The following is a 144,179-nucleotide window of genomic DNA, read 5'->3' as shown; positions in this document are numbered from 1 at the left end:
GTCTGGAGTGGGTAAAAGGATATAATATCCGCCATAACTAAGTAGGGCGAAAATCCTATGTATTATTTTTTGGTTTGTTCAAGCTTGAAGGATACAGTGTTCCAAAAATATTGTGCACCTTATCTTTGTTTCCTTGAAACTTTCTCTGCAAACTTTCGGTCAACAAAATGTCAGAGAGTGAGGATGAAAGGGAGAGAGCTTCAGCAGCAGCTCAGGCAGTTTTAGACAACACAAGTCTCCAACAAAATGACCCGGATGCTATACTCATCCCAGTAAGTATAAGGAAAATAATCACTATAAAGCTTATAAATAATGGAGTATCCCCGAGAGGTGGTAAAGTAATATTTGTTATAGAGGCACATGAATATCGGCAGACAGAGGTATTCTATTCATGGATTCTGTTTCCTGCAGCAAATCCAGTAACACATGAGTTCCACTACTACACAGTAGAGGAACCTCCAGTGGAATACGCTCCTTTCGAGGACGTTGAAATTCCACTAACTTACCAAGAGCATCAGCTCTGGTTTAAAGGCGCTCTACAACATCAAAATCACATTACCAGGCTCGGTCCACTAGGTAGACCAGGAGCAACATGGCCAGTACTAGCCAGCAATACACCACATCCTGACATTGAAAGAATGACAGGTCCAGAACTGTTAGCTCAACTAAAACAGTTAATTAAAATACATAGACAGTTGGTTCAATATGTCATGCGGACTTTAACAGTCCAACCTGCTATAAAGATTCCACAGCAAACCCCTCATCAGGGGAACACAAACAAAATTACACCACAGACTATACAATCAGTCATTGGTAAATTACCCGCAAAACGGGAACAAATTCCGTTCTGGTTAGCTCAAAAAATTACTCAAATAGAGGAAGTATTTCTCGATAGTACACCTCATGAGAAACACAGGATTCTGACAATCTGTTTACCAATGGGGATCGCACCACACGTGGAGGACTGTGACACTTGGGGTACAGTCTTTGCTTCAATCTACGCAAAAACACATGGTGTTCCGTCTATGGTGGTAATACCAGACGTCCTAATACAGATTCAAAATGAATACGGACCAGAACCTGCCTTAAATCTTGGTATGAAGTTACTAAAAGATTTCAAACAGGTCTCGGCTATACTATTAACTAACATCAAGGGTGAAGCAGCATCCGTGGCAATCCTCCAAAAATTCAAAGAAACTGATATAACAGAGCAATAATATGAACTTGCAAGAATTATTGAAAAATCCTAGGAAGAACTAGGAAGAGATAGCTTGGGTTGAAAACCAGTAACACCCGAACTAACAGAAAATCCTGAAAAGGTTTTCATTAAAAATAATCTAACTACTCATAAAAAGAAGTGGGAATATAGTAAGCACACACTTCCTAAAGAGAAATGCTCTCAGTCCAGAGGTAGGTCTCCTCAAAAGGAACCCTCTTAAAAGAGGTATAACCTCAGAAATAGGGATAATTTGAGAAAATCTGATAGATATCAAGATATTGAAACACGTTCCTCTCATACCTTTCAGACGTCCTCACAGAAATCCGAAAGAAGAGGACGATCAGAACAAAAGGAAGAATGTGTAAAGTTCAAAGATGAACAGCATGTTCCAAAAAATAAGAAAACTCAATTAACCAAGAAGAAGGTAGCAAGTCTAAAGATCAGACATGCCGAGGATCTTGAGGACACAACTCAAGAACGGGGAGTGGGCCCAGACAATGCTAGACAGCGCAGCAGAAGTCACCATAGCTCGCAAGATCCTGAAGGATCATCTGGAGACAGTGGACTTGAATGAATGTATTCAAGTTTAAACTGCCGACACCAGGGTTAGTGTACCCCATAAGTTATATGAAGTAACACCCCGGATGGAGGGGGACATAACTAGAAAAATAAAAGCACTCTTTTGGGAGAAGCTATCTAAGGGTTATGACATTCTTCTAGCTGAACAAGACTGGCCACCTGAATTTGTCATTGAGTGCCCACATGGCGAAGAGATAATTATCCCAGCCTTCTCTAATCACATTCCAATTAATAAAAAATACACCTATGCCAAAAATGGGCTGTAGCCCAGGCTCCAGCATTATACAAGAATCACGTAGGATGGGATGAGGATTCTCCTCACCATAAAATCCAGTTAAAAACTCAACCAACAATGCAAAGGCAATATCCTGTTAAACAGGAAGCTAAAAAACAGGTCAGGGAGATTTTAAATCAACTTGAATACCAAGGGGTGATTGAAACATGCACCTCATCTATGAACAATCCTTTGTTTCCGGTCTCCAAGCCAGACAATACATATCATCTAGTTTTGGACTACAGACACTTAAACTCTTGTTGCAAAACTTTTGCAGTACAAAATGCACACAGTGCAGCACTGATAAATAACATTGTGGGGAAAAAATATAAAACCACATTAGATTGGGGGGCGTGGTCTGGCCACGCAGGAAGATGGCCTCTTGAGAATCGAGCTCCGCTGTGGGACAGACCCCTGACGGGATATCCCCACATACCTGAGCTGCCGGATTCTCTTCTCCGTGCTCTGCTGTCGCCGGAGGACATGTGGATGGTTCTGGTGGCTTTCTCTTGCGGGGAGCGGCAGTGCTTCCTGGTTGCGGCATGCTGGTGAGATAGCCGCTTCGCTCTGCTGACGCACTCCGGGACCTGCGCGTCGCCTTAAGCTGCGCCTCCTCATACCACAGGGCCGCGCCTCCTACTACCACAGGGCTGCACCTCTTATTACCACAGGCCGCGCCTCTTCACATCGCAGGGCCGCGCCTCCTCGAGCATTGCGCACGTCCCAGCTTCGCAGCGCCTCCTCCTGTTGTCATAGAGAGAGGCTTTTCTTAGCATTGCTGGCAAGGTTATTTAAGGAAACAAAACGAGGAAAAATAAAAATCCAACTGACTCCATGACGTATAGAGCCCTTACAACAGAGCCTCACACTTTTTGTTTCCACTCCTTGTCTTTCAAGCTGTGCTTTGCTAACATCAATCAATTTGACTTGTCTATGCATGGTCTTTTGTGAAAGAGGGAAAATATTATTATATAAGCTACTTTTTCCTCACACATGGTACCTCAGACAGTCTCCTCATGGTATCTACACAGAGCAACTAACTATGTTACTGGAAGTGTGCCTATATTTTTCTCAGGGCCAGTTCTTCTTGTAATGTTCATGTATGCTATTTATTCCACCTCAATTGGCTTTAGCCTGTTGTTTTACGACATGGTCCTATGAGGAATATACCTCTGCTTTATGTATTGCTCTCATGTGACGCCTCCTCATCTCCGAAGGGCGCGCTTCTTCAGACTTTGTGTGTATCCATGCTTTTATTGCGCCTCCTCTTAATGCTGTGACACTGTTTTCATATTCACACAGGAACTTTACAGCTCTCCTCATCTACCATCAGCGTGCTGCTTCTTGTCTTACTTGACCTATGCTGCATATGCTGTTCTTTTTGCATGATGTTTTTTGGCGCGCAACACTTCCTATTACTGTAATGAGCCTGTATGTATGACAGGGTCAATTTTTTCCTGTGATACTATTAAATGTGCTTTTTCCTTTTTGCCAGCTGTGGGGTTGGAGCCTGTATATGACATTTACCTATTTCATATGTTGTATTGTTCCTTGCTTAAAGCTTGTTGATTTTCGGCATGTATCATTTATACATATGTTATAAGCTACCCATTTTTACCATCACCAGGCCTGATGTTATGTGCTATTTGATATAGATATTAACCCTTCTCTTATTACAGGCCTTTTCTTCATTGACTTGCTACAGTTTGCATATGCTTCTTTGTTGAGGAACAGAGTGTTTGTTGTTTTCCTCTTTTGGTGGTGTATAACTCCCCTCCACATCTTTATTGTGCAGAATTTAATTACTGTTTTCTAAGTGATATATACTCAGCTCTGTTTGCCACATTGTACTATATATTGTACTACTTTCCTTCCTTCCTGTCATTTATTACGAAGTTGCTCTCATCATTGCTTCATACCACGCAATCACATCAATTCGCTTTTGTAGAGCGCCTGTGAAGCAGAACGTGACAATGTCTAATAACAGGAACGGTAGTGAACACCTAAACAACCACTTTTTACTGAGGTTGTAAAACAATCTGCTAGTTTGCCAGCGAAAGGGAACTTGTCTTCATCATCAAATGCACCCCAATCTTTGACACCTCTTGGTGACCAGACATTATCAGACACCATGCAACGAATATTGCAGGAGCTTTCTGGGGTCAATCGTCGATTGGAGGGGCTGGATATCACAATCACATCCCTGGCTGAAGAAACTAGATCAATTAGAGCAGACCTCACCACTTTTAATACAAGAATTGACAATCTTGATTCTAAAATACTGGCCATGGAGAGTCGCTTGGATTCAGTTCAAAATTCGGATCAGGATCTTCTTTTTCTGCACAGCAAAATCATCGATTTGGAAGACCATAGCCGTAGAAACAATGTCCGTTTTATTGGATTTCCTGAAAACATTGAAAGACATGACATGAAATTGTTCCTCTGCGATACTCTTCCACTTTTGACCGGTATTTCCTTTGCTCCGCCTCTTGAAATACAACGCGCTCACAGAATTGGCCCTCCACGTCCAGATTCCTCTGCGCGTCCAAGACCAATTATTGCTTGTTTTCTTCGGCATGAACAAACTCGACAAATTTTGTCTATGGCCCGCTCACGAGGCCCCTTTCTTTTTCAAGGCCATATTATTCATATAGCTGTAGATTTTTCTAAAGAGACAAATGAACGACGGAAGGCATTTCTCTCCATGCGGCCTCAATTGCGTCAGCTGGACATTAAGTATGGATTGTTTGAAGCTGCACATTTTCGTATTACCAGGAATGGAGAATCCAAGGAATTCTATGACCCTGCACTTCTGCAACAATTTTTGGATGACATCAAATCTCACGACATGGAAAGGCAATCTTCTCATTGTGAACAGTCTCAATCGTCTTCTTCTCCCTCCCCACACATGCCAATGCCACACCCACGCAACATTAGTGTATCCAGGCAGCGTGGTAGAGATCTAAATCGTCTTACTCGTTCTCAGGATGATAGGATTTCAGCTCTGCACTCCATTTCTACTCTTACTAAAGAACCGCAGAGACAAATCTATATCTCCTCTTAAAACGCCCTCAGATGCTGACTGAATAATCCTTTATTGTTAAATTGTTTACTTCTGTGCTTTGTTGTCTCTTTAATCATACTTTATATTATATTCAACTCTGCTCTTTTTCTCATATTGCAATATTTGCTCTATTATGTACTTTATAATTAGCATTATTTTCTATTTTTAAAAAGCATGTTACCCTAATATCAAATTGTTTATTACATGTTTAGACATAGTAACCAGCATTTTGCATGCTTTCTCTTTATTACTGGTTTCCTCCCCTTGGGGGTATTAACATTATTTATCTAATACTGCATTTTTATCATTCTTACAGGTAGATTCATCAATGCCTCAATCTGCGATTTCTAAATTGCGATTAAAAGCGAATCGCAATTTAGAATTCACAGAACGGCATTCATGATTATTAGCGAGAAAAAAGTGCGATTCGCAAGCAGTCGCGATTGTCGATTGCGAGTCCCAAAAAATCGGTAAATAATCGCAGAATCCGCCGATTCCCGTGTTGAAATTGCGATCTCGCAAATTATCGAAATCGCAAATTGCGATCTCGCTAACTGCGAGATCGCAAACACGGGAAGTCGCATCCTGAGCACAGTGATGACATCACAACCAGGAAGTAGGCAGGTCACACACTCATTTTGCAGTGAGAGGCTGAAGTACAGGCAGCAGTGTCAGAGCTCCCCTCCAGTGTTTTCCACATGAGTACAGCAGGAGACACCACAGTGGCAGGCATGTCACAGGATACAGCAGGAGCTTCCACCAGTGGGAGAAAGCGGAAAATCAAGTTTTCTGAGCAGGAGCTCGAATACCTCATAGAAGGAGTAGCAAAGGACCACAACAGGCTATTTGGCAGTGACTCCCGAAGGGTGCCTGAGGCCGACAAAAGGCGCATATGGCAGCGCATCCGCGCCAAAGTGAACGCAGTAGGGGTGACCCAGCGCTCGGTGGACGAGCTGAAGAAGCGCTGGTACGACCTAAGAGGGTGGGCAAAGGAAAAGATTGCGGAGAGGCTGGGGGAGCATGAGGGGACAGGTGGAGGGGAGCCCACTGTCCCACAGAACACACCACTGGAGGACCGCGTGGAGGAGACCATCGATCCACAGGCCTGCGTGGGTGTGACCCATCTGGACTCCTCCCGACCCACCAAAGACACAACAGGTAAGTGCCATGCGACAGCGACCCCCTGTCCCCTAACAATGTCCATGACTCCAGTGCATCCCATAGCAAACCCCAATCATGCTGCCAAAGCACACCACTATAGCGCTATTGCATTGTGGGACATGTAGTCTGACCACAATTACCATCCTGTACCATTAAGCCTGACATGCCCAGTGTTAGTCAGTCCTGCAGCGAGTCAGGGAATGGTAGTCTGCATGCATGTAGCAAGCCTAACCGTGTACGGAACATGTCACTAATCAAGGTCCACCTTAAATCACAGGTGGCGCTGATGTCCCCAGCACGGACAGCGAGGCCCTGGTGATTGATGACAACTTGGAGGACACGGAGAGAGACACACAACATACCCCACAGCCCGGACCATCAGGGCAAGCTGCTGCGCCAGGGGTCATCCCACCACCTGCCCCTGTGGCCCCTACCACCCCTGTGCCAACAGGCGCTGCTGTACCACCGAGCCGCACTCAACCATCAGTGGGGCCTGCAACACCAGCAGCAAGTCGCCAAACAACCCGCCGCCCTGCGGCTCTGAGGAGCCAGACTAGTGGACTGTCGAGAGAGCAGCGCACCAACACCGCCAGCGCTGGCAGGGTCAGAAACGTGCGTGCAGGTGGGCTCTCCATCGAGCGCAGGATGTTACATGTGCACCAAACTCAGGCCCGTCACCTAGCCGCCATCCATCTACAACTTGACAAGACCGCACGTAATGTGGATAGGATGACTGCAGCTCTTGAGGCCAACACACAGGCCATGTCCAGACAGCGCGATCTCAATCGCCGCAGGCACCGACAACTGATGACCCGCCTGTCGGCGTACACGCGCTCAAACTATGTTATGGGCAACGCCACCTCCCAGCTCTCGCGACGCTCCCTGGCCATGCAGGTCCAAATGGCCCAGTGCTGCCAGGACGTTGCGACAGCCCTGGAGCATATTTCTACAGCCATGCAGGGCATGCATGCTACCGGCCATGGCCAAGCAGACGACACCAGCGAGGCTACATCAAGCCACAGCAGCCAGTCCCTTCCACCGGTTGTAGCACCCCGCCGCAGCAGCAGGCCCTCTGCTGCCTCACGGCAGACTCAGGAGGAGGACGTTGAGAGGAGGTCAGGGGCAACTACCCGGAGACGCCACGGAACTGTTGAACATTCACATGAGGGTACATGCTGATGCCACAAGCATGCCCTACAGACATACAGACATATGATGCAATATGTCAGTCTTGTTGAAGTTAACAGAATGACCATTTTATTGTGCAGTAACATATAAAAAAATTCTGATTAACTTAATCTGACTCATGTCATTATTAATGTTGTCATGCATGAGTTGAGTAATGGGTGTGGGGAGTGGGTGCACTAGAAATAGTTCATGGTGATTTGGTTGCGGCGCCCCTGTCCTTCAGCAGGATTCTCTCCGCGTGCGTGGCGCACAAGTGCAGGTGGGCGGTTGTCCCCTTCCGACTCACTGCCAGAGATGTCAACAGGGATCCTGCGCTTGGTAGCAATGTTGTGAAGGATCGCACACACGGCCACGATGTGGCAGCAGACCTCAGGATCATATTTCATGGCCCCACCTGTCTTGTGCAGTATGCAGAACCTGCTTTTCAACAGGCCAAATGTCCTCTCAATACAGTTCCTTGTGCGAATGTGTGAGGCATTAAATCGCCGTTGTTGTGGAGTTGCAGGGTTGAGGTATGGGGTGAGGAGGTACTCACGGAGAGCATAGCCGCTGTCACCTGTATGTAAGGAGCAGAGAGTGAGTGCCTGTTCTGCGCAGCTACATGATCACAACGTACACATTTGGGGCATGTGTACTTACCTAGTAGGTGTCCTTCCCCAAAGTCTCCCCTGGCCAGTCGTGTGTGGATGCCGCTGTGCCTGAAGATGAAGGAGTCATGTGTGCTCCCTGGGTACTGTGCCACAATGTCCGTGATTATTGTTTTGGCATTGCACACCATCTGGATGTTGAGGGAGTGGTAGCATTTCCGGTTGCGGTACATGTACTCCGTCTCAGCAGGTGGGCAAATATGGACGTGCGTACAGTCAATACATCCAATGACGTGTGGGAATTGAGCTACATTGTAAAATTGCAGCTTTGTATCATTGAGGTCCTGTTGGCTGGTGGGGAATGATATATAGTGGTGTAGCCGGGTCAGCATTGCCTCCAGGAAACTCCTTAGGCAGCGGGACATGGTGGGCTGGGAAACCCCCCCCCTGCAACTGCGACCATCCCCTGAAAGCTTCCGGAGGCCAGGAGGTGCAGGCAGCACAATACCTGCACATGTGTGGGCACGGCATTGGTCATCCTTGTAGGGTGCTGCATCAGGGGGTCTAGGTCCCGGATGAGCTTGATTATCATGGCCCCACTCAGGCGGTACTTGGCATAGATTTGCTCCCTGGCTTGGCCCAGAAGGGTGACCCGCTGGCGGAATATCCGCTCCTGTATCCTCCGTCTGTTGCGTGCAGCTCGCTGCAGCCTACGCCGCCTCACCAGCATGTAAAGTCCAGGCATTGTGGGAATCACCAGGCTCCAGCTGCATGTCCTTAAATGTGTTTGATCAGCCCTGCACCTGTTGGGAGTGACCTAACTGTTTTTTAAATTTTTTTTTTCAGTACTGGTTACCACCTGATTTGAGTTCTTCTTAAATTGCGCGTCGCAAATAGCGATTTTCTCACGTTTTTCGCTTTTAGCGATTTTTCATGAATGGCTTTTTTGCGAATTCGCTATTAAATTCGCAGAATCCATGGATTCTCGCTATTTCCGATTCGCAAATTCCCATGCTCCAGGATTCTGCGAATTTAATAGCGATTTCGCTATTTTTAAATTGCGAATTAGCTATTTTGGTTGTTTGGGTTTCTTGAATTCCTTCCCTTCAAATTGCGAGCGCAATTGCGAATTCGCAGCTATTGCGAGCGCAATTTCCTTTCATGAATCTAGCTGATAGTTATTTCAAGGATTGTAGTTGGTATTGATATCCACTTGTTTAAATGTTATTAATATGCATACTTCTCTACCTCTCTTTCTTTACCATTCGTATGTTTACTTCTTGTCATTAGTTTTAGATATTAGAATAATTCTATCTTTTCCTAAAAACCGCTCACCACTTTATATTGTTTAATGACTATGGTATATTCTGTTCTCTCCTTTCTTTATATATCCACATTTCTTATTATATATTCTACAACCTGTTCTATTCTATTGTATAATTGTCTTTTATACTTCTCGAGTCTTAGTTTGTTATCAACTGCTAATTTATTTCATTCATTTGTCTTCGTTTATTTATGGATATTCATTTTATTATTCCTACCTCTTCTGTTATGCGCTATTGCTCTTCCAATTTCTCATTCTTTTGTCCTCGTTTATTGCACTATTCTCTTCATATCTTCTTATTGTTCTATCATATTGTAGTCTTGATTGTTCCTATCTCATAGCTTTGTTATACAATGTTGTACGCTATGATTTACTATGATTATTATAATACTGCATTGAATATTTGATATTTCTGGCAATCATCATATATTCTATATTGCCCTCTACTTATATGATCCATACTTTTTCTTCTCTCAGATGGGGTCCTGTCCCATGGTGTTGCTTTATTGTGCCCAGACCCGCGGTTAACAGTTTAGGTTCCCTACCTATCCTACAATCTTATTTTTCTATCCACTTCTTCTAACTTCCCTATCCTATTTATTTCTTTTATCTATTTTTATTCTTTCCTATACGAAACATTTGCCTTGCTTTTCTTATTTACTCACATCCTTTTATTCTTTCTACTTCCTCTTTTCTATTTCTCTTCCATCAGTTTCTCGTAATTTCAATACTTTTGCCACTTGCTATCCAGAGTAACATCCCTCTCTACTCTTCCCCGTACCCCTATTCCTCCTCCTTTTCTTTAATCTGTTTTTGAGCTCTTTTAACATGTAGTTGCAGCCCCTGGTTAGAAGTTGTCCCCTGGTGCACAGCGTATTAGAACAAATCAATGTTTTTATCAAATATTATCTCCATTTTCAAATTGCAAAGTCTCTTATTCAAATAAATCTTTTTAGTGATCACTTAGTTTCAATGATCAAAAGTTTTCCAAGTGTTAAATTTCATCACAACTTTTAAAGTTCAGGTGACTCGCGGTTCAACGTGTCAAACATGAATCCATAATCCCAATGCATTTCGGGCATTGAAGTTGCCCTTCGTCAGGGGATCAATCTACTGGAGATAATATTTGATAAAAACATTGATTTGTTCTAATACGCTGTGCACCAGGGGACAACCCCTAACCAGGGGCTGCAACTACCTTTGATCATATCCACAACACTGTTTGGTTCGGACAGTGAAGCCCTGCCTGCACGCGACAACTTAACAACCTACTAGCCTTTCATGATAACAGGCTGTGCGTGTCCACACTCTTTGCTCTTTTAACATGTCTCATACTCATTCTCTATCAGTGGTTACATGGAATGTTCATGGTCTTACCCATTATATTAAAAGAAAGAAAGTTCCCTCATATTTACACTCCAAACATGTGGACATAGCTTTACTACAGGAAACACACTTAGAAGACATTGAATCTAACAAACTCAGTAGAGACTGGGTTGGGAAGGTTATCCATAGTAGTATCTCCAAAAATGATCCCACCAACTCTAATCCTGTGCGTAAATGTGGAGTGGCCATTCTTGTCCGCAAATCACTTCCCTTCACAATCTCTAAGACATGGTCTGACCCGGATGGTCGCTATGTTTTCGCTAAATTGAAAATTGGAAACTCTTTCATTTGTCTTGGTTCCATATACGCTCCAATTGGTGATAAAAAACAATGTTTTCTCCGATTGAATCGTCTTCTTACAGAGATCAATGCTTCTCAATACCTCATTGCAGGAGACTGGAATTTGGTTCAAGATCCTATCCTTGACAAGACTGGCCGATTTGATGACGTCAACGCTGCAGATAGAGCCATCTTGCAAGATATTCTCGCCGACAACGGTCTAGTTGATCATTGGCGGCTCAGTCATCCACAGGATAAGGAATATAGGGCCAGATGTAGGTAATTCGTATTTACCGATTCATAAATACCGAATGTTACCGATTCGGTATTTATGAACCGGTAAATATGAAGGTGTGACATGTAGGTAAAATCGGTAATTGAATTACCAATTCTGTATAAATCGGTATTTACCGAATCGGTAAATACCGATTCGGTAATGCCCGTTGATTCCTATGGGCATTGAAGCCCATAGGAATCAATGGGCATTACCGAATCGGTATTTACCGATTCGGTAAATACCGATTCCAGCAAGGGTGCAGGGGGTGTCACTTTGACACCCTCTAGCACCCCAAATACTGGCATGTGTGCCATGTGGCAGACAGACATGCCCTAAGGCATGCATAGGTGTGCATGCACACATGTGCATGCACACCTGGATTCGGTAATTTACCACCCAATTGGATTGGGTGGTAAAATACCGAATCTGTAAGGCCTTAGGGACTCTGAAGAGTCCCACCTACATCCCGAAGTTACCGAATCGGTAAAATTACCGATTCGGTATTTTACCGATTCGGTAAATTTACCGATTCGGTAAATTTACCGAATCGGTAAATTTAGCCCCCTACATACCAAAAACCCATTTACCGGTCGGTAAATGGCCTCCTACATCTGGCCCATAATTTCTTTTCTTCCCAACATGGCACATTTTCTCGTCTAGATTATTTCCTTCTATCACACAAGGCAGTTAAATTGGTCACAGATTCAAACATTTTGGAGGCCGCCATATCCGATCACTCTCTTGTTCTTATGTCTCTCGATTTGGGTCTATCTAGACCAGGACGTAGGCCATGGAGAATGAGTTTGCAAAATAAGTTTACCCTTAGGCGTCTTATATTTTTGCAATCTCATCTTCGAGATTACCTTACTATCAATGAGAATTCAATTTCTTCCAAGAGAACAGTCTGGGCAGCAGCTAAAGCTACCATTAGAGGACAATTAATGCGTGATACTGCTCTTATTAACAAAAACAACGCTGCTAAGCAAATAGAATTCGAACAGGACATTCAACATTATTCTCATTTGTACATTACAAATCCTACCTTACAGAATCGCAAACTGTTGGAACAAGCACGGATGTCTCTTAATAGTATTTTTACATCGAAGGCCGAATATGCTTTGCAAAAGATGAAAGGGAGACATTATGAGCAAGAGGAAAAAGCTGGTCGATTATTGGCTGCACAATTACGTCAGATGGAGGCTGCTATGGCGATCCCAGCTATAAGTCCAACCACGGCGAAATACTTACCAGACCTCAAGAAATTGTTGAGGAATTTGCTTCCTTCTATAGATCTCGTTACTCCCCAAGCAATCAACTAGATCTAACTAAAATGTCCACCTTTTTAGATCAGGTAACTCTTCCACCAGTTTCTGATGATGGTAGAGCTTTACTTGAAGGTAATATTACAAGAGACAAGATTTATTTGGCTATTAGTGGCTTGCCGTATTATAAGGCCCCAGGAGAGGATGGTTTCCCTCCTGAATTTTATAAATGGACCGGTCAGCGTATGATAGATACTTTACATGCTGCATTCCTAGAAGCTGATAAAGAAGCCTCTTTAGGTTCCCTTTCTAACAAAGAAAGTTTAGCTGTCTTGCCCAAACCTGGCAAAGATCCTCTACTATGTGGAAGTTATCGGCCTATATCTCTTTTGAACTCTGATATCTAGATACTAGCTAGTATTCTTGCATCCCGTCTTCGCAAAGTGTTACCTTCTTTAATCCATAATTCTCAGGTGGGTTTTGTTCCGGGTCATTAACCCCAGAATCATCTCCGCACTTTATCCCACATGTTATGGTCAGCTAAGCATCTGACTGAGGATGCTCTGGTTCTCTCACTTGATGCTGAAAAAGCATTTGATCGCATCAAATGGGAATATCTCTTTACAGTAATGCAACGATTTGGCCTTAGTAATCAATTTATCAATAAAGTCCGTTTACTATATGATAGTCCACTAGCTCAAGTCAATTGTGGAGGCTTCTTATCTACCCCCTTTCCTATTCGCAGAGGTACTCGTCAAGGTTGCCCGTTGTCCCCTCTTCTCTTTCTCTTGGCGATGGAACCTCTGGCTGCGGCAATTCGACAATCTAATGAAGTTGTAGGTGTTCCTCTTCCAATAGGCCATTCTAAAATTTACTTATATGCGGATGATATTCTTCTTACTCTTACTGACCTCCCCCGTTCTCTTCCTGCCCTTCTTCAAATTATTACTAACTTCTCCTCCTTTTCAGGTTATAAAATAAACTGGGATAAAAGTGAAGCGTTACCCATTTCAATTGGTACTACGAAAACAGCAATCTCTGGATTCCCTTTTCATTGGCAACCGTCACGTCTTACGTATTTAGGAGTATTGATCAATAGAGGCTTGGACAATATGGTTACAGATAATTTGACTCCTTTATTTACCCAAATGCAGAGGGACTTTGAAAAATGGAAATCTTTGGGGTTATCTCTCTGGGGAAGAGTTCAAGCGGTTAAGATGGTCACTTTGCCAAGATTCCTCTATGTTTTAGGTATGCTTTCTCTTCACATTCCTTTAGCTACTCTTCGATCCATTGACTCCAAAATAAAACTCTTTATTTGGGGTATAGCCAAACCGCGTCTTGCTATTGCTAAATTAAAAGCCCATCAGCTATATGGGGGTATGGGTCTTCCCTCTATTGAGCATTATTCGCTTGCCCTTCAAATTTCTCAACTCTCATTTTTTCTACCCAAATCTAAAGATATTCCACACTGGGTACCAATTGAACGTCGCCTTTTAACTCAAGATACGGGATTATCCCTTTTATACGGTACTGGGACTAGTTCTTATGATCCTAAAAATCCTGTTTTATCAGCAACGCAGTTCCAACTCGCAAATTCACATTAAAGCTCCCCTGTGGAACAATTCAGCTATTCGTATTGGTGGCCGTACCTTGTCTTGGCCTTTATGGAAAGAGACTGGCATTTATTCCATAGATCAACTCCTGCATGATGGAGATTTCAAAACTTTTCCCCAACTATGTGAGGAATTTCATTTCCCACTTTTACAATCCTCTAAATACATTCAACTTCAACAAAGTATTAAAAACACCTAGGTTCTCCTCCCTGGCTGCTTCAAGTATCTCCCATTTTGTCTTAATTACAATTGTGGGGGAATTTCAAAAGAGTGACTTCTGGTCTCTATAAAATGTTTTTACACCCACTCTTCTCACAGCCTCTCTCACATTCCCTTCAGATAAAATGGCAATCCAGTCTATCTATTGTGTATTCCAACACTCCATGGGATCAAATTTTAGAGGACTTACATTAAGGTGTTAGAGGAGCTCGCTTTAAATTCTGTATTTTTAATCAATCAATCAATCATGCCATTTGTATAGCGCACTACTCACCCGGGAGGGTCTCAAGGCGCTTGGGGGGAGGGGTATGCTACTGCTCGAACAGCCAGGTCTTGAGTTGTTTCCTGAAGGCGAGATGGTCCTGGGTCAGCCGAAGGTGGATGGGGAGGGAGTTCCAAGTCTTGGCAGCCAGGTAAGAGAAGGATCTTCCTCCGGCGGTGGCTCTTCGGATGCGTGGTACGGCTGCGAGGGCGAGGCTGGTGGACCGTAGCTGGCGGTGGGCGTGTAGAAGGTCAGGCGGTCGTTGAGGTACTTGGGGCCCAGGTCGTGGAGAGACTTGTGTGCGTTGGTGAGGAGCCGGAACGTGATCCTCTTGTCGACGGGGAGCCAGTGCAGGTTCCTCAGGTGGCTGGAGATGTGGCTGCGTCGGGGCACATCCAGGATGAGTCAGGCGGAGGCGTTCTGAATGCGCTGGAGTCTTTTCTGTAGCTTGGCTGTGGTTGCGGCGTAGAGGGCGTTTCCGTAGTCCAGTCGGCTGGTGACGAGTGCCTGGGTGACAGTCTTCCTGGTCTCGGTCGGGATCCAGCGGAAGATCTTGCGAAGCATACGCAGGGTGTTGAAGCATGATGAGGAGACGGCGTTGACTTGTCTGGTCATCGAGAGGGAGGGGTCCAGGATGAAGCCCAGGTTGCATGCGTGGTCGGTTGGCTTGGGTGCGGTGCCCAGGGCTGGGGGCCACCAGGAGTCGTCCCAGGCGGAGGGCGAAGATCCCAGGATGAGGACTTCCGTCTTGTCCGAGTTCAGTTTCAGGCGGCTGTCCTTCATCCACTCGGCGACGTCTTTCATCCCTTCATGTAGGCAGGTTCTGGCGGTGTCGGGGTCTCTGGTGAGGGAGAGGATCAGCTGGGTGTCGTCGGCGTAAGAGATGATGTTGAGGTTGTGCTGGCGTGCGATGGCTGCGAGAGGTTTCATGTAGATGTTGAAGAGGGTGGGGCTGAGTGAAGATCCTTGCGGGACGCCGCAGATGACTTCGGTGGCCTCGGAGCGAAACGGGGGGAGGCGGACTCTTTGTGTTCTTCCGGCGAGGAACGAGATGATCCACTCCAGTGCCTTCTCTTGGATACCGATGTTGCTGAGGCGCTGGACTAGGGTGCGGTGGCAGACAGTGTCGAACGCAGCGGAGAGGTCCAGGAGGATGAGGGCCACTGTTTCCCCCTTGTCGAGCAGGGTCCGGATGTCGTCGGTGGCTGCGATGAGGGCGGTCTTGGTGCTGTGGTTGGCTCTGAAGCCGGACTGCGAGGGGTTGAGGGATCCGTTCGTCTCGAGGAAGGCGGTCAGCTGTCTGTTGACGATCTTCTCGATGACTTTAGCAGGAAAAGGGAGGAGCGAGATTGGGCGGAAGTTTTTGAGATCGGTGGGGTCCGCTGTAGGTTTCTTCAGGAGGGCGCTGATCTCGGCGTGCTTCCAGCTTCCCGGGAAGGTGGCGGTGTTGAAGGAGGCGTTGATGATGTTCCGGAGTTGGGGTGCGATGGTGGAGTCGGCCTTGTTGAAGACGTGGTGTGGGCAGGGGTCGGTCGGTGATCCGGAGTGGATGGTGTTCATCGTGCAGGCTGTGTCTTCGGTGGTCACTGTGGTCCAGGTGCGAAGGGTGGCGGTGGGGGGCGTTGGTTCGACGGTTGGGTGCGTGGGTGGGGCGCCGAAGCTGTTGTGGATGTCGGCGATCTTGCGGTGGAAGAACGAGGCGAGGGAGTCGCAGAGGTCTTGTGACGGAGTGATGTCGTTGGTGCCGGTGCTGGGGTTGGAGAACTCCTTGACGATAGTGAAGAGCTCTTTGCTGTCGTGGGCGTTGTTGTCCAGTCGTTCCTTCAGGGATTTCTTCTTGGTGGTGCGGATGAGCTGGTGGTGCTTGCAGGTAGCGTGTTTGAGGACGGTCATGTTGTCGGTGTTCCGGTCGAGGAGCCAGGCTTTCTCGAGGGTGCGGCAGGTCTTCTTGGAGTCCTTGAGGTCGTCGGTGAACCAGGATGCCTTCTTGCTTCTGGGTCTGCTGGGAGGGTTCTTTAGTGGCGCGAGGTCGTCGGCACAGGCGGTCAGCCACTGTGTGAAGTTGCGGGCTGCTTCGTTGGGGTCCGTTGTGTTGGCGTGTGGGCTCTGGCTGAGGGAGGTGGTGAGCTGGTCTGCGGTGATCTTGCTCCAATTCCTGTGAGGTACCTGTTGCGGGTGGTGGTGGGTCGTGGATCTTTTGAAGCTGAAGTGGACGCAGCTGTGGTCGGTCCAGTGGAGTCCGGTGGTGTGGCTGAAGGTGATGTACTTGCTGGAAGAGAAGACGGGATGAAGCGTGTGGCCGGCGTAGTGGGTGGGGGTATTTACCAGTTGCTTGAGTCCGAGGTTGGCGAGGTTTTCCAGCAGGGCGGTGGTGTTGCGGTCCTTGTTGTTCTCCAGGTGGAAGTTGAGGTCCCCGAGGAGGATGTAGTCAGTGGAGGGGAGGGCGTGCGGGCTAATGAAGTCTGTGATGTCTTCGCTGAATTGTGTGCGTGGTCCCGGGGGTCTGTAGACGAGGGTGCCTCTGAGGGTCGTCTTAGGGTCGGTGTGAATCTGGAAGTGGAGATGTTCGGCTGCGGCGAAGGAGTCGTTGGCGTCGGTCGTGATGCGGATGGTGTTCCTGTGGACGATGGCGATGCCACCTCCGGTCTGGTTGATGCGGTCCCTCCTGATGATCTTGTACCCGTCCGGGATGGCGATGGCGGGTGCAGATGAGGCGTTCATCCAGGTTTCCGTGAGGAAGGCGACGTCCGGTGATGTAGCGTCGAGGAGGTTCCAGAGTTTCACGGCGTGTCTGTGGACGGAGCGGGTGTTGATCAGGATGCACTTGAGGTGGTTGCTGCTGGTGTTTGTCTTGGCGGGTGCGGGGCAGGTTCGGAGGCAGGTGAACTTGCAGGTGCAGCAGGTGAAGGGTCCGTGGGTGCGTCTCGGGGTGGCTCGGCAGCAGGCGTGGGTCCAGCCGGCATTGAGTGCGTTGAGAGTGGCGGCGTCGTAGGTCAGTCGGGTCGTCTTGCCTCGGCGGGGAGGGCCAGGGGTCCTGGCGCTGGGCGCGGTCCAGGCGCGGACGGGCGCAGACGGGCTTACCTTTGGAGCACCTTCGGCGCTCAATCGGTGCTCCCGCTGCGCGCGTCCACTGCGCGGTTGCTCTGGGGGCGTCATAAGTAAGGAGCTGGGAGGGAGGAGCAGCTGGGTGGCGGGAGCGGGGTGGCGAATGGAATCACAGGGGGGCGGGCCGCAGGGAGGCAGCGGCGGGAAATTCCAAGAAGCAGCGGGCAGCGGGAAATTCCCAGGAGCAGCGGGAAATTCCCAGGAGCAGCGGGCGAAGGAATCTGCAGGCAGGAGCGGCAGCAGTGAGTGGGGCGACCAAGCCCTGTGGAGGGCTGAGCGGTCCTTCTTGAATGGCATTAGTCTCCTGTTAAGTTACATTAAGCTAAGTTGTTATCGCATTCTTCTTGCTGGAGATATTCTACTCCTGGTTGTGACATAACACACATCCTTTGCAAATGTTCATGTACCAGACCCTTCTGGCTCTTTGTGGGGAAGACATTGAACTCTACAATGTCATTAACCTTGCCTCTTGCACCTGCCACCATTATTCTACATGATTTTTGTGGTTTCCCAAAACTTTCTAAGACACAAATTCGCCTTCTGCATACTGCTTTAGCCACAGGCAAGATTAGCATTTTACGTCACTAGAAATCTCCCTCGGTTCCTTCTCAGGAAGAATGGTTGGTGGCAATGATGCAAACGGCCCTTAATGAACGCACAATTTACAATCTTCAGGATCAAGCTGCCATTTTCCTTCAAACCTGGTCCCCATTTTTGGAAACTACGGTAGATGACGACTCTACATCTACTCCCTCTTCTGCTACATATGCTACATCTACTTAACTTAATTCCTTCATTGTCTTTTCCTATATTATTTTACTCTGGTTATCTTTTCCATTTCTTCTTTCCCTACTCCTACCCCTCCCCCCCCCTGTTACTCTGGTACTTCCTTACTTTCTTTCTTCCTTTTTCTCTTCCATTCTTCTTATTTTTCTTTTTTGCTGCTTTTATTTTATTTTCACTCATTCTGATTTTCCATGCTCAGCTAAGTCCATATCTTTTTCTATTGTTACCCCATACTAGGTCATAGAATATGTACTGTTAATTTTTCCTTTTTTCTCTTCTGCTAGGACTGTATTTTGCTACTCCTTTTTATTTCATATGAGGTTTATTATTACCTGTATTTTTTATTGCTATGTTATTTTATCACTTTGATACTTACTATGTATATTATTGTATAATTCAATAAAAAAATTCAACACAAAAAAAACACATTAGATATTTCTAACTGTTTCTTCTGTCAAAACATTGAACCAGAAAGCAGGAACTTGACCGCTTTCTCAATTATGGGGACACAGCGACAATTTTTGCTGTCTCCCCCAGGGATTCAAGAATAGTCCAGTGTTATTTTCAGCTAGAGTAACAGAGTTACTACAAACGTATGATGATGAGGCATTATCTTATGTCGATGACATCTATCTTACAGACGATGATTTGGACGTGCACTTGAAAAGAATGAATACCATAACACTTGGGTTTGCCTCAGAAGGGTACACATTCAATTTTAAGAAATCACAAATTGCCCACCTCAACGTCTTATTTTTAGGATACGAACTTTCAAGTGAAGGCAAAAGCCTAGCAGCAAACTTTCTAGAGAAATGTGAGCTGCTCCAACTTCCAAAAACGCTGAAAAACTTGCAGTCAATTCTAGGTTTCCTGAATTTTGGAAGAACTTATGTTCTAAATTACGCAGAAAGGGTTAAACCTCTCTACGAACTAATAAAACCCGATTTCAAACCAACTAATTGGACTCAAAAACACACAGAAATTTTGAGTTCAAACAGACATGTTAGCAAAAACACAATTACAGACACGCGACAACGTGCGCAATCTTGTCATCCGAATCCTCCCAGGGAGATCGGGAATCACATACCTAACCTTTAATGAAGGTGAAAAGGTACCAATAGCTTACAAATCACACTTGTACACACAAGCTGAAATTAAATTCACTTCAACAGAAAAGATTCAGACTGCGGTTCAAACTGCAGCAGAAAAGAGAGCGCCCTCGCGCAGGGTAAATGCATAATGATCGTTACACCTGTACCTGCCTTAGAGGCTATGACAAAAGCGAGCATTCCAAATGCTAAGGCTTTACATCCGAGATCGATACAATGGGTTAATTCTCTTGCTGCAACAGACGTTAAATACGTTTTTGACCCCTACTTGAAAACTCAAGAATTTCTAAAATACGAACACGAATGTCCTCTGCCAACCAAGATTCTGCCTCTAGAACATTACGGATGTATAATTTATACAGATGGATCAGCACAGCCCGCAATTGAGGGTAAACAAGCCTATAGTGCTGCATGCGCGATTGTGAAAGGTCGCTGGCGTGAAGGTAAATTTTGACCTATGGTCACTAAAACTCAATCACTCGGAGACTGTACAGCTCAGCGAGCTGAACTTCAGGCTTTCAAGATGACGCTTGAAAATACCGATTGCGAATTCCCCACACTCATAGTGTGCGATTCATATTACTGCGTCCAGTCTTACAATGAATACCTGCAGAACTGGGTTCAAAACGGTTTCAAAGACGCAAAAGGTGGCACAATCAAGCATAAAATGCTTTGGGAACAAGTAGTTCTATTACACAAAGAACTACAAAAGACTCATGTGATCCATATACTGAGTTATCAGCGTGATGGCGTTCATGTTGCAGGGAATTCATTGGCTGATGAAGCCGCGAAGGCAGCTGTGCAAACAGCTTCCATAGCTGCAATCACTCGTTCGAAAACGGAGATAGATGGTGAAACAATGCTAGCTGTCATTGCCACTAGCAAAGGCAGCGGAGCTACGTTACCTCTAAACAATCCATTCGCATATACATACATAATTGATGCAAATTGTGTTCCTTTTGCTCGAATCCCTGGAGTGGGGGACAGAGTAATTCCAAACAGGACACATAGAGGTGCTTTGATACAAGAAGCACATATGGGAGACGGTCTGACACATCATGGGATCTCAAAATCTCTAATAGAACTGAAATAGATGTACTGGTGGCCAGGGATGAATGCCCATATTTACGAATTCGGAATTAACTGTGATACCTGTTACAGAGATCATAGCTTTGCAAGCCACCAGGTACCTGACTACAGTGTAGCCAGCCCAGTACAGACACCACTGTTAGACAGCATTAGACTTTCTACACGCAGACATCACCATGGACAGATGCGGTCCCACAACTATCAGGACAAGATTAATTTGGATGTGGCCTCAGCGCTCGGCTAACGCCCAAACTGTTATAAAAGATGTGCGAGTCTTTATCGTCACATACGCAATCGGCACGCTACTTTGTGACCAGGGTCCTGCATTCAGCTCTCGAGCTTACAAAGAGGCCATGGCCAGCTTGGGCGTTGCATTGCGGTACTCAAGTCTATTCCATCCTGAGGGAAATGCGGTAGTGGAAAGAAAAAACCGTGACATAAAGCAATCTATAACAGCTAGGGTATTAGGCTCGGGTGGCGGTTGGGTCAAACATCTAATAAGTGTCCAACGTAATCTTAATAATCTGCCAAGAAATTCTCTGGGTGGAATCACTCCATATGAATTACTGTTTGGTACTAGAATGATCATCCAGGATCTTGATCGTCACACTTCAGTGGTGGAACAAAAACCTTTTGATATCAAAGACTGTTTGGCTGTTTTACAGGACTTAAATGAAATAACAAGAAGTCTGAGCAACACAACACAAAAGCCAACGACCACTGAAGAAAAACCACCTGTCCCAGCAAGGCCTGTCTGGATTCCAAAGATTGGGGATCTAGTTAGGGAAAAGATCGCGGTGAAGAAGGAATTTGGGCCTTCTTACAGAAAACTAGTACCTGTCTTAGCAATCCACAGAACAAGATCAGTGTTACTACCGCCTCTTGCTGGAAAAAATGGAGAACAGAGTCGTGTCCATCGACCTCGTCAAACCACATCATGTGGCCGATAATAAGTAGTAGGCCCAGTGGACTCCCAAGGTGTAGCAGACGACCAAATCTTGTTACAATCCAAGAGGTTCAAACTGAAAGACTTATCACCTTTGATAAACCTGCAGTGAGAAAAGAAGGACTATGCAACAAAGCAATAGAACTTGTACCTCTTGAGTCCCAAATAGCAGTTCGTCAAGAAACACCAGTCTACAATGATATAGCCTCTGACTATACTAATATGACAAAGGAAGAAACAGCTCCAGCGATTCCAAACAATCCTGATGCAATTCCAACAATTGACAAAACTGCCTCTGGCTATTTCATCAACTTTGATACATTTTCTGAGGACCCCAGTGAACCTGAAACCACGCCAGCCAATAAAACTTTCAAAGCAAAAATAACAGAACTCTTTCATCAACTTGAAAAAACATACCTGGTTTCACCATGGGTTGAATTTTGGATTGTGTTAGGAGTATTTTTTCTCCTACTTTGGCTCATTCTTGTTTTAAGTTTGGGAAGGATGATAGATGGAAAATACAGTACAATGGACACAGCAAGTCAGAATAACAACGTGCTCCTAAAACCTCACAAATCATCTCATCAGGAGCGAAGAGGCCTGTCATCAGTGAACATCACAGCCGTTCCTATACCTGGTGGTATAGCATGGACACATTCATGGCCCAGTGGAATTGTTGAAGATTCTACACCAATTTAAGGTTTCTTTGAGTGACTTTGTTACACCCAGCACATTTTCTGATGATTGGGACTTTGAAACTGTTAATAATATGATGACAGATTTAGAAATGTCAGCTAAATTCACAAAACATGAATACTTAGAAGGTTCATCAGATTATGAACAAATGTATTGTTTTAATCATTATGGTCACCATTATTTGCACAAATCTGCAAACCCTAGAAATGTTTTTACTTATAATCAATGGGAACATTGTCCAACACCGCCAAAAGGAAGTTCAAAAACATTTTATGAAAAGTTTCCATACTTCTCAGGGTTTAATGTCACAAACCCAGAAACGTTTTATTTAAAAAATGTGAAGAAGACTGGAATGAAAAACCTGTTGACTAATACTAAACAAATTTATTCTGCAAACTTTTATGCTCAGCTGTCTACATTAGGTTTTAACTTTTGGAAAGACAACATTGAGACAAAAACTGTTTGGGGCACAAAAGACTGGCAGGTGCAAGGTTTAGAAGCCTTATTCAGAGCCTGCATTATCCCAGAACAAATAATGTTTTTAAATTACACTGTTCAACAAACATCTTGTCTTGGCTTGGCTAAGATAAAAGATTTAAACAAACCGTCCATACCTAAGCCCACACCTGACAGTAATAGCACTGCAGATGAGGAGGTAGAAGTAAAACAGAACAGAACTAATCCTGATTGGAAAAAATAGTTAATCTGTCCCAAAGACACAAATAACTGTCAAGATGGATTCCTGAACAAAACACAAGGGTTCACAGTAACTAGGCCAGATCCAAGATATTCCCAGAGACAACATCCAGGGATAGCTACAACATACAGTGTAGGAAAACTATGCCTTGACTGGCTACAGAAATCCACACTTCCAGAAATTAAACAACACTTAACTTTACTTAAAGAAGGCGTTGATTTACGAGACTTCTTACTTGGACCTCGTAAACCACGTCAAAAACTTTTCATATATGCAGGTATATACTCTACTTACAATGAAGCATGGAAAATCACGCAAATGGAAACTGCAGAAAGAATATGAGAAATTGATTGTATTCATTTAGAGAAAGCTCTCTCTGTAGTGGACAGTGGGTTAACGACTCTGTCCTCCAGAATCTATTCTTTGGACAGCATTGTATCCTCTGCCATTGACATAATAGAGCAGGACTTGCTAATGTTACAACATGGTCAGTCTCAATTGCGTTATATAATGCTGCTAGGCTGGATGTTACAAAATCTTAGTTCAGGCTACGTGCCATGGCGTCTAATCAACACAACATCGTTGTTTTCTGTATTTAACCTTACAGATAAACAAATCTCTTTGGCACAAAGAGGAGCAGACTAAAAGGTGCTGAGCATAGAAAAACTGGAAAGATTACCATTAACTGTTTCTGAGAAGCCAGTCGTGGAATGGATAATACATGGCACCATCACGATACCAGTGACAATTTTCCAGTTTCAGTATTGCTTAAGACACATACCAGCGGGCCTGTATGAAAGGTTGGGTAAAGAGTACATTAAGTCGACTTGGAATTTACCATACACACACAAATGTTGGAGTGGGGGAAAGGAGGTATTTCTTAGTGGAAAAAATTGTAAGAACTGCTATGAGGTACACTTTTATGTCAAGATATTAATTTACACGGAGCCTGCGAGGGTTCTTCAAATACTCTTTGTTGCCACCTGCACGGTTCTCCAGCAGCAGTAATAGACCCAGTTTTTAGGCAGCTATCCAATGGTAGCTACATAATGTTGAGTGATCACAGCTGTTGTGGAATGATGCCAGGTATAGCCTATCAAGTTAGCGTGTCAGCCAGGGTCACTTATTGTAGGCCAGTATTGTTTACTAAAAGCAAGACAGACGGGGAGTCGCCGCTATGGCCTTCACTGAATATGTCTTCTATACAAATTGATATTTTAAGCAGAATGAAAGCCATTCTTTTGCAAAAAAACTGTGCCAATGACCTCGTCCAGAGAAACGTATGATCTGCAAGTCGCAAGGACTTCTGCGGAGATAAATGCCCTATTATCAACAAACTGTCCAATACAATTTGCAGAAATGTTAGGTCGTATCTTAAACATGTCTGATACAAATGGTATTGTACATGTATTTAAGACGGTTTTTTCGGGACTGTTAGCACCCTTTGAAGCAGTCCTAGGCATTTTTCCAACTTTCGTGCACTCTGTGTTCGGCGGCCTGCCTCTCATTTTGGGACTCGTAGCAGGAATTCTATTTTTGTTTCTCCTGCTCCGATATGGCAAGTCCAGTCACCAACGATACCCAGACTACCATGGAGAACGCTCTCCTAGCCATGCGGTACCGTGACAGAATTACACAGTTTCTTGGCTTGGCTCGTTTAAGAGATCTGAATACCACATCGTTTCTTTCGTTTAGCCCAATCTGGCAAGATTGCATCTTACCTGTAATACGATCCCTGCTTTGCGGAGAAAAAAGTGTGTTGGACGTTTGTCCTACACTTCCATCAGCACTGCCAACGGATGTTGACGCTTTGCTAGGTCCGGTAACAGCTCATGCATCGTGTTGACCCCAACGGCTGCCAATCCTGATGACGGCATTCGTAGAGATCTCGACAGCAACTACAGCTAATAGTGAGGTAAGTGGAACAACAGGCACACAGGTACTATCTACTGCGAACATTGTTTATGCGAATGACGCTGACTGCGATGCTTCTCATTTGTGCACAATTGATCTACTTAATGAGGTAGTTCCACTTTCACCTACTGTGATAGACGATTTCTTTGCCAGCTTAGACGATTTGATGTTTTCTCCTGACACCAAGAATAACTTTTGAAATTAGCACACGGCGTTCCATGAACTCTGAATTCGACCTTCGCTCGTCAAAACAAAACTTCTAATTCTGGAACTCTATTTTCTCTACTATTTTGTATATGATTTTTTTCCAAAATTGATCTTTTTTTTGGGCACTAAGTAATCTGCTTAAAGTAGAACTATTCATAGAGCACAAGAAATCTTTGAATACTTCCTAGAGAAAATATTTGACCTTATCCTCAAGACCAAAATAGTTTATATATTCTGCTATGACATGGTCTCGACCTTTTCTTCTGTAACTTAGAGCCATTTCATAAACGTCATTACATGATTCATTCACTTAGCTTTGCCAGCATCATAATTCATGTTTTGAATGCCGCTTATTGCTTTAAAATACGTACTGTACAAATGCTCATTTTTCATGTGCAACCATATCAAATACATTTTGTGTACTACTGTTAGAAATGGGATTTTTGGTTAGCTGGAGTATATGATTAAGTATCAAGGACCCCCTGAAGGAATGAATATAACAGTCCTAGGTCAGGGAAAAATGAATGAAATAAAACAACCTAGGCAGGATGGTAATGCTGGGGTCTGAATAAATAAAACTAAAAAATAGAAAAGGAGGTAGGACTACACAAGATCAGTTTCTAACATTTAATGATATACATATTAAAAACAGACAAAACATTAGACATAATAATCTGAATTAAGAGGGAGGAGCCTAGCCTGAGAGCGTAATGGCCGCCTTTTAGCTCGGCTCCGTCGGCCCTCCGGCCAACCTCGAATATCCTGCAATATATCCTGTACTGCGACGATACTTCACTACAGATTTTGGAATTTAACGACCCACTCTTACTCACCGTCTGGTCCGGAAGCTCCTGCGTGCTGTGGGTCCGCAGCTGTGCCCTCGGAAAGATTGGGGCCTCCGGGCGCTCGAGACCGGGACCTCGCCTGTGGGACCCGACCGGCGGTGCTGAGATTGCCGGCCCCGGCCGCGAGAGTGAGCCACTGGTGGGAGCCGTTGTGTGTATGCCCCGGTGATCCTGAACCGGCCCCGATTTGTGGACCGTGCGGCTGGAGGGGGACGAGATGTGTTGGGGGCTAACTGTGTGAAGGGGTCCCTTCGCCTTTGTTCTGTCCGGCAGCCCTGGACCCCGTGCCTGGCTCTGCTTTTGGGGCCCGCCGCTGTTCGGAGGGGACACCCCCCCCATCGAGCGCCTACCCGCTCTGTGCCGGAGAGGCCGTTGTTGGGAACCTCCGGAGGTCTGTAAAGTCCTGCATTCGGGAACTGTTTGGGGGCCCGCGGTGGAGTGCGGGGCGGCGAAACTCACAAAATGGCTGCCGACAACATGGGGGTGCTCCGCTCTGCACCAAAGAACTTTGCTGGCCGGATTGCGCGTGGGCCTGGGCGTGTGCTCGAGCGCCCACGCTCGGAGATGTCCTAGACGCCTTGATGTCCTTATACGCTGTCTTGGCCCCCGGTGCTTCTACCGACCCTATGCGGCCCGCCGCCATTTTGGGTCGCCGCTCTTTCATGCACCCCTATCGTCCTGATGCCTCCATTGCTTCGCCCCCTTCGGCTGCGCCAGGAGTTGCTGCCGCTGTTCTTCGGCCGCTTGATGGGCCGGTGGCTTTTGAACCTCCGCTTTTTCACCGCCCGGACTTCGAGGACTTGCACACGACGCGGAGATTTGCTCCATCCCGGAAAACTGGGAACTATGGTGGACCGCTGTTTGCTCCTGCTTCGATGGAACCGAACTTTTGCCCTGGAGGGGTACCTTTGCATTGTCGAACTGCGAAACTGGGCTCCCGGCTTGCCTTTGCTTGCCCTGTCGTTGCTGCTACAATTGACTGGCTTCATTGACTTTTTGTATTTCATTGGTATGGTAGCTCTCCCTAATCTACATCACTGCCGTAACCCTGGTCAACATTGCGATTATTCTGTGCTGGGTGGTCCGCTCCATGTTATCCTTTATTGGGTTGGTTTCGTGGTTAGGAAGGGCTGGGGGTAAGTTGCGCAACACTGATAGACTGCTGGTTTACTTGTCCTTTGCACTGATGCTTGTACTTTCGACATTGTGAAACGTTCAAATTTCCCCCTCCCCCCCCGCGGGTTATTGCTGTATGTGAAGGTGTAGTACTGATTTGATAGTTATTCACTTGATGGTCCGGGGAGGGTCGCGGCCGAGTGTGTTTGTTCGTACCCTTTGGCTCCTCCCTCAAATCTTATTTTTGTTTCATAATCCTTTTCCTTCTTCTTTTTGTCTCCTTATTCTACTTTCTTTCTTTACTATATTTCGGGTTTCGGATTAGGGCGACAGGCACGCTGTTTGGAGGGTAGGCCGTAGCCTTCTGCAGGGGTGCGGGGTGGGACGGGTGGGCGGGGTCATTCAGATGTTTTCTTTTTTGGTTCTATGGCCCTTTTCTATCCCTTTATAGAGGCGCCGCTTCTGTCCTCGCTTCTTTGGCATGGTGGGTTGGGGTCTGTTGCTCTGCCACTTTTATCAGCTTCGGTGTTTCCGTCGCGACTGCCGTACCCTACTTCTCGCCAGCTCTCCACTTTCTTCTGTATTATTGGCCGCGGGATGCTTGGCCCGGGGTGGCGCCCATCTTGTACGATTGTGTTTCTCCTTTTATATTTCTTTTTCTTTGTTTCTCCTTCTTCTCCTTACCCTGTTCCTGCCCTTAATGGTTTCCTCCCCTCAGTCTCCCCCCTGTTTTTTCCCCCTTTCCCTCCCCTCCCTTCCCCCCCCCCTTTTTCCCCAGGCTAGTATGGCGAGTAGGTTTGGATCGTGCAGTTTATCCGCTCCCCTTGCATTTGTTAGCGTGATATTGGGTGGGGGGCATGAGATGTTGGTAGTACTTGTATGCTTCTCTAATATATTTTGCGCTTGTTTTGTGCTACGATCGAATCGTGTCTTCACATCCTCCCCCCCCCCCCTCTTCTCATTTTGGCGTGGGTATATTTCTGTTTATTGTTTTTCCCGTATTTTATGAGTCTGCCATGAGCCTTGTCCCCTTATTATAAAATGGACCTCACTGTTCCTGATATTGGGCCGTAGATGTCTCTTGTCCTTTCCTTAGTATTGTTTTGAATATGTTTGCCTGCCTGCCAGCTGGCCTTGTATCGCTTATTTTGATTTTTGTCATTTTTGACCTATGGCCGGCCGGATTGGTTGTGGGCCCACGAATGTATATCCTATTGACGCAAATAAAGGTTTTAAAAAAATAAAAAAAAAATCTGAATGAAAACTTTGAAAATATGCATCATAACACATGAAAATGACAGACTAAAATGAATCAATAAGCAAAAAAACAATATCAAGGATTATCACAATTATATTTTTATCATAAAAATCACAAATATAAGAAAAGTGGCATGGCTACTTCCACTAGTTCCGAAAATCCACAACGATTTCTTGGAAAAACCCGCCTTCAGCAGACAGGGACTTCCCCTTGCTTGAATATTGATTTATCCAAGAACTCATGGAGTTTTCAAAGAACTGAGTCTTTGATGACGTTATTATGTCCAACCTTACGTCAAACTAGGCACCTTCAAGGTATAAATATACCCACACTTGCACAGTCAAACACACAGTGGTTTGGAGCAGTTCGACTATCTACCTACACGACACAGCTCGCCACAGCAAGTGCCGAGGAAGCCGACCCTCTAGCAGATGCACTGAGAGAGACGCTGTCTTTTCTCTTGCCGAGAAAACCAGCACCAGTGTTTCTATGCTACCCTTGCGGGTTGTTGGGAAATCGAGTCCTGAGAGAGAGATACCAGACCTCCTTCATTCTAAAACCAAGGTACGGAGCTGATTAGACCCGTAGAGAAATCTTGGATAGGTTCTTGACAAAAGAAAACTGAAACTAAGCTACACCTCACTTACTTCTTCCCTTGTATTAGTCCTAGGTTAGGTACACCGGGGTAGGCGTATTTTAGAAGCACCAGTTGAGTACTTTTAGCCTTTATTTATTAATGTATGTATTCTGTGTATCTTATGGTTTAGAAACCATGTCATGCTTTTACAGTATTATTTTATAATACTCTTCGTACTGTACGCATTGTACTTTGCAACCAGTATTACGATTGTAGCAATTCATTTCCTCTGCATGAGAAAGAAGACTGTTCAATAAATACTTTTATTGAAAACGCCCGTCTCTATTTCTCTGCACCTCTGGTGAAACGAAGCATGCACGATTGACTGAGTGAAATAACTATGCACGATTGACTGAGTGAAATAACTATCTATTGTTTCTGCGACTCTAGAGATACATTTCTTATTCTTGGGAAACAAAGTTGTCATGTTTATGCGGTTGTCAGAAACTAATCCCTTCTTGTTTATTCGAGAAAGTTTCTAGTGACCTCTGATCTAGCTGGCACTCACAATTAAGTCTAATATATTCGATAGAGACCTGGTCGACCTAAGTCCTACGTCAAATGTATAGTATATATTCCAATGCGCAGAGCCTATTGGGAATATAGGAACTACACTACAATACCTTTTTGCGAAAATCTTGGTCTTAAAATAAGACTTAAACAAAGCTTATTTTTCTAAAATTGGTGTAGATCTCCATTTTGAGTCATTTGTCATTTATTGGTCATTGTGTGCACAACAAATGTCTTAAACTCCTTCGTGTTACACCTAAGGCTGCTCGCCCACACAACTGCAAATAGTTCACCTTCGGTTGGCATTGAGCCCTGTATACTTCTGGGGGAATCTCTTGACTCTGTGCACATTACAGCCACCTAGTGGTATACTATATACAGAGTCAGCTTCCTACAGGATGGAACACAGACCTGGAGTACACCATGCCAAAGCTAAAATGTCTAACTAGGTTTTTCTGCCTTATTGATGATAACTCTCTAGACGTTGGGTAGATCCCCCCAGTTTCAGCTGGGTGGTTGGGGGGTGAGAGACACGCGTTAGACCTGTCATCCTTTTGGTGGTCTTCTCCAGACATTTTGCCTTTCACCTCCTGTTTTTGCTGATTCTTTTTGTTGGCATTAGGACTCTGAGCACTTTACTACTGCTAAACAGTGCTAAAGTGCATGTGCTACTCCCGTAAACATGGCGACGGTGTATACCTGACTAGCATATTTAATTTACTGATACATCCCTTGTACAGTGGTATTACATATACCAGGGCCTGTAAGTCAAATGCTACTAGTGGGCCTGCAGCACTGAATGTGCCACCCACAAAAGTAGTCTTATACATTTTCTCAGGCCTGCCATTACAGTGCCTGTGTGTGCAGTTTACTGTCACTTTGATTTCCCATTTAGAACTAGTAGCCAAGCATTCATTTCCCCTTTCATTACACGTCACCCCTAAGGTAGGCCCTAAGTAACTCTAAGACAGGATGCTACGTAAGCAAAAGGTAGGACATATACCTTTATGTTTTGCATGTCCTGGTAGTGACCAACAGCCTATTTCATTTTTCACTAAGGTGAGGCCTAATCCTCTCAGTGGGTCTGCGTGGGTCTTGTAACTGGCCTGCACTTCCACATGGTCAGCCCAAACTTTGGCTTTGCCCCATTCCAGCGCAACCTAATTAACCTATAATAAGTAGCAACTCATGTTGTAGAGTAAAACTGCTTTATTGTAAAACCCAGATGCTGTAGATCACCACAAACCGCTCCATACAAGACAAAGCTCCCAACTGACGATCACCCTAACTTTCTAAAGAACCTAATGGACACTACATTCCAGAGTGGAACATTGACCCTAGAAAACACAGCCCACATATACCTTTACAGAGTAAACGGGGTATGCAAAGTACATAATATATCCTATATATAACTGAACTACACAAATACTACATAACCTTTTTTGCACTACTTGCTTCCAAGTGCTTTATTGCATTTATTCCTTAAAATGCAATATCTCAACTTCTAGTCATTGGATTATTGTCATTTTGGTATTGTTTTGTTAAGAATATAATGTTCTCTTTTTTCTAAACCTGTGTGGAGTCTTTTTGCAATGTATTTGTTGTATTACTGTTTGTGTTGTACAAATAATTTACACATTGCTTCTTTAGATAAGCCTGACTGCTCTATGCCAAGCTACCAGAGGGGGAGCACAGGTTATCTTTTAGTGTGCATTTAGCTTACCCTGACTAGAGCGGCTGTTCCTGCCTGGCCTGGGTGCATACTTCAGCTAACCAAAAATCCCATTTCTAACAGTAGTCATTGTTGAATTGTTACATTTTCCATTGGTGGAAGACTTACCATCGAAAACCCATGACAAAGTCATCGAGTATGTTGATGACATCTTTGCAGCATAGGGCATCCCCTCTATTCTAACACCTAACAATGCTAGCTTTTCAATAGTAAAGTATTTCAGGAATTTCTTGCTCGACTCAATGTCAAGCATTAAACAAGCATTTGCAATGCAATAGCAGGGCTCGTAAAATCCCCAAAATGGTCTAGTACCTTGAAAAATCTCCTCGACTTAACTGCAACCTACTTGACCTCCGTCTTTGAAAGCTTAGCAAATGTGACAAGATAACAAGATTTAAAGGCATCTTCCTTGCTCATTCACTTTGGGAGCAATAAAAACGCCTTTATCTTGTTATCTTGTCAAATTTGCTCCATTTTCAGAGACAAAGGACAAAAGCTAGTTTGTGTTCCTACTCAGAACCAGAAAGGGCGAGTAGGACCTAAAAACAGCTTGCCATCCTTAAATTTAGCTCGCAAATGTGAGCGATCAAGTGAATTTGTCGAGCCCTGAATAGGTCTCGCATTTGTGAAAGTTTGAGCTATTTTTATTGTAAATGACATTGCCTTTTATTTATGTTTTGGTTTTTGAAACATAAATGAAAGCTATTGTCATTTACAATACCAATAGGTCAAACTCGCGTAAATGCGAGACCTATTGCATTGCAAATGCTTATTACCGAAAATCCCTTGCCACAGCGCATACTGGCTCTTCTAACATTACAAAAACAAACAAGTACAGGTAAAGCACGAGATGGCTTCGTGTTACCAAAAGCACAATGCTCCAGCGCTGGAATTATAATCAACATAGTGGCAGAACTTAAATCCCAATGGCAGTCAGGAGGCCTCACAAGGAACATATTAACCTGTAATAATGTGCTAGAATCTGTTGGAGGAATATGGTTAAAGAGAGGCATGTGAGTCCAGGACAGTGTCTTCTATGAATGAGCAGTGCGGACCCTGAGTAACAGTCTCTTAATCATGCAGTTTTGCCATCTGCACTAGTTCTGTTATCAGCGCTATTCTTATTGTTGTCAACAGCACTAGTCTCGTTGTTATAGGCAGTAGTCTCGTTGTCATCGGCACTAGTCTCATTGTTATCACTACTATTTTCGTTGTTCTCATTAGTGTTGTCATCAGCGCTATTCTCACTGTTCTTGTTAGCACTAGTCCCACTGTTATCGTCAGAGCTATAGTCATTGTTATCATCAGTGCTATTGTCATTGTTGTCAAGAGCACTAGTCCCATTGTTATCATCAGAGCTATTTTCATTGTTATCATCATCAACAGTCCCGTTGTTATCATCAGGGCTATTCTCATTGTTGTCATGAGCATTAGTCCCATTAGTATCATTAGTGCTATTCTCATTGTTGGCATCAGCACTAGTCCCATTGCTATCATCAGTGCTCCTGACTCTACGCACCCCCTACTACGTGCCTTTGAGGGAGTGCTCCAAGCGCTGCCTGCAAGCAGGAATCGCAACTTACCGCACCAAACCCATGCCAGCATGCAGTGTTAGTGGACTGGCCCTAAAGGCGCATGAACCTGAGCCCCACCTGCCCCGAGCCCTCCCCCCGCAGGCAAAGGCACCATTATTGATCATACCTGGATTAGTTGTCATCTATCCAGCCTCTAGGCGCTGGAGACCAAGAGGAATGTTGGAGTTCGCCAAGACACTTGTTTTGTAGCTCACCACTCGCCCGCTTCATGGTACATGTAGGAGGCCCAGCTCTGGGGCAGTGCTTGGGCAGTGTAGTGGTCTGGTGTCTTAAGGAACGTTGAGCATGTCTTCTCTTTTAGAATGGTTTGATGAGAATGCAATGATGTACTTGGAGCGTGTGTTCCCGTGGATTCGATCAGCTGTTGGTGGTCTTGATCCGAGGGAACACACTGCTCCGCACCGTGGCTTAAAAAACCTAGGAAACTAAATAAAGAAGAATACGCTCAATCTACCTTCAACTTCGTGGAGTCTCTTCTTTTAACATTTGGCGACGCTGGGAGTTTCTTTTGCCACCTGCAAGTTTCTTGCTGGAACCCGCTGAAGGCCACTCGTCATTCTGTTAGCGGAAATCTTTGGTGCTACCTTTGGGCTAGAACCGGACTTTGGTCGTTCATTGTAAAGACCGGTAGGAGCAATTGTTGACTTTTAATTGAAGTCTTTGACCTAGGGGTCGTTGGCGGTTCAAGCAGTGGCTCGCGCTGAGGCCAACAGCCGGAAGCAGTGTTTGCGTTCCTGTGACGTCACAGTATCGCGTTGGCGCAAAGGGCCCTGGGAAGGGTCCAGGAAAGCGTCCTGACGCTGATTACGTGACGGAGTGGCCATTTTAAGTAAGGAAAGTGGCTGCAGTTTCCTTGACTACGGGCTGCGTGTCAGACTCCGATTTCTTCACGACGGGATTGTGGTTCTGAAAATCTGGACCCTGTTGTCATCCCGATATCGAGGTCCAATACCCATGTCACAAAATATCAACGTACCATGACGAATTTGGTGTCAGCGAACCGATAATGATTAGGGCATCATTCCCATGCATTTGCGTCATAATCGAGGGTTGCCAACACCCCCAAATCGTAGTTTCCGTCCCAACCCCTTAGACTCCATTTTGTGAACGGCATCCATCTTACGTCTTGCCCTCATGATAAGTCAATTAAAGGTCGAGCTTGATCTAAAAGGACACGTCCTCCTTCCCTGACTTCCCCCTGACCTGTCCCAACTGACTCCATCGCCTTTAGCCAAACCTGTCTGGGCAGCCCCTCGCCCAGTGGCCAAATGCGATAGCATCGATACATAACATTCCTCAAACCATTCACTACATACAAACCATGCTTTCTACAAACACGCACCTGTCCTGTTCCCTGTTTATGGCCAGTTTTATGACTAGGAGGTGCCTTCCTTTATTGGGGTTTCATCGATATCTGATGGGAGTTCCGGGCTTGGCTAAGTAATCTATCACGCATTGGACATCTAAAATACGGGCTTGCCTACATGACTTTGCTCTTTTGTATTATTGTAGAAATATGTGTACAGCCATATCATAAACTCAAGAATTCTTGCTTGCAGCTATTATTTCTGTATATAAGGAGAAGGCTGGTTCTGTAAAAACGAACAGTCTCCTGAGAACACATGACCCGTGTTTGTCGTGCTTCTAGGACACCTGTTACTTGGTAGCTATCAATAAAACTCGATGCCTGACTCGACTAGAAGACTCCGTGTTTCTGTGGTCCGGAACAGGGAGAACTCAGAGGTCTTCGGGTGTTATCCCCTGGCACCAAACGGGTTCCTAAAAACCCGTTACCTCAGTTGGCGCCCAACTCGGTTCTAGCCCACTCGGTTCTAGCCCAAAGGTAGCACCAAAGATTTCCGCTAACAGAATGACAAGTGGCCTTCAGCGGGTTCCAGCAAGAAACTTGCAGGTGGCAAAAGAAACTCCCAGCGTCGCCAAATGTTAAAAGAAGAGACTCCACGAAGTTGAAGGTAGATTGAGCGTATTCTTCTTTATTTAGTTTCTTAGGTTTTTTAAGCCACGGTGCGGAGCAGTGTGTTCCCTCGGATCAAGACCACCAACAGCTGATCGAATCCACGGGAACACACGCTCCAAGTACATCATTGCATTCTCATCAAACCATTCTAAAAGAGAAGACATGCTCAACGTTCCTTAAGACACCAGACCACTACACTGCCCAAGCACTGACCCAGAGCTGGGCCTCCTACATGTACCATGAAGCGGGCGACGGTATCAAGCGGCGACGGTCCAAGCCAGACGTTCGTGAGGAGCTTCGTGTGAAAATTCCAGAGGACGGCCAGCCACTTCAGCGACCCCTGTATGTCGACGTGGTTCCAAAGGTCTTTGCTGCGAGGTTCCCCGCGTCCCGACGGCTACAAAGGACTGCTGCCCTGACTATCGCCTTGTTTTGGACCCAGTGATCCTTGGTAGAGCGAAACGATAGACGAGTCTTCTAGCGACGTCACCGATCTTCTAATACTTCAGTTAAGTATAAGTGGAGCGTCTCCCAGTCCTTAGTTTGTCCTTAGTTTTTGGTATCCTTGAGATACGCCTTGATTTGGTACTTGCAAGCCCCAAAGCCGAAGGACTTGTGTTTTCACGAGAAATATCGTAATTGATAATCCTTTGAAGTTTGAAGCTAGACTAGTGAGCAAAGATGCCTGGTTTTAGCAGACTTGGAAACTTGTTTTGTCTTGGTTATAGTAAGGACTCCCGATTAGAGGATTCCTATCCGGTTCCTCCGATTGGAACTCCAACATATGAGCTCTACGTAAAGCACGGCGTAGGCCCTATCACATATAATGAAGTGTGGATAAAATACACCCGCAAGGATGGTGTTTTAAAATGGCCCCAATATGGTAGTTTCGACTCAGAAATATTAGATAACTTAGAGGTCAAATTATTTAAGAGAAAAGCCCGGCCGGCGATGTTTGACTCTTTTCGCTTATGGCGCAAAGAAGCCAAACAGAAAGAAATAAAGTTAGCGAAAAAGAATAAAAGAGGTATGTCTATGGTGCAAGCCGCCGTTGCATACAGGGATAACGAGGAAGAGCAAGAAAGCGAACAAATACTTAGGAGCAAGAAACTAGCAGTAGATAAATGCTACCCGATGTTACCAAATAAGGGACAAGGTCAAGGGAAAGATCCGAGAAAGATCCATTGATGTCCCACTTATTAAGCTCACCTCCACCGTATGCGTTAGACGCTACTACAACGCCAAAGCGTTTTTCTATACCACGCCCCGGCGCACGAAACACAGCTTTTGCACACACGCCAGCTACTGTTCAGCTGGTTCCTACTTCTCCGGCGCAGCCTTCTCAAGGGCCGCCATCTATGCTACCTACTCCATCTACTTCTACGACTTTGCCTACAGCTCCAGCTATTGTCTATGATACCGCGTCTGCTACTACTTCAACTTCCTCTACTATTGCCTCTACTTCTTCTTTGCCTCAGCCTATTTTTTCCAATGCACTTGCTCCTCCGCAAGCTTCTCCTTCTATTAGACAAAGAGTGACAGGTACCGTCACTGGTATGCTTTCACCTTTCTTCGGGTCGCCTAAGACGACCCCTAAAACAGAAAATTGACAGCTACGTAGTCAACTGCCTGATTACGAGGAAAGAAAAGTGCTAAATGAACTAGCCCGTAAATGGATTACGGATACTGTTAGAAATGATGTTCAGTCTGTTATGGAAGTTTTCCGTCAATGGAATGCACCCACTCAGAGATACGTATTCGAAGAAATGTGTGTATATCTGGGCGAAGATTTGGAAACAAATGATCCCACATACACAATGAACGAACTATGGCGTACACGCTTTAAGTTCCACGAAGGCATGATTACAGGCAGAGATGTTGAGAAAGCGATAGAGTTATTACTCTCTTATAGGAGTAAAGGAAACGTCTCTAGATCATTGTACGAAGACGACGTATCAGATAGGAAAAGAGCGAGACAATACCCCATGAGAGAGGTTCCTCCGGTTTGGAGGGAAGGCGATGCAAATGTAGTACCGCCAATTCTGCCTCATTTCCAGCGTGTATGGGTACATGTCCCCTGGAAAAGATCCGAAGTCTTAGCGCTCAAGCAGACATTGCCTGATCCTCGTAAAAACCCGACTGGGTATTTTAAGGAATTATCGCAAACTGCAAGCTCATGTATAATGAATTTAGCGGACATAGACATGCTGTTTGGGAACGTTGTCCCACATCCTCTATGGAGCAAAATACGTCATACGAACCATGCCCAAGAACTAGGTGACTCATGGGCGAACATTGCCGCTATAGATTCTAGACAAATTGGTGGTTCTAAACCTGAGCCGTTAATAGCTGAACTTCCCGGTAGAATTATTGCATACATGAAAACAATAATGCCTGAAGTACGCGTGAACTGGGACAAGCTATCTGCATGCAAGCAGAAGAAAGATGAGAATGTGTCTGACTTTTTCACAAGATTCGAGGAGACTTTCACCGATCATAGTGGTCAAGATATGGCTACCGAGGGTGGCCAAAGATTGTTTGTAGACAAGTTCGTACATAATTTAATTCCTGAACTATGTAATAAATTGAAAGACTCAGAGAGTGCTTGGGCTGTCTCTACGTCAGCTCAAATTTGAGCTACAGCCCAGTACTATGAAAATAGGCGCAAAGACGAGCTAGATAAAGTAGACAGAAAGACAAAAGATTTAAAAACTAAAGTGCTTCTCCAGCAAGCTTATCCGCCTCGTACGGCTAGTCAGCCCAGTTATCAACCGCAACATCAGTATTCGAGAAACGCGCAAGGAAACGAGTTTTCCCACCAGCGTATTGCTTATGGCCCGAATCAATGTGCATATTGCAAGGAAGAGGGTCACTTTAAAAGTAATTGTCCGGCTCTTGCGCGACGTTTGAGCGGTGCTTCGGGTGTAAGGGGAAGAGGTGTTCAACATGCCCCTAGAGGTAGGGGCCGTGGAAATTCCACGCAGAATACAACTTCTTTTACGCCTCAGAATTCGATGAACAGCTTCGACCAACAGAATAATGCGTCGACCAGGTCAGCTCAGTACTATGCTGACGACTATTACACCGAACATGAATACGAGGGTAACGATTGCTAGGACAGCCATGGACAAAGAGAGGGAGTTGTTTCAGTTCCAGTAGATCAGAATGGACCTTATGTCGAGGTAATAGCCTCAGGAGTGTCAGAGCCATTTCTGCTGGATACTGGTGCTACAAAAAGTTCTATCTTGCACTCGAAACTTCCTGGCGCACCTTTGTCTGGCGAAATGAATGTCTCAGTAGGATTCTCTGGCGCCCCTGTTAGAAACCCGATCTCCAGTCCTGTATCTCTTTCTATTGGCCCGTGCGAATTAGAGGCACCCCTCATTCTTACAACAGGTTGTGGTGAAAATTTGTTAGGATTGGATTTGCTAAAAAGGTTATATGCAACTTTGTACTGTTCACCATTAGGAGTACAACTTACTCTCGGCAAGAAAGTCATTTCTCCAATGTATGTGTCAAAAGAAAATATTGCAACTGAATTGTCGTGTCTTCCTGATGCACTCTGGGCAAACGGTTCTAATGATGTAGGTCGTTTGGAGATAGCACCGTATGTCATAACGTTGAAAGCCAACATTAGGTTGCCACGTATTCCCCAATACAAAATATCTAGCGAATGTGAAAAGGCGTTATTGACGATTGTTTATGACCTGATTGATAAAGACGTCATCGAAGAAACAACAGGAAATGTTTGTAACAGTCCAGTTTTGCCCGTCTTAAAACGTACCGATCCTTCACAACCCCCTGTGTATAGGTTCGTGATCGACCTCAGAGAAGTGAACAAGATAGTTATCCCACAGTTTCCAGTTGTCCCCGACATTACTGCTTTATTGACGATGGTTCCAGCTTCAGCAAATTGGTTCTCGGTGATTGACCTGAAGAACGCTTTCTTCAGTATCCCGATTGCTGAGGAGAGTAGAGATATTTTCGGATTTAATTTAGGAGGACGAAGTTTCCGCTTCAAGTGCGCTCCTCAAGGCTACTGCGAAAGCCCATCAATATTCAGTCAGGCCCTGAAAACACAACTAGACACGATTGTTCTACCGAATGGTTCAACTCTGATTCAGTATGTAGACGATCTACTGATCGCTGCAGACACTGAAGAGATTTGCAAGAAAGCTACGTTATTATTATTGCATCACTTATGTGACATGTAGCACAAAGTGTCTCTTTCCAAACTACAATTTTGCCGACAAGAAGTAACCTACTTAGGTCACATCTTGTCGAAGGAGGGAAGGAGACTGACACCAGAAAGAATACAGGCAATCGCAGAACTAAGTGCCCCAAGGACACAGAGAGAGGTTCGAGCCTTCTTGGGCATTACATCGTACTGTAGACAATGTATACCGAATTTCTCACTACTAGCCAAATCCTTGCTGGCACTACTCTGTAAAGACACGCCAAATCCTATGCCTTGGTCTGAAGATTGCCAGACGAGTTTTCACAAGTTGCGTGATGCATTATGTTCGGCTCCTGTGTTGGGAAACCCCAACTACAGTAAGCCTTTTACATTATATGTCCACGAGAAGGAAGGTTGTGCATTATCAGTTTTAACACAACATTTTGGGGACAGACAGCGCCCATGCGCGTATTTTTCGGCAACTCTAGACCCTGTGGCTAAAGCCCTACCAAGTTGTCTGAGGGCTACCGCCGCAGCAGCTGTCTGCATCCGACAGTCCGCTGGATTAGTCATGAATAATACTCTGATCGTATGGTTCCGCATGCAGTAGACATTTTACTAAACAGGACAAAGACACAACACCTTACTAGCGCTCGACTATCCAGTTACGAACTTACGTTGCTAGCAAGTCACATCCACATAAAGAGGTGCGATACACTGAATCCCGCAACGTTATTACCCATTCCGACAGGAACAGACGAGATTGATAAACATGACTGCTGCTTTAGGACAGAAGAAGAGACAAAAGGGAGAGTAGACTTACAGGACACTCCCCTTCCTGAATGCAATGATACTTTATGGGTTGATGGTTCATGTTTCAAGCTGCCGAATGGTGATATGACTGCAGCATATGCCGTAACGACATTACACACCATTATAGAAACTGCGCGCATTTCCCATAATTCTGCACAAGCTGCAGAGCTAATTGCGCTTACCAGAGCATGTGTGTTAGCAAAAGGAAAACGAGTGAATGTGTACACTGACAGCCAATATGCCTTTGGTGTGGCTCACAGTTTTGGGAGATTGTGGCGTGAACGTGGGTTTCTTACGTCACATGGTGCAAAGATACAACATGGTCAGCTAGTTAATGAGCTCCTCCAGTCACTGACCTTGCCACTACAAGTTGCCATTATAAAATGTAGTGCACACAAAAAGATTCAGGACGATGTTGGCCGCGGGAATGCATTTGCAGATGAGGTTGCGAAAGAGACTGCAAGGAACACAATGAGTCGGATGTATGTTGTAGGTCCCGCTAGATGGATTACTGATGTAGGAATGTGTGAGGACACCATTGAAAGCGTGAAATCTATACAAGCCGAGGCAACTGAGAAAGAGGTGAATGAATGGAGAGAAAGTAAGGGTAGATTAGATACGAATGGTTGTTGGGTCGAATTGTCAGAACACCAGCGATGGTTATTGCCTAACGCCTATGTACTTGCAGTAGTAACCATGGCTCACGGATTTGCACACATCAGTTCGAGAGGAATCTGTAAAGTATTGGCCCCAGTATGGCAAAATAGCAACATCCCGAGATATGCAGAAAATGTGGTCAGAAACTGTATGGTGTGTTTGAAGTACAATCCCGGTAGGGGAACCCCAACTCCAGCTGGTCATTTTGCGCCTCCAACGTATCCGTTCGAGGTTTTGCAGCTCGATTTCATTCACATGGAGAGATGCAACAATCTGAAGTATGTGCTCGTTGTTGTTTGCGCTTTCTCCAGGTGGGTGGAAGCGTACCCCCTTAAAGACAATACTGCCTTGTCAACCGCCAAAGCCCTTGTCAAAGAGTTCTTCCCGAGGTTTGGCATGCCTAGAATTGTCTGGAGTGATAATGGAAGTGAATTCGTAGGACGCGTGATGAAGAGAGTGTGTGAATGTGTAGGCATACAGCAAAAATTCCACTCTGCGAATCACCCCCAATCAGCTGGATTGGTAGAGTGCTACAACGGCACTTTAAAGCTCAAATTAGCCAAGATCCAAGCCAGTACAGGTCTTAAATGGCCCGACGCCTTGCCCCTAGCACTCTTGTCAACTAGGATGACCGCCCATTCCAGATTAGGACTTAGCCCTCACGAAATAGTGTTTGGCCGCCCAGCCAACGTCTGGGGCGTGCCAAGACCAAAGAAACTTAGCGAAATAGAGCACCCCGTACTGCTTGACTATTTGTGCGAATTGACAACTAAATTGCGTTTTTTACACCAACAGGTTCACAGTTCCTCTCCACCAGCCTCTGACGATCCAGGTCACTCCATCACACCCGGAACGTGGGTCTTGGTGCGGAACTTCCAGCGCACCAACAACGGACAGCCGAGGTGGACCGGACCTTACCTGGTACTTCTTTCCACGAGGTCAGCGGTTCGGGTGGACGGCAACAAGAACTGGGTGCACGGGACCCATTGTAAACGGGTCCCTCTGCCCCTTCCATACGACCGGTGGATCAACGAAGGAATTGCCGACTCCGAGACAGAATCCATACCTCGCTTCATCCCTTTCAGCGATGCACGTTTAAAAGAAACTGGTACCGAAAAGGAGGGTGATCGTATTTTACAAGGATTTGTGCCACCGTCTATGCAGTTGGACACTACCGAACCTGAGACATTGTTTGAAGACCACACCATACCTGGGAAACGACGATACAACCTTAGGTCTAGACAAAGAGACTAATAAAACTGATGTGAATTTTCCCTTCCCCCAAGAACTATTTTTGATTTTTCAGCTCTCTCGTCCCAGGAAACTTGCTCATTTTTGATCTTCGAACCGCCATCCGGTTCTGCTGCTAGGGTCGCGGTTGAAGTCTGGGGAGTGCAACTGGGAAGTTTTAGGTCCACGGTTCTGGTTGGTCCACGGGAGTTACCCCGGACTGAGCAGAGCGCGCTCCCTGGCAGAATCAATCTACCGCCGCGGGCAGCAACTAGAGGATGGAGTTTCCTAGGGTAGAGAGACCTATCAGACTCACGAACTTTGAAAAACAGTTATGCACGATACTGTCCAAAAGAAGATTCCTGATAATATGTGTTTTAATGTTATGTAGCATAGTTGTGTTTTTTACTGGTTATACTCTATTCGTGTTTAAAGTTACCTTTTCGAATGACACCCAGCCACAGCCTCCTCCTACTATCTCTCCACACTACTTTCACCCTCTACCTGAACACGAATCTGCCAGAAGACTCGAATTTGTAAATAACTCATTTATTCAACTCCTACACCAACACCAGTCCATCATGAACACATCGAACTGTTGGATATGTGGACTCATGCCACACACGACGGATAAGGGTATCCCATACTTCATCCTGCCTTTCAGTTATTATGGTTCTCTGTGGGCTTTCCAGACCATGTTCCTATTCGCCCTAGAACCATACCCGACACGTTCTACTGAAAGTGATTCCAGTAACAACTCACTAATAGCAGGGATAAGAAATATGAGTAGAGAGTTCGACACCTATCTTACGATTCCCAAAGATGAACTCACTCCGTACACTCGTTGGAACGTAACCAAATATGGGGTTTACCTGAGTAAGAGCCAGACAGCAAAGAAATCCCGCCCAGTTTGGATAGTACCCAACCGAGGTCACTTATGTTTACAGGGTATCGGTAGGGATCCCAAAGCTCAATTAGGAAAGAGTATATGCGCGGAAACATATGTGTTCGCTTCCCGAACTTCCCCTATATTATTGGCAGCCAAAGGCACGTACTTCGTCTGCCATGACCAAGCTTACACGTGGTTGCCCCCTGACTTCTCAGGTACATGCTTTATCGCATTTCTGCTGCCTCCCACTTACACGGCCAGAGCAGATTACCATCGGACAAGGACAGCTAGAGGTGTCGTGAGTAAAGACGACACCGCGGGTCAGGAATTCACTGACTTCGCAAAGGGTTTTCTGCCATTTTGGGGGCCTATGGTAAACAGCAGGAATATTCGCCAGTTATCGAGGATAGTTGAATCCGCCGTGATTACAACGGCCGGAGCCCTTGGAAATTTGACGACCGAACTTCAGTCGGATCGACTTATGACCCTTCAGAACCGAGTTGCCCTAGATATCATACTCGCCAATCGTGGTGGTGTGTGTAGAGTGATCCAATCCAGTTGTTGCATTTTCATCCCTGATAACGCACCGACAGTATACCAAGCCATCTCTAAACTACACGAAATATCTGATTCCCTCCACGTGGAAAAAGGAGATTGGTCCTTACTAGGGTGGTTCTGGGAACTGATCGCTACATGGGGATGGAAAACACTGATCTTCATTGGGATGATCTTAGCACTTCTGTTTATGTTCTGCCTGTGTATACAGTGCGCCCCTGCACTATGTGGCCTCTGTGCTACGTCATGTGTACGGAAGCCTGTGTCAAGAGACGAACTGAGCAACAAAATGATGTTACAGCAGCATCTCCACGAATTCCTTCATACGGATTTGGACTCGGATTAATATGATTTATTGCCTTACATAAGGGCAAAAGGAGGGTCTGTGGTTCTGAAAATCTGGACCCTGTTGTCATCCCGATATCGAGGTCCAATACCCGTGTCACAAAATATCAACGTACCATGACGAATTTGGTGTCAGCGAACCGATAATGATTAGGGCATCATTCCCATGCATTTGCGTCATAATCGAGGGTCGCCAACACCCCCAAATCGTAGTTTCCGTCCCAACCCCTTAGACTCCATTTTGTGAACGGCATCCATCTTACGTCTTGCCCTCATGATAAGTCAATTAAAGGTCGAGCTTGATCTAAAAGGACACGTCCTCCTTCCCTGACTTCCCCCTGACCTGTCCCAACTGACTCCATCGCCTTTAGCCAAACCTGTCTGGGCAGCCCCTCGCCCAGTGGCCAAATGCGATAGCATCGATACATAACATTCCTCAAATCATTCACTACATACAAACCATGCTTTCTACAAACACGCACCTGTCCTGTTCCCTGTTTATGGCCAGTTTTATGACTAGGAGGTGCCTTCCTTTATTGGGGTTTCATCGATATCTGATGGGAGTTCCGGGCTTGGCTAAGTAATCTATCACGCATTGGACATCTAAAATACGGGCTTGCCTACATGACTTTGCTCTTTTGTATTATTGTAGAAATATGTGTATAGCCATATCATAAACTCAAGAATTCTTGCTTGCAGCTATTATTTCTGTATATAAGGAGAAGGCTGGTTCTGTAAAAACGAACAGTCTCCTGAGAACACATGACCCGTGTTTGTCGTGCTTCTAGGACACCTGTTACTTGGTAGCTATCAATAAAACTCGATCCCTGACTCGACTAGAAGACTCCGTGTTTCTGTGGTCCGGAACAGGGAGAACTCAGAGGTCTTTGGGTGTTATCCCCTGGCACCAAACGGGTTCCTAAAAACCCGTTACCTCAGGATGTCCGATGTCTTCACGGCTGGTTGTCTGTGTATCGCGGTGGTACACACACCTGTTTTGGGCGATTTGGAGGTACAAATCGGAGACTTTGGCTCTATTTATTTTGTTTTTTAGTTAATTTTTGATTCCTTTTCATTTTAGTAATTTGAGTCAAGGATTCTTCGTGGAACTATTGAAAACTTTGTTTTGCATAAATCTATAACTAGGTATTTGGGATCACAAAGTTTCAATCTGCCTGAAAGACTGTGCCAAGGTCCTGTTTCAATATAATATCTTCTTACATTTAACTGCAATTTTTGGGCAATTTGAAGATGGCTTCAAACCAACAACAAATTAGTTAACTTACGCAACCTCCTCCATTTTTGGCAAAGCCGGGTAAGCCCAACCTGATATGGTCTGAGTGGTTTGGGCTTTTTGAAAACCATATAGTTGCCATTTATGCAACAGAATATTCTCCTGAAAGGAAATATGCTCTTCTTTTTGGCAGTTTGGGTTTGGCTGCTCAGCGTATTTTTCAGAGTTTACCTCCTATTCCACTCCCACCTGGTCAGTCTGGGTCTGGGGATAGACGTTGGAATGTCTACTTGGAGGCTATAGAGAGACTAACAGTTTTCGGAAACACCCAACATTATGTTGGAGCGACATAAGTTTTATAAACGAAAACAAAAAGAAGAAGAGGAGAAAGTGGAGGAATATATTTCTGCGTTGAGAGTGTTGGCTATAACTTGTGAATTTGGTCCAACAGTTTATGATATGATTAGGGACCAATTTGTTTTTAATTGTTCTTCACATAAAATTCAAGAAAGGATTTTAAGTTGTAAAAATCCTCCTCTGTCGGAGGTAGTTGACTTGGCTCTCGGCATTGAAAGGTCCACTATTTCTACTAAAGCTTTACAAGCTAGTGCTGCTAAAGTTAATATAGTTTATCAGCAAGAAGATTCCGCTGATGAGGGGGTTCTGGCTATAGGTGGAAAGGTCGGCGAAAAAAGACCAGCTACACCATCAGTGTCATTTCAAAGAAAGCCTCAAATTTTTTGCTTCAGATGTGGATCAAAATTTCACATTGGTAACTTTCCTAATTGTCCCGCTTTGAATAAGCGGTGTTTGAATTGCAAAAGGTTTGGCCACTTTCAAAAGTTTTGTAAGGCGCAGAAAAGAGTGGTTCAGATTAGCAATGTGAGCAGCAGTTTGGAGTCCTGTTCGGAAGATTTTGACAATTTGCTGCTTACTCTGAATCATAAGGAAGATCTTTTGGAGATTAAGGGTCCCTTTTGCGAGGCGTTGATTGATGGTGTTCAGACAACTGTGATGGGTGATTCGGGTTCTCCGATAACAATTTTACGTGACTCTTATTTTTATGACAATTGGAGCAAGGATGTTCACTTAGCTCCCCCTGATATTAATCCAAAGGCGTTTGGAGAAAAGGACATTGACATGTTGGGGTTCTTTTTGTCAAAGGTTGAAATTCTTGGTCGATGTATTATGACAAAAGTTTATGTTGCGATTAAGGGGAAAAATATTGTGGGGTGGAAGGATCTCGCAAAAATGGGTCTGTATTTGGTACCAGGGTAATGAAAATCCCATTAAGGTGAGGAGTATGGAGGTCATGAGTGTGGGAAGTTCGGAAATTGACTGTAAGCACTTGCTTGAAGATTTCAAGGAAGTTTTTAAAGATCAAGTAGGGTGCATAAAGACGCTCAACCGGTCATGCATAAGGTACGACCTGTTCCGTTGAGTGCTAGGGAGGAGTTCAAGAATATGTTAAATGGCCTATGTGATGAGAAAATTATACAGCCAACTGAGTCTTCCCAATGGGTCGCCCCGATTGTCGTGGCGTGGAAAAAATCAGGAGAGATTAGGCTCTGTGCAGATTTGAGGGGATTGAACAGAAATATTGTGGTGGATTGCCATCCCCTTCCTAAGATCCATGAACTCTTGGCTAATTTGGGGGGGGGCTAGGTGGTTCTCCCTTATTGACTTAAAGTCCGCCTACCACCAGATTCCTTTGAGTGAGGAGTCTCAGGAACTTACTAAGTTTGTTACACCTTTTGGTGCGTATAAGTTCCAGAGACTCCCTTTCGGGCTGGCCTCGGCAGCAAGTATTTTTCAGAGGTTGATGGACTCTATGTTCAAGGGAATGGTGGGGGTCCAAGCTTACTTGGACGATATCCTAGTTTTTACAAAGAACCGTGATGAGCATTTAACTCTCTTAAAAAAAGTTCTGGGCACTTTGGAAGGTAATGGAATGACAATCAGGGCTGACAAATGTAAGTTCGGTGTGAATGAACTTGATTACTTAGGGCATATGATTTCTGATAAAGGCATTAGTCCAAAGTTTGCAGTTATTAGAGCTCTAAAAGATTCTAAACCACCTACTGATAAAGATACTTTACGCTCTTTTCTTGGGTTAGCTGAATACTATGCTAGGTTTGTGTGCAATTACGCTCAGATGATTGAACCTCTTCGCTGTCTGCTTAAAAAGGGGCAAACGTTTATCTGGTCGGAGGACTTGAACAGTGTTTTTGAGAGAGTAAAAGATCTAGTCATTTCTGCAAAGGCGCTGCATGCTTTCCGTGATGATTGTCCGTCATTGATCACTGTGGATGCTAGTTTGAATAGACTAGGTGCAGTTCTTAGTCAAAATGTAAAGGGACATGAGCAAACTGTGGCTTTCGCCTCAAGAGCTCTTAAGCCTTTTGAAAGGAATTACAGCACGATCGAACGGGAGACGCTAGCCTGTGTGTGGGCGGTTCAGAAATTTAAAATGTATATCTGGGGAAGGAAATTTCAGATTTTGACTGATCATAAACCTCTTGCTTTCATTTTTAACAAAGTTTCAAATACTAATTCTATGTCTGCTAGGTTAACAAGGTTGGTTTCCAAGCTGCAGGAGTTCAATTTTGACATAAAGCATATTCAAGGAAATAAGAATTTTCGTGCAGATTGTCTGTCCAGAATGCTGATGGATAAGGATGATGAGGAGAATTTTGAGGAGGATGATGTAGAATGTGTGGCGATGTTGGACGCAGTGGAAGGTTGTGGTTCCATTACTTCTGAAGAGGACTGGAGAAAAGCTTCTCTGGAAGATTTAGTTCTATCTAGAGTTTTGAACTGCTGTAAAATGGTTGGCCAGAGGTGAGAAATCTTTCTGGGGATTTAAAGAATTTCGTTTTGGTTGCGGATGGCTTTCCGTAAAGGACGATGTTGTTCTTAGAGGGGATAAATTTGTGCCCCCGTCTAAATTGAGGGAAGTAATTGTTAAGTTGGGTCATGAAGGCCACCTAGTTGTAACCAAAACTTGTATGAAAATTAGACAACATTATTGGTGGCCGGGGTTGGAAGCACAAGTTAGAGGACTGATTGATGGTTGTGAAGAGTGCTTGCTTTCTGATAAGCACTGGAAGATTCCGAAGTTGTCACTTCATCCCACTGAATTTCCTGAACAAGCTTGGGTTAAGGTGGGGCTGGATTTTTCTGGGCCCTATTTATTTCTCCCTGAGAAGTGTAGGTATCTAATTCTGGCTGTTGACTATCACTCCAAATGGATGTATTATAAGTTTGTTGACGCGCCTAATACTGAGAATACAATTTTGTTTTTAAAGAAATTGTTTTTGGTCGAAGGGGCTCCTAGGTGTTTAGTCACTGATAACGGGACGCATTTCGTGTCCGAGCGAATGTGTTCGTTTTTAGGGTCCCTGGATATTAAACATCTGAAGGTTGCGAAGTACTCCCCCGCATCTAATGGTTTGGTGGAACGTGGTAATAAGATTCTTAAAGAAGGGATTTAGACATCTGTAGCTTCTGGTTTGGATGTCAGTTCGTTTTTAGAAGAGAAAGTTTGGAGTTACAATGTGTCTCCGCATTGCACCACTGGAGTGACACTCTTTGAGTTACTTAGGGGAAGAAAAGTTAATTCCTTACTTCTTCCTTCCTGGTTGGTTAGTAAGAATGATGTAAAACTGCAGGCTACTTGTTTGTTGGAGAAGGTGGAGCGTAGTCAGGCACTGATGAAAAAACGTTTTGACGGTAAAGGGTCAGTGGATGATGTTAATATTTCTGTTGGTGATTGGGTGTTGTGCAAAAAACCCTTTAACGTTAAGAAAGGTGAGTCTCATTTTTATGATCCAATTCAGGTTTGTAAGGTTAGTAAAGGGGCTGTTTTCCTTAACGGTAGAGGTTGGTGGAATAAGAGACAGGTGGTCAAGTTACGAAAAGATCAGGCTGAGTTAATTTTGAAAAAGAAGAAGAGTAGTTGTTCTAATGAATTGGAATGGACTTTTTGGTTGCAGGATCAGAGTGGAGGTAATGCAGTGGTAGTTCCAGCTTCCAATGTTAATGGCAGTGCATTTGTTGGTCCAGCTTCCAGTGCCGCTGTCCCGGTGGAAAGGAATGATGTGGGGGCCAGGTCTGTTAAAAGTGGGCGCACCATTAGATTACCTGCTAGGTTTGGGGATTTTGTTACTTATTGAACTTTATTTGTTGCTTTCAGCTTATGTATTGTTTTTTTTTCCTTTTTTTTTTGTTTTATATAAAGGTGGAGGTGTTGTAGTGGTCTGATGTCTTAAGGAACGTTGAGCATGTCTTCTCTTTTAGAATGGTTTGATGAGAATGCAATGATGTACTAGGAGCGTGTGTTCCCGTGGATTCGATCAGCTGTTGATGGTCGTGATCCGAGGGAACACACTGCTCCGCACCGTGGCTTAAGAAACCTAAGAAACTAAATAAAGAAGAATACGCTCAATCTACCTTCAACTTCGTGGAGTCTCTTCTTTTAACAGGCAGTAGGAGGCACAGCTCGGGGGCAGTGCCCGCGCAGTAAGAGGCACTGGTGAGGGACAGACATGGGTAGTTTACAGACGGATGTCCGAGCCTCCGTCTGACCTCCGTGGTGGACAGACTGGCACTAGTGCTGGGTGCTCGTGCCTCGTGTGCTTCACAGTCTCTCAGCTCGTGCCTAAACCTCACTGACTCAGCTACAGGCACCCTCTGCACGCCCCAGGGCTCCTGTGAACGCTCCGGACATCCGCGCTGACTCACCGGTCATCCTCACTGGCCTTCACATACCACACGCACAGCCATTCAGAAGCTGGCGCAGAGCCACCGCACATGACACACCCGCATGCCAGGTGCGGGTTACATAATCGTGCAGGTAACCCGCACATCACACAGGAAGCACTGCCCGTGCCAGGGCCATTCCTATTCCTGTGGGTTTATCCTCACAGGGGCAGCTTAGAAAACTGTGCCTGCACCGGGTACAACTGCCAGCACTATTGGGACAAGTGTGCTACCCACAGACATGTAGGGCAGGTAAGTAGCGCCACACTGATATGTTGTGCCCATCAGCTGGCATGAATCACCATACCCTCTACGTGGCCTTCAGTCTGCTATCTGCTCTCACACTAAGAACCCTCACTCGCCTGTGCCCGCCCCAGACCTTTCTCATCACCACTGCACCTGCTGCACTGAACCACATGACTCTAGTATTTCACCCATCCCGCGCCGCCTGCCTGGACTATTCTTTAGTCCAGTCTGTCTTTCCTGCTGGTTAGGCAATTAGACCCCTCGCCCGGTCCCCCAATATGCCACCTTGCATCTTGGCACACGGATTGGTAATATTGAAGTCACTATTTCATGGACTCCAATCAATGCCCGCCTCCGCCTGGTACTGCCCCAGTGCATCACCCTGCGCCGGACTGGAATAAAACCTTATTATTGCTATCTGTTTAATAAATAAGCCACAGCTGAAAACCTAACACACCAAAGTTATAGTCCAGGCATACTCCAACAACCCTCTCCACACAGGATATTACTATTTAATGGACGCTCCACTTGCCTTCTCTCAACTCTGAAAAACTGCGCCCGCAGGTGCTTAAAAGCCTCCATTCTAACCTCCCTCACCTGGATGAGTTACCAGCCTTGAACATTTAAGCACATTCTCGCTGGGGCATTCGATTCCCAAATACTTTCATGTTCTGTTCATTTAGTATAGCGCACGCCACAAACCCAGACTGCCTCTGGGAGGATGCCACATGGGACATGCTCTTAAAACAAGCAGGGAATTGAAATCAGTGGTGCGCGCGCACCACAGTGTAGCGGGATTCAAAACCAGTGGTGTGGACACACCACAGAACCACAGAGAAACGGGGGCTGGGGAGCGCGGCAGCGACGCGAAAGTGCGCTGCTGCGCGTGCTAGACACCGGTGGGAATGGGCGGAGCAAAGGCGGGACATGCGCCCGCCTTTTCCCAATTGCGTGCCTTTTTTTTAAAAACACGCGAAACCCAATGGCAGCCAGCGAGAGCAAAACCGCACGCACGAGCGTGTGGTTAGTTTTCAAAACCCCCTAACAAGAGGTCTCGCGCTGCACGAGCAGTGCTGCGCAACGCTAGGCGCGGGACCTAAAAAGTACACTCCTCTGGCCCCAGGCCAATGGTGTTGTTGAACGATTCATGGGCACCCTCAAGAGAGTAATTCAACTAACATTGATGGAAGGAATAGATCTAAACCAAGCCATGTGCCAACCCTTTGAGCCTATCGATCAACTCCTCACTCCACAACTGGTGAGAGTAATGCCACCTAGCTATTTGGGAGAGCCATCGGAACGAAACTACCACAATGGACATCAGACAGATCGTAGAAAGACGATGAGGTTTGTGTCACTGACACATCTAGAAATTGCAAATTGAAAGCATATGCAGAGCAGCGCCGATGTGCCGAGGAAACTGTGTTCGACAAAGGGGACGGGGTACTGGTGACACAGTATCGAACAACTGACACTCTGTTTGGCTGTCAACACTTTGAGGGTTGTAACATCACATAGTGACAGTGCATCGTCTCCGAAAGTCCATCAAATGGGACTCGTCACACATTAAACACTTACCTCGATGTTCATCAGCTCCTGAGGTCATGAGTGAGGCGACTCCGCCTAAATGTCCAGATTATACATCTGAGGCTATGCCATCGGTGCATGATCAGGGTGCACCTCAAATACATCATACCACCCGATCTGGCAGACCAGTCCAAGCGCCATGAACGCTCATTGAGGAACTATGAGACTAATGCAATCTGTACTTTATATTTAGCAATGGGGTAGATGTAGTGTCTTCATATTATGCGTGCTAGGACCATAACGTTCTGGGAAGACTGAAAACAGGAATTACATAAACTGCTGGAAGGTGTTATGGTGTGGATATTAAAGATTGCATGTTGAAGAATAAAGATGTCTGCTACGGAGCTCCCTGTCCCGTGTGGCATGTTTATTTGCATGCTCCTGGTTGGGGAAGATGTTATGCCACCCACAGCCCCCATATATGCCAACTCACACTGTGCCATCCAATGACACACGATATCCACTCCCATCACAGTCTCCCGGTGAGGAGTCGATACCACACAGTGGCAAGGAAAAAGAGCGGAAAACCACAGTATATAGTGTTTATCCAACAGGTTTTTCGAGGTTTTGAACTGCTGACATCCATTCAGGGTTGTGAAAAGACCCCAGGACATCGGAACAAGCCTCAGTGTAATAAATAAAAGTTTGCTCACACATGTCCAATGAAGATTCATTTATTTAAGAGAGGAAAGAGACCCCACACCGCAGTCCTGCCAGGCACAGCTCACAACTGACTGCCAACGCACAATCACCACGTTCTCAAGGTGACATAGTGGAACGCTAACATGTAATAGATGAGTGTGCAGCCTCAGGCTGGCCAAAGCTGCCTAAGCATATTACAACACATCTCCCTATCTTAGGAAACAAAGAAAACCGTAACAACAGAAACGCACACCCCCAACAGACACCCAGAGACAAAACACAAATGGAACAGAGGCACACAAAAGATACCGTTATGCAGCCTCGGCCTGGCCAAACCAGCCTAAGCATAATACAACACATCTCCCAATCTTGGGGAACAAAGAAAACCAGAACAACGTGCCCCCAGCAGACAGCCGAACACACAAAGGACAAAACAACACAAACAGAACAGAGATATACAAAAGTTATCGTGGATGTGTTGGGCTGCATGACCCAAAACCTTCACACACAATGAGGCCACAGATACCAGCAGGGGGATGGGAAACGGTTAAATCACAAACATAAACCCGCAAATAGACAGGAGGCTTCCTCACTCTCATCTCCCTCCTGCCTTGAGGAATGATCATGGCCCCACTGCCCTGTGGAACAATTTCTTCTTGGGGTATCACTGATGCACTGTCTTGTGGAACCATTGCCCCATCCCCATCATCTCTTCCCGATACATTGGGAGTAGCTTGAGACCTACCAACTCACAAGTTACTTGTGAATTCACCATCTTTCATGAACAACCAAGGAGTATACAAGCCTGACACATCTTCTTCATCTCCAGAACTCCTCAAGACCTCTCCTTGTCTCTGGTACAAGGCCATCCTCCTGAGGTTTCTGATTTGGAAATTTTCCAATTAGACCCAATTGCCACCCACCACTCAAACTTTATATGGGTCATGAAACTTGGTTAAATACTTCACACCACCACCAGGCTTGAAATTAGACCCAATCTCCAGCCACAATAAAAAAAATTCCACCGTCTTATTCAAACCCGCTCGACCCCTTGTCACACTCTTCTGCATCCATGGTGTTCCCAACTTGGGCCCAAAATACGTGCCCCGAATCAGCTCGAAAGGGTTTTTCCCTGAAGTGGTATTGACAGCAGTGCGATATGCCCATAGCATGTCCTTCACCGCTCCCTAGACAGACAAACCAGCACTGCACGCCAATTGCACCGCCCCTTTGACATGCCTGTTCACCCTCTCCACCAGACCATTTCCTTGGGGATTATACAGTGACGAATAAGCATGTCTCACACCCAAGGTGTCCAAAAACAACTTCATCTCCTCTGACTTCAACTGTGTGCCATTATCCATGAGTAATACAGAATGTCCCTCCTAAACACATCACTGAGAAAATCAACAGTAGAAGTGGTGGCAATTTTCCTCATGGACGCATCCTCCACCCAGTCGAACTTGGTATCCACAAGAACGGCTGCTAACTTATCCTGTTCAGGAAGAAAGGAGAACGGACCAATGAAGTTCAAACATACTTTCTCCCGTACTTCCATAGCTTCGGACACATTCTGCTCCTCGTGCAATTTCCCCACACCCACTCTCAAACTTTTTTCAGAATCCTTACAAACACCACATCTCACAATCCATTCCTTAATCTCACCATCAATGAGAAGCCACCAAAATCTTTCTCTGACCCTCTTAGTGCTCAACGTCAGGCCCAAGTGACCCTCCTGAGCCATGCTTATCAAGCAGGACCATAGGTAGTCGGAGGCACAAACTTTGCATTCCTCATCAACAGATATTCACTGAGTACAGACAACTCATCAACCACCTTAAAAATGGTTTGGCGGCGTGAGGAAGCGCACTCTCTCTCCTGACCATTTCCTTCATTAACTTCAACACACACTGGAGAGTTAAATCACGCTCCATGGCTCTCATCCATTCATCTTTGAAAATGGAAGTTCCCAACCCTTCAGTGACATCTTTCACACTTGCTACAACCGCCTGAGTAACTATCTCAGTCATCTCAGCAGTTCCGTCAGGCAACCTTGAAAGCCAATCCGACACCCTATTCTTCAACCGTGGAATATACTCAACACAACAATCATAATCTTCCAACCTAAAAGCTAATCTTGCGAACCGTCCAGAACAGTTCCTAGTCCCACTAGGTCCTAACACTTTAAGTAGGGGATTGTGATCTGTCCTGAGGATGAACACCCCTCCCCACAAGAACACACTGAAGTAAGCAGTAGCCCAAGCAGCAGCCAACGCCTCACACTCAATGACTGAGTAGTTACGTTCTGTATCAGTCAACGAACGTGAGGCAAGCGCTACCGTTTTCTCTTCCTTGCCATGCAGCTGAGACAAAACTGCCCCCAATCCCTATCACACTGGCATCCACAATGATAAGTACTTTGAAACTGTGCAAGGACACCTTCATGAGCAATGTTGTTTTTTTTGCAACCAAAAATGCCCTTTGTTGCAGTTCACCCCAAACAAACTTCCTACCCTTCCTCAGCAACTCTCCAAGAGTTCAGGTTTAAGAGCGAAATTTTGCAAAACTTGGAGTAATACTCCACTAATCCCATGAATGGTCGAAAGGCATCTCTGTAATGTGGTACTTCAGCATTGACAATCGCATTTACCAATCTCACCTTAGGCTTCACTCCATGCAGAGTAATCATGTAGCCCAAATACTCCACTTCCTGCACAAGGAATACACACTTCTCTCTACGCTAAGCCTGCTTCTCTAATGCAAGTTAACTATCCATTCAACATACCGCTGTGTTCCACCTCATCCTTTCCAAATACCAGGATATTGTCCTGAAAAAAAATGATCAGACAAAATCCCTGTCATCAACTGCTGGAACACATTTGCGGCTGAGCATAGACCAAAAGGAAGTCTACGGAACTGGAAGCTGCCCTCAAATGTGATGAATGACGAAAGTGTTTTGAGTATGTTTGGAGTTTGACCTGATGATAGGCACTCCTCAGATCTATTTTTGAAAAAAACTTTCCGCTAGACATTTCAATGAGTTCATTGATGTTAAACAACAAAAAATTATCCATGACTACATTTTGGTTAAGGCTGTGGAGGTCCACACAACATCTAAGAGATATGTCAGATTTTTTTGAAATAACCACTGGAGGCAACCATTCGGTTGTCTCTACCGTCTCTATTACTCCATCCTCCAATAGCTGCTGGATAATCTTCCTTCTTTCCGTCCTCGCAGCCATCGTTATCCCCCTAGCTGGATGTTTTATTGGAACAGAATTATCCTTCAGTTTGATTTCGTGCACATAGTTCTTGAACTCCCCCAACCTGTTCCCAAACACTTCTCCATGTCGAGACAACAGGTCATCCAAGCCCTTCGCATCCACCACCATGACTTGATCATCAGCTCTCGGGTTGACTGTGGTGCCAGGGTCGTACTGGTGTATCCAACCTATCTGGTGTATCCATCTGTCTAATGCACCCTAAACACCGTTAGCCCTATAAGAAACCCAGTAACAATGCAGGTAGGATTCCCTTTTTTTGCCAGAAACCCTAGAGGGATGAGAGTGAGACAGAGAGTAAACACCACTCGGTATTGAATAGAGATAGAATCCTGCCTGACCACACTTAAAAGGGATGGAGCCTACAACAACCTCAATAGGGTTAGACGCAATACATCTAAAAGACCACTTAAACTAAGTGCAATAAATTTAAAAGGTCAATTAGCTTTAACAGAGTGAGGTTATAAATGTCAAAAGACAGAAGAAATAAGTAGAAAGAATTTTCCAAACTTATCTAAAATAAAATAAGGAAACTGGTTAACAACCTTTACAGTTAAGAGCCTTTAGGAAATGTCACAACAAATAGCATATATATAACGAGAACACCATCCGAAGATGGCGTCTCGAGTTGTTATGTTTCTCTGACAATCTGCGCATGCGCGCGTTTGATATGCAACCAAGCTCGACGCTACGACCAAATTAGAATGAAATGATGACAGGTCTATGATAATGTTTATAGTCGGGAACTATGAATAAATGTCACAATAATATAACGACGGTAGTATTACTATACTGTGCGCAAGTATAACACCAAACAACGAGAATACCATTCTAAGATGGCGCCATGAGTTGTCCCGGCGTCACGAGAATAGGCGCATGCGCGCGATCCAGCTGCAATCTATCAACCCAATCAACTCTGTATATATACAGCGTTCTCAATTCACCGGTATCTACGGCGAGAGAACGAGGCAGACGCGCTACCCTTGATTCAAAACGGTGAGAATTTTAAACGAGACCAGACGCTAGATACGGGGGGGTGCCCATTATCAGGATAGGACCTGAGAGGCTTTTTAGATAAATTTCAACAACCCTTGTAGAGGGAGGGCTAGCAAACAAATAGAGCAGTTTAAAGGTGACCTATATATCTACCATAGATGTCCACAATCAGAGGGTGACAGTGGGCTAGACAATCTTAGCATATGCAGAGAGGCATGGGTGTTGAGATAAAGATAAAAATATAAAGCCCACCTGATGCGAATTTAGACAACTGAGTAAAGCAGGAAAATCAAAGTAAATTCAGAAAATGAAAGCCCCACAGCAGTACATCTATAAGGGGTTCCTTGGAAAAATACATTAACTGAACATACATATATGGGTAACATAAACACATGCTGTTCCCCGTATGTTAATGTAGAACATCCAGGACATAAAGGGAAGTTAAAGTAACCCTAGAAAATTATAGTCCTATAGCCGTCTACTTATCATGAATACTCGAGCGCTTTTCTATTCTTTGACAGAACATATCCAGTTCATGGAGTGAATTGCGCCAACATATGCCCGTTCAAGATTTGTTTTAACTTTTAAAGGTAAGATGAGTCATTCGACTACTGGCGACTTAATAGTTTAAATCTAGCTCGTATAAACTAAAGGGTATCTAGCGCTCAAATAAAGGCAACGTCACTAACGTGAGATTCCCTGATTATATAGATAAATACCTACACTGACCAAGAAAAGTGGAAGTTCCCCTACATATCAATACAAAAACTGAAGAGGTTGTCTATCCACGTGCATGAGACTTGCTCAGAGGTAAATAAATCTAGTACATTAACCCATAGTAGGGGGTGAGATGCCGAAGTGGTAGTAAGGTAACAACGGTACACGAATAGGAGAATACTAGCTCTAAATAGCACTATGTGTTTTCATTTGCACTAGACTCCTATAGAGTGGGCCTAAGGAAATCCGAGGAGCCACTACCTACAAACTAGGAAGATCAGAGGTCTCCAGCTATTTTCTTCCCTTGAATTGAAAAGGTAAAGATATTCCATTGTCTACTATATGATAGTGATTGCTACCAAGAAACAAAGATAGTGAAACTATAACTTACACCCTAGGAAAAAGCATAACCTAACCCAGAAACCAGGTCCGGCAACAAGAACCTATATCTGAAGTCGTGCCCTGACTTAAACCCAGATGGTAAGAGTTAGTGCAACTAAAAAGGATATAGGTGCGTGTAAGATAAGGCGTGCTATGATCAGATTAGGCACATATCTTTGCCTTTAACCCTGATCCCCCCTCTATTTCCACACTAAAATGGAAACGGAGGGATGTGAAACGTATCAATACAAATCTGTACTAAATTGTGTTACCTCTGGTGAGGTCTGTATATATGTCCCACTTGGGTAAACAACATCTTGATATCGAGTAAGGCCTCATGTACTGAATAAGTAAATGTTCTCTATTACCATACAGGAAAAAGAAAGTCAGACAAGGAGATAACTCTAATATACAAGTATAATGGTTAACAACCATAAGAGTTATGAAAATAATATAACTGTCTAGTAATATCATCTGACCATGTGATTGCACCATGAACTACCCAAGAATAGTTACACCTTGCTTTTCCCCTTATATCCACAGATAGGGTGACAAGCAATACGATCGGAAGCCGGTGACCCCAAAGAAACGGCAGTCCTGAGGAAGGTGCCACAGTATCTAATGTTCCTCGCACCGAAACGCGTCGACGCACTGTTTATGTAAAATCCAACCAAGGTCTAGTGAACAACTGCTACGCACGCATAAGTGGTACTGTTGGATGTCACTCTTTGATCAATTAATGACCTTTGGATCCAACAAATTAGGAGTGGTAAAGATATCATTTAGCCACATTACAGGGGGTTGTCAATGTTTTTTACTGTGATTTAATGTATTTGGTGCTTATAAAAATCCTTTTTATCTTATATGAATGTGATGCTTAATATTTGATTTGTTTTTGTATATGTATGTAATGAATTGTAGTAAATTGCTATGACTACTTATGTCTTTTGAAAAAACTTTTTCGAAGATCGCTCTTTGAAATTTTAATTTGCCAATTTGTGTATAAATTGTCTTATGTTTTAATTAAAAAGACTGTGAACGTTCGAATTTTAGTGTGGAAATTTAAAATTATTTTTGTGTAGTTCCCTAAATTTGACGATTGAATGCCTGGTTAGATAGGTATGGTATTAGAAGAAGTCCATACTTAAGTGTGTACCCAGGGATTTCCCTCTGACTGTTGGACCCTAAGGGGCCACATAAATATTCCCAGTGGTCTGCAGATAAGCAAATTTGACATTCACATTCATGAATCCTATGACCCCCATGTCTGCCCCCTGATACCCTTTGAGAACTACATTCGAAGTGACTAACGCTCCCCCAGGCCACGTAGCATCGAATAATTCTCTAGGGACTATGGTGGAGAGAGAACCAGTGTCCACTATTAAAGACACCATTGTGCCATTAATTTCAAAATCAGATTAAGGACGAGTCAGCCTCCTCTCTTGGTTAGAGCTTCCCAACATCTTTTCATCCACTACCATAAGCACTCTGTAGTCCGATTGCTCATCCTCCACCATAGCAAACCCTCTTCTCGGGCACTTTGTACATGGGCGTTAAGTGTCCATTTTTCCCACATTTGCGGCATTCCCTTCACACTGCACAGCATTATTGTGAGTCTGCCAAGTGACAATTGCGGTCACACCTAAAACAGACTTGAGATGATTTCCCTTGCACATTTACAGGTGTGGAATTTTTCTACCCACCATTCTTGATACTACTGCCACCGGCTAGCTGAGATTTGACCCTTACTGCATTAACTTGATTACAATCATCCACCAGTGCTGTAAATTCAGCGACTTTATCAAAATTGGAAATCCTCATTTCCCGCATACATCTTTTGGATTCCTCCACCACCTTTGCAATAGCTATCGCCTCTTTCAAAGTGGGATTACTGGCTGACCACAATGTCTCCTGAATTATTTTACTGTTACACTGGACGATCAATTGGTCCCTAATCATCTCTTCCTTCATCTGTCCTAATTGACACTTAACATACAACTCTCTTAGTCTAGCTACAAAATCATCCATTGACTCTGAATTCCGTTGAGGCTGCGTGTAGAATTTGTGGCGTGGCATCACCACATTCGGCAAAATCTTGTTTGCAAACGCAGCACAGCCTCCTTGTAGACATCACCTTACCTTGAACGTCACTAACAGGTGGTAAGTACTTGATCACGTGCTGCCCTTCCTTTCCCAGAGAGCCCAACAATAAAGCTTTTTACCTTGACAACAGGAAACCTGACGCCATCCAAAGCCAAAATATAGTTGTCAAAACAAACCACCCAAAATTTTCCATTCTATGGGAGGTTCACCAGGCAACATTAGGAAAGGAGGTGGTGTGACAATTGCCCTGGTCACATCCATTAGGGAACGCAAATAGAAATATAAATGAATAAATAACTTAAAACTACTGCTTACATTTCCCTCCACTGGGTGGCAATGTTTCCCAGGGAATAACAACACACTACAGACAAAGGTGCCTCATAGGTGCGGCAGCCTTGTATGCTTAATTACTGACACGTTAAAGCCCCAGAATCGCAGGCAGAACCTCACGGTGCTGCCCCAAGACAACCTCTCTACCACTATTCACCGCCATCAGCAACCCCTTCCAAACTGCCTGGCAGCGGCAGTGTTATGACAGTTCAAGTAGCCACCAACTCATTTCAGACAATGTTTTCCGGCTACAGAGGCACGTGCGGTCTCCGCAGCCAATAAGCGCTTCAAACTGTAGTGCAGCGCGCTAGGATTGGTTGAGAAGTTCTACCTACCCCAATTCTAAACCATGTGATTACATAATACTAGTCCCACTCACTCTGGGATGATGTTCAACCGTTGGATTGGCTGGCTCATGAACCGGAAGAATTTGAGATTCGCGCCTTAAGCCCTGCGTTATAATATAAACTAAAACTGACAAGGTTTAGTTCACGGGCGGCCCGAGAAGGGAGCACCTAGGTGATTTTTAGACGTTTTATTTTTCGCTTCCTCTACCCATTTTAAATATTGTATCATGCCCTGCTCCGAAGAAGCCCAAGGTTGTTCCCCGGGAAAGCGCGCCAAGGAAGACGGTTGCAAGGAGTCGCATGGAGTTGTGCTGCGCTTTGCAAAACTTTCCGAACACGCAACAACGCCGAGCAGGGGCTCCAGTAAAGCAGCAGGATATGATCTGTACAGGTACCTATAACCTGCGTGATTTGGATGGTCGAATTTCTATTGTTCTTGCATAGAATATTTCGCGTAGAATGGAGGTTCTCTCTTTGCGCATGAAAGCACCTTTATTTCGGGGTAAATAGTGAGTTGGGGGCGGGTGGGGGATACTTCCAGGGCTCACTTCTATATCCCCCATGTCTATATCGTTTTTGTGGAAATTGCAATTGTCGTAGGGGGTCAGCAACTTCAAGAACACTTCTTTGGTGAAAATTTAAATATGGCGGGAAGGTGTAGGCGGGGCCTCCGGTCTCTAACTTGCTTATGCATTCGCATGACACGTGCAGACCCTAGACTAAACGTTTGTTAGGGAGCTATGGGCTGAGTTGCTGGGTACCTTTTTGGATTGAATTCATTAACCACCTTCTCTAAATCAAGTAATCTTAGAATATAACTCTGATAGATTATTCATCGCTAATGAGTATCGAGTCCTCCTATGTTTGGATTCCGTATGTTTATCACATGGAGTAATTCACGGCTGCTCGTTGCTGCTATTTTCGAAATATGTTTACAGAAGGAACAACACGTTTGGTTATTCACTTGAAGTAAAATAGTCATAAATTCTGAAACACTTTAATGGAAAACGTCAGTATTCATAGATGCTGCTATAGAACCCACAGGAAAAAGTTAATGACACGTTTTGCTAATTTGAAAATATTGGTGGGACTTTAGAAACTTGCTAAATACAGGGTGACTGCAGCAATCAAATATTGACTGGCCCACTTGAATGGAAACCATAGAATCGGATGTTGTCCAGTGGGTGAGTTTTAACTAACTTAACTTATCTCATCTCAAATGTACAACTAAATGTAAATGTGTTGTATTTGTAAAGCGCACGGCTGCCCATGTGACGGGGCGTCCCGGCGCTGCACTCATTCCGCTGTGGAACCCTTCCTGGTTTTTCCATGTGAAATGGACACTCCTGGGCACCCCCAAGGTGAAGGCCAGGCATCCAAGCGCTGCTGGGGCCGTTGTGGAGATTAAGCAAGCCCCAGAGTGGGACCCATGAGAAGACTAGGCACCGAGGTGAGAATTATCATGTCCTGGGAGATTGAGTCCAAGAGCCGCAGAGGCGGGAATTGAACCCTGGTCCCGGGCCAGCCCTCTGCATCAGGGTCTGCCGCTCTAACCATTGAGCCACACTTCTCCACGCTACAACTGCACCTACTAGGCTGTAAATTAACACTCTTCTATAGCTAGGCAGGTCAACAACACGGTTTAATTTCCTCTGTCGAGGGTAGTCCATTAAACTTGCCGTCAGAATAACTTTCACAACAATTTTGATTTAGAGGCTAATCCCGGCCTCTACTAGGCGACGTGTGCTCTTGAGCAATCGCTTTTTAATTTATGCGTGCTCCCTATGTTTTGTCAAGACGAGGGTTATTTTGATTAGACTGTTTTTAAGACTACTAATAAGCATGTGGATTACAAAAAAACTGGATCGTTTGCAAGAAGTAGTAGTGTGTTGCTGGCCCAGGTCTACTGTAGCAAACTTTAAGCTTGTGCAAATCACTTTCACTGTGCCACTGACCGACAATATACAAGCACTCTGAAACGGGCTTAATGGGCAAAATATACACCAAAGGCATATTTCCTGTACATTATCCCCAGCCTGGTTTTAATTCGCATTCAGGGCTGTTTCACAGCAGGTGGTGGCATTCTGGATTTTTCATTATTATAATTGAACCTGCTGCATTGTGCTGGATGTTGCTGGTTTCCCCTCTGTCACGGATACGCACCTGTCTTTAAATCTATAAAGCAGTGGGAATAGTGTGAGTTGGATAGTCTGGCAGGCTATTCAAGGTTCCCTACCTGGCAGCTACAACGCCCCTCCCCGCTTCACCTGCGAGTACCAAAAAGCGGGACCATTGGCATCCTGTAGTTCCCTGTGAGCAATGGTATAAATGCACAGAAAATAGGTGGTTAACCACCCTACCTCTGAACTCATTGCTGGGCACCGGGTTGTCCTTGTGTGCAGTGCTGACTACACCTACCTTGTTTGGGAACATGGATGCCAGCCTTCCATCCCCTTATCTTCCTAGGAACGTTCTACCCCCAGCTATGAAAAGCACACAAGTGAAAAGGCAGCACAAAGGGAAAATAGAAATCGTTCTTATAAATAAGGGCTAGTGTTGGAGCTTACTAGCAACTTTTCTAATCTATTTGGAACTGAGATATCTATCTGTGATACTGTCAAAGCCAAACATTGTGCATTCACACACACCACCCACACATTTATCAACACACCTTTTGAGGACACCATACCCACAGACCACCAAGATACATGAATTCATGCACTGTTACACCCTCCTTGCATGTGTATAGCCTCATCCTAGACGGCATTAAATGCTCGAATTGGTTGGCTGTTTCCAAACACATCCACTTCAGTTCCTATAAAAATACATGTTCTGTCTTCACAATTTCCTTTACGGATCTTCTGATTTCAGATGTATTCAATGTGCTGCTTACTTGAAATCTTGCTATATTTCTATGTATGTAAATTCCCTAATTTCTTTCCTGTTGCAATGTATAGTCGCGGGGGGGGGGGTGCGTTTCTTTACTTTTTTTTTTCCTCCGATGACAACGGCGTTCATTTCAGTTTAGTCCAAGTTATTAATCTCACTGTGTTTTATGAATTTATACCAAGAGTCAGTGTTATTTTCAACCTATTTCTTGGGGTGCTGAGGGAGGGGAGAATGGGAAATGGAGAGCCCCGTATATTTTGCAATTCACAATCTTCACCTGTTAAGTTACTGGGACTAAAATGTGCCTTATTGTGATAGCATTGTATCCCTTTGCATCACTTAGCAAGCCAGCAAAGCTTTTTTTGATTGTTGGTGTGCTTTTCTGAAATGCCCCTCGCTACTTATGACAGTTTGCCTAATATAGGACTTGAATGTCAACTGGTTTCACCTGACACAGCATATGGTGCTCTGTTTTTCCATTCCTTTCAGGAAGCATGCAGGCAGCACTTATTTACCCAAATATACGTCCTACTTTCTGCAAAGCAATTTGTCGGCGACTAGTTCTTGTTTCAATTCTAGGTGCTTTGTAAGTGTTTTTGTCTTGTATATAAAGATTCACTTCTCACCTTGACAATTCACTGTCCCATGGAGAGTTCTTCCACTTTGGGAATGATTACATAAGCCTACGGCCAAAAGGCCGGATAGTTATTAATGAGAACTACCCTATGGCATGTCCTTCGAAAGAAAACCTTATTGGGGATAATTACAGACCCTTTCCCCCCGCCTTTCTCCAACCTAGACGGTATGCAAAAATATCACTGACCATGGGCATTGACTTGACCAACATGAGCAGATCAGAGTGAACGCTCAGATTCTTGCACTATCACACAGCCTTCTTACAAGAACATTTTATAGGTACAAGGAGCAGTAACCAACAAATCTTAAGCCATATGCTAGAACGGCATTGCACAGCGTGTTTCTCTTCCACAAACTTTAGCTATCCAAGATTCTGTCGTGGTGTATGGCATTTGCTGCACCTCATGGAGTAATTATAAGAATTTTGGGCCCGATTTAGGTTGTCGCCACCGGTGGCAGTCTATCCTGCAGCCAGGATAGTTGCCTGACAGCCACATTACAATGCTGTCAGTGGGACAAACCGACAGCCTCAAGAAGCCCGCCAGTGTGTAGGTCGGACCGTAATCCCTACAATGGGGGGAGCAGTGCTTGCGCAGACCCTGCCATAGGGATTACGATGTCCCTCTCCGACTGCCTTTTCATGGTGGTTAAGCTGTCATTGAAGGCTGCCAAAGGGATTTTGGGGGTCCCCCAGTAGGGCCTTCTTCCCCTATAGGCCTCTGTCATGTGACCTGGGGGGGGGGGCACATAAGCACCCCCGTCACCCCTCCACCAAAACATCCATGCTGCCTGTTACAAAATGCATGTATGTTCAAAAAAATCCCTTTTTAGGGCTCGCCTGCTGTGCGCATGCGCATAGCTGGCGAAGCGCTATAGGGGCTTAAACAGCGTTTACCCAAGCACGATTCCACTGGCGATTTCTTGAAGTGCATGTGCTTTTTAGGTCATTGCGCAAGCCCTAAAAAGCGCGTGCACAATGCCACCAGCCGCCTGCCTGCCTGCCTCGCATTACCACATCAAAGGCAGCTTCTCAGCGTGCGCTCATCCCCTAATTATTCACGGCCGGCCGTACTTTCGGTTTCACGGCCGCCGGCCGTGTCTCCTTTTATGCTAACTCCCTCTGTACCTCTCCTTGCATCCTCCTCTTTACTTCGATTCCTGCCGTTTTCTCTCTTCTCCGGCTGTTTGCTTTGCTTCCTTGTTAGGACTTGTGCCCCCCTCACCCTCAACCCCGCACCCTCAACCCCGCACCCTCAACCCCGCACCCTCAACCCCTCAACCCCTCACTCACCCTCACTCACCCTCACTCACCCTCACTCACCCTCACTCACCCTCACTCACCCTCACTCACCCTCACTCACCCTCACTCACCCTCACTCACCCTCACTCACCCTCACTCACCCTCACTCACCCTCACTCACCCTCACTCACCCTCACTCACCCTCACTCACCCTCACTCACCCTCACTCACCCTCACTCACCCTCACTCACCCTCACTCACCCTCACTCACCCTCACTCACCCTCACTCACCCTCACTCACCCTCACTCACCCTCACTCACCCTCACTCACCCTCACTCACCCTCACTCACCCTCACTCACCCTCACTCACCCTCACTCACCCTCACTCACCCTCACTCACCCTCACTCACCCTCACTCACCCTCACTCACCCTCACTCACCCTCACTCACCCTCACTCACCCTCACTCACCCTCACTCACCCTCCACTCCTCACCCACCCTCAACCCCTCACCCTCAACCCCTCACCCTCAACCCCTCACCCTCAACCCCTCACCCTCAACCCCTCACCCTCAACCCCTCACCCACCCTCAACCCCTCACCCTCACCCCCTCAACCCCTCACCCCCTCACTCACCCTCACCCCCTCACTCACCCTCACCCCCTCACCCTCAACCCCTCACCACCCTCAACCACCCACCCTCAACCCCTCACCACCCTCAACCACCCACCCTCAACCACCCACCCTCAACCCCTCACCCACCCTCAACCCCTCACCCACCCTCAACCCCTCACCCACCCTCAACCCCTCACCCTCACCCCCTCAACCCCTCACCCCCTCACTCACCCTCACCCCCTCACCCTCAACCCCTCACCACCCTCAACCACCCACCCTCAACCCCTCACCCACCCTCAACCCCTCACCTACCCTCAACCCCTCACCCACCCTCAACCCCCTCACCCACCCTCAACCCCTCACCCTCACCCACCCTCAACCCCTCACCCCCTCACTCCCCCTCACCCCCTCACCCTCAACCCCTCACCACCCTCAACCCTCACCCTCACCCCCTCACACTCACCCTCACACTCACCCTCACACTCACCCTCCACTCCTCACCCTCACCCACCCTCAACCCCTCACCCACCCTCAACCCCTCACTCACCCCCTCACCCTCAACCCCTCACTCACCCTCAACCTCACCCCCTCACTCACCCTCACCACCCTCAACCCCTCACCCACCCTCAACCCCTCACCCACCCTCAACCCCTCACCCACCCTCAACCCCACCCACCCTCAACCCCTCACCCACCCTCAACCCCACCCTCACTCACCCTCAACCCCTCACTCACCCTCAACCCCTCACTCACCCTCAACCCCTCACTCACCCTCACTCACCCTCACTCACCCTCACTCACCCTCACTCACCCTCACTCACCCTCACTCACCCTCACTCACCCTCACTCACCCTCACTCACCCTCACTCACCCTCACTCACCCTCACTCACCCTCACTCACCCTCACTCACCCTCACTCACCCTCACTCACCCTCACTCACCCTCACTCACCCTCACTCACCCTCACTCACCCTCACTCACCCTCACTCACCCTCACTCACCCTCCACTCCTCACCCACCCTCAACCCCTCACCCACCCTCAACCCCTCACCCTCACCCCCTCACCCTCACCCCCTCACCCTCACCCACCCTCACCCACCCTCACCCCTCACCCACCCTCACCCCCTCACCCTCACCCTCAACCCCTCACCCTCACCCACCCGCAACCCCTCACCCACCCTCAATCCCTCCCCTCAACCCCTCACCCCCTCACTCAACCCCTCACTCACCCTCAACCCCTCACCCTCACCCCCTCACCCTCACCCACCCTCACCCTCACCCCCTCACCCTCACCCCCTCACCCTCACCCACCCTCACCCACCCTCACCCACCCTCAACCCCTCACCCCTCACCCACCCTCACCCCCTCACCCACCCTCAACCACCCACCCTCAACCCCTCACCCACCCTCAACCCCTCACCCACCCTCAACCCCTCACCCACCCTCAACCCCTCACCCTCACCCCCCTCAACCCCTCACCCACCCTCAACCCCTCACCCACCCTCAACCCCTCACCCTCACCCCCTCAACCCCTCACCCCCTCACTCACCCTCACCCCCTCACCCTCAACCCCTCACCACCCTCAACCACCCACCCTCAACCCCTCACCCACCCTCAACCACCTACCCTCAACCCCTCACCCACCCTCAACCCCTCACCCTCACCCACCCTCAACCCCTCACCCTCACCCACCCTCAACCCCTCACCCCCTCACTCACCCTCACCCCCTCACTCACCCTCACCCCCTCACCCTCAACCCCTCACCACCCTCAACCCCTCACCCTCACCCCCTCACACTCACCCTCACACTCACCCTCCACTCCTCACCCTCACCCACCCTCAACCCCTCACCCACCCTCAACCCCTCACCCACCCTCAACCCCTCACTCACCCTCAACCCCTCACTCACCCCCTCACCCCCTCACCCTCAACCCCTCACTCACCCTCAACCTCACCCCCTCACTCACCCTCACCACCCTCAACCCCTCACCCACCCTCAACCCCTCACCCACCCTCAACCCCTCACCCACCCTCAACCCCTCACCCACCCTCAACCCCTCACTCACCCTCAACCCCTCACTCACCCTCAACCCCTCACTACACCTCAACCCCTCACTCACCCTCAACCCCTCACTCACCCTCAACCCCTCACTCACCCTCAACCCCTCACTCACCCTCAACCCCTCACTCACCCTCAACCCCTCACTCACCCTCAACCCCTCACCCCCTCACCACCCTCAACCCCTCACCCACCCTCAACCCCTCACCCACCCTCAACCCCTCACCCACCCTCAACCCCTCACCCTCACCCCTCACTCACCCTCAACCCCTCACCCCCTCACACTCACCCTCAACCACCCTCAACCCCTCACCCTCACCACCTCACCCTCCCCCTCACCCACCCTCAACCCCTCACCCACCCTCAACCCCTCACCCTCACCCCTCACTCACCCTCAACCCCTCACCCCCTCACTCACCCTCAACCCCTCACCCCCTCACACTCACCCTCACTCACCCTCAACCCCTCACCCTCCACTCACCCTCAACCCCTCACCCTCACTCACCCTCAACCCCTCCCCCACCCTCAACCCCCTCCCCCACCCTCAACCCCTCCCCCACCCTCAACCCCTCACCCACCCTCAACCCCCCCTCACCCACCCTCAACCCTCACCCACCCTCAACCCCTCACCCACCCTCAACCCCTCACCCACCCTCAACCCCTCACCCACCCTCAACCCCTCACCCACCCTCAACCCCTCACCCACCCTCAACCCCTCACCCACCCTCAACCCCTCACCCACCCTCAACCCCTCACCCACCCTCAACCCCTCACCCTCCCTCAACCCCTCACCCTCCCTGAACCCCTCACCCTCCCTGAACCCCTCACCCTCCCTGAACCCCTCACCCTCCCTGAACCCCTCACCCTCCCTGAACCCCTCACCCTCCCTGAACCCCTCACCCTCCCTGAACCCCTCAACCCCTCACCCACCCTCAACCCCTCACCCACCCTCACCCACCCTCACCCACCCTCACCCACCCTCACCCACCCTCACCCACCCTCACCCACCCTCACCCACCCTCAACCCCTCCCCCCCCTCAACCCCTCACCCACCCCCCCCACCCTCACCCACCCTCACCCACCCACCCCACCCTCACCCACCCACCCTCACCCACCCTCACCCACCCTCACCCTCCCTCACTCACCCTCACTCACCCTCACTCACCCTCACTCACCCTCACTCACCCCTCACTCACCTCCTCACTCACCCCCACTCACCCTCACTCACCCTCACTCACCCCCCCTCACTCACCCTCACTCACCCTCACCCTCACTCACCCTCACTCACCCTCAACCCCTCACCCTCAACCCCTCACTCACCCTCACCCTCCCCTCACCCCCTCAACCACTCACCCTCAACCCCTCACCCTCAACCCCTCACCCTCACTCACCCTGAACCCCTCACCCTCCCTGAACCCCTCACCCTCCCTGAACCCCTCACCCTCCCCTGAACCCCTCACCCTCCCTGAACCCCTCACCCTCCCTGAACCCCTCAACCCCTCACCCACCCTCAACCCCTCACCCACCCTCAACCCCTCACCCACCCTCACCCACCCTCACCCACCCTCACCCACCCTCACTCACCCTCACTCACCCTCACTCACCCTCACTCACCCTCACTCACCCTCACTCACCCTCACTCACCCTCACTCACCCTCACTCACCCTCACTCACCCTCACTCACCCTCACTCACCCTCACTCACCCTCACTCACCCTCACTCACCCTCACTCACCCTCACTCACCCTCAACCCCTCACCCTCAACCCCTCACTCACCCTCAACCCCTCACCCTCAACCCCTCACCCTCAACCCCTCACCCTCAACCCCTCACCCTCAACCCCTCACCCTCACTCACCCTCAACCCCTCACCCTCAACCCCTCACCCTCAACCCCTCACCCTCACCCACCCTCACTCACCCACCCTCAACCCCTCACCCTCACACTCACTCACCCTCACTCACCCTTGACCACTCACCCTCACTCACCCTCGACCCCTCACCCTCACTCACCCTCACCCTCGACCCCTCACTCACCCTCGACCCCTCACTCACCCTCAACCCCTCACTCACCCTCAACCCCTCACTCACCCCCAACCCCTCACCCTCAACCCCTCACCCCCTCACCCTCAACCCCTCACCCCCTCACCCTCACCCCCTCACCCTCAACCCCACACTCACTCACAACCCCTCACCCTCACCCACCCTCAACCCCTCACCCACCCTCAACCCCTCACCCACCCTCAACCCCTCACCCACCCTCAACCCCTCACCCTCAACCCCTCACCCTCAACCCCACACTCACTCACAACCCCTCACCCTCACCCACCCTCAACCCCTCACCCACCCTCAACCCCTCACCCACCCTCAACCCCTCACTCACCCTCAACCTCACCCCCTCACTCACCCTCAACCTCACCCCCTCACTCACCCTCAACCCCTCACCCACCCTCAACCCCTCACCCTCACCCACCCTCAACCCCTCACCCACCCTCAACCCCTCACCCACCCTCAACCCCTCACCCACCCTCAACCCCTCACCCACCCTCAACCCCTCACCCACCCTCAACCCCTCACCCACCCTCAACCCCTCACCCTCACCCCCTCACTCACCCTCAACCCCTCACCCCCTCACACTCACCCTCAACCCCTCACCCTCAACCCCTCACCCTCAACCCCACTCACCCTCAACCCCTCACCCTCACCCACCCTCAACCCCTCACCCTCACCCACCCACCCTCACTCACCCACCCTCAACCCCTCACCCTCACCCACCCTCACACTCACTCACCCTCACTCACCCTTGACCACTCACTCACCCTCACTCACCCTCGACCCCTCACCCTCACTCACCCTCACCCTCAACCCCTCACTCACCCTCAACCCCTCACTCACCCTCAACCCCTCACCCTCAACCCCTCACCCTCAACCCCTCACCCTCAACCCCTCACCCTCACCCCCTCACCCTCACCCCCTCACCCCCTCACCCTCAACCCCACACTCACTCACAACCCCTCACCCTCACTCACCCTCAACCCCTCACCCTCACTCACCCTCAACCCCTCACCCTCACCCACCCTCAACCCCTCACCCTCACCCACCCTCAACCCCTCACCCTCACTCACCCTCAACCCCTCACCCTCACTCACCCTCAACCCCTCACCCTCACTCACCCTCAACCCCTCACCCTCACTCACCCTCAACCCCTCACCCTCACCCACCCTCAACCCCTCACCCTCACCCACCCACCCTCACTCACCCTCACCCCCTCACTCACCCTCACCACCCTCAACCCCTCACCCTCACTCACCCTCGACCACTCACCCTCACTCACCCTCACTCACCCTCACTCACCCTCACCCACCCTCGACCCCTCACCCTCACCCACCCTCACCCACCCTCACCCACCCTCACCCACCCTCACCCACCCTCACCCACCCTCACCCACCCTCACCCACCCTCACCCACCCTCACTCACCCTCAACCTCACTCACCCTCAACCTCACTCACCCTCAACCCCTCACCCATCCTCAACCCCTCACCCATCCTCAACCCCTCACCCATCCTCAACCCCTCACCCATCCTCAACCCCTCACCCATCCTCAACCCCTCACCCATCCTCAACCCCTCACCCATCCTCAACCCCTCACCCATCCTCAACCCCTCACCCATCCTCAACCCCTCACCCATCCTCAACCCCTCACCCACCCTCAACCCCTCACCCACCCTCAACCCCTCACCCACCCTCAACCCCTCACCCACCCTCAACCCCTCACCCACCCTCAACCCCTCACCCACCCTCACCCTCACACCCTCACCCTCACACCCTCACCCTCACACCCTCACCCTCACACCCTCACCCTCACACCCTCACCCCCCCCACCCACCCCCACCCACCCCCACCCACCCCCACCCACCCCCACCCACCCCCACCCACCCCCACTCACCCTCACTCACCCTCACTCACCCTCACTCACCCTCACTCACCCTCACTCACCCTCACTCACCCTCACTCACCCTCACTCACCCTCACTCACCCCCACTCACCCCCACTCACCCCCACTCACCCCCACTCACCCCCACTCACCCCCACTCACCCCCACTCACCCACACTCACCCCCACTCACCCCCACTCACCCTCACTCACCCTCACTCACCCTCAACCCCTCGCCCTCACCCACCCTCACTCACCCTCACTCACCCTCAACCCCTCGCCCTCACCCACCCTCAACCCCTCGCCCTCACCCACCCTCAACCCCTCGCCCTCACCCACCCTCAACCCCTCGCCCTCACCCACCCTCAACCCCTCACCCTCAACCCCTCACCCTCAACCCCTCACCCTCAACCCCTCACCCTCAACCCCTCACCCTCAACCCCTCACCCTCAACCCCTCACCCTCAACCACTCACCCACCCTCAAACCCTCACTCACCCACCCTCAACCCCTCACCCTCACTCACCCACCCTCAACCCCTCACCCCCTCACCCTCAACCCCTCACACCCTCACCCCCTCACACCCTCACCCCCTCACACCCCCACCCACCCCCACCCACCCCCACCCACCCCCACCCACCCCCACCCACCCCCACCCACCCCCACCCACCCCCACCCACCCCCACTCACCCCCACTCACCCCCACTCACCCCCACTCACCCCCACTCACCCCCACTCACCCCCACTCACCCCCACTCACCCCCACTCACCCCCACTCACCCCCACTCACCCCCACTCACCCCCACTCACCCCCACTCACCCCCACTCACCCCCACTCACCCCCACTCACCCCCACTCACCCCCACTCACCCCCACTCACCCCCACTCACCCCCACTCACCCCCACTCACCCTCACTCACCCTCACTCACCCTCACTCACCCTCAACCCCTCACCCTCACTCACCCTCACCCACCCTCAACCCCTCGCCCTCACCCACCCTCAACCCCTCGCCCTCACCCACCCTCAACCCCTCGCCCTCACCCACCCTCAACCCCTCGCCCTCACCCACCCTCAACCCCTCGCCCTCACCCACAACCCCCTCACCACCCCAACCCCTCACCCTCACCCACCCTCAACCCCTCACCCTCACCCTCACCCTCAACCCCTCACCCTCAACCCTCACCCTCACCCCCCTCCACCCTCACCCTCACCCCTCACCCCTCACCCTCAACCCCTCACCCACCCCTCCCCCAACCCCTCACCCCCCACCCTCACACCCTCACCCTCACCCTCACACCCTCACCTCACCCTCACCCTCACCCTCACCCTCACCCCTCACCCTCACCCTCACTCACCCTCACTCACCCTCACTCACCCTCACTCACCCTCACTCACCCTCACTCACCCTCACTCACCCTCACCCTCACTCACCCTCACTCACCCTCACTCACCCTCACTCACCCTCACTCACCCTCACTCACCCTCACTCACCCTCACTCACCCTCACTCACCCTCACTCACCCTCACTCACCCTCACTCACCCTCACTCACCCTCACTCACCCTCACTCACCCTCACTCACCCTCACTCACCCTCACTCACCCTCACTCACCCTCACTCACCCTCACTCACCCTCACTCACCCTCACTCACCCTCACTCACCCTCACTCACCCTCACTCACCCTCACTCACCCTCACTCACCCTCACTCACCCTCACTCACCCTCACCCACCCTCACCCTCACTCACCCTCACTCACTCACCCTCACTCACTCACCCTCACTCACCCTCAACCCCTCACCCTCAACCCCTCACCCTCAACCCCTCACCCTCAACCCCTCACCCTCAACCCCTCACCCTCACTCACCCTCAACCCCTCACCCACAACACATATTGTGTTACAATAGGTGTCACATTTGCGAAAGATAAAACTATTGGCATTGTAAATAACAAAGCTATTAATTTCGCTATTTTCAAAAATGGCACATAAATAAAAAATGTGTCCTTTACAATACCAATAGCTCAAACTTTCCTAATGCGAGACCTATTGCATTGCTGTGCTTCTCTCCCCTGCTGCACTCTCCTGCTCTCTATAGATGTGGCCTAACGACCAGAGCTGCCATCTAAGTCACGTAAATACAAAACGTGTTGCATTCCAAATGCTATAGGTGTCACATTCGCGAAAGTTATAACTATTGGCATTGTAAATGACAAAGCCATCAATTTAGCAATTTTAAAAACCAACAAATAAATAAAATGTCATTTACAAGACCAATAACTCCAACTTTTCTAATGCAAGACCTATTGCATTTCCAATGCTTGTTTTAATTGCGAGTTGGGCTGCATCCCTTTTCCAGCCCGCAGCACATGAAAAAGGGATGTTTACAGCCGCCTGCATGGCAGTCTTGCCTTAATTGGGCTGTTGGGACCACCGACTCCTTGTCAGACTGTCTCGATCCCGAAACTATGGCGACTGCCATCGTAATAAGGTCCTTGGTTTTTAACTTTTTTATTTGTGGATACACAGGTGGTGTGAAGCTGCCACGCATGTATTGGAAGAGCTTGCAGGGCCCCTTTCCAATACAAAGGCTTGTTACATTATAGGGTCATACGTGCCAGTAGACTTGATTCACGCGAGACTCTATATTTGACGCAGTAAATGGCTTAATTTTGGCTCTCGCCATAAGTTGCCTCGCTTCAGTAGAAATCAATGGGAAGTTTTTTACATTTTTTTATTATCTCTCCCTTACAAGATGTTGGCGTGTATGTAGGCTCATTGTTCCTTTTTGTTTCCTTGGATCCAGCTCATAAGACTTTAATCGTGTGATTCTGCTTTACTTTTGTTAGTTGGTGGTTCTTGTCTTTGGTATTTGCATGCAGAATGACTTGTATTTTTTGGGGGGGGGTTTATCTGTCAATTTTGAATTAACTTTGCTGGCGAGATCAGTGATTAACATCCACACTTGACTGTTTTCTGTAGTGCTTATGACTATATGATTCTTGCAAAGGAGAAGGCACTGGTAAAAACAGACATTCAGATTGCTGTTCCCTCAGGATGCTATGGTAGAGTGGGTAAGTACATTGTGCATTGTATCACAGTTATTAGTATTCTAATTTGATTAATCTTGTGACTTCTTTTCCCTTCTTTGCTGCACTCTCCGGTTAAACAAAAGGTAGTCCGAGTATATGGAAGGCAATATCGACTTTAAGAAGTGACTTTAATTGTTTTTGGTTTGATTGGCTATGCTGCCATGTCAGTAATGATGCCTTTATTTTTACTGTTATGTTAATTACACTTCTATAGTACACCAATACCACAGGTCTCTAGGTGCTCATCTAATTAATTAGGTATTTATTAAGCGCTAACTAATCACCTCTAAGGGTCTCAAGGTGCTGGGGGCTATCATGGAGATTAAGAGCTATTGCCCAGAGTCATGTTGTGTTGAGCAGAGTTGCAACCGGGCATCAAACCGTAAGCCCCATACTCCGGAGTCAGCTGCTCTGGCCTCTGCGCCACAACTCCCTATCTAAGGGTTATGATAACCTGTTGCAACAGATAAGATGGAATGAAAAAATTAATTTCTTCCAAAAGCCTGTTTTAAACAAGGTTTTCAGTCTCTTCCGAAAGGGGAAGAGAGCAGTTTCCTCCTCAAACTTTCCAGTAATCCGATCCAGATCTGTGGTATCACCACTTTAAAAAGCTGAACTGCCTAAGGTAGTTTTATTAAAACGTGGGCAGGTCAGCAAGATCGCCTCAAGAGCAAAAAATGTGTCCGATCACATGGTGCCTCAGCCGATCCTCAATATAGGCTGGTACCGTTCCCTATAGCCTCTGGTGTGCAATGCACAGGCCTTTAAGTCTGGCCTCATGGTTAACTGGCAGCCTATACAATTACTACAACAGTGGCGTAGCATGCATGTAGCTTGAACAATAGTCTTGCAACATCATTCCAAACCACTGTTTCCCAACAACTTACTGAGTAAGCCAATGTCCATGGCATTGCTGCAGCCCAACCGTGACCTGATCAATGCAGCCACTGCTGTTCACATGGATATAAAAGAAAGAATCAGAACCAGTTTCCAGAGCTGCCCTAGGAGACCTGTGTAGCTACCAACAACTGTCACAACCTGCTTGATAGCTGGGCTTTTCACTACTGGCAAAGATTCAGGGACAGTCCTAACTTTGGGCCAAAAAAACCAGTCCATCCATGGATTTCCCTTCAAGATGATATCCTGAACCTTGGTCTTGTATGGATTCACTTGGAGTTCAGTCATCCAGTTCACAGTGAACCTAAGAATATTTGGAATGTCTGGCTGACTGACTGAGAGACTTATAAAGCGCTCTTATGCCGAGGCGTCTTGGCGCTGGGTGAATATGATGCAGACAACAACGGATATTAACCTCTTGTGTGCTGATGACGAGCTGAGCTCGTCATGCAGCGTGGTGGCCGTGTGCTGATGACGAGCTGAGCTCGTCATGGCCTCCACGGAATGCCCACGTGGGGATAATTACCCCGCTGTGCTGGGCGTTCCATTGAGTGGGCGCTGCATGACGAGCTGAGCTCATCAGCTGCGCCGCGCGCGGCCCCACGATTCTCTCTTCCCCCCCATGCAGCAGGGGAATTAGCCCCTCGGCGATGCGGTTAAGACCTTGAGAAGAGCAAAGTCTTTAGCATTTTTTTAAAAAAAAAAGGCCATATTGGATTCTAACCTAATTGTCACGGGGAGGGAGTTCGGTAAGAGAAACCCGTTCCTCCCCATCTAACTCCTTTTTGTTCTAGGGACTCAGACCAATCCTGTGTTGGGGCTGGTTTACCGTTTGAATGTTCCCAGCCCCTCCTCCATATATAGCCTTGTGCAATAGGTATAAGGCTTTAAAGTTCACTCTGATGGACTGGGAGCCAATGTAACTCCTTAATCACCGCTGATGTTGGGTAATATTTGGGTAGGCCAAGTAGAACCGAGCAGCTGCATTCTGGAGTGATTGAAATGTTTTGGTCTGTCTCTTGCCAACTCCTAAGTATAGGGCGTTACAATAATCGATTCTAGACAGAACCAGGGCTCCGACCACTGTTTTTCGAAGTGACAGAGGATTGAAGGGCAGAATTTTCCATAACATTTTTAAGGTGAGAAAGCATGATGAGGCTTTATTTATTTGTGATGCAAGTTTAAAGGTCCTTGTCAAACACAAATCCCAAGTTCCTAACCTTGGGCACAGGAACTGGACAGGTGCCTACTTCAGGAGGCCACCAGGCTTGGCTCCATACCGAGGGTAGTTGCCCAAACTCTAGGACCTCAGATTTTTCTGTGTTTATATTTAAGAAGTTTGAATTCATCCATGTCATTACATCTGTGAGGCAATTACGAAATCTCTCAGCTGTAAGCACCGCATTTTGTGTCACCGAGACCACTAGTTGAGTCTTCTGTGTACGTCACCAACATTATGCCGTGGTCTCTGATTACCTGAGCCAGAGGACTGACACATAGATTAAACCATGTTGGAGACACAGCCGAGCCCTGTGGGACTCCACATGGGAGATGGAAGATTCCCGATTGCAGGCCATTCCAGTGGATAAGTTGCTCTCGCGAGGTTAGAAATGATGCAAGTAGTTAGAGCCACCTCTTCAATACCTGCATCCCTTAATCGACGCAGCAAAATTGCATGATTTACCGTATCAAAGACTGCAGTCAGATCTAACAAGATGAGTGCAGCTCTGCCTCCCCCATCCATCACTTTGTGGATCTCCTCTGTGGACATGATTAAAGCTGATTCTGTGAAATGCCGCGAGCGAAAGTCCTGCTGTGCGGAGTCAATGTTATTGCTATCTAGGTATTCTGTCAGTTCTAGGTTCATGGCTTTCACTAAGATTTTTTATTGTAATGGGAGACAGGTGATTGGGCGGTAGTGTTTTGTCTCTGAGGGATCTAAGGAGGCCTTTTTTATGATGGGCCTAATGCGTGGAAAAAGGCATGCAACTCCCCAGAGATGATAGAATTTAATGAAGGGGTCAAGGTGGAACTTACTACTTCCGATACCAGATGTAATCTATAAGGGGGACATGGGTCCAGAGGTGAACCTGAATTAGTATTTAACAGGTTGGCAACTTTAGCCTTCAGTGTGGAAAAATTAGACCACCTTAGCAGAGGTGCCCGGTGATCCAAGGAATCTACACTGTTCATGTTTGGGACACAAGCAGCAGTGGCTAGCCCATCATATACCGCTTTAACTTTATTCTGAAAGAACACGGCCATCTGTTCCACAAAATTTTGGTCCGGCAGAAATGTTGTCACCCGAACATTTTGATAGCGTTGTCACTGTTTTAAACAGCTTCTTGGAGGAATTTTTTGCCTCCAGACTTTTTTCCGTAAAGTAGACCGATTTGGCAAGCTTTATGGCTGCCTTAGTCTTCTAAGGCGCAATTATAGTTTTTTTGTTTTTAATGATTGGCACTATAATGTGATCTCCAAACACGCTGCCTGCGTCTACAAGTTTTTTTAATTTGCCGTAGCTCAGTTGTAGACCAAGGTGAGCTAACACATTTATTGGAGTTGTTTAGTGGTTTCTTGGGCTAAGACATTTACTTCTGAACTAAGCCAGCTTTCAAAGTTTCTGACTGATGTATTGGGGTCAAGAGTCACCTCCGGGGATTATTCTCCAGTGCAGTTGCCAGATCACCCTTTTGGAAGGATTTCCAAGGGCGAGATTTAAATATGCCTGACCTTTCCCTACAACCCCTAATGGTTGGGGAATGCTTTATACAGAAATGTAATGCAGAGTGATCCGACCATGGTAGAGGTTGCACACTGGCCATCTTAAGATGTTCGTTGTTGGTAAAAATACCATCCAACGTATGGTCTGCTACAAGCTGACTCAAACCATAACTGAGATGTATTGGGGTTATTATTAGCCTCCAAGTGGAAGTTAAAATCCCCCAAAACAGTAAATGTTGGAGTGTCCAAGCAAGATTCCAGAAATGTCTGGAGCGAGCTAGAGAAAGGCAGTCTAGCCCATGGAGGTCGGTAGATTAGTAGCCCCTGAAAGTTTGAGGTTATTATCTAATGTCAAAGGACAGTGCCTCGGCCTGTAGCGAGGATTGTGGCAAAATCCGACCTGAGAAGCAAGATCGATAAATAGTAGCTATCCCTCCTCCTTTCGTTTCAGCCCTATTCATATGTGCAACTAAGTAACTGCTTCGTTCCAATCGGGTTCCGATGTCTCATTGGCCCAGGTTTCCGTGAGAAACCCAAGATCCGGGTTTGCTATTTGGATCAGGCATTCCACCTCATATATTTGTGTTTGCTTATGAATCTAGCATTTAGTAGAATACCTCTAATTGACTCTCCGTTGAGGCAGGGAATAGCTATTATCCAGGGAATGCTGTGAGGCTGCATCCAATACAGTATCCTGTCCTTGTGATCCCCTACTAGTACAAATATTGTTCATATTCCTGGCGGGCTTCTCTCTATTCCCTATCCCTCTGTGCAGACAGCTTTTAGCCGGTTTGTCAAGAATCCCCAAACCGCAGGCGTTGCACCTTCTTAGATTATAAATATCTCGATCTATCAATGGGGTGGGATTAGAACACTCACCAGTGTTGAGAGACCAGATCGTTCCGGGGATACATTTTGACAAAAGATGCAGGGGTTCTGGTGCTGGTCGCGCTCCGGGCGCCGACAGGCTTGCCTTTGGCACGCTGCAGTTGCGTCTGCTGCGCGGCCGAGCGCCCAGCTTGTTTATATTGAGGCCCTCGGTAGTGGAAGCGGGGTGGGTCACGACCGGACCGCAATTGCACCTGCATGGAACTCTCATTCCATAAGATCAGCTAAGTATCCTCTACATAGTTGAACAGTTGGTAGTCCAGCTGTGCTGATACTGCAATCAGAGGACCTAGATAAATGTTAAACAGAGGGGACAACGCAGATCTCGGAGTACCCCGCAATAGAATGACTTTTCTCTGGAAACGTAGCCACCCATCTGTATCTTCTGACTCATCCATGAACAGAGATCCACAAATGTGCCTACCCTGATCATGCCTGCCATCAGGCGATTCATAATCACTTGATGGTCTGCCATATCAAAGGCTGCATTAACTTCAGCAGAATCAACACAGAGAACTTGTTCTAATCAGCCGCCAATCTAAGTTTAAGCTCTCTGGTGTTTGGCGTTTCTCCTAAGACAAATACGTAGTGTTCCTCCCTTTGCTTCTTATTTTGAAAAGAGGTGTTGCGCAAGGTTTCCACCTTAGGACATGCAGCATATTCTGAGGAAAAATTAAGACTCTAGTTGGGTCTACTTTTTTTTTTTGTTTCAAACAAAGCTGTTTGAATGAATCGTTTTGTATAACATACTTTTATGGTACATTCTGCCGTTGTAGTTCTAGTGTGCTCGTTTTCAGTCAAGAGGCCGATTCTGCAGTGTAGTTGAAGGCTGTGCTCTGGCATCTTTGTAGAGCTGTGTCAGAAGCCTGACTTGGAGGTTTCCTGAAGTAGATTTTATACAGCTTTTCCAAACTGTCAAGTGAGATCCTGTTTGCTTTAAGGCACCAGGTAGAGATGTGCAGAGCATGATTTCTGCATTGAGAATATCCCATGGCCTGAGCTAGAGTATTCTGTTTTGTAGCAACTGTAATTAGAGTAAAAATCTTTAGCCTGGTATCGATGTTCCCCTGTCTGTTCTTAGAAAGGACAGCGTCAGGTCGGAGAGCTCAAGTAGGGAGAGGGTTAGGCCCTATATTTTATTATTATTTTTGTCTCTTCAAGGGTGGGATGGTTTTTTAAAGATTGGTGTCAGTTTTTGCGCCATGAAACTGAAAAAAGCTAGTCCTTCAGCTTTTGAGGTTTGATTCACTTTCCCATAATTGGACTGGGGTTCCCAGGTGATGCATTAAAATGCTACATGCAGTAGCTAATAATGGCATATTGTCGTCCAAAAACACATTGCGTGGTCTGTATGGTTACGACCAGATTCTGAAACTCCCTCTTCCCCGGACTCCACCAACGCCGCAGGTTTATTTCCGCTTATACTGTAGAGAATTGTTGGAGCACCTTCTTTGCAGTAGTTTCCTTAACTTTTATTACTTTCTGCAAACAAGATATATCCTGAATCTGGTCCCTCAACTGCAGCTGCTAAGGTTATAGTTATAGCCAAGGTTCTCGGCCATAAAAAGTAATGGTATTCCTCTGCCCTCATGGATCACACTTCCTCAAATCCTAACTTCTTTATATCTATGGTATTGGCACAGTTTATCGTGGTCCTACATGAAGAGGGAGGCTGTTCAATAAGTTGAAACTACTAAGTAGTTAAGGCTGGAACGCTGCAGACGAGTGGGATCCTAACTATCAGAAGATGGAGCCCTCACTCACCCAAATGGGGGGTTGGGCGTGGAGGGTTCAGTCTTGGAAAAGCTTTGTAAAAGTTGTAGTTTTGGCATGGTTCTTCATAGACCTTTCAGCAGTAGCAAAATTGAACAAGCAGGCAGCTGTACTGCCTGTTAGATAGTGAAAGGCTTTATGGCATTTTACATAAAACCGATCTATTACTAATCTTTTATCTATCAAATCTTTAGTAGCAGCTACTTTTCTAGAATTAATTCCTATTTATTTGTTGTGGTCCTGATTTTTGGTGTATTTTTCCTGGTCTGTCTCTTACACACTCTGAATTACAGGTTGGCTGATTGAAAGGTCGTAATATTTAAACAACCAGTTCACGGAAACAATTCCCAAACGACTTAAACAGGATAAGTGTTGCCAAAAAGCGGCACAGCGGGTGAAAAATAATTTGTTGGAATGCTTCCTACAGGAATTGCCAGTGGTTTAAAACTATTTGCAAGCATTCTTCCCATCACCTATAGTGCATTTAATAGAACGCCCTTCGTGGCAAAGGGTATGTTCAGAGGCATGCTTCTTGACTCGGTGATCCACTGGATCCAGGCTATACCTCCCTGACTAGGCCGGAACTTAGCAGGGTTTGCTTGTGTTCGGACCTGCCATTTCAGGATTACCTAGTCCCATGAGGATCCAGGTCAGTACTGATTTGCATAAGGTAGACTTCTGTCTAGAGCAGCACTGAGGGGGAAAAGCCATGGGGATTCAATGCTACCCAAGCTATTGCTAGTGGTTCAAACCAGTTGTTAACCTTTTGACTACTGCCGATACCCACTTAATCATTACCCAAGCATTTACGATGGTTTGAACTGCAAAGACAGTAATGGCAATGCACAAAGGCGTTTAAAAAAAAAAAAAATCCCAGACTAGTATACAAAATAAAAAATTTAATGGGAGGGGGGAGAGCTTGTCTAAATTTAATTGTGGCCAATAGTCCACACTACAGTTTGATGCACTTCTCCCACAAATCAGTCTGAGGATGCTTCATTTTTAGCTTCCAATTTTAATTGAATTCATATTTACATAAAATCTTGAAATTGTGCTTTATTTCTATACACTTAAAAAAAAAATCTGTTAATATTTAGTTTTCTAAGCAGTCACAGAACTCGCGAGTAGACTTTGTGGACCCAGAGGGCTCCCCGGAGGCTGAGGTTTTAAACCACTGGTTAAAACTATGTGCAAGCATTCCTCCATCGTTTTTGGTGTTTCCAAATCGCAGATATTTGCTTCATGCAAACTGAATTTTAGTTTTTGGAGATAATTTAATTGTCTCGGTAATCGAGGCCACTTGAATGTTCCTTGCTTTTTTAACCCCTTCATTGAAAGATTCAGATCTTTGCTTCAGTAGTTTGATGTGGTTATATATAGCTTGCAGCTACTAAATGCTTTAATACTTGTTGTCTGATTACTATTTTGCAGCTCCACGATCTGGTTTAGCTGCTAAACACTTCATTGATGTTGGAGGTAAAGTATTCATTTATTTTCTCTCGTTTGGTAAATATACTATTCAAAATAAGCAAATTAAAGTGTGCAACGCTGCTCTAACAGTCTTTTTCAATACTCCAACCCTCCCAAGCATCCCGCATATGCTGCATCCCTTCTTGAAACCATCCCCTGGACACTAGTCTTTGCATGCACTTCTATGGTTTGAGCCTACACTTTGACTTGCACAACCTTCTTTGCTCCTAAAAAATACCGTCCAACCTTCCTAATTTCACACTTTATTTAAAATTATTTTTAGCATACTTTTTTGGGGGCATAAGTTCAAAACTAAGGATCCATAAGCATGTTGTTGTGTGGCGAATTCTACTATGAACTAAGGATATAAAGATATGCAGTCCGAATGAGAAGACCTCTTGATGTGTTTTCTTTGCTAACGCTTCTAAAATTCCAGGCACTGCTTCTTTCAGTAAGTGTATTATGATCTTCCCTGCTGCAAAACAAAAAATAAAGCTCCAGTTTTCACTTTTGTCACGTAATCCAATGTAACAAAATAGTTGTAGAGTAATTTAATCTGGAAAGAGGGATGACGAGACGTGTATCCTGTCATGAATTGGGTTTGGAGCCTTCATATGCAGTCATTTTGGCTCTTCACAGGTATCTAATTTATAAAAGATCTACTTTCTCAAGAAATGGAATGCTTAAAAAAATCTACGTGTCCTGCTCTTTAGACATGTACTGTTAGTGAACGCGATGCTTTAAGGAGATGCTCATTGAGTGATTAACATCAGACTGTATATACAATTACAAATCCATTCTATTGGAAAATAGAATCTTAAAGTTCATGGATCCAAATGCAACTGGACCGCCAACCAGTTTTGCGGTAAGAACACTACTTTTTCAGGTCTCCATAGATGACAACGAGGGGGAGACTAACTCGCAACAACCAACACAAGCACAAGTCAAAATAAGTTTATATTTGGTTGAGACAACCTCGCACTGCTTCTGTTGTCAGATCTTGCATGCCCCCTCTCCCCTTTGGGGAAAAAACAACCGATCAATCCTAAGGAGATGTGATATGTAAAAGCTAATGGGGCTCTGGGGCCAGGGTAAATATGAAAATAATAACTGCACAAATGGAGAAACTTTGCACCATTGTAACAAAATAAATAATAAAGGACAATTGTATTTATCATTATCACTGCTTGTGTAACAGTAAGATGCACCTGCATAACATGCACCAAAATGAAACCTCCCCACAGCTTGGCCCCTGGTGAGGTGACAGGGTCCCATAAACAAAAATCGTTTGCCATGCCCTCGGCTCTGGCAGGAAGATGCCCAGAAAATGCTGCCTCTGCGTGGAGAGGCACATTCACAATCTGTGATAATTAGGCCAACCTTCAGAATTGATAATAGGCCAATAGCAGCCTGGGCCGGGAGGGGCTGCGGCAAGCCACTGATCCCATCAGGAGCACGAGCTAGTCCTGCAGTGAGTTACAGAACTCTTTGGCTGCGCGTAGGGGAGACGCTCGCTCCAATGTCTGAAATTATGGACAAAAGGTGACTGCGGGAGAATTCCTCACGGGCAACGGACAAGAGGCCCAATTAACAGGCAGTCCATGAAATTTGTGGACAGTTGTGTCACCCTAAGAGGTTGGTGAATAGCAAATTAGGTACCACAGCACGTGGAGGGCAAACAGTCTGGGATTCCCGTTAACATGCCTAACAAGGCAACATGCTGCAACTGTTCTATCCCACATCTCATCTGGTTAGGCCGTACTTGCGTCGCTGATTTGTTTCCCCAAACTCCCTACTTGGCCACCCTCTGTGTGCTTCATCTAAAGATGTGGACCAGTGTGCCAATTCGACCACAACCTATCCAATCTCCCACTTTGTCTGTGGCGGATTAGTGCTCTTGGAACACTTTCCATGAAGGGGAAAGGGAGAAATGTCCATTCCTGTGTGACCTACAAACGTCCAGTGTCTCTCATACCTTGTGTAGTTGTGCCATGACCTTTTGTAAGCTTTTCTGAAGTGTGATAATATTGGGAATTGAAGGGTCTGGTATCTTTGTGTTCTTAAGTTTCCCTTGCCCGGGTACCAAGGGAAGACCTTCCATTGTGTTTGCCTCAAGCTTGTTACTGAGGCAGCCCTGCTGGTAACGTCTATTGCAGGTGTGGGTCACTGCGGAGTAGTGATTTATGTTGAGATATGAACATGCACTAAGACTCGAGTGGTGTCAAAATACATGCACGAAGGTTAACAAATTGTTACGGAAAATGTTTTTATTAAAGTTTAAGTAATTGAACAAATTAAACTGCATTTTGGATTAATAAGGGAGTGAATGAACTCAAGAAGCCACCAGATTTGCTTATCTCTTTAAAAAAAAAAAAAAAAAATTATCCAAAGGCTGCCCACAACAATGCAAAATGTTTGTTTTTGTTTTTTCTTTTGGCAGCTGGTGTTATTGATGAAGATTACAGAGGGAATGTCGGAGTGGTGCTTTTTAACTTTGGAAATGAAGCCTTTGAAGGTATTTTCCTTTTTTAACTGTAGGTTAACCGCATGCGCGCTAGCGGTTTTCCCGCTGCGCGCTGCGTTTTTAAAAGCCGCGTTACATGACGAGCTCAGCTGGTCAGCGTGCGAGCGGCGTAACTCATGACGAGCTGAGCTTGTCATGAGCGCCGAAGTGGTTAACATTTCAAGGCTTTGTCTAGGTTCATATGTATTTTATTTTCATACGCCCCTCCATTACTTAACATTCTTAAAAATGGCATTTCAGTTTGAATGAATGGTCAGTGGTTGTATGCACTTCATCAACAGTCTGTTCAAATCATCACATTATACCTGTAACTCAAAATCCACAAGTAGCCCCGGTTTGTTCGCCTCTCTCTCCCTCGCGCTTTAGTGTTTGGTTCAGAGTGAAGCCTTCTTTGTTTCTAACAAGTAAGCCTATTACAGAGAAGAAAACAATAACTGAAGTAATTCTTGCTCTTTATACTAGCAAGTATGTGCACATTTGCAGTGTGTCTAAATAGCTGCCAGCTTATGGTCGTACCTGCCAGGAGAACCTAATTGAGAGATTCCTTCTTTAGACAGCAGTGACAATCCCCCAGCAAGAAACCCTCTACGGATTCATAATCTTAGGATATTCTATTTCTAACTGGTAAGACTTCAGATGCTTCTGAAAAGCCACTCTTGTTCTCGCACTTGTATCAATGTTCTAGTCTTGAAATCTAAGCTCAGAAAACGTTTGTCCACCCCTGCCCAGGAGTAAACTTTACCTCCCGCCTGTGTCAAGACTATAGATGGAAGGGCCTGATATGTTCTGGCTGCTGTAATTCATTATGTTTTAGAGGATGGTCACTGCACTCTTGACACCTGTTTATAGAGTATCAAAGCTTGGGGTCAGTTTGGAACTCTAAACCTTTTTTAGCTGGCTTCATGAGAGGCCTGAGAACTTTACATAGGTTGTAGATAATGATGGGCCTACAAGTGATCCAAAAAACTGTCCATCAGAAGAGACCCTTTTGACTGCTGTCTCCGAAGGTGCTTCATTAGAATTTCTAGGAGCTCTTTGATGAGTCACTTAACTCTTGCACCCTCAGTTTCTGCAGTCGACCAATGTTCCATCTGCCTTTGGGAGTTGCATCACCAGCTTCGTTGGTGCAGGAGAAGTATATGGCATCTAGTTAAACATCGGTGTTGCGTAATTCTGACTTTTATAGGCCCTCCTGATTCGTTTTAATATGCTACTTCATCACAAGACTTCTCCAAATGATCTGATCTTTGTATGGTCTTATGAGTAAAGCTAGCAAGGATCGTACTCTAAATGTTTGACTGCAGCAGTGCCTTCTACAGCCTTTGGATTTGCTAGGCGAAGCTTTGATTTTCAACCTCTAACTCGATCCAGGCAGCACTCTCCCCAACAGCTCGGCGTGCAAACTCTGCATCCAGAGCCCTCCTTCAGCCTCCTGGTTTTCGCCGGCAGCACCCTGCTCGCTTGCTGCTCCGGTATAATTTTGTGCCCACGTGACCTCCTGTGTTTTTTGAGTCACTTATTACTGCATTTCTGTAATTGATGCTTGTGTTGTATTTCAATTAGCCATAAGTTCTGCCTTTTTGCTGCCCCTCCTGCCCCCTCCCCTACTTAATGGCGTTCGTGCAGCGGAAGCGTGCCGAAGGCAGGCCTGTCTGCATTTTGGCCAGCACCAGGAACCCTGGTTCTCCTAGGCCCCTCTGTTACGATTCACCACTCCACGCACACAATCCTGGAAGACACACTGACTGCGCTAGATCCTCACCGAACACCACCCACTGACCGTTCTCGTGCAGACCCTGCCGTAGATCCTTCACCATCAACAAAGCCCCAACAACCGCAGAAATCCTGCCTGACGCATGCGCCGCCGAAACCCTGACCTGCATCCTCCTCAACGTGCGCTCCCTGCACTGACACGTAGATATCTGGGACCTGATCGCCACCCTCTTGCCCGACGTTGCCTTATTCACGGAAACCTGGACCAACGCCACCTCCAGCCTTGACATTGCCACTGCCATCCCAGACTGCTACCATCCCAGACTGCTATAAAATCAAGAGAAAGGACCGCCCAGGAGGAGGACTTGCCATGCACGCAAGACCCCTCTCGGACTCTCCACGTCCAGCATGAGTGACTTCCACTCCAACACAGAACACCTTCACTTCCAGATCCAGACCAGCTCCTGGACCACGCTACCCGGCATCCTCTACAGATCGCCGAAACCTCGCACCCAGTCCGCAACTACAATCTCAACGACCCCGACTGCACCACTCCTCGACAACCTCTGACTGAAGCAGCTTGTCAACACGCCCACTTACAGAGCTGGACACCTACGACCCCATCTTCGCAGGAGGGACATACATCCACTTCAGCCACACCACACAGCCTGTCTGGATGGACCCCCACTGCATCCATTTCACCTTCAACACCGCGCCCGCCCGAAGGAACTGGAGTACGGTCACTGAGGAACACCTCAACAGCACCCTCCTTCAAGACCAACTTGTTAAATTCCCTCATCAAGAAACCAACGGCCGACCCAACGGACCTTAAAAATTACCGACCCATCTCTCTCTCTCTCTCTCCTCCCCTTTGCGGCCAAAGTCACAGACTTTTAAACGCCCAGCTGACTTTTCTCATGGAAGAACTCCATCCTAGACCCCTCCCAGTCTGGATTCTGCAGCAACCACAGCACAGACTGCCGTGCGTGCCCCCATTGACTACATCCGCATACTACTGGATCAGGGACCCACTGCGGCCCTCATTCTTCTGGACCTCTCCACAGCCTTCGACACCGTCTCACACCGCACACTTGAAGCCAGCCTGCGCAAAGTGGGGATACAAGGAGCTGCCCTTGACTGGATCCAATCCATTCTCTCCGACAGAACCCAGAGGATCAGCCTCCCTCCCTTCCTCTCTGAACCCACCGATATCAACTGCGGAATACCCAAAGGATCCTCGCTCAGCCCCAAGCTCTTCAACACCTACATGGCCCCCCTCTCCGCCATCGGAAGACAGAATGGGCTCAGCATAGTATCCTATGCTGACGACACCCAGCTCATCCTCTCACTCAAAGAATCCCGTAGACACCAGACTTTGCTTTGTTGCAGAGGTGCTCCTCCTCGGACCCTGCACATCTGACTAGGACATTACCTGGTGGCCCTCGGGAACCCAACCCACCCCTACAGAACACGCACAAAACCTCTGCCATCCTTTCTATGAACTGCCAGATCAACGCCGTCGCTTCCACCAGTTTCAACTACCTGCCCATCCTCCAAAAGACCTTCAAATGGATTCTTTACCTCCTCCCCTCGGACTGCAGAAGGAACATCACCGACCGCTCATAACCAGCAGACTGGACTACAGCAATGCCCTACACACCAGAATCAACAGAACTCCTCTACACAAACTCCAAACCATCCAGAATGCCGCAGCCAGATTTGTTCTCGGGACACCCAGTCACGAACACATGACCCCACACCTACGAGACCTGCACTGGCTTCCTGTGGAAGAGTATCTCCTTCAAACTCTTCACCCTCACCTACAAATCCCTCTACAACACCAGACCCAAATACCTCAACGAGAGAGTATCTTTCCACGTACCCAAGAGGAATCTCTGCTCCACCGACCTCACCCTGGCAGAAGTCTCCCAAATCTGCAAAAACTGAGCAGGCAGCTACGATGTGGGAGAAGGCTCTCACAAGACCTGGAACGAGCTCCCGGTGAACATAGGACCCTCCCCGACCCTGCACATGTTCAGGAAGGCCCTCAAGACCTGTCTCTTTGACTGATCGGGAGCTGCTCCAGCCCCACCCCCACCCCCACGCCTTGAGACCCTCACAGGTGTGTAACACTCTTTATAAACCCCCTGATTTGATAACTCTGTACCAATGTAATAGAAATGGAACTCTTCAAACTGTAACTCCACATTACTGACAGTTGCCGGCTGTTTGTGGTAGGTAATCCATGTATCTGCACCTGGGAATAAAGCCTTGCATGCTCACCCTCTACTAGAAGTGGTAATTCAGCAGAAATTGGACCTCCTTTGGGTTGGGAGGGATGGAGTGAGACCAAGGTAATCAAGTAGGAAGTTCCCATGCTGTTTTGCTTTCAGATTATTCCACCTCTGTAATGTTGAGCTATTACCACTTACCCGCCTACTTACAGCAAGTCCCGCGTTGTCCCTGGAATATGCTTCAGCTCACGAACACTCCCTCACCAGTCACTTTTGTGCTATAAGTATGTGAACAAACTGAAGCTGGATCTCATTGTGCACTACTAGCCGAGTGCCCCTTTTATGCAAAACCATTTTTAATCGATTTCAAATATTCTTCCACCAAGACTTCAGAGTTTAACAAAATATGAATATATTCTTATTTTGACTTAAATCAAGAAACAAAATGTTACGAGGAAGAGAGATGGTTTTCGTCTTTAGTTACCTGAATATGTCCTGGTGAGTACTAGAAAACAAGTTGCAAACTGCACTGCGACCTGTGTACTATTAGGTCACATTAAAGAATTTCCAATCGCCTGATAAATATGTATTAGAACTGTCAAAATGTGAGACTCCCTTTGGCTACAGGTAGGAGGAGGATGGTTTACAAGGAAAAAAATCCATCAGAAATGACTAAGGGCCTTATTATGACTTTGCTCTCGGCACGGGGCCGCCATGCTGCCGCCCTGCTAAAAGATCACGAAAGCCGTTAAAGACTGTCTGCCAGAGTATGACATTTTTTTTTTTTACTCTTGTAAAGTACTACAGGAGTATGACCAGTCAACCGCGTTGGGATTGGGGTAGGTAATGAGAATAAACAAACTATCCCAACTGGTATTATTGAAAAGCAAATAAACACATATGCATAAAGCATTATGAGAACAAAAATAAGGAGACTCTTAAGTTTTTTCAAATGTGCTCATGGCATCATGTAATAAACAAATTGTTAGGCGATTTACAGTTGTAACCGCGCTGTAGGTGGATGAATAACACAACCCGAATTGTACTTGGTGCTCAACGTGTGCAAGTGACCTAAAAGGTGGCGACGCGAGTGACAATTGTGGTCAGCATATATGGCGCATAGTGAATGGTGTTTGAATATATACAGTGAATAAAGGAAAACCACGTGGCTCCAATTAAATGGTTAAGCAAAATGTCTCAGTTGAGTTGGATTTAATTTGGATGAACCACACTGGGGGCTGCATTTTATTGCGCTGAACGGTCGACCTTTCGATCCTCTTCAGGACTGGGTTGTAAATGGGGAACGGTGCTGTTTAAGTCTGAGTTGGTGTCCGTAGTACTTGTAAGGGCGGAGACACCGTAGATGCGATCAGTGCTAGACTGTCCGGGACGCAGTGGCTGGTGATCCGATTGAAACGGCGGGGGCCCGATCTGATCAAAGATCGGTGTATCTTGAGTGAATCTTACTCTGAGTGAAGCAGCGAGGGATGGTTACAACTGACTGCGTGAGTAACTCATGCAGTCGTCACTCAAGCTCCACCGTGTTGCAGGGTGCTCCTTTCCTAGAATTCGTGGTGCAACAGAGCTTAGTTTGGCTTTCTGGGACCAGAGTTGGTTATGTTCAGGGTAGATGTATAGAAAAATACTACTGCATCTCCTTCCCTTTCCCCATGTGGGGACTGTAAATGAAGAGTGGAAAGCTATAGTAACATCTTACACAAAGGCGGTACTCGAAATGCCAATTGAAATTTTGTGGCATGTTTGTTTTTTAATCAAGAAATTGGCGAGTCTTTCGCAATGTTTTTATCGGTGGTCAAATCCAACACACATTTAAGAACCTGTTCTAGTGGCGGCAAGGAAGTGACACTTTTGAACTGATTTTAAAATTAAATCTTAAAATACTGAGGGGGTCAAAGCTAAAAGTATGTGCCATAAGCAGTAGGTGCTAAATGGGATAACTGTCACACCAACCCCTAGCCTATTAACTCTACCACCTGCTTACTCATTGCTGGAACACACTTTCACTTTAAGTAGGGCATGAAAATTATTTGAATTCCCAGTCACCACTAAGCAGCGTGACTGCTTTCTGTAGGTATCTGCCTTGGAAAACCATTGGATTTGTCCCCCATTTTGGACTGATGGGGTGTGGTGGTTTTTGTGGTTTTTTTTTTGTTTAGTTTTATATAGCGCGAACCAGTCCAGAATGTATCCTAGCGCTTTACATGAGCACCAGTTACATTACAGAAGGACACATTCATTTTTGTTAGGCACGGGAGATTAAGTGATTTGGCCAGCATTACAGAATGTTGAGTGTCCCTGCAGATACTCTAACCCTTAGCTTGGTAGAAGGAGAGTTCATGACCATGTTGGATTTGTAGGATGCTTACTGTCACTTTCCCATCCATTCCAAAAATCTAAAATTGTTCATTGTTGCCTGTTGTCTTTACTAATTCTAAGTAACATCTGTCTGGTCTCAAGCATGCTCCAAGTAATTTTATCAAATGGCTATCTCCAGCAGTGGTCTTCTTCAGATGACAAGTCACCATGTGTTTTGCCTGTAAATGATTAGCTGATAAACAGGTCATTTCACCCTGCTAAAGAACCGACCAGCTTTTTTCTGAAACTGGGTCTTTCAGTTAAAACAAAAAAAATCGTAACTTATCCCTGCATAGTTATATTCTTTTCAGTTGTGGACAAAGGTAAGCCCTTGGAAGAGCAAATGCTTTGGCTCCGACTGCAAATGGTCCAGTTGGTCTGGATGCATCTCTTCAAATCTGTGTTACGGATGGTCTTCCTACATTCCTCATTTTGTTCTGCCACCTAGGAGTGATACCATTTCAGAAAGAACTGTGCAAACACTGGATAGACTTACGAGCTTGTTTAGTGACTTGCGTGTGGGTCACACCATGGATTAAGACCACGTTACTGTGGGGCAATTTGTTTACGCTTCCAGCGATGGAATGCGTGCTTCTTATGACTGATGTCTATGGAAGTTTGCAACAGCAAGCTAAGAGTAGTATTTGATTATAGAAATAACCAGAATCGAGATCTCACATAAATGTGCTTCACTTGAGCTCTATGGGGCAGGGGCTACAATCCTTCCTTTCCAAAATCAAGGGTACAGACCATACAAGCTCCATGTTCAAAATAAACCAGAATGAGCAAAGTCGTGTTCTATTGACAAATGCCACAATGCTGTGAAACCTGATCATTCATTATCCAGTCTTGCGGATGCTGGAGCCCCTTGATTGAACACTCATTTGAGCTTCTGGAGACTGTCCAGATTGAGTTTTCCATAAATGGGGAAAGCTTAATCTAAACCTGTTCACCACTGAGTGGGGGGGTGGGTATGCTTTTTTTTTTTGGGGGGGGGGACATATTTAAGAATGTGTTTTAATATTACACGCTCTGACTTTTTCTTCTTCACTTCCCATCTTCCGGAGTGCTGAGCAAGATCCAAGGCAAACCGTTTTGTCTTGGACTGAACCAATATGGTTCAGCCACCTTAAGGCTATGAATTTATCTTCACCTCTGAGGTACTGCGTATCCAACTGACACCAACTCTGGGCGTTTTATTCCACTGCAACAACCAGATTCTACATCTTGGTGCAGAATTCATGAGCTAATCAGCTAGACTACTGTACATGATTCGTTTTTTCCACTTTGACATGAGTGAAGCGTTTGGAGAGATATTGACTCGAGCCAGGGCACTGTCTACAAATTAAACTTGGGGCAACAAGTAAAATGTTTTGTGTATGGTACGCTGATTAAGGTCTCATCTGCTGCTTGACCTGCTCAGCAAACTTTTTTCCCACTTTGACTCCTCTAAACGTCTCAGGTGATCTGTTTTTTTGGCAAGCCTCTCCAGTGCGATATCCACCTAGCAAAGACAGCTGAAAATTGAGCTACCAAAACTGATGCACTGAGCAAGTGCCTCCTCTTTTCATCGTAAGCTCTCACTTTTTTGCTGGGTTTTGACGTGGTTTCAATTGTAGTTAACAGAATTCCTGCCGTCCAGGTCACCTGTACCAGTTTCTTCCTAAAACATCCACCAGCTTTGCAGGATATCGGAGCCTAGAAATGGGTCGATAGTTATTCAGTTTCATGGTATGGTTGGCTTTTTTTCAGAGTAGGACTGAAGTCTCTGCTATCCCTTGTTTTTGGTCCCAGAGGGTGAACAAAATTCAAATCACATTTTGGTTTAGGTCGTTATGGTCCAGCCAAAAAAGCTAACGTGGGTGGAGGGATCTCTGAAGCGTTATGTGCCTGCTGGGGGGCTGGTAGGGCATAGGACCGGGCCTACTTCAAGGCCCTGCAGCAAATCCACTTTGGCCGTGTGCAGCGGAGTGGTTGGCCACCGACTTGTTGTAATATAACAAAAAAATGAACTTGCTGGGGGGGGGGGATGGGGGATGGATTACAGTGGAGTTGTATGTATGTTTTCTAATTGTTTTAAAACCAAATGATTCACCATTCTACAAACGGACATTCACCATTATACATAACTGACCCAAGTAACTTGCATCATACTGCTTATAACATCACTGGCATCTAAATATATCTTGCACCACCATGGATTTCAGATTCAAAACGTATAAGTTTGTTATATTGCGCAAACAAGATCTTTGCAGATATCGGAGCGCTTTACAAAAAAAAAAACACAAAACAGGGGGTAGGAAAAACAAGAGAGCGGTTAACAACTTTTGAGCAAAGAATACTTATAGGAATAGATGAGTAGCAATAATACAAGTAGACAGTCAGATAAACGAATATTACAAAGGTGAGCAGTCTCCAATAGTTCCAAAGTGAAGTACAAGTTCAGGTGAATTTAGCCATGAGGATAGCTTTCACTTCTTTCTTAAAAAATGTGGTGGAGGTGATAAGTCTGGTTTCTGGAGGGAGAGAGTTCCAGATCCTGGGTGCCATTCCTGAAAAGGAGCGCTTATGTTTTTTCCTTCCGGAATCGTGGTGAATCATCTCAAGGTGTGTGTGTGTGTGTGTGTGTGTGTGTGTGTGTGTGTGTGTGTGTCAGTGTGTGTGTCAGTCAAATTTTCACCTAACCAGCCCACTGAAATTCACCAATTATAGTTCTCTTAAGTAACCAACTTGTGTCTTAAAACAGTGGTCTTCAAACTGTAGGGCGCTCCCCACCTGTGGGTTTGTAGTCATCTGAGGAGGTGTGGGGGCACTACACCCAGTCCCTCGCCAGTGGCAAACATGAGCCCTAGAATGCAACCCCTTGTGGATTTCCCTAATGTTTTTTTGTAGCCTCTAAACTCCCTTGAGCTTTTTTGGTCTTATTTTTAAAGGTGGATGGGCTTGTACTGAAAATGACTTGGTTTTGAGCTATGAAGAGCAGGAGCAACCTTAAACTCGGCGATGTAGCGAGGGTGAAGAAGGCTGAGCATTGTGCACTTAATAGTGGGTTTTTTTAAAAATTAAATTCTCGCGGTTTGCAGGCTTTTCAGCCAGCGTGGCAGTAAAATCGTACTGTATTTGCATTTTTATTCAAAATTTGCTAATTTCTCCCTAGTTCTGCGATGCATTGGTTTTGCAGTCCTGTTTAATACTGAAGCAGTCCTTCCTCACATTGGCTAAAAGTGTTTGGGCTTGATTTTATACACGAATTTGAAGCAAACCCCTTTATATAGTCTATGCACTTCCCTTAGTAAAACATCTGCTTGTCGTGCTCCAATATCAAACTTATTAAAATAAGTTAACTGTCTTTTTCCCTATTTCCTCTCCTCCTCCCCCCCCCCCCCCCCCCCCCCAGTTTCTGGGTTTGTATCACTTTTAACAATTTGGTATTGAAAGTGCTTATTTTGAAATGTCAACCTCCCTGCTGCACCTAACTGCTCAGTGGCCCATGTAGCTCTTACTATACCCAGCAGAGAATCATGAACTATAATTGAGCACACATTTGGTTGCTATTGGCCCTTTGGGTGAGATGAGGGAATCATGTACCTGGTTAGGCGTGCACCAGCTTGATCAGGCTGGGGCTTTGCAGAAAGAAAACTGTTGTGTAGAATGTTTGGATTGAATTTAGGAAATGGAGTCTGGTAAGTAGCGCACTAGATTTTAGCGGCAGATGAGGACCAAATTATGCTGCAGGTTGACTAAATTATGCAGCAGTAGATAGCAAATTATGAGGTACATTTTGTGATGGTACTATTTTATAATTTTATAATAAGTGTCTATGCAAGGGTTTTACTTCACTATAACTAGCTTAACACCAAAATACAGCAATAAGCAACTGAAAGGTTGCCGGTCAGCCATTGCCAAGTCCTCCTACCGTATGGCAACGTATTACTGTGACTTTAATCTTTTGATACGATTTGCAGATTATGCGGCAGATGGGTTATGTGGTAAATGCAGCAAGACCATAATTATGTGGAAAATGCTACAACGCAGTATCACAATTCCGGTGGCACTGATGGCGAACTGTGGAGTTGTGACTACATGCTTTTCTACAGTGCTTTTGCATAGGGGTCTGGGTTGGAGTCTGAGGATGGGTGATTTTTGTGGTTTTAATGAAGACCCCACAATGTTACTTGGCAGAAGGGTTTTGATTGGGTATTTGAAGAGGGGTTTTAGATGAGGCTTTTAGCAGGGTTGGTGGTGCTCTGAAAAGCGGTTTGGTATAGAGGGTCCTAAATGAGATTTTACCAATTTGTGTTTGGATGGCGCTTTGTAAAGGATGCCTGAATTGTTTTATTGAATGAGGATTGCTTTTGTAGGTGGGATGTCTGTGCGCTCCTTTCAGAGTAGAGCTTGAGTCCTAAAATGGAGGCAGCCATTACACAAAAAGTAAGCTTTCCTGCCCAAGACCTAACTTTCTGCCAAATCTGGTGTTTCAATGTAGTGGCCTAAGCTGACGTCGATGAGGCTGGGTTTTATTATATTTTCTTTCTTTTTAGAGTCAATCATATTTTATTGCGTGATAGAGGATCCTTATACACAGCTTAGCTGCCTACATCCAGGTGCCAGCAGAGCATTATGTTATGGTCCATACACAGCGTGTAGTTCTATAGCACGGAGGGTGACCACGCGATAATACCACTTTACATAGACAAGGCAACTGGCTAAGATACCACTTTTTTATAACAAAAGGAACATGAAAATAGACAAACACTTAAGCCCCCCCCCCCCCCCCCCAATCCTCCCCACCCCTCTCTGCATCAGTCTCTAAACAATACTCCTACTGCCCTGTAGCAACCGGTCACAGGCCAGGGACATTCAGACTAAACATTTGTGGCACCTGGCGGCTCCAGAGGGATAACTTGCAGGATTTGTAGGTATTTCAGGCACGTCACTTCCCTCATTTCTTTGGTAAGGAGTTGCAGGAACAGGTCCCACAGCTTCGCATATTCCTAACCCTTCCCATTGCTGCTAAGCGAGAGACGCTCTATTGCCAAAAGGTGCCAAAGCCTCTGAATCCAGTCCCGTGGGTCAGGGGTGGCCGAGGAACCCCAGTGCTCTAGAAGAACCGGTCACGCTGTCAGCAATTCTAGGGCTTTCTGCTTACCCCTCAACAAACTCAAAGGGAAGAACTTGGGATGGGGAGTCCCGCCAACGTGTGTTCAGGTGCCCGTGGGAGTGTAATCTGAAATGCAGCATCCAGATCAAGAACTGCTGACCAGTATCGTACCAATTTCGGGCAATGCCACAGTAAATGTACCAAGGTGTCAGGAAGACCACACCCCTGCCAGCAGAGGCATGACTTGGGATCCATCCCATGATTTAATGCGCGCTGGGGGTATAATGCCACTAAGTGACCACCTTATAGGCAGATTCCACACCCACAGTATTGGAGGCAGTGTGGCGTGCCAGTTTAAAAGATGTGCTACCATTCTTTGTGCGTTTAAAGGGTGCCCCAAATCAGTCTCCCAGTGGACCTGCACCTTCGTACGCTGCTTCTTTGGGCGCACCATGATCATCGCATACAATTCAGATTTGAGCTTACGGTCATCCTTTTTGCAGACCAGCCACTTTTCAAAAGTGGTCAAGGGGCGGGATATTAGAGCGAAATTTGAGGGTTGGGTCACCCAGTGGGCAAGCTGTGAGTAATGGAAAGAGTCTGACTGGCAGATCATCATAATCCTTACACAGTTGAGGGAAGGGAATCAAGCCATCTAAATCAAATAGGGAACCCACCCTTTTACAGCCCGCGACCCCTGGCGGGAGTTCGGGGTTGTCCACGATAGGAGTCATGGGGGAGGGAAACGTAGTCCAGCCTCGGTGTCGCGCTAACTGATCCCATACCATAAGAATCGGCGCGGTCACTGGAGAGGAGTAAAGGCCCCACTCCCTGTGTTTGTGCGGAAGCCAATGTTCACGCTAGATGTTACAACCAGCTACTGGTTGATCTATAAAGTTCTAATGTTTGCTGGACAAAGGCCTGTCCCATTCTGTGATATACCGGAGACAGGACGCTTAATAATAAGCCCCCACTAGCGGAAAGTCCATACTCTGCGCCCTCTCCCCCCCACTAGCGGAAAGTCCATACTCTGCGCCCTCTCCCCCCCCCCCCCCCCTCCCCCCCCCCACACACACACACTCTTTTGGTGAAGTGACAAGTGATAATGCGAGCTGCGACTTTTTATTGCCCCAGAAAAATTTAAGACCCTGTAACTTCCGCAGGGTGCCTGGTGGAGGTCACACTGGGAGCATCTGAAACAGATAAAGGATACGCAGGAGCACAGTCATTTTCACTGCCGCCAGCAGTCCATACCATGCCAGGTTGAGGCAGTACCAATCGGACAATGCCTTGGTCGTTTGATCTATCAGGGTAAACGTTTTAGCAATAGATGACGCCAACCGAACGCCCAAGTACGTGATGTCGGTGTGCAACCACTGGAAGGCAAAATCCTGCTGCAGGTCTTGGATCTCACCATCAGTGATACAAATATCGAGAATCTGCGATTTTGAAAAGTTTACTTTAAACCCTGTGATCTTTCCAAACTCAAGGAGCTCTCCTGCCAGACACCGCAACGTGGAATGGGGTTGTCATCCGCATACATACTAATTTTGTGCGTATCCGCACCGAACTTGAAGCCTACAATATCTAGATTCGACCGTATGTGTTGGGCGAAAGGCTTCATATAGAGCGAAAAAGCAGCTGGGACAAGGGGCACCCCTGCTGCGTTTCCCTAGAGATGGGGAAAAGGGCAGATTTACTCCCGTTCACGCGCACCGCTGCCTTGGGGGTCTGTGTAAAGACACTGAGCCCATCGGACAAAGTTACTGCCAAATCCAAAAGCTCGTAAGACAGCAAAGAGGTACTCACAATCGACTCTTTCAAAGGCCTTCTCCGCATCGATTGAGAGCAAAAAGGCCGGAGCGTAAGACCGGTGAATGAAGTCCATAAGGTGGAGGAGCAGTTTGGTGTTGTCCCCTCCTTACCGCGTTGGAATGAAGCCGGACTGGTCCGGATCAATAAGGCTATCCATCAAGAGGCTAAGTCGCACTGCCAGGATACTCGGCGGGGGGGGGGGGGGGGACTTTGCATCAATGTTCAGGATGGAAATTGGCCGATAGGATCCGCATTCTTTAGGATCCTTCCTGGGTTTAAGGATAACCGTAATTGCTGCCTCTGACATTGAGTGAGTCACCTCCCCAGCATCAAGGAAGGAATTAAAGTCTTGTTAAAAGAGGAGCCAGCTCTGCAGAAGGTCTTATAAAACAAAGCGGAGAAGCTATCCGGACCCAGGGACTTGGCCACTTTCAAACGTGCTATCGCGGATATGACCTCTATGCGAGCGGCGGCATCTAAAGTGTCAGCCGAAGATTTAAGCAGAGGAGTAAGACCACAATAATTTAGATAGTCCTCTGTACCCTGCTGGCTAGTGTCGCTCTCCCCCCCCCCCCCCCCCCCTTCTCCTGTGTACAACAATAAGGGTGTCTGTGGTGTGCTCCATCGCCTGTGAATCCCGGATGGATTGGATAGCTGACAGCTGTGTTCGTATGTGCCAACATCCTCCCTCCCTTGTCCCCCGCTAAGGTAAAACTTGTGTTGCAAGGGCAGTAAGGCATGTTCAGCCCTATCTAAGTGTTTCAGCATGCGCCACTTAGTTTCCAGTTCCCTCCACACTCTTGGGGCTTGTGTGCTGCTTCTAGGGCTCCCACCTCCCTCAACCAGCTCGGCACACTTTTATTTCAGGGCTTCCCATACTGACGCAAGAGGTGTCCTCCCGATCGTTGTCCGCAAGGTAGTTAACTATAGTGTCCCAGATTCGCGTAATGACTGACTCCGAGTGCAGCAGGGAGTCGCGGAGATGGCAGCAGTTGTCGCTTGCCATGGGAGGTAAACAGAACCGAGATGAGGGCATCATCAGACCAGGACAGAGGAGTAATATCTGCTGCGTGCAAGTGGGGGAGGAGAGGATGTGGCTAAAATTGTTGAAGTGTGCATAGGTTTTGTGCGCCGCGGAATAGTAGGTGTAGTCACACTCATTAGGGTGCTGGGCGAGAAACATCACTCGACCCACTGTCAATCAACCATTGTTTCCCACTCCGTGACCGGGTACCTGACTGATGCGATCCATCCCTGGATCCATCACTATGTTCAGGTCACCACCAATGTTCCGTCTAATTTTTTTCCTCTGTGTGCGGCAGTGGAGGGTTTACTTTAAAAAGTGAAAAGATGGTGCATTTTCACACATACAGCGCCACAATAAGGGTCTTAAGGGCAGTTTGCAAATTTATTGTATTGCCTGTATTTTCATTGTTGTCTGTGACTGCTGTTGTCTGTCTTCCCTGCTGCCTGTAAGTGGTCCATGCCCCTTTTTCTTCCCTCTGTTCCCCTCGCTGTCCCCGTGCTCTCTGCCCGGTCTTTCCTTCTGTACCCCTCGCTGCCTGTGTCTCTGCCCAGTTTTCCCTTCTGTTCCCCTCGCTGCCCCGTGCCTCTGCCCGTTCTTTCTTCTGTTCTTAGCTGCCCCTATATTTCTGTATTCTGTATTTTGCCTGTCATTAGTTTTTTGTGCCCTTCTGCCCTCTGTCCCACTCATTTTTGTGCCCCTTTTGCTTTCTGTTCTGCTACTTACCCCAGCCGCTGTGCCCCCTGCGACCCCGCCCCCCCTGACTGCCCACTGTGGCCTTTTGTTTAAGTATTGCTGTTACTCAGAGCCCCTTCATGGGCTCCAATTAACAACAATACTTAAACTAAAGGCCACAGTCTGCCCCGCGCTTTACTAACAAAAGCGTAGACAGTTTCCAAACACAGCGTGTGCTAAAGTACGCGCTGTTTGGTAACTTACTACTATTGCAGAGCGCTTGACTGGGCTATTTAACCCTCTGACATTTAGACTTACAATTTTTAGGTACCTACCCATAACAGCCCAGGGAGGAGAGACATCTAACTGCCCAATATCAATAGTACTAGTGTCCTAAGGAGTCAATGACCTTGGGCCAGAGACCTGCCCTACCTACCCGAGATCTGATGCGGAGCACCAAAAACAACCCCAAAATACACACAAAACCCAATTCCCTAACACATAGTGCAATGGAACATAAAAAAGAGAACCCAAAAGTTCCATACAGTAACAAGTCAGTCTTGCTAGTCAAACGAGTAGGGGGACATGGCGCCATCCTAGATAAGTCACCCGCCTGGTACCAAGTAAGTCCACCAAACAAAGGGCAAGTGATGCCACCACCCCTCACCAAACTGGTGTCCCCACATGAGCCCAACTGATGCCAATTGTATGTAGATCAAGGTACGCCTGTATTATCTGTCACCTACACCACTGAAGTAAGGGCCGCTTCCCTCTAACATTCTAGTGGATGTGTCTGGTTTTGAGGGGAGGTGGGGGGGGGTTGATCTCCCAACACGCTGCCAGTCGGTGGAACGCCTGCGTCGCCTCACGGAGATCCGTTGTTCCCAGGCTGAGGAGAAGGCTGCACCAGTCCCAACACATCGTAAGCTATGTCCAAAGATCGGATCTGCAGGAGCTTGCCTTGATGCCTGAAGTTAGGCGAAGCGGATGGCCCCATGAGTAGGGGATGCCTTGCTCCTGAAGATGGTTAGTGATGGGCTTAAAGTCCCTACGTTTATCAGGATTTGGCAGCCTCCACCTTGATCAGAGTGGAACTGCACAGTATGGAGATCTCTGGCCCTGCGAAAAATTTGCTCCTTAAGTTGGAAGTCATGGACACAGACCAGTATGTCGGGGGGGAGCCTTAGGACCGTACGGCAGGCCTACACGGTGCACATGATCCAACTGTATTTCCTGATCCCAATCTTCACCCAGGATCTGGCGAAAGATCGCAGACGTACACACTGAGGTTATCACCGTCTCCTTCCAAGGAACCTCCTGGATTCTGATGTCACGCCTGGACCTATTTTCTAAGTCCTCCACGTGGGCCTGGAGATCCAAATTCTGCTCCGTGAGGTGAAGATTGTCCTCCCTTCCTAAGTCGTGTTCTTCCAAGGTCACCACTCGCTCTCCGATGGCATCCACATCCCACCGAGCTTCTCTCCTGTCCGAAGAGCTGGGAACGAAGTTCCAGGATGTCCTCCTTAATGGCCGAGAACAGCTCCATCATAAAAGCTTTGGTCGCCGGCGTATCACTGTCCTCCAGTTGCGGCGATTTAGATTCACGCTGAGGTGGATTGGCCTGTCTGCTTCTGCAGGAGATCCTTCAGGGGCTTGTCCTTTTATTCCTGGAGGAAGACATGGCAACTCAGGCAGGCACCTATGCGTAGTCGTGCACCACCAAGGCAGGGCCACTAGAAGCGACACTGACACTGGAGATTTCCCCCTTCCCCCACCCCCCTTCCGATATTTTTTTTTTTTCTTCACACTCCCACCCACCCCCTGTAGGACCAGCCGGTCTAACACGTAAGGAAGGGCATACAGCATCTGCCCCCGTGAGGGACGCAGATGGGGTCCAGCAGTGGCGGAGCCAGAACCTAAACTCCTGTCAGCTAGCCTGCAGCACCTCACGGCCAACGTGATTATCAAGGGAAAGCCCAGGACTCAAAGAGCAGATATCCGAAAGGGGGAGCCCCGCCCTCAAACAGACTGGGAGCACAGTGTGCAAAACTGAGCCCCCCGCTTTCAGCGTTTCCACTACACCTCCGCACTACACTACACCACACCGTCCGCCAACACACGAACCAGCACCACTGGGGGGGGCAGGTGAACGTACTCCACTACCCGCCTCTCCCCCACAGCGCATACAGGGAAGCAGGCTGCCAGGCTCCACTCAGAACCATGCACAGTAATGGGGACCGCCCCAGATCCGAGGTGAGGCAAAGTACAGTAGAGGGGCAGAGAACTGCTGACTCACGGGCCGGTCCAATGCTCCCAGCAGTGCACAGCTTCAGACCCCAGCTCCACCACAGAGCCCAGTTAATGGCCACACAGGGGGCGCCCACACCTGCTTCAGCTCCTCTGGCCTTACCGCCTCTAGGGGGGTCACACCACACGGCCACCACAGCTAAGACCAGCCCTCAGCAAACAGCATATAAACGCTCCTTCTCAGGAATGGCACCCAGGATCTGGAACTCACTCCCCCCCCCCCCGAAACCAGGCTCATCTCCTCCACCATACTTTTTAAAAAAGAAGTAAAAGCTATCCTCATGGCTAAATACACCTGAATTATTATTGGGTATGATATTTACAGTCAATGTACCATTCAGTTCTACTGATCTTTTGCATTTTTGTATGACTCGTATTATTGACCTTCCTGATTGTTTACGCTATTACTTATTTGTACTTGTATCATAATTGATGTATCTGTCTGATCTGACTATGCTCCCACATGTACCTTCCCCACCCCAATTGTTATGTACTCACATGCTATAACCTTCGTTTGTAAAGCGCTCTGATATCTGCAAAGATCTTGTTTGCGCTATATAACTTTCAAAATAAATAAATAAAATAAGCAGAGGTCCAATACCCTGTAGCAAAGCCTCCCTGCTAAGTGGGGGATAACGCGGGAACTACTGCAAATAGGAATGCTGCCCACGCATAGCCAGCAATGCCCCCTCACCACCTCCAGCGGGAAATTGCCACTCAGTCAGCCGGCACACGGACCAAGACCCGCAGCCAGAGGCCCGCTGCCCCTTCCCACCTTACTTCAGAGCTCCCGGGACTCCGCCATCCCTCTGCTCCTCACCGCAGCACTCTTTAGCCCTGGGCACCGCGGTCCTGAATAGCAACGGTGCGGGAGCTATCATACGCTCACTGGGGGTCCGCCCGCAGCTGCGTCCCTGAAAGGCCCGCCTGCACCAAGTAAAGCTTGGCCTCCTGCAATCCCGGCTCCCACAGGTCTCAGCCATGAGGTCGTCACGATTCCTGAAGATGTCGGCTGCGGAGCGGGCCCTGTCTCAGCACGCTGACGGCAGCTCCGCAGGCCGTGCTTTCGGCCAGCCGGCCACGTCGCAGCCCTCAGTAAGCCGCTAGGCACCCCACCAAGCAGCTGGGGATACTGCGGGACAGGCTTCAGCTAGGCCTGCTGGGCCGCTGCAAGGCCGGGACCACGCGGCCCAGCCAGCCCTAGAAACCGACACACATTGCCAAGATGAGCACACCACCGGTGGTAGGTCAGTAGAGACTGCCACACTCTATGTCCAGCGCAGATGTCCGTCAGGAAGGGGATATACAAGGCTTATGGCAGGCGGCTCCGGAGGGACAGGGAACCACGTCCTACCGCGCCACCATCTTAGCCACACCCCTTTTCTTTCTTTTTAATTTGAAAATTGTGACAATTTAGCAAACAGCACTAAAGTTGTAAGTAAACCTTAAAATTATTTTATTTAGAAACCTGTTCTTCACTATAATTACCCAATGGTGAATACCACAGTGTTGTGTAAAAAAAATATATATATATAGTTTCAGAGTTTGTCCTAAAAAGCCTCACTCCGCAGCAGATGACTCTTAAAAGTCTTTAAGTTTCAAAGCGGAAACCTGCATTTTGCATCCAGATAATTGTTGTGCCTTGCGCGTTTTGGGACTCATGGTCCTTGTTCACAGGCAAGTTAAACTTTGCACTAACATTCAGGCACCCTTATCTGCATGTTAATTGTTCCTGCCCTTAGGGGCGTCTCTCGGGTAAGTCCTTTTTTGCCAAGCTTACTGGGACTTGTAGTGCGTTGATTCAAGTCAAACCCTCTGGTGGGTGTGCGCCGTTTACTTAATTTCTTAATTATTTTCCTTTCCCTTCAGTGGATCTCCGAATGGTTAAACACAGGTTTATTTGTACTATCTGCTGCTTCCGCTGTGAGGCTTTGATCAGTTTGGTGCCCCTGCGGCCCCACACTTCATTCTCGTGGTGGTGCGATCTCCACGGCAGGACTGCTGTTATTTCCGAGTTTGTCCTAAACTTTAGACTTACAAATAGCCTTGGCCACCCTCGGCACCATTTTGAATGTGCATTTTAAACTCTGTGATCAAACGTGAGCCGCTTCACCTGGAAAGCCTACTGTTTGTCAGTACAAGGCACAGCTCCTTGCAATAACCTGATTATCATTAATTACTAAGATTCTAATTCTACCATGTTGCTCTTTATAGTCTCTTAAACGTGTGACAGTGCTCTGGATGTCTAAATTAGTTTTCTGATTAATATTCATCATAGGGCACAATTCATCATGCTTTCATTGGTGTGACTTTCAAAAAGTTGAAGAATTTAGGCACCAGTCTGCTAATTGTGTGGTTTTTTGGTTTTTGTTGTTGTCTTGTATCGCAAAGTCTTGCAAACTAGACTGTCACTAAACTTTACATGCAATAGTTTTGCCCCAGTGGACTTCCCTTTTTGTCTGTCCTCCCAAAGTATTATTTGCCAGGCAGTTTCTATGTAAAACTTTCCTGAAATCCCAGATCTCTGCATAGTGAAAAAGGCTGTTTGATTTTATTTACAAGTCTAATTCGTCATTGGTATTCAGGCCTTTGGCTGCTTAGTGTCAGATTACTGGATAGACAATTCTGACCTCTGAATTCGCTAACCATTGCCTGCTACCTCTTGGAAAGGAGTTTACAATAAAGTATGTTACATGCATCAACCTACTTCTCCGCGCTCCCACAATTTACCGCAATAACGTTGACGTTTCTGCAGTTTTTGTGTGTATATTTTCAGTGTTTTTATTTTATTTTTTGGCTATTCCTCAATTCTCTTCAGTTTTCGCTATCATTGCTGCGAAGAATTCATCCACAAATATCAGCCACAAGCTCTAGCCTGAACCCTTATTACTACCATATTTATACAGTGCTCACTGTTAAACCTCGACTGTTATTAGTCTTGGTTGTTGGCTTTAACAGCAGCTCATTACCATACTTTGCAACTGATTACTCGCGGGGCGTTTGCCGTGATGTGAAGCATAGTCCACCTCTCAGCATACTCACCACAACCTCTGGCTTATCAGTAGAGGTGGGTGGAACTCGCTGAGATTCACTCCATTGAGGTACAGAAAAAAAAATCAGTTTCCGCGGACAGAATATGGCACAATGTGTGATTTATAGTTCCTGTACCTTATTCTGTGTTGTAAAATCAGTGCATTCTGTACCAGGCGCTGCTTCTCTCTGACGCTCCTGCAGAACTTATTCTGGAGCAGCATCTTTCTCAATGTGAATGACCACCCACATTGAAGTCCTACCTGTAGGCGTTCTAGCACCTGAAAATCACTGGGGGGGGAGGGGTGCAAATGCTTGTCAATTTAAGATTGCCGAGCTACGAGAATCTCTGCCACGCAGCAATTGAAGGACTTTTGCTGGAATTTAGTGCCAGTCACACTAGTGTTCAGAGAAAATTGATTGTGCAGTGAGGTGGGTGGTCCTTGTAACCACAAAGCACTGCTTTCTATCTGGTGCCTGCTGGCAACCGCCATTCAGCTGAGAAAGAAAATGCAATGTGTGTGGGTTTAAATTGTTTGTTTATTTGGCCAGTTTTCCCTGTCGCTTCTTGTAGGATTTTTTTGTTGTTAATTTGAATTTTTTTAGTTCTAAGTGTTGTGGTTCTGCACACTTTCTCTACCATTCATTGCTAAAGACTTCAGTGAAGAGTCCCATGAAAGAGAACAAGTGGCATTTAGTACTTTTTAGGTCGAGGACCGTCGCACTGCGTAGCAGTGGGCAGAGCCAGAGATTGAATGTTTCTTAGAGGGGGCTTGGAACCCACCCCTCTTCTCCATTGGCTGGCTTCCTAAACTGAGGCCAGCCATTGGAGGAGAGGGGCGTCACTTGGTTCAAGCCCTGTCTTTTTCGGATTCGGGGGCATTTTTGTAAGCTTCTTTCTATTTACTTTCTCTCCTCATTGGCTGGAATTTTACCTTCCAGCCAATGGGAAGAGGAGAGAACGAAAACCACACCCCTGAATCTGAAAATGACGCTGGTTTCTCCGAGGCATTCTTGCTTCGCCTCGGAGAAACGTGGTGGTGCTTATTAAGCCTTCCCACAGCCCACTTAGCCATGAAACCGGCCCACAATTGCTAAAAATCTGACCCACACACTGCTGAATCAGAAAAGCCCATTGGTCACTGCCCGATTGTTTAATCCGACTCTGCCCCATAGAATTCTACAGCGTGGCATGACCTCTGATAACACTGAAATCTTAGACAACCCGAGGGGTCAAGCATTGCCGGCCTTTGGTCTTGGGAAATACAGGCATGTTGATCGATGTGTTCAGAGACCAATAGAAGTGACCAGCGTAATGCCAGACAACTGTTTGTATACAAGTAGGAACAGTGAGGAACTAACGACTGGCAGGCGAGTGAAGGCTCATATTCGTCCAATGCGAGCTCTATGGGCGGGTTTTGCTCGCAGGTGAGAGCGGAAGAAAATGGCGTCTGTTGGCGGCTCCCGGTGGCTGAACAGCTTTACGGTTTTAATTTATATTTTAATACTTCTCGCGGAGGTCTTACTGGCAGACCAGACTGACGTATATCTGAAACAGGAGCATTCCCTGAGCAAGCCGTATGGGGGTAAGAAATGGCGCTTGTTGACTCGTTTAAGACTAGGATGCAGGCAAACTGGGGGTAAAGTGGAGTCACACGAGAAATGCAGGCGTGCTGTCAGCTGCCATGGACCTTTAAGTTCTGTGTACGCACAAGTATGTCATTATGTAACATCGTCCCAGGCGTGGCGGCTTTTTCGGACAGCCGGAGTCAGGTTTTGTAATTTATGTTTTGACTATGTGGGCAGATCCAGACTGACCATTCTGCCGCCCTTTTATTTAAACGTCAGACTGCAAGCAACCACCTAAACTGCTAAGGTGGAAGGGCTCCCAAGAACCATGGCCTTATTTTAGCAGCAACCTCCCGCGGGGTAGGGCTAGAGTGATTGGCTGAGAACCAAAATCAACACTGAAGAAAACCGACACTGGCTATGGGGTCCGTCTTTTTTTTAGCCTTATGGATTTGTACAGAACATGATATCTTTGTAAATTATGTACCTTCCCTCCGTCACAGATTACAACATAATGTAGGAAAATATTGCGACCAAAAAGTTTTCATCCATTATTCAGGTTTCGTAATTACTAGAAACTGGTCCGGCTTTAACGCTATTGAAGCTGCTTTATTGCCCCTCTCCTTCAAACAACCTACCCCACTAATTCCCTTACTACCACCAGAGGCCCTCATCTCCACAGCTCCTCTCACTCTCGTTTCATTTGTTTTATAGCGCTACTCAGACCAGCGTAGTATGTCGGAGCACTTTATCTCTCACACACAGAACCAATAAATCATACGTGTGTAAACCAGTCTATAGGAAAGATTTCATAAAACGAGGGTTACAAGGTGTAGGAGTCACGTGCCACTGATGCTAATAGGTAAGAATGTATTTCTACACAAATGAACCTTTGTTTTAGCGACATTAGGCAAATGAAAGACTAGGGAAACCTGAAGTTCTAACCTGTACTATGCAGTTTGCATTCAGCTCTTTAATCAATCGGTCAGTATTTAAGTGCCACTACTCGCCTGTGAGGGTCTCAAGGAGGTGGGGGGGGGCAACATTTTCTTTGGGGTTCTGTGGTTAATCGCAGAGCCAGGTCTTGACACCCTTCCTGAATTGGGTCAGCGACTGATGTGTCAGGAGGCAATGTGAGGCGAAGTCGCACATTACCTGCCATGAGGTCACAGCTGCCCTCAAACTCCACGAAGCAGCAACATAAACAGTCTTTCGGTCCACTTAGCTGCAGATTAAGTGTGAATTGCACAGTACGCTGCCTCAGAGCTTGTCTCCAGAATAGTTGATTACACTCCTCGGTGCAGGTAAATACGGATAAAAAACTGAGCCCACGCAGCACACAATGGCTCGAAGGATTAAAGCACCCGTTGCAGAAATCCGCGTTTAACCCAAAAACCACAGGTCCGACTTCACGAAGGGCCAATTAGCCTTTCATCCTTCGGATGTCGTAAAAATTAATACTCGCTAAATCTGACACCTTTCTGGTTATTTCAACATCGAGACAGCCAAGTATTATTTTACAAAAACAGAATATCATGTTCACCTCAAAACGCAGGGAATGTGGGCCCAAATAAGAGATGCCGTCATTTACCACTTTAAACCAGAAGTTCTTAACTTGTGCTCTACTGACCCCAATCTATGACCTAGAACTTTCTGCTAGTAATCAAAGGCATTCTGTGCAAAATACCAGTATCACGATGGTGCCTCCTACTACCTCGCGCTCTCTCTCGAGCGGCCTACCTCGCTCTCTCTCGAGCGGCCTACCTCGCTCTCTCTCGAGCGGCCTACCTCATACTCTATACTCCCTTTAGTACACAAATACTCTACAGTACTCACTATAACGCTCTATTACACACTCTATACTACTCCCTATCAAATATTATCAATACTCACTCGAGTACTTACTATACAACTCCATAACACTCTACTCACTGTAATACTCTATCAACTACTCGCTACTACTCCCTCTACTAAATAGCATCTTGTGTATAGTACTTACTGTATTACTGTACTACACACTGCTACACTCTACTACTCAACATTACTCACTCATAATTAGTCACTCTATACTACTCACTCTTTACTACTGAAACTAAAAATACACTTTGTATATGTAAGGGTGTGGCTCTAGTTTTCTTATACCCCCAGGGTTTCAACGTTTCTGTGGTATATGTGTAAATGACTAGTTATTAATTGTTTTTGATATGGGGCTCATGGATTCTGGTTTGGCTCCGTCTCTCCAGGTGTCACAACATTTTTCAGTCTTTTAGATGAAAAGTGGAGAAACCGTTCTGACTGCAGGGGTCATTGAATTACAGTGGGTCTGATAAGGAAACGGTCATGTCAGGGGGAAAATCTCAGAGGGCAAATGGAGTTCGAGGGAAAAGAGTAAAGTCATTACATGGAACTTGACAACCCACACAGATGAACAGGATCGTTGGGAGATGAGCAGCAGAGCTAATGTGCGTGGGATCAATGAGCGTCCAGGCAGCATCGTTGACTATGCAAAGGATAGGGAGAGGCTTTTATGAAGAATATTATGGATTGTCTGTTTACGGATTGCCTCCAAACCATATAACTAGTTTGTATGAGGTTACTATTTTGTATGAGGTGAACTGTGAATTCTGCAGAAGCCGAGGCTGATAATGAGGCGTGAATGTAAATCCGAACGATGAGAACAGAATGTTTGCTCCATACTGCTCCTCTGAGCCAAACAGTAGTTTAAAGCCTGTTTTGGATTTGGGAATAGTGTGCACATGTATAGTGCTTAAGGTGTTAACTTTAAGTATCGAAATGGGCATAAAACGAAAAGGGAACCTTCCCTAAATTAACTTTACTTCATACAAAGATGGTGGCTTATTGCAGTAGTAAAAGATGACTACAATTATACATTTTTTTTTTTTTACTTTTTTAGTGAAAAAAGGCGATCGAGTTGCACAGCTGATTTGTGAACGCATATTTTATCCTACTCTAGAAGAATTAAGTGTAAGTAGCTAAATGAAGCCTTCTATTAATCACTCGGATAAACAAACTGCATCCTTATCTTAAATTTTATTGAATCTACTTTTTAAGAGTGGAACACAAGCATAATGGTAATTAAAACATTTCTTTTAGCAAAATATAGGGGCGAAAGAGAATCCAGAGTGTTTACAATTTGCATTCTATTTTTACTTCAACACCATTCCTTATGTAACCTACAGTTTTGTAAGAATTGGGGCTCATGATTTACTCCAAGTGTATTGTACTCTAGAACTAGTTGGGCAATTTATGATGGCGACTGTGGTCACGATCATAAATCCAGTCCTATTTACAGACCACTTTGAGATCTGTATTGGCGGATGGGTATAGTTTTTTTTTCTGCATGTTTTGACCTCCGCTTTCTGCTCTCTCCCCCTTAAAACGTTACTTTTACTTGTATGTTACCAATCTGACTACCCATGCCGTTCAATTGCTGGGACTGTTGCACATTACGAAGTTTACCAGCTTCATAGAATGCTTAAGCTGTAGTTCTTCCTTTTTGGTGGCTGAAGCACATTCCAGGAGTACTCAATTTACCAATGCTTCCAGTAAAGCTGACTGGTGGCACAGGCTCAGAAAACGCTCACGTCTTTCAGGAATTAAGTGAAAAGATGATACTCTTGCAAGGTAACCTGACTGGCAAACGTGTGGGGTCGTGGTCTTGAGAGGCATTAGGTCAAATAGTCACAGCCTTATAGCTGAAATGAGAATTTGACAGTTACTCTGGTGTCGCATTTTATTTGACTTGTAACTTTGAGTAAGGATTGCTGTCAGACTCCGTTCAGGAGACTAAAGGCCTGGCAGGAGTAACTAGACAACTACAGTGGAGGTTGGAGCCTTTTTTTCCCCACCACTGTCTTGGGCACTGTCCACCTATGGATGTATAAACTGGGCCAACTACAGTCCTTTCCACACTTGCCTCTGTGGTATACGGCAAGTAGTCGTAGGCTTCTGAGTGAAGTTAGTGTGGGGGTACTCCTGATCAGTAATTAACACTACCTGCCAGCAGCAGCATAATAAGATGTTCGGGGGTGTCAAAGTAGTGTTTCCCGTTTATTTTTAATCGTGGTGGAATATTTTCAAGTTGATCACAACTGGTGGCTTTTTAACGAAGGCAGAATTTGTGGGGATGGTGATTGTATGTGTATGTATATATTTATATATTTTTTAGCAAATTACATAATATACTTCAAAGCCGACTGGAGTTGATGATACACATTGGCCCCATCAACGTATCTAGATCAGCAATATGAAATACCTTGTCAGCTTACTGGCTGATCTGATTTAGCTTAGCTGCGTGGCAGTAGTCATCCATAAAATACAAGTGGGAAGAACCGTACACTACTACAAAACAAACATTAGTAAGGGTTCGTTAAAGAATCTTTTTGTGACCAGGTTGGTTCTAGGCCACTTTTTTATTCTTCTGAACTGTCATCAGCTGAGTACTGTACAAAGATACCAGGCGTAAAGTAGGACTTCAGTTAGTTGTGTAAAACATGTGGAATGATTTAAACTTCGCCTACAGGAGGGTAACTTAATTTGTTGAACTTTCACTTCATGCAGGTAATCAAATTCTCCTCCACTAACCCCATTTTATGCCTACATTTAAAATACCATAGCAGGTATGTTCTCCACCGAGTGTTCACCAGTGTGATTTATGGAGGAGGCCCCTTTGTTCTATTGAGGTGGACTATAATGTTAAACTGATGGATCCCTCTAGCTTTTGTAAGTGGCATGCACTGAATTGATAGTTTTTTTTTTTCTTCCTCCGAAACTTATTCCAAAAATACTTTGCTCTGATTGCTTGTTTGGAAAAGCAAGAACTTCTTCCTAATGTCAACTGGTTTTCTCATGTTAGAACAAGGTATTGAATGGAAACGTTCTCATTAATGGCCTCAAACATGTGCATTTTTCCTAATGGAAACCCATGGCTCTTTCCTCTCCCAAAAACCACCTTGCAATCGTCAGTGTTGTATCAAACTTTGGTTACATGTGGATGAATGTTTGTTTATCTTATATTTCAGGTTTTAGATGACACAGTGCGTGGTTCAGGAGGGTTTGGATCTACTGGGAAGAACTGATCTGAGGGATCTTTTTACATTTTAGGTCAACTTTGTGCTGGAGACTTCAGTTGCAATGGTTTTTTAATGTGCTGTATTCTAAATAAACTTTGTAATTAATGTGTACAGGTTTCTTTCTTAACTTTGCAGAAATGCAATATTTGCTTGTTTGTATGTGACATTTGCTAATAAATGTATTTTAAGCTACCTTACGAGACCAATGACTTGCTTATTGTGAAACCTCACGGTAACCTATCCATCATTTTTAACTTTAAAATAAACCTTTGCCACTTGGGTGGGCCTCGAACTCACACATTTTACAATGAGCCGTTTTTTCCCTCTTTCTGTAAAGGAGAAAAAGAAACCAGATTAAAAACTGCTGCACACATGGAAAAGACATGTCTACTCCCACATATGGGGAGTATATTTTGGCTTTGAGAGCTTTGCAGAGAAAAGGGGTTGTATACATTGTGTTAAATTGTATGGCTCCATACTCTGACTAGTACAGCATCAACAAGATTAAATACGAATTGATGGTGGAGGCACATCTTAACTAAGGTACTAAACTCTACCAAGTCCCCTTCATGCTTTTTAGGTCGAGGGACTGTAGCTCTCACTGCGGAAGCAGTGAGGGACGGAGTCCCGAAGAATTAAGGTTTTGGAGTTAGGGGCTTTGAACCCGCCTCTCTCCTCCATTCTCCTCCATTGGCTGGCTTCCTAAACGGAGGCCAGTCATTGGAGGAGAAGGGAGTCACTCCAATAAAGCCCCGTCTCTTTCGGATTCGGGGGCGTGTTTTTTTCGTTCTTTAGCCCTGTGACGTCATCGGTCACTCAAAACGCCAAAAACACGCCCCGAATCCGAAATTTGCATAGCTTTGAGGCAGCCATTTCTGCCCGACCGCCGCCTCCCCAAACAGCCGGTGAGTGCCATTTTTCTTGTTTTCTCTGCTGTTTTCTCGAGCGTTATCCATTTGATTTTGTCTTTAGTGCCAATCAGTTTGCAGCGGAAATTGGGGACCCGGGCATAGCACCTCAGCAGGGTCCGGCGCCTTGTGCTATCCAAGAGATTACTGTGTCTCAAGGAGGATTACCCGTACTCAGACGCACTGCCAGTGGGGGACTCAGGGACCAGAGGATCAGGAGGTGGAAGAGCCGCGCATGGACATGAGCGCCTTGGTAGGAGGCACCTGGTGCCCCGCCCCCCCCCCCCGTACGGACTAGAAGAGCGCGCCGAGCGCCCATGTGCCGGTGGAAGCAGGAGACCATGATCCTCCCGCGTAAGTCCGCGAGCCAGTGCTGCGTCCTGCCGGTCAGCCGAGGGTGCCTGGGAGCTCGCTCTTACTGAAAACCCAAGCTGTAAGCAGAATATAGAAAACCTACACTCTGAAACAAAAAGCGACAGACTCCCAGATATACACCGGGTATTGCAGCATGGTAACTAGCAGTGCCACTGCCTGCCCGACTCTGCACAGCTGACAAACTCGCTATGATCGGTCGGGGTGCGGGCTGGTGTGAAGCCCCCCAGATGGTACCGGAGTGGTTTCACGACCAAATGAAAAAAATGAATGGCTGCGGGGGTTGGGATCACACAGGGCAATTGTTTGCCACTAATGTACTGTCTGGGGGAGGGGTGATCTGGAGCCACGGACTGTGCAGCTGGGCTGCTGTTGGTCTGCCCATGAGTTTTGTTTGTGGTATGTACAGCAGAAAGCGCTCAGTATATATCACGTCCTGCGCTGCCTGGACGACTGCTGCCCTCCAGGGATCTCACCACTGTACCCACAAATGTGAAATGTTGTAATCTTTACTGAGTCCCTACTCCTTAAATTATGCCTCGTTGCTGAATCCCAGTTTCGGGGTAAGGCAAGCCTCCCTCTAAGTCTCTCTGATGTCGCCATGTGAGTGCAGGATGGCAGAGGATGCAACACTTCTCCTACCTTGTCCCCACCACCAGTGCTTTTTCCCTTTGACCACTTAATGCGTTGATAATATGAATGCACTAGGACGACTTGCTAAAATAAATATACCCAACCAGCCTCTGTTAGCTCTCTGGAGCTGAGGGTATAATCACAAACAGTTGGGTTAATGTGTGCCTTCAGTAGTTTGTGCGTTCCCATGTATTTTTGTATAGACTGCGTTCTCACCAGGATCGTGCGAAATAGTTGCATGTTTATATTTTACTAGTGAAGCTTTCAGGAGTCTGTATTTTTTGAAGGCGTGTAATGATGAGCAATGGAGCACCTCGAGGTGATAGTGTGTGCTTGTTGTGAGTTATTCGCAAGAGGAGCGACTTTTTTGAATTAAAGGAGTTGTACTCAAGATTTTGTAAACCGCGTAATAAAGTTTTTCTTTTGCAGTGCGAACGAAGGTGGTGTAGTGTTTTCAAGACGTGCATACAAAAGCAAACTGAAAGAGAAAGGGACATTTTTTAGCGTACTTATTGTTTCATATAGCGCCACCTTGATCCTTATCAGGGCTCCCAGAGCCAAACCCTTTATGCTCTTCTCAAAGGATCACGCGAGCAGACTAACACTATTACCTTGCAGCATTCACAGCTGTGGGTCAAGCTTACAGTGGCACATAAATGATGCAAAAAAAGTGCATGGGACCCCTGAATGGAGTGTCCGTGGTGTTATACAGTATTCCATATTAAAGAGCTACTCTTCTAAATCTTGGGAGCTACTCTGGGTTCCTTGCTCATAATCTACATATGGAAAGCGTCTTGCCCCTCCCAAAAAGCAATTTGTGGAAAGCCATTCCTATTGAATGAGATCTGGCAAGAATTGAGGATCATTCTGGCTCCTATTACTGGAGCCACAGTAGTTTAGCGGATGGGCAACAAATACAAGCTACATTTAATACCCCAGCCTGCTTTATGGGTTGAGGCGGACTCAGTCCTGCAGACATTACAAAAGTTATTTTGCAACCCTACCTTTCTATATACGGCACCCCAGATGAGGATAGTAGAATAAAAGTTTCTTAATAGGTGCAACTTCCGTTGGAGCTGCAAATTCCCCTAATGTCCTTGGAGCTATTACCTCATTTGATAGTCGTATCTCCCATCGCCGCATATCTGCAGCTTTTACTTGAGGACATGCACAATGAAGCAAAGGTAGTCCTACAAGAGCATGGAATTGTTTCTGCAGAAAACCGAGCATGTGTTGGCTGGGCAACAAAAAAAGAAAATAAAGATCAAGGCAATCAAAAGAAATGTCATGCATGTTTATCGGATGTTTTAATGATTGTAAAGGGTGTTCGGGCAGTTTATTGTTAGAGATCATTTGTGGTCTCATTTAAGGGGGTAGGGTGATTCCCCCTTCCTTTGGAGCACTACTGTTGGATAAAATGTATGGACTTAACTTACCTGTAAACAGTGAGCGCCAACTAGTAACTGTGAACCATCACACAATTGTGTACTAAGCTTGTATTAGGTCACTGTGCTGAGATGCCTGGTCACACTGACCTCCCCCGGTGACCCCCCCCCCCCTATAGGCTGTTGTAATAGGTCGTTGGCCTCGAAGTGGAGCTACTGTATTTGTTCCCTGTCGATGTTGTTCCAAATGGATGTCAAGCGCAAAGGGATAAATATGTGCAAATGGTGTCTTTTTTTTTTAAATACCAGAAAAATGTTTAAAAAAAACATGAAATGCGAAGAGTATGCATGCATAGAATATGGCATGCATAATTTGTGCTTATTAAGGTCCGGATTTAATTAGATTGATCAGCGCACTGTTCTAGAATGATTAATATCTAACCACGTACACAGTGGGTATAATAGACCGATGCTGGATGTTTGTAGTTGCGTAATTCTAGGGGTTGGGCTCTGTCATATAGCATTAGAATAGACATTGAAAAGGTCTCAATCAGGCCTTGTTTTCATGACCTTGATCATTTTAAGAACACTGACGGCACTAGAGTTTGAAGGGCTTCGATTGAGAGCTCTGCTGCAGTACAAGTTCAAAGTAAGCACTATAAAAGAATTAGAAGCACAAACAAACACAACAGGGTGGAAATAGCTAACACTCTTAGACTGTAAGATTAAGTGAAACACTTGAATTAGAAACCAGAGCTAAATCGCTGATATGCATTAACATTTTTAACATTCATTGTTCGGAAATCCGTGTTCTTAAATTATCACGGTCATGGAAACAAGGCCTGATCGAGACCTTTTCAATGTCTGTTCTAATGCTATGACATAGCCCAACCGCTTGAATTACGCAACTACAAACATCCAGCATGCTACAGCATCGGTCTTTAATATCTAAACACGTACACAGTGGGTATGTATCACTGCAGACTATCAGCTGGGACTGTTAGCCAGTCCCTTCTGAGCATGGAGGGGAGAGTTGGTGCAGCACCTTCAAAGTTCACTCTGATGGACCTTGTAGAGGAGAGGGGCCAGAGCAGGAACTGAGAGCTAGATTCACACCTTGTCTCCCGCATTAGAGCGCCCCACCTATTTGCGATTTACCAGCAACTGGTAATCTAACACCACATACACTCCTGGGCCCATAAATTCACTTCACATCGGTAATAACCGCTGTGGAGTCAGGTTTTGTAAATCTTTAGATTAGTTGGCTTTAGTCCCTAACTAGTCTTTTCACTGATCAAAATAATTTTCCTCTGGTCAATGGACCGTTTTAGTTGGAACTAGTTGATGGTGAAATGACATGAGATTTCCAATCACCTACACATCAGAAATGATCAGTCTGGATGTCTTAATTTTATCTCCGATTAAATTATTGTGAACCACTTACACAGCACATAATAAACTGTCTCTCTCAAGAAGGAACATTTTAAATATCAATCAAGAATACATTCATTTATACTTTGCAATAACACTGCTTAGAAAGGAGAGGATACAGAGAAAAGTACTTAAGCGCATATACATAAATAGATATATTTACCAAGTATGGTGTGGAAACCAACTCCAGGACTAGGAATTGGGAAGGGTCCCCCAAGAAAGATCTGGTGAACAAAGGCTTCAGGACAGGATTCAGGACAGTCTATGCATGTGTAGCACCCCTCTCTGACTCTTCCTCCTCGATTCTTCCGCGATCATCTTCTATATTAATTTGCTTAAGATAGTTGGTTCAGAAATTCGATTCTTCTTCAGCATCTAAGTCTGGGACTTCTCTGTGCTCTCGGACAGCTTCCTGGTCTCTCATCTCTTCTATTTTCTCTGCTCTGACTAACACATGCTACATCAATTATACTTTTCTGTATGCTTGCACCACCAAATTAATGTTTCAAATTTATGAAACTCCTAACTGATTGGACAGGCAAGGGGAGGTGATCATCACACCATGCGTGTTTCATATTATTTTCTTTCAGCTCTTTGTTCAAAATCCCACCCATAAAATGTTATACATCAGTCTTTATTCCTACACTGTTGGACTTGGCCCTATTTGCAAGGTCATCCCTGAACTTTTTGCCTTCCTGTATTTTGTCTGACCTGTTTTTATGACTGGGCACTTTACCACTGCTGATCAGTGCTAAAGTGCGTATGCTCACCCTGTTATACATTTATTTATTTTTATTTTTTTATTTTGAAAGTTTTATATAGCGCGGACAAGATCTTTGCAGATATCAGAGCGCTTTACAAAGAAGGGGTACATGAGGGAGCATAGTCAAGCAGGTAAGTCAATAAAGCTAACAGAACAAATAGGTGGGGGCAAAGCCAAACATGTAAATCAATAATACAAGTAAAACACATAAGCAAGCGGTCGAACAAATAATACAGATCGGTGCATAGTCTTTAAAGAGACCGAAATAATAGTTCAGGTGTATTTAGCCATGAGGATAGCTTTTACTTTTTTCTTAAAGTGTAGTGGAGGAGATGAGCCTGGTTTCGGGAGGGAGAGAGTTCCAGATCCTGGGTGCCATTCCTGAGAAGGAGCGTTTATGTTTTTTCCTTCCGGAATCTTCGAGGCTTCAGCAGAAGATTGTTTGTGCCTCTAGTGTTTCTAGAGCCGCCAGAGATTGTCAGCTTCTGAGTGAGGTAGCTGGGTGAGTTCAGGTGTACCGCCTTGTGTGTCATGCAGGCGATTTTCAGATGTATTCTGGCTTCAAAAGGCAGCCAGTTCAGGGATTTCAAGTCAGGGGAAATATGAGTGCTTTTTTGACCCAGTGATGAGTCTCGCTGCAGCATTTAGAGAAGCTCTTAGGGGTGCGGTAGTAGTTTGGGGGAGTCCGCAGAGGGCGATGCTGCCATATTCTATTCGAGGGATGACTAGTGCTTGTACCGCAGTTTGGAAGTCTTTGGCTGGGAGGAAGGGTTTAAGTTTCCTCCAGGGTATTGATTTGGAAGTTCGCTCCCTTAGTTGCCTTGCTGATATGTTGCTGCATGTTGAGATTGGTGTCGAGTGTTATGCCTAAAGATTTTGCTGAGTCCACGATGGTGGGTTGGACATTGAGTGCGGTTAGGTGTTTAAGCCAACTTTGAGTGGTAGAGATCTTCGCTGGAGGTGAGATCAGAAGGAACTTTGTTTTCAGAGCATTGAGTTTGAGATGATTATCGGCAAGCCAGGATTGTGTGCTTCTGATCGTTGAGTTCAGGAGCAAAATGTCTTTGGGGGATTGTAATTTGAGATAAAGTTGGGTGTCATCGGCGTACATGTGAAAGTGTACATTGGATGCTTGTAGCAAGGTGGTGAGAGGTTCCATAACTAGGTTGAACAGAGTCGGGGATAGGGAGGATCCTTGGGGGGGACGCCTAGCGATACAGGTATTGGCGAGGACATCAGGTTGTTGCTCTTGAATTTCTGCGACCTGTTGTGTAGAAAGGAAGTGAACCACTTAAGCACAGTTCCAGATATACCCATTCTTGTGTTTAGTAGTTCGAGTAAATTCTCATGTTTAACGGTGTCGAATGCTGAAGAGCGATCAAGAAGGATGAGGAGGCAGGTGTCGTTTTGGTCTAGGATTTGAAGTGCGTCGTCTATTGTGAGTCATAGTTTCTGTACTGTGCCCTGTTCGGAAGCCTGGTTGAGGAGATCAAACTGATCAATGTGTTTAGTCAATTGTAGTTGTGCGCATTTTTCCAGCAGTTTGGCGAGAGTGGGAATATTGGTAATGGGACGGTAATTGTTCCGATTAGAGGGGTCGGCTGTAGGTTTCTTTAGTAAAGGTGTGACTTGTCCAACTTTGACAACTTTGATTTATGTATGGATTAGTGATTCCATGATTGGTTGATTTGGTTTACTTGTCAGACCCTAGTACAGTGCACTGTGTGTGCACAGGGCTTGTAAACCAAATGCTGCTAGTGGGCTTGCAGCACTGGTTGTGCCACCCACAGAAGCAGCCTGTAAGTGTGTCTAAGGCCTGCCATTGCAGTGCCATGCTGACTGGGCAAGTGCACCCACTTACTAGTCCTTAAACCTTCCCTTTTCTTCATATCAGACACCCCTATGGTAGGCCCAAGGGCAGGTGCATTGTTAGTATAAGGTAGGGCATGCCCATGTGTGTGTGGCATGTCCTAATAGTGAATTACAGCCATTTTCGTTTTTCACTATTGCAAGGCTACCTGTTCTCCATAGGCCAGAATGGTCAGTTAGATTATTACATCTTATAATCCTAACTGACTCGGGGATCATGGTAGAAATTTGAGTTTAGTATGCCTGAACTCAGAATGATAAAATACCTCTTAAAGTGAAGTTGGTTTTAACATTCTGTGTTTGAAAATACCACTTTTAGAAAGTAGTTATGTTCTTGTCTAAATATCCAAGCCTGCCTCTGCTAGGTTGTGTATTCCCTGTCTGGAGTTTGAGTGACAGGGGCTGGGGGATTCCAGGAGACTGGATGAGTCAGGCCAGTGGTGAATAGAGAGATCTGCATCTAGATGGGAGGGAGGAGTTGCACCTGGGACCTGAATAGGGCTATGTCTTCCCTCCACAATGCTGGCTTCAGTTCCTCCGGTGCGTCTGATGTCTCTGCCTGGCACTGTGAAAGGAAAGGAGTCCTGTCAACAGAGTGCTCCAGGGCTGACCAGAACTGGTTTAGATTAGGCAAAGGCCTCTCTGCCTTCAGAGAACAAAGAGCAAAGTAGTATAAAAGAGGGGACCCAAACCCCAGAACTTTAGATCACTTTTGGACAAACATACCTTTGCTGAGGAGTGGAACCAGAGAGACTAAGGAGAGACTATCCCTACGCTGAAGTGCAGCTTGGGGGATTGGCCTGCAATGGTTGCCTGACTGCCAAAGAAAGGAGAGGAGAACTTTGTGTGTACTTTCATCAACTTGTGTAAGGATCTCCAAGGGCTTGGAACAGAACTTGCCTCCTGCTAAAGTCTCTGGGACAACAGACTTGACCCACCAGCTCCCCAAGAGTTCTCCTGAAGTGCCTGCAGTTGTGCTGGACTTTTTGAGGACTTGCGTGTCGTAAGGAGCTGGAAGTGCGACTCAAGATCAAGAAGCGTGTCGCCGAACTGCTGCTGCGTCACAACACTAAGCGCCTCGCCGGAGAAGAGGATAGATGTCGCAGCAGACCCTGCTGCATCGCCGGGAAGCGTGTCGCAAGAGGATAGACGTCGCAGCAGACACCGCCGCAGTGTTGCAGGGCCTCTCACGGCTTGCATCATTGTGGAAGCAACTCGTATCAACAGGGGAGAGGATTGACGTCGCAGCAGACTCTGCCGCATTACTGGGAAGTGTGTTGCAGGGCCTGTCGCGACTCGCATAGTGTAAAGCATCTCTCATTGCCGGAGAAGAGGATTGGCATCGCAGCAGATGCTGCTGCATCACCGGGAAGCGTGTTGCATCAAGGAGAAAGCGCCATGTTTATTTCTTTGCACCAGGTCACCAACGCATCACCGTCCTTGCGTGTAAGGGACTACCGCATCACCTTTCCTGCAACTTTTGTTGCCCTGCATGTCGCATCTTAAGGTACATTGACTCAGTGTTGCATTTTAAGATCTAAAGAGAACTAAGCTAATTCTACCATTTTAAGTACAGTATTGTGAATTTTTGTCGTTTGTTGTCTTGTGATAAGTCTATATAAAGAGTGCTTATTTTTTTATATAAAACCTGTGGTGTCCATCTGTAGCATTGTCACTTCATTACTGTATGTGTTCACAAATGCTTTACACACTACCTCTGAGATAAGCCTGTCTGCTCGTCCCTAGCTACCAAGGGGGTGAGCATGGGTTATTTTAGGAGTGTACCCCCCTTAACCTGACTAGACGCAAGGGTCCCTATTTGTCACAGGTACCTACCTGCGCCAACTAGAGACCCCCAAATCTAACACATGTATGCACCATATAATTGTCACAATTTGGAGAAAAAAAACAGTTATCATGCACTTCAGTAAACTGTCGTTCCGGTTCCCATGAATGTATCCGCTTTTCATCTTTGACTGACGTCTAAGTTGACATGGCATCTTCCAGCTAGGTTGCATCACGCATGCATAGCAGAATGAGAGGGTATAATAGACTGTTGCTCACAACTGCAGGTCCAAACTAAGCACTATTGAAAGAGTCAAAAGACAAATGTTAAAATCAAAAATAAATGGTTTCACGGTATACCACCTATCTCTACTCTAATCCCATTTACTCAGCTGCGGCCAGCAGTGGGAGTAAAAGCAGGGCGGTGACGTGGGGAGGGGCATGGTGGGGGGTAGTAATGTATGGATTACGGAGTTTTACAGGTAAGTAAACATTTAAATAAATAAGACTAATTTCGTTGAGTACACTGCATCCCAAAATGCAGTGCATGCAACGAAATTCATTTTATTTATTTAAATGTTTACTTACCTGTAAAACTCTGTAATCCATACATTACTACCCCTCACCCTGCCCCCCCCCCCACCGCCCTGCTTTTACTACCACTGCCGGCCGCGGCTGCATTTACTTATTATTCTTCTCGCATTTAGTTTTGCGGCAAGCATGTGCGTTTCAAGCGGCCATCTTGTTAGCTACAGTGCAAGTGCAGAAAGTTTCCCTCCAAGCATAGATACGTCATACTACGTAGATGCAGTAGCCACATGTGCACTAAAGCATTTCAGTTAGCGGCCATCTTAGCATTACTCTTGAGTTACTGGTTAGTGAAACAAATGCAAGCTTCCATCTAAAACTCCAGTGTCGTGTGAATGAATATTACCAGAAACAAGTTTTTAATACGGGGTTAGTAGTTACATGAGAAGATTGAATCTAAGTAAGTCTTTTTCACGAGTCAATCCCTTCTGATCGCATTTTAAAGTAATCACAAAATTACCCATCCTTCATGAGATGCCAACTTTAGTAATTCTCAACTTTACTTCCCTTCCCATTCTTGCACTTATCTTTTTGTTCTTTAATCCTTTCATTTGCTCATAACTTTCCTTTCATTTTTTCTAACTATTTCTTCATAATTTCTTCTGTTTACTGTTCCATTTATTTCATCTCTTCCTCAGTTTATTAGTACAACACTTACACCATATCATTATTGATAATACTATTATTGCTATAGTTACTGTAGGGAATACTACTTGTCCTAGTAGACCTTTCCCTATTTTGGAAAACCAATTCCCTACTGAAGAAAAACTTTTCGTTAGTTTCTCCCATGTATTATCAACTTCCAGTGGTTTCAATTCTTATTGCACTTTTGTAATTCTTTATATTTCCTTTGATTTCTGTGCTTTTATGCGGAATAGACGTGCATAAATCTTGCTCCTTCAACACTTTACAGACTCCGCCCTCTTTAGCTAGGAGTATATCAAGCGCAAGTCGATGTTGCAAAACCATATACCTAATTGCAACCATTTCCGTATTGATCATCAAAAAGCCTCCAGCAGTATCAGTCGAAAGACTATCAACTACTGTTGACAATTGACAGATTCTATGACAATTTAGTATGGCCCCATTGAAGGTATCAATGCACTGAATATCACCTACTATTTTTGAAATACTAGCTCTTTCTATGTGTTAGTTTGTTAGCAATTCCATTGCTTCCAGTGATTCTTTTTACATGCAAGATGTTTAGAAAAACAATTCCAAAATAACTCCCATACCACCTGGTAGGCAGCTTATAATAAGTCTTATTCCCTCACACGCAAGTTCCTGGAAAGACTGGATCAGTTCCCCCTTTTAGTCCCCAACCTCCCAAAATTAGGAAGTTATGTTCACATTCACTGGAACCAATAAATACGTATTCATAGTCTGTCTTTAATCTATGGTGGCATATTTTCCCTGTCTTCACAAAATCTAGAGCCATCACAGCCTGCTCTTTGCCAGATGTGTAAATTCCTTCTTGTTCTGCCCATGATGGAATATGATGCTTCTGTTCAGTAGCTTTCCTTTGGGAAATCCTGCCTCCTCTCCAACTAAACTCAATACTTTTTTCTTCACGTAATGAACATGTTCTATTATCTTTGTGTCTTTTCTATATCTAATGATTTCATTGTTTGTAAAAATTCACCCATGAACTGTACATGTACTATGTACTGGATGCATATTCTTTCGAATAGGAATGTCTGTAAATACTACATCTATTAGAATAATATTGGAATGTCCCTGTTCTATAAACTTGAAAGTACACTACAAGAAATGCCATATGTTAAAGGTAAATGATATGTACCTCCCTCAGCTACTGAGGTAGGCAATTTCTTACAAACCTAACCATCACTAATCTCCATTGTGTCTACATATTGAAATAATAACATGGTGAATACGTTTAAAGTGGTATTATTGCCAGTTACTGTGTGATGCAAATCTGTCATCTGATGCTTCTAATTCTACTATATCTCCTTTCATGTTAGCTTTTTTCTCATTAACGTTAGTGTCCTTCCTTTTATCAATTATCAGCAAACAATGGACTGCTTTGGTTAAAATGAACCAAACTAATATCACTAACAGACTACATATACAAATTCTACAACATCTTTTTATACAACTTCTTTTTGGTCTTTCTGTAACTCTGGTCTCAGCCATTTTGTTTCAAGAAGATTTCTCTTTCTCTTAATTTGGAATCAACACTTCAAGGAGGTCTCACGTCCCCTTCTTCGTCAATCTGTTCTATGCTTGCTTGCTTCTTTGGACTCTTCATTTATGTCTAGATTTTCGAATTCTTCAAGAATTGCATTGGTCCATTCAGGTCCTTTGAACGGATTTAATATTTTCAATCTTTAACTACTATGAATGCTTTTAGTAAATGACCGTTCACATTGAGTTTGACTTGTAACTTTCTTTACTTGTTCTGGATCTTCATTTATTGTTTTAAAACAATATTTCAACCCCACTTGGCCAACTCTCCCCTTTTCTGACCCTTTTCATTTGCACTGCACTTTCAGCTTCTTGGTCTCTTTCAAGAGCCCCTTTGTTTTCGTTACATTGTGGCACAGCTTTATTTTCCTCGCCTTCTGAGTTCCTTTCTACCTTTCCTCATTCAGGACTTGTCTGTGCTGCTTTTTCTGCCTGAGCTCGTACTTCTGTTTCTTCCTGTTCGGGTTTTCTGTCAGATTATTTTTCTTCTTCTTCCTGAACTTGTTCTATTCTTAACTAGTCCTGTTCAGGTCTTACTACACCTTTAATCTTTTTCTGCCTGAACGTGTTTTTCTACACCGATCTGTCCCTGCTCTGGTCTTTCCATTTCTTTGTCTGCCTGAGTATGTTCTTCTGTCCTTATCTGATCCTGCTCAGAACTTTCAGTTTCTTGGTTCAATTCTTGCTGAGCATGTTCTTATATACCTGTCTGATCCTCACTGATCTCTTGTTCTTCTAACTTTGCCCTACTCCGTGATTTGATAAAGACTTCAGCTATGTCGACTATTGGTACCCAGTCCACCTGACTTGTGCTTGGTTGTTCATTGTCAAACTCTCTAGAGTCTCTTGCTCCAGGCTCTTTGACTTTACAACCTTCAGCAGCTTCAATTGTTTATGTCAGTTGTGGTCTTTCCTCACCAGGGGCTGGCACCCTCTTTGTATGACTAGCTTGGACCCAGTTTGGCAAACCTGCACACTTCACTGCTGTGGTAGTGACCAGTATGACTTGTCCTGGCTCATTCCCCCTCGGTGCTGAGCACATTTTTCTGGTGTGATTCTGTATCACCACCCAATCTCCAAGATTCAAATAATGAGCTTGATCCGGCTGCCTGGTCACTGGGTCTTCTCCAACCTGGTTAGAGAGAGAACACACTAGGTCAACCAATCCTTTGCAATACTACAATGCCAGATCATCCGTTATATTCAGCAATCTATGTCCTGGTATACATGCCTGTCTCATTGCTCTTCCCATGATAATTTCATGGGACTCAATCCTGTGTTCCTATCAGGAATACTTGAGTAACATCAGACCAAGAGGCAACACATTGGGCCAACTCATTGAAGTTGATGCACACCTTTGCCAATCTTGACTTTATTATGCCATTCAATTCTTCTACCACTCCAGAAGCCTCTGGGCGGGATGCACAGTGCAGTTTCTGTTCGATTTTGAAAGCTTCACAGATTATTCAAATGATTTCATTGTTAAAGTGAGTTCCTCTATCTGATTCCAAAGTTACTGGAAAACCAAACCTAGGATGGAGTTCCCTCAACAATAACCTGGCAACAGTTATGCTGGTGTTTCTTCTTGTGGGGTATGCCTCCATCCACCGTGAAAACAAACATACAATCACTAGGACGTACCTCAACTCTTTGCATGGTGGTAGTGATATGAAATCTAGCTGTAGCCTCACAAATGGTCCCTCTGCTTTCCCAATTTTCCCCCAACTGACCACTCTTTCTTCCTGAATTTGTTTGCTGGCAGGTAAAACATCTTTGGCATAGGCTTTCTGCGACAACCTTCAATCTTGGATTGTACCATTCTTGTCTGAATAATTTTATCATTGCTTCCCTGCCTACATGTGACTCCATGATCCATTCTGGCCATTTGTGGGAGGAAACAATCTGGCATAGCTGGTCTGCCATCATGGTATACCCACACACCATCTGCTTCCCTCTGTTCACAACCCTATCTTATCCAATTTTCCTTTTCTCTTTCTTCCACTTCCTGCAAATGTCTCATTTTCCCCATGTTTCAAGAACTGAAAATGACATAAGTTGGCAGCTGATTCCACTGGTTTCCATTTTCCTATTTATTGACATTTTGCTTTTAGCACAATACTGAGAAACTTGGTCAGCGCAACGATTACCAGCTGTTACTTTGTCATTTCCTGACTGGTGAGCAGCACACTTGACCACTGCTAATTTATTTGGCAGTTGTATTGCTTCCAATAATTCTTTTACACGTTTTCCATTTCTGATAGGGGATCCTGAAGAAGTCATGTATCCCCCTTTGCAACCATAACTGGCCATAATCATGGACAACCCCGTACCAATACCGGCTATCTGTAAATATGGTCACTCTCCAATTTTTCCCAATTTTGCATGCTTTAATTAAAGCAATCAATGTTGCTACTTGTGCAGATTTAACTCCAGGTAAATAGGAAGCTTCAACAACCCCCAATCAATTTGCATACAGCATTAGCTGTACTAAGTCCACCTTCTTCAACTCTTAGACAGGAGACCTCAATAAATAATTTGTGTTCTGGCTCTTTCAGTGGTTCTTCCTGTATGTCAGGACGTGGCTTAGTGCACATTTCTGTAACCCCTAAGCAGTCCTGTTCGGTATCTTCCCTTACTTCTTCACATGTCTGATCTGGCAATAGGGTAGCCGGGGTTCATTATTGTACAACTGTCACATTCTCTGCTCCTAGAATGATTCTTTCATACTTCGTCATCCGACTAGGGGTAAGGTGTTATGTTCGAGTCCTTGTTAACAAAATCTCGACTGAATGTGGAACATAAACTTTCACGGGATGTCCCATCACTATTGTCTCCCTCTGTTCTATGCTCATGCAGGAGGCTGCAACTGCATTTAAGCAACCTGGTAATGCTGAAGCCACAGGATTCAATGTAGCTGAAAAATAAGTTACTGGATGTTTGCTTAACCATGTCTGTGTAAAGACCAAGAGTGCACAAACTTCTCTCACAACAAAACAGTGCAAATTCTTTTGAATAATCCGGCATGGCTGGGGCCTCGCATACATTTCACAAAAGATACTCCAATCACACTATATTAAGACAGGTTGTCATAGTGTGTGCTATAAGGAAAAATAAACACCTGTAGTAGTGAGGATTGCGCACTCACCCACTTAGGGTAGGAGGGTCATGCTAGCTCAAGACCTGGCTGTTCGAGCAGTAGCGGACCCCCCCTCCCCTAGCACCTTGAGACCCTCCGGGTGAGTAGTGCGCTATATAAATGCTTTGATTGATTGATGTCCGTGTTGTTTAAGGGAAGAAAACTAGTTCTTATTAGTTACCCTCACACACCCTAGTGGTGTCATACTTCATCATCGGGTCAACCCGACTCTTAAAATTCGAGGTGGGCTCAACCACAGTGTTTGGTAGCTCTTTGGGTAGATAAAGGTAGGGGGACTTAAAGATAAAAAACCTAAATCTGACCCCTGGTTTCCCTTTAATATTGGGTCGGATTGGGTTATTAAAAAATTCTAAAAAGCGGGTCTCTTTGGATTTTAATGGTCCTAAGACCCTAATGCCAGTGCCTCACATAAACAACTTTGTAATTTCACAAAGTCCTCTACTTTCATCATCCCAAATTATTGGATCTTTGGCTCTTTTCCGTGTCATTCGGATTAAAGGCTTCACCAATAAGGAGAATCCAATAATCCATTGTCTGCAGTATACTACAACTCCTAGAAACATCCTAGTTTCTCTCTGAGTTTGAGGTAATTGCATTTGTCTTATTATTTTGATTCTTTCTGTGGTCACTTTCCTCACTCCTCTTTCTATTTGATGTCCCAAATATGTCACTCCTTGTTTACAAAATTAATTTTTCTGGAGATACCTTGTCCTCCATCAGCCAAATGATTTAGTAGTGCAATTTTTTTTCAATCAATGACACCATCATCTCTGCACTTTGATGCCATGAGCAGGTCATCAATATACTGCACTGAAACGGTATTTCGGGGCATAACTAACTTTTCTAGACACTTTTTCAAAATCTGATTAAAAATAGATGGACTTTCAGTATACCCCTGAGGAACCCGATTCCATGCTAAAATATGATCTTCAAATTTAAAAGTGAATAGATATTGACTATCAGGGTGTAAAGCAATCGAGAAAAATGCTTGACACAAATCTATTACTGTGAACCAGCCAGCATTCCAGGGTATGATACAAAATCTTTGCTGTATTTGGCACCACTGGACAACATGGTACTACAATTTTATTGATTTTTCTTGAATCTTGTTCTATCCTGTACTTCCCACTAAGCTTTTTGAGACCTATTATAGGTGAGTTACAAAGACACCTTATTATTTCCTTTAGAATGCCTTGCTTAATCATTCGATCAATTTCGGAAGCTACTCCTGCTTTAACTTCTGGACTCATTTTGTATTGTTGGGTGTTTGGGTAAACTGCACCTTCTTTCATAGTCACTTTCACTGGGTCTACATTCACCATTAGACCTACTTCTTTCCCAGTGAAATCCCATACTTCTGAATTTACTGTAGTCTTCAATTCTTCTGGTAAGTCATTTTCTATCATTAATGAATAAGTCATCAACTTCAGTAACTTGCTTAACTAGCATCAATTTATAAACCATGTCTTCATCAGGTGTTTGGAAAGCAACACCATCCGGTGTGCAATAAATTATGCAGTTCATTTTGCACAAAAGGTCTCGGCCTAATAAATTCACTGGACTTGAATCACATACTACAAAGTTATGCACATCTTTGAAGGTTCCAATTTGTACCTCCATGGGCTTTGTAATCGGGGCTCTGATTTGCTGGTTGGTAACTCCAACCAATTGGATTAAGACTCCCCAGAGGGGTAGGTTTGGGATGTCTGCTGTTCTCACAGTAGAATGGGTAGCACCAGTATCCAATAGAAAAGTGATGTCATTACCTTCCACTTTCCCCATGTACAAATGGACCTAACTGATCTACTGGTAAGGATGTGCCAAATATGCATTCCTCTTCCTCCCCCCTCCGGCACAGTCACTGCATATATACATCTTTTTCAGACTTTTTCTGCAAAAAATATTGTGATACCACTGAGTTTCTTACCGGTTCCTGGAAAAACGGCATCCACACTGTACTGTAGCTGATTCACAAACTTCTGCATAAGGGCAGGTGGCAACTGATACTTCTGAATAACTGCGGTTGATTCACAAATCCCTCATTCTGCATCTGTGGATTTAAGTTTGTAGTTGGGCCATTATTATTCTGGATATTTTTACACTCGTTTTTCCAATGTCCAAGCTTTCCGCATCCATGACAAGGAAACTTTTTCTTTGCATCCTCTATGCTCATTCATCCTTTTTGTTTACCATTACTTGTCACATTATCACTCTGACTCTGCTCCTTTGTCTGTCCACTTGTTTGACCATCTAGATGTATTCCTTGCTTCTCTGCCAACTTCACTTGTGCCCACATCATCTTTTCTTTCAGTTTCTTAAGTCTATCCTCAATGTCATCACCACAATTCTTAGCATACTTCAATATCTCATCTATGGTCTTACTCTGCCAACAACTCTTATGCTGTTGAATCATCTGACTAATCTCAGGTTTCAGTCCTGTAACAAATCAATATACAGAATGTCCCATATCCTTATCTCCAATACTCTCAAATCCACTACACTACTTAACTACTTGCATTACCCTTTCATAATAGTCATATACTGATTCATTTGGTTCTTGAGTATTTCTATCTATTTTTATCCAATCTGTTTCTTTGGAAGTATCTTTCCTTTAAAAAATTTAATTACTTGATACTTCATCACGTCATCTGATGGTGCTCCTATTTTTGAATCTCTTGGATATTCTTCACTAGGCCAATCGACTGTAATTTTACATTCTGCTCATAAATCTGCAGCCACAACTATGTCAAATAAAGCATCCAAATCTTTCAGCAGTACCTTCGAACCTTTCACAAACCTTTCAACTTGCCTATAGCATTCAACTAGTTTCTCTCTCAACTTTGGGAACTAGTCTGTAAATGCCAAAATATCCTGTTGAGTCCATGGGACATGTACTTATCCTCCACCAGGTACCTCTCTGATGGGACTCTACCTTTCTACTTTCCATGTTTCTTTCATTGGATATGCAGTAGACACTTCCTTTGCCTGTGCTTCTTCCTTTTTCTTTTGCCACCTCACTCTTCACTTACCAATGTCTCTCCATTTCTGCAAAATATTCAGCAATTCTTTCACTTGCAATTTTCTTCCAGACACATTCGTGTTTTCTAATCCCTCATCAGTAAACTCCACTTGGTAATGCTTCTGTAATATATTTGATCTCCCTATATATATTCCAATTTCAGTAGATAGTTCAGTCAATTTCTCACGAAACAGTCTCGCATTTCTAGTTATACTCTTGCGTACGAACAACTCTTCATCATAAGTATTCAGTCTATCTATTCCAACATTCCCACCAATCAGTTCTTCCAATTCTACTTTTAATTTGCAAATATCTAGTATTTTAGGAGGTGAAATCTGTTTTTCAATTCCTTGGCCCATCTCTCTAAATATTCTGGTGTTACTGACGTAGCACTTCTGATCCCTCAGGATGTCGTTGTCCTTCCTTCTTTTGAACTGCCAGGTATAACGCTTCTTGGGGTTTCACTTATATTGTCTCTTATAGGTAGATCCATTAATGAAATTACTAAAACACTCTCACTGACTTGGTCATCCATTATTATTTCTTTTCGGGGATTTTTTAAAGTCATTGCTGTAGGTGGTGATTTTGGACAGTTTACTTTATCTCCATATAGAGGAACAACACGACTTTAGTTACAGGTATTGTCAATGGTTCAGGATTTACATTTATTTGGGTTATTTTCTGTATTAATCCCCCTCTATTTTTATTCAAGGCTTCTTTTTCTTTATCGTATAGTACTGTTGGGTCATGTACAACCTGTGGAATCAAAGGAGTCCCTAATACTGGGGCACTTGGGATAATCTCCCTTGGTCCCTCTTGATACGGTGGAGGGTTTTTATTCAAAATGTCTTCTAATTCATCCTCTGATTCTCCATACCCAGTTGCGCTCAAATGTTTTGATATCTCTTTACACTTACTCCCTGTTTGGTATCAGAAGGTTTGTATCCTGTATTAATGGCTGAAGAACATTGTTCTTCTCCATTGTTTAATTTGTTCTTCACGCGTCCCATGCATACCTCTGGTATCAAATCCTGAAAACTTTCCTCTTCAACCCTTTTTGCTCTCAAACGACTCAGTCTCCCATTCTTCTAATGCCTCATATTGAGGTAATCTAGGTCTGGGTTCTAATTTGTACCCTCAAATTCTGTAAAATTCTTCCATTAAAAGTACCATGCTCTGTAAAAGCTAGAACACATCTTTTGTGTATTCCATCCAATTCTCCAACCCAACACGTGTGATAACCTCTTTCCATCTACATATATGAAGCATGTGTTTTAGGGGGCGAAATAGGAATTCCTTCCCAAGTCAAAACAGGTTTATCTTTCTTGAAGAAAGTCTTACATTTCTGAATAAATGACTTTTTCCTCTTCACCATACATTTTCCTAGTCGCTTGGTCTGCAAAACATCGAACTTCCCTGTCAGGGCGATTCGCGTAAAAAGACAAATGAGAAGTGAGCATACAAATTTTCACTTACCAATCAAAATTTAATTCTTATTCAGCTTCCAATCAGGCTTCAGGTAATGCTCGAAATCTGACCAATACTAGCGTGGCTTTTTCGTTTGACGTCAGTTCTGCTCCTCACTACTGACCCCTCCTTTACAATCTGCGTTTTTCACAAGCCCAGTGTTGCCACCAATCGCAGTGTGGCTCACTGTGATGTCAGTGCAACTCGGGCAACTGACCCTCCCTTCACAAGGTAAAGCAAAAAATGTATTTTCCTCTATTTTCACAAAAAATAAATGACAACATATGAACATTCACTACTCTGTCTGCTCCACTAAATCAAAGGATAGTTCACTTCTCTTTACAGCAAGTAAAACCTTCAGCTCACTCATCTCTTGAGTAAGACCTTCTGTTTACTTTCCATATACTGCAAAGTAAGTAAGCTCTGAAGAATCTGCTACTCCGGTGTTACCCTTACTCTGTGATATAACACAGTTTCCCCAGCGAACTCCCTGCTTTCAATCGCTCTCACTTTTACACGAAATAGTCCCTAGTTCAACACTGCCAGCCCTTCCTAGCTTCTCCGTGTTATTTCCAACAGACGAGTAACCTCACTGCAGTGTGGTTTCTATCGCCACCCGCTATTCAATTTCCCGGGAATTCTGGACAACATTAAACAAAACGTAACACAAACAAATACTCAAAAATCAATACTTATCACCAAACTAGTCCAAGACCATAGCTCTGCTACCAGAAAACGGATCCAGCGGGTTACCAGCAACAGGTAATTGAGCACTATATACTCTCCTGGGCCCATAAATTCACATCACACTGGTAATAAATCGCTGGGGGTCAGGTTTTGTAATTCTTTAGATTAGTTAGCTTTAGTCCCTAACTAGTCTTTTCACTGATCAAAAGTTCTTTCCTCTGGTCAATGGACCGTTTTAGTTAGAAATAGTTGATGGTGAAATGACATAAGATTTCCAATCACTTACACATTAGAGATGATCACAGAGTCTGGATGTCTTTTAAATTTTATCTCAGATTAAATTCTTGTGAACCACTTACACAGCACATAATAAACTGTCTCTCTCTCAGGAAGGAAAATTCTAAATATCAATCAAGAATACATTCATCTATACTTTGCAATTTCTGATAGATACATCTGCCGTGTGGATTCCTCACCTTGTGAATATCCCCCTTGCGCCAGCAACATTCGGAAATTCTTTTTGTAGCCTCACGCCGACGTGGACTCTGATGTCATAGAGACACGACATCGCTCGCGACTCTGCTGACGTCACCGACGCCTACAATAGGCCCACGCCGGCGTGATGACATCAGTTCCCTTTTTTCCGCGTCGTCGACGCTAACGGTTTCGGGATACTCTGTAGCTTCTAGTACTTTGTTACTATATTTCTTCGATTTTCCATTCTCTGACCTTTTTACTCGATTGTCATGTCGACTAAGAAAACCGGTTTTAAGCCTTGTAGAGAATGTGGGAAGATGATGTCCGTTACGGACCCACACCAAGACTGCATTTGGTGTCTGAGTTCTGATCACGACGTTGATGGGTGTTCATCGTGTCAGAAAATGAATCCGAAGGCTCTACGAGAAAGAGAGTCAAAACTTCTTGTGGCTAAGCTGAAGGCGAGTAAAGTTAGAAGATCTTCAAAACACTCGAAGAGATCGAAGTCGAGATCCAGGTCGAGATCTCGAGAGGCGTCGGTCTTGAAGTCTTCATCGGATCACGCTTCCAGCTCTCGTAAAAAACATAAGAAGAGGAGGCATGAGTCCCGACATCATTCGGATGATAAGTCTGGCTCAAGATCGAAATCTCCCAAAAGGATGAAGTCGAAGGTAATTCCTCTACAAGTGTCGGATCAGGAAGGTGAGGCCTCACCTTCGGAGCCGTTAGTCCATTCTCCGATTCCGTCTCCGGAGGACGCCGATGGAGCTCCTGTCGAGGAGGAGGCTTCGAATCCTGCTATGGAAACCGATTCAAATCTGCCTCGAGGTCAACCTGAGCATCCACCATTTCCAGCTCCAGGTCAGGACCCTGCTGCGTTTCTAAACCCTATGTATTGTGTTTTCCCAAGATCATGGTACCCCTCTGGAGCACCTTCGGGTCCCATGGGTCCATTGGCTTTTAATTTGGGTGTACCTCACTCATATGCTCTGGCACCTTTCATGCCGTATATGCCAGCCCCGACCCCGCTGTGGCAGTACCAGGCTCCACCGAGGTCGACGCCGGCTCGACCGAAGTCGACGACTCCGACTCCGGCGTCGCCGGCTCCAAGCAAGTCTATGGAACAAGCCTTCGGATTCGATGTCTGCTCCGGCGCCGTTGGATTCGCCATTGGATCCGGCTGCACTTCGAGTTAAGCTGAGGTCTAGGAGAGAGGCTCAACGTCTCCTAGATGAACAGAGAATTTGTGAGTCTCATTCAGACTTGGAAGAAGGTGAGCTGGATGGGAGTTATTTCGAGGACCTGAAAAAGGCGAGTGGTCTTGAATTTTCTCCAGAATGGGCTTTACCTTCAGGACCTGATACACCCTCTAGAGATGTTCAACCGTATCATGTTGTTATGAAAAAGGCAGCAGGACTTTTAGGTTTAACTTTACCTACTGTCGAATTTAAGTCAAATTTACTGACTGAGGTTCTTCATTCTCCGAACTCGGCGGTGGAACCTTTACTGCCATTCAATGATGCTTTAACGGAGCCCATTATGGAAGTATGGAAGAAACCCTTTTCTGCTCCTGCAGTTTCGAAGAGTGTGGCTAGGAGATATAGAGTGGCTCCTGATGATCCTGCCTTCTTGTCATCTCACCCTTCTCCTGAGAGTTTGGTGATTCAGGCTGCTTGTTCTAAGAAGTCGGTTGGTGCTTTTCCGCAGGTGCCTGGCGACAAAGAGGCCAGGAAACAAGATCAAGTCGCCAAAAAGACTTTTTCTTCTGCTAGTATGGCATTAAAATCATCTAATGCCACTTGCCTTATGGGAAGATATGTACATGCACTTATGGACTCTATGCGTTCATTGATCCCTAAGGTTCCAGAGGATAGCAGAAAGGACTTTGAGGAAGTTTTGTCTGACTCTCAAGCGGCAGCCCGTCAGGTCATCCAAAGCGGCCTCGATACTGCTGATTCTGTGGCAAGGACACGGCGGTTGCTACAAGGCGTTCAGCTTGCTTGAAATCATCTGATTTTGCGACTGATGTGCAGTCTGCTTTATTGGATTTGTCTTTCGATGGTGAAGGACTCTTTGGAAAAAAAGCAGACACGGCCTTGGAGAGATTCAACGATAGCAGAGCAACTGCTAGATCTCTTGGCCTTCAGGTCAGGGGTTTTACAACCAGGAAATTTAGAGGATTTGGTCGCTCTTCCTTTCGTTCATATAGACAAGGTCAGCAGCAGCAGCAACAACAACAACAGCAGCAGCAGCAGCAGCAGCAGCAGCAGCAGCAGAATACCTTGTATAGGTCATACAGGGGAAAGCAGAGAGCACGTCCTCGGACGTCAAGTCTCTTCCTCCTCCACCTCCTCAGCCACGGAAAAGCAGCCCTAGATCCGCCATTCAGGATCATCTAGGTCCGGTGGGGGGGTCGGCTTTCCCACTTTCTACGGGATTGGGAATCGGTTACATCAGATCTTTGGGTTCTCAATCTCGTAGAAAATGGGTATGCCCTTCCCTTTCGGGAATTCCCTCCCAATTACCCTCCTTGTCAGGGTTATTGCTCAGAAGAACATCTGTTACTCCTTCAGGAGGAAGTTCAAACTTTATTGAGAAATGGTGCGATAGAGGTGGTCCCAGAGCAGGAAAGGGGTCAGGGATGCTACTCCCGGTATTTCCTGATACCCAAGAAGGATGGCAGGCTTCGTCCGATTCTGGATCTCAGGATCTTGAATTTTTATCTGAAGCAGGAGAAAATCAAGATGCTCACCCTTGCTCATATTCTTCAGGCTCTGCTGGAAGAAGACTGGATGGTGTCGCTCGACTTACAGGATGCGTACTTTCACATCCCAATCCTGAAGTCGCACAAGAAGTATCTCCGTTTTACGGTGGGATCGCAACACTATCAGTTTGCGGTCCTTCCGTTTGGTCTTACTACTGCGCCTCGAGTCTTCACCAAGGTGATGGCAGTGGTGGCGGCGGCGCATCTCAGAAGATCAGGGATTCCTATATTCCCTTATTTGGACGACTGGCTGATCAAAGCAGAGTCGTCGGAGAGAGTGCTTCATCATCTGCAGGAGACAACCCAGTTGTTGTACAGGTTGGGTTTTTCGATAAACGTACCCAAATCTCACCTGGTGCCCTCCCAGCGCAACCTGTTCATAGGTGCGGTACTGGACACAACTGTATGTCGTGCATTCCCTCCTCCTCAAAGGATTCGCGAAATACAGGAAATGATTCCTTTATTTTACAATGGAGCGGTCGTTCCAGTCCTGAAGGTCCTTCGCCTGCTCGGTCTGATGGCTTCTTCCATTCAGTTGGTCAACCATGCACGCTGGCACATGAGGGCACTCCAGTGGTGCCTCCGCAGGCAGTGGTATCAGCACAACGGAGATCTCAGGGAGTCAGTGAGGATCTCCAGAGAAGCTGCGGCGGATCTGTCTTGGTGGGGCGTGGAAGGCAACCTGTCTCAGGGGAAGCCTTTTCAGTTGCCTCCTCCGGTGGCCACAGTGATAACGGATGCATCCACTCTAGGGTGGGGTGCTCATCTGGGGGATCTGGAGGTCAAGGGCCTTTGGTCTCCAGAGGAAAGGTTGCTTCACATCAACCTTCTAGAATTGCGGGCGATACGTTTGGCGCTCAAGGCTTTTCTCCCTTCCCTTCGCGGTCGGTCGATCCAAGTCCTGACGGACAACACGACCGCGATGTGGTACATCAACAAGCAGGGAGGAGTAGGGTCGCAGTGTCTCTGCAGAGAGGCTATGCGTCTCTGGTCCTGGGTTCAGGACCATCAGATTTGTCTGATGGCAAATCATCTGGCCGGGGTTCTGAACGTTCGTGCAGACAGTCTCAGTTGGCAGTTCTCTGCCGACCACGAGTGGATGTCATTTTATCTGCCAGGCGTGACTCCACTAAGTCGATCTATTCTTATAGATGGTCAAAATTTGTCACGTGGTGTGGGGAAAAGTCTATTGACCCTTTGAGAACCCACTTGTCTGATGTTCTCCAGTTTGCCCTTTCTCTGGCGCAGCAGGGACTTGCGGTTGCCACAGTGAAGGGTTACCTTTCAGCGCTGTCGGCATTTCTCTGTTTGCCTGACCAGCCTTCTCTTTTTAAGTCTCCTGTGGTTTTAAGATTTTTGAAGGGCCTCTCAAATAAGTTCCCTCCTTCTCCTTTTATTGTGCCTCAGTGGGACTTAAATCTTGTATTGACTTTTTGTTGGGTGCTCCCTTTGAGCCTCTTCACAAATGTCCCTTGAGACTTCTTACCCTTAAAACAGTCTTCCTCGTTGCAATACCTCGGCAAGGAGGGTAAGTGAGCTTCAAGCTCTTAGTTCCAAGCCCCCTTTCTTGACCATTCATGCTGATCGAATGGTTCTCAGGACCAGGGCTGCTTTTCTGCCTAAGGTGGGCACTCCCTTCCATCTGGGGCAGTCCATTACCCTACCTACCTTCTATCCTCCCCCTCACCCTTCTAAGGAGGAAGAGAGACTGCACCGTCTGGACCCTAAGAGGGCGGTGTCCTTTTACTTGGACAGATCCAAGGACTTTCGTTTGGAAGACCAGCTCTTCATTGGTTTTGCTGGCTGCAAGAAGGGGGGAGCGGTCCATAAAAGAACCTTGTCAAGATGGATCGTCCTCTGCATTAAGATCTGCTACTCTTTGGCCGGTAAGGAACCACCAGAGGGTATAAGGGCTCATTCTACAAGAGCTAAGTCTTCGACCTCGGCATTGGCCAGAGGTGTTCCTGTGGAGGATATTTGTAGAGCGGCAACTTGGTCTTACCTCCACACTTTCGCAAAGCATTACTGCTTGGATTCCGAAGTGAGGAGGTATGGTCATTTTGCACGCTCTGTTCTCCAGGATTTCCTGGTCTAGAAGAGTGGACACCCTCCTCCGGGAGTGGGGACTGCTGTGGGACTCTATTCACAAGGTGAGGAATCCACACGGCAGATGTATCTATCAGAAGAACAAGTTACTTACCTTCGGTAACGCTTTTTCTGGTAGATACAATATCTGCCTGTGGATTCCTCACTGACCCACCCGCCTCCCCGTTGTCCACTCTTCTATGCCAGAGTTATTATAATGTAATGTGTGTATATATTATTGTCAGGGAAATGTTCATTTGCTTTCCTGCATTTGCTTTACACTGTGTGTTTTGCCATTTCTATTGTATACTGTGTATACTGTATGCCTTTCTACTGTCATTGGTCCGTCCGTGTGCCTCGATGGCACGGAAAAAAGGGTGGAACTGATGTCATCACGCCGGCGTGGGCCTATTGTAGGCGTCGGTGACGTCAGCGGAGTCGCGAACGATGTCGTGTCTCTATGACGTCCGCGTCGGCGCGAGGCTACAAAAAGAATTTCCGAATGTTGCTGACGCAATGGGGATATTCACAAGGTGAGGAATCCACAGGCAGATATTGTATCTACCAGGAAAAGCGATACCGAAGGTAAGTAACTTGTTCGACCCTGCTTAGAAAGAAGAGGATAACAGAGAAAAGTACTTAAGCGCATATACATATATAGATATATACCAAGTATGGTGTGGAAACCAACTCCCAGGCCTAGGAATTGGGAAGGGTCCCCCAAGAAAGATCTATCGAACAAAGGCTTCAGGACAGGATTAAGGACAGACTATGCATGCGTAGCACACCTCTCTGACTCTCTCTTCCTCCTCGAGATTCTTCTGCGATCTTCTTCTATATATTAATTTGCTTAAGATAATTGGTTCAGAAATTCGATTCTTCTTCAGCCTCTAAGTCTGGGACTTTTCTGCTCTCGGACAGCTCCCGGCCTCTCTTCTGTGTTCTCTGCTCTGACTAAGAAATGCTACATCAATTATACTTTTCTGTGTGCTTACACCACCCATTAATGTTTCAAATTTATGAAACTCTGAGTGGACATTCAGTATTAAAGTATTTTCTTTCAGCTCTTTGTTTAAAATCCCACCCCTAAAAGTTTATGCATCAGTCTTTATTTCCACCTGTATTCACCATGTAATTGTCACAATTTAGAGAAAAAAACAGTAGTTCTCATGCACTTCAGTAGACTTGTTCTGGTTCCCATGAATGTATCAGCGTTTCATCCTTGACCGACGTCCAAGTTGACATGGCGTCTTCCAGCTAGGTTGCATCACGCATGCGTAGCAGAATGAGAGGGAATAGACTGGCTCACAACTGCAGGCCCAAAATATGCACTATTGAAAGAGTCAAAAGACATGTTTAAATCAAAAATAAATGGTTTCACTGTATACCACCTATCTCTACTCTAATCCCATTTGCTTATTATTCTTTCCGCATTAGCATTAGTATATTAGCTGGGTTTAGTTTTGCAGCAAGCAGGTGACAAGCATTTGAGTTTCAAGTGGCCATCTTGTTAGCTACTGCGCAAGTGCAGAAAGTTTCCCTCCAAGCATAGATACGTCATACTACGTAGATGCATGCACACTAAAGAATTTCAGTTAGCGGCCATCTTAGCATCAGTCTCGAGTTACTGGTTAGTAAAACACATATGCAAGCTTCCATCTAATACTCAATTGTTGTTGAATGCATATTATTTGCACAAACAAGTTTTAATTAGGGGGTTGGTAGTTACATGAGAATATTGCATCCAAGCTAGTCTCTTTTTAATGAGTCCTTGCGCCATCAACGGTGTGGACAATTTTATGCACCTTCATAATCACCATTTTCTCTGGGAGCTCTATTGTGGGTGAGGGCAGGTACCCCATTAGAGGCGACTCGCACTAATTGACCCTAATGGTCACTATGTCCTAGTGAAGGGCAGGATACTGGGTAGAGAGGTGACATTAGGGAGTATATATGCCCCGAATCAGAATCAACTACAGTTCCTTCAGAAATCGTATGGGCCCCTAACTACAGAATTAGCAGATGGCCTTCTGGGCGGATATTTAAATTTTGTGGTGGATGTGAGCCTAGACCGGTCCAGTCCTCCTGACTCATGGTACACTAGTGACTAAGACCTCACATGGATTCTGAGAACGGTTGGGGCTCTGGGATCTGATAGACTTATGGAGATTACAGCATGAACAACAGAGGTATGAATCCTACTTCTCTTTTTATTGTTTGCACATATGCCTGGACATTTTTATCTGCTTGGCCTGACTGTGACTCACACGGAATGCATAGGGCACACCTGTCTGATCATAGGCTGTTTTTCTTGGGGTTTTAACCGTGCCTCAAAGCATGGTCACCCCTACGTGGTGCCTTGACCTCACCCTCTTCGAGTACACCTGTTTACAGGCTTCTTTCTCAGATTATTTCTGTGTGAAACTGGGCACGGCGAGTGCATCCCTGGGTGAGTGCGGGTGGTAAAGGGTCAATGTATGGGACAATGGGTGGGCGCGAGGAACTCTGTGGGGATCTTCACATGCTTGAAACTTTGCTACATACACTGGACAATAAACTGGGTGCAGGAAGCCCCACCCGGGTACAGCTCTCGGAGGCCAGGAGTACATATAATGCTGCCCTGGAAAGGTTACATGTCCTGGATCTCTGTGCTTATCAAGCACGACTGCATGCAGGGGAGGGGGGGGGGGCGAGGGGGAGATCCGGGAGGCTATTGACCTTACTTATTAGGCCTGAGAGCAGGGCACACCCATTACACAGATCCTAACTAGCGAGGGAGTCACATTATACTCGCAGAAAGCCATAAACTCTGCCTTCTCCAAGTATTCTCTAACCTATATAGGAAACCAGATTTACAACTGTCTGAGACCATAGAAGCATATCTAGCACCGCTAAGGCTGCGTACGTTGGACCCTGCCATGCAGAAGGAACTATGGGAAGCAAAATAAATACAAGAAAGCTGTACCGCTATCAAAAACATTGTCATTTAGATAGACTTTGCCTTCACACTGTGAACATGAGCTTATTAGAAGTTTAAACGCCATTTTACCTTTCTGCTGCTTCTGCAAACGGTACATGACGGTAACTAGACATATTGAATTCAAAATGTAGAATACCCATAATATCGAATGGACAAAATATCGAATGGACACAATATAGTGGTGAAAAATATTGAATAGAAGGAAAGTAATTTAATATCGATTTTCAAAATATAGAAAGTCAAAATATCGAAGTATATAACATAGGTATTAAAATATATTGAATTTTTAATATCAATTTTTTTAAGTGTTTTGTATGTTAGTGTTAGTATATGTGTGAAAATTGTATATTATTTTTGTAATTTTTTTAATTAATCAATTTAATTCTGTAGCGGGTTGTGGATTTATAGGGGAATAGGGTGGGAAGTAATTTAATTGTAATTAATTAAGTAAATAATTTTTATAAATATTGGTATTGATTTTTAATTTATTGTTTAATTTTTAATTGGTAATTCATTTTTATTAATTGGTATTTAATTTGTGGTGCCGCTCGAGGCTATTGACTCGCTGGGATTTTCCTGTTGCCGATTTTGGGAGCTGTGAGTACCAACGCGATTTGGGGGCAGAAGACTGGACAGCACAGCGGGACTGCGAGGGCCAGGTTGCTTTGCGGCGAGAGACCGGCCGCACCTGGCTCCTCTTCCCGACCCGCCTCTCTCCTCTACTTAGCACCTCGCGGGTGCCGCTCGAGGGTATTGACTCGCTGGGATTTTCCTGTTGCCGCTTTTGGGAGCTGTGAGTACCAACGCGATTTGGGGGCAGAAGACTGGACAGCACAGCGGGACTGCGAGGTCCAGGTTGCTTTGCGGCGAGAGACCGGCCGCACCTGGCTCCTCTTCCCGACCCGCCTCCTTTTGCTTCCTTCTCCCTACTTTAGCCACACCCACCCACGCGGGACGCGCGCGGGTGTGCGCCGGGCAAAGCCCGGGCCCTCTGAGGCCCGAGTGAGGCCGGGCAGGGCCTACCCTCTTCCATTTACTGACCCACATAGTTATCTGGTTCACCGATGGCTCAAAGTCCGGGCCAATTACAGTCTGAGAAGGCTGGGTGTAGTTTTAATGGCCCTCTTGATAACTATTTTACAAAGGCTCCCAATGATCAAGATAGGGAGAAAACCCTGGCAGAGCGTAGGGCAGACCGGCGTCGCTCTGTTGAAAGCATAAAGAACAAGGTTGGTGCTGTTTCCTCGCCCAACGCCCTTTCGCTTACCCTTGGATGTACTTCTTCTAATGAAGACCCTTTATCCTTGGAAAGCTTTCCCCTCTTGCTACGAGACTGCACTCCTACACCCTTGGGTCATATAGACCAGCCCGTAATTCACATCCCTCCTTCTAGTTCGATATTGTCTGATGTTGACTTGACTACTCGGACCCTGGCCCAGCCTAAATATGCTTTGAAAAAATTGGAAAAGCCAGCGCTGGTAAAAAGTCACGGTCCACCGCCTGCAAAAAGAAGACGGAAGGGGGGGGGGCTCTGCAAAAACCAAAAATCAGTCACTCGGACTTTGGAAAACCTCCTAAACCTATCATTAAAACTGCTCTGAACCCTGTTGTTGCTCAACCCAACATGCCAATCCTGGCTCCCTTGCCACCAGCTGTACAATCTGTGAATACTATTGCTCCAATCGACATTTTGGATGACCCATCCCAAATGGATGTTTCCACTTTCACCTCACTGGATAACATGAAACACCTAATTAGGTCTTTCATTTTACCCATTATAGAGAGGGTGAGGAGGGTGGAGAAAAAGCTTGAAGTGATTGAGGCTACAGTTATTAATCACCAGGGACCATCTAAGGTAGTGCTGAGTGGGGGTCCAGTACCTCCAGCTGCGGTGCCTACGTGCAGCTCCGGCGTCTCAAAAGGCACTTATCAATCAGTTAAACCAACTAATCCCAAGCACCGGAAGGTTCCCTCCCCTAAACAGAATATCAGCTCAGTCCCCATACCTGTAAGTGTAGCTGTAACGGGACCTGGAAAACCCTCTGTGGGGATCTCACAGCAGACTACAAGGGGTCCCATCAGACATACCAGGCCACGAAGAATCCCCCAAGCAGAACTGCCCCCCGAAGCCGCCCCGTATGTGGTTGTTCTGACGGGGGTTCCCAGCTTGCCACTAAACAAGAGGGAGGGGTTTTTCCAACTTAAAAACAAAATCATGCACTGGCTTGTTCAATTTAGACCATTAACAAACAACATTGATGGCGAAATTGTGCATGTTAGACGACTCCCCTGGTTGGGTAGTAGGGCCAAGGATATTGATGGAGATTTAGTTGTTATAAATTTCAGAGACCCACAAGCAGTCACCTATATATTAAATTGGTCCCAGGGTGGAGGCAGTAACTCTATTGTTCCGCGCCCCCTGACCAATTCTATCCTAGATCCTTGGTGTTTCCTCCTGCCCACACTGGCGCTCAGATATCTAACCAGACTGTTCCCCTAATGTCCTATAATATTGGGTTTCCACCAGAACCTCCACATTATCACCATGCTGTTGACCCTTTTGGGTGGAACACGGTACCCTTCAGGTCTATTAGGAATCCTAAAGGGAGGATGGAACATCTGAGACCTTTCACACCCCTGGAGACAGCAAACAGGTCTGGACAACTGCGATTGAAGATCACAGAATGACCACTGTAAGACTGGTCAAACAAACAAAATGCAAATAGAGAAAAATGGTGGTGGCTGTAAATCGAATGAAAAAACACAACAATTAGTGTTGGAGAGCATAGCAACGGTTACACCAATGTCTTTAGAACCTGCTACACATAGGGACAAGTGTTATAAAGTATTGAAGTCTATTCCTGTTGTAGAACAAGTGGCTCAAGATCTGATGTTAACTAGGTCCAACCAAGGGGGAGCTGACACTGATGTAGGAGGTGTCTTGAATACAAGGCAAGTGTGTGATTCCTTGGACCCCCCAGTAGCAAGCCCTATATTAGGGGCTGGTAATATTATGGCCTTGAAAAAGGGGGCAATACTATCAGGGGAAAGACCAACCATGCAACGTAAAATTACCTTGATATCTTGGAACATTGCTGGTCTGACAAAAAATCTTTCTGAGCCGCATTGGTCTAATTACATAGACTCCTGTGATATTTGCCTGCTCCAAGAAACCTGGACCCTTGAAATACCACATAGGGTGGGATATAGGACTTTTAATATCGAGGCAGTTCCATCAGTCAGAGGTAGACCATCAGGGGGCTTACGGTATGGATCAGAGTGTCACTAGAGGTACAAATTACACAACTAAATACAGATTCAGCAGATATACTAGGACTGAAGGATGGTAGGCGTATTGTTGTGTTTAACGTTTATAATCGTCCCTGTGGGTTATCGAAATAATCTGTAATTATTGATAAATTGGATAACCTCCTTACTGATCTTGTAGATACGCCAAGTAGTATATTAGTAGGCAGTGATTTTAATTGCAATTTTGAGCCGATTAAAGGGTTTGGAGACGTTTTTTCAGATGAGGATAGGGCCAATAACATCCCTTCCCTATCGTATATGGAGGGTGTGGGCTGTACGACCCTAGCAACACAGATAATGAGATTGGTATCAGTACATGGTTTGAGGGCCAGCAATGGCCGTTTCCCATCAGACTCTCCAAAAGCACCAACCTTTGTCAAAAATAAGTCTCATAGTTGGATTGATTATATTCTGGTAT

The 144,179-nt window shown here is 46.0% G+C and overlaps 1 protein-coding gene across 1 annotated transcript; it reads left to right on the top strand.

Moving 5' to 3' along the window:
* Positions 1-60,255: 60,255 nt before the first annotated feature.
* DUT (deoxyuridine triphosphatase) lies at positions 60,256-112,070 on the top strand. Its single transcript, XM_078684591.1, has 6 exons — positions 60,256-60,599; positions 74,555-74,646; positions 82,378-82,422; positions 84,857-84,931; positions 109,699-109,769; positions 111,827-112,070. The coding sequence occupies exons 1-6, from the start codon at positions 60,436-60,438 to the stop codon at positions 111,881-111,883; spliced, it is 504 nt and encodes a 167-aa protein (XP_078540717.1). The 5' UTR covers positions 60,256-60,435; the 3' UTR covers positions 111,884-112,070.
* Positions 112,071-144,179: the final 32,109 nt, after the last annotated feature.

The sequence above is a fragment of the Lissotriton helveticus genome, chromosome 3_2 (assembly GCF_964261635.1).
Source record: "Lissotriton helveticus chromosome 3_2, aLisHel1.1, whole genome shotgun sequence".
Taxonomy (NCBI): Eukaryota; Metazoa; Chordata; class Amphibia; order Caudata; family Salamandridae; genus Lissotriton; species Lissotriton helveticus.
This window is presented reverse-complemented; position numbering and strand designations above follow the sequence as displayed.

Excerpts from the sequence above, each read along its gene's own strand:
- DUT (XM_078684591.1), top strand. The coding sequence starts at position 60,436 with ATGCCCTGCTCCGAAGAAGCCCAAGGTTGTTCCCCGGGAAAGCGCGCC. Across the intron at positions 74,647-82,377 it reads AGGATGCTATGGTAGAGTGG|CTCCACGATCTGGTTTAGCT; the intron begins GTAAGTACATTG and ends ACTATTTTGCAG. Across the intron at positions 109,770-111,826 it reads CTACTCTAGAAGAATTAAGT|GTTTTAGATGACACAGTGCG; the intron begins GTAAGTAGCTAA and ends CTTATATTTCAG.